Source organism: Cydia splendana, chromosome 14, assembly GCF_910591565.1.
Source record: "Cydia splendana chromosome 14, ilCydSple1.2, whole genome shotgun sequence".
In the NCBI taxonomy this organism is placed as follows: domain Eukaryota; kingdom Metazoa; phylum Arthropoda; class Insecta; order Lepidoptera; family Tortricidae; genus Cydia; species Cydia splendana.
The window spans coordinates 18,921,944-19,026,851 of NC_085973.1; the positions used below are offsets into that span (position 1 = coordinate 18,921,944).

Here is a 104,908-nt window from a genome sequence, read left to right on the forward strand (position 1 = left end):
CATATTTATAGGCAAGGTTGTGTCAATGTCTAGTTAGTTATTTTAAATACACCATAGTCGGCATCAGCAACCCCGCCCCACCACCATAACCGCGGTACTTGCATTTGATCATAATTAAATAAAGAACTTATTTAAGGAGGACAAGGTAAGCATTTCATGAGTTTCCAAATGTAATCGATCACCGCGCAATCACTGCTGGCGCGGCAGAATTATTAAGCATAGCCATACCTTCCCAAGGCCCACGGTCCTACCAGCTGTAGTAGGTACTTTCTAAGTTCGGTGGAAGAATTTTTTACATTTATTCGGAAAATGGTTTTTTTTTATTATAATTATTTTCAACAAAATCTGTTTACTGCACACATGTACGACTCTAGATTCTTCAGACTCTGAAGACCCTTAGACCCTTTAGACTTCCTTAGACTATTTAAACTCTTACAATCTTTAGACTCTAACTTAGATTCTGTAGTCTCCTTAGACTCTTTAGACTATTTAGACTATTTAGACTCTTTACTTTTTAAACTATTTAGACTCTTTACTCTTTAATCTCTTGAGACTCTTTAGACTCTTTAGACTTTTTAGACTATTTAGACTCTTTAAACGCTTTAGACTCTTTAGACTATTTAGACTCTTTATACTCTTTAGACTCTTTAGACTCTTTAGACTCTTTAGACTCTTTAGACTCTTTAGACTCTTTAGACTCTTTAGACTCTTTAGACTCTTTAGACTCTTTAGACTATTTAGACTCTTTAGACTCTAGACTATTTAGACTATTTAGTCTCTTTAGGCTCTTTAGACCATTTACTCTTTAGACTCTTTAGACTCTTTAGACTCTTTAGACTGACTCTTTAGACTCTTTAGACTCTTTAGACTCTTTACTCTTTTAACTCTTTAGACTTTTCAGACTCTTTTCACTCTTTAAACTCTTAAGACTCTAGGTTTAAACTCTTAAGACTTTAGGTTCTTTAATCTAACTTATTTTTATTTTTTATTTCCTTATACATATATTATGTGATGTAAAAGCAGTATGGGTCACATGGTAGCAAAATTATTTTCACTTTGGGCGTTAACACTTGAATCCCTCACTACGCTCAGTATTCCATTTTAATACCTCGCTTCGTTCAGGATTCAATGTTCGCCGTCGCCGTAACCATGACATTTTGCTCTTTAGCGACACAATCTAATGTTTAATTGAAGCAGAGTTGCATCTGTTTTGCTTCGTTCCATTTTAAACAAAACAAAATCAACCCTGAATACACTACAGATTCAAATTTCAATAGCAAATTTCAGACTTTTTCCTTGTATGGCTGGGCCCCAGGAGGGTGAGTGCAATATTAACACAACAACATTTACAACCATAAAAGTATTCCATTTTTGGAGAATACTCGTATTAAGCTTAAGCTTTACGACAAATTTCACCGACAATATCAGTTTGTTTATTACTTATTTTTCCTTTTGCATTATAGAAACAAGACCCAGAGAATATTATGCTGATTTGGTTAAATAATTTAAATGCATATCTAACTAGCACACGTAAGCTAAGTAGCACCATGTTGTATAGCAGATGATCTGTTGATTTTTATTGAGTCTGACGCTAAATAAAGCGTACACTTATTATTTATTTAGGTAGATAACTTCTGGTTAAAAGTGTTAACCCTATTATGTGAACTATTATTAAGCATTTGTCGTTAATTTGATACATTTGTGAGCTAATAATAAACTACAGCGCACCCAGATATTGTTTCAACAACCGTTAACGCAGACAGCACCACGTTGGTATACTTAGTTACCTGTAGTAAATTACCGGTGAACAGACATATTCAGCACTACACAGCAATATGCGCGACAGTTTATTTATTATACGTATAACTTAATTATAGTTTTACACGCTTCCTTAAATACACAGTCGCTATAAAAGTTTTATTTCTATTTTATAATAACTTATTTTACTGTATTTGGCTTAATTTCTGTTCACCGACCCGTTTTTTGGAAAGATAAAAGCATTTAATAGTATTTAAACTGAATAAGACGTTGAAATGTGCCCTATAGTAATAATATTAGCGTAAAAATAGTTCTTTTCTCGATCAAAATATAGTTTAAATACCAGAAGTGTACCTTATAAAGATGTTTATGTGCTCAGAGCTATAAATTAAGTCCACAATGGGTCCATCATACCTGTGCTATTTGGGTCATTCTCCCTCCCTTTTATTGAAAAAATAATTTCAAACTGATAACTTTTTGTCGGTTATTTAGCAACTACATCGATTTTTTTGTTTTTTCTTACGTTCTTTATCCTCGTCGCCATTGTGACGTCTAGATTCTGTTGTATTACAAGGTGATAAATAAAACTCAGTTGGTCAGTCAGGTGTGCTCCGCGACCCGCCTGTACGCCGTGACAGTTGACAACAGAATGTCGACTTGCAGGTAGTTCGCATTGCACTTTTATTGTATAAACGTCACAGTGAGGTTTAAATATTCTATTAAATAATATTATTACAATTAATAATATGGACAACAACACGTATGGCACTCGTACGTTATGGAATCTAATAATCGGGTAAACAAAGAGTATGTTACATCATTTTTATGGTAAACAAACAATTCGGGCTAATGAAATTCGGGCAAATAAAATTCGGGCATATGAGTATTATTTTATATAATTTTCGGACAAACAATAGACAACCGGTCAATGACAGCTTCTCGTAACTCATGGGGCCCTGGTACTTGCTCCTTGCTAAATTCAATTATTAAACAGTTTTTTTCTCGATTTTAGCAACCGTAGCCTATGGAGACTAACTAGTAACGCTAAGCGGTTTTCGTAGTCTATGGATGTTCCTATATTAAGGGTGTCACATGCACGTTTCTAACTTATGAAGCAATTGTTCCTACAATACAACCTAAAATAAATAATTAATTTGAGCTATGGTTTTGTTTCGTCCTCTTGACCGCGGCGAGCTGTGATTGGTCAATTTCATTATAGTTGACTAAACTGTATCGAAATGAATATTATACTTGAGTTGGGAGCTCATACATTAAAAGTACCCAAATGCAGTTTGGTATACGAAATCTTAATTCAAGAATTACAGTCGACGAGTAGAAAAACATTGTTTTCGCGACGTGCTAAAAAAACTAATAATAAACTAAACCAACCCAAACATCGAAAATCTTGGTTGGTACCTACTATATTTCGTAACAGTCAGGCAGGTTTCAACTCCGATACCTCAAATCTAAGCCCAACAATATCGGTGGATCACAACGATACCCCATGTTCCTCAACCGCCCGGATCTTATAAACTTACCTCATAGAATAATATTATGTTTGTAAGCGTTTCATCCTAATGGGAACCGTTCGGATTTAGACTACACCAAATTAATGCAGCAGCATGGCAGCGCGACATTAGTCATAACTGCCGAGTGCTTTGCTGCCGCAAATATCAAAAATCCGGGCAGCAACATCGATTTCGACGTTTGCGGCAGTAATGTCGCGCTGCAATACTGCTGCAACCGAATGCATTACTGTTGGAAACGTCACGTCACGCCGACTGCAGCAGTATTGCAGCACTACATTACTGCCACAAAATGTCAAAATCTATGTTGCTGCCTGTTTTTTGACATTTGCGGTAGAAATGCAATCGGCAGTAATGTCGCGCAGCAAAACTGCTGCAGCAATGTAGTCTAAATCCGTACGGTACCTTAATGCCGTCCCAATCCCCGGAATACAGAGTGTCGGAAATTAAATTAGAATAAATATAATTAAACAGTTGGCCCCCATTTGCTTCGACTTGCAAAATTACGGGATTTAAGGGATTAAACGACGCCCTGATGTTGAGCCGCCCGCCCCGAAAATATATAATCCTTACGCATCTGAGTTATTTTTTTAATTAATTAATTTGCATAGGAACGGGCTACGTTCACACGGAATAAAAGATGATACATTAGGATTCCAGCGGAGAATTTGGTGGAGAGTTAGGCGAAATGAGGGGCTTATTCAGTAAAGTAAAATATGAGGATATTTTGATACGAATTCCAGTGCGTTGCAATGGAAAAATAATATGAGAAACATTATCCTATTGACTTTTTATACATAATGATTTTGTTGTGTCTGACCATATTGACCCTCTGAGGGGTGAATGCAGATCATATTGAACAACTTTTACTATGGAGCCAAACCCGAAATCGCGAAAAATCTGGTGTTCCATAGAAAACACAAACATAATTATATGATTCGCAGAAATGCATGAAACAGCAAGTTTTATTGCGTTTTCATTGTTGAATCCATAGTAAAAGTTGTTCATTATGAATTATGAACCACATATTGACCCCTCAAGGTAGGGTCAGACATAACAAAATCATTCTGTATATTGCTTAAACTAAGGTTCATTCAAAGCTTATTTATTATATGAACTAGCCGATCCCACATAAGTCTAGATTTTTATGGGACTATATAGTTAAAACCAAAATATTACTTTGCTAATCCGCGAAAAGATACTACTACTATACACTACTACACTACACTACTATACTACTACACTACTATACACTATATAGATTAAGACAAATCCCTTAGTTATCTTACGAAATAAAATAAATTTGTCTCGCCCACAGTCACCGCTGTTAAAATTTGGCAACTATGCGAACCAAGCCTAATAAAGTCTGGTAGACAGATATCATTTAGTTTCTAAATCTCTGTCCCCTACTTAGAGTTCTGACATTTTCTGGCTGCTAGTGTAATATATTCTAATTACTGTCTCTTACTTGAACGAACACATAATTGTGAACGAACCAGCTGGGGAACAGGGATATAATTACTTGTCTAAATGTGAAAACGGTTCGGCTGCTTAAATTATTAACGGTCCTCGTAATGCATATTATCTGTTCGGAATTTCAGATATTTAACGGAAATATAACTACAATAACATGCTCAAAATTATTATTACGTTCTTAGTTGTGTACCTATTGATAATTCACTATTTACTATGGAACAAGTTAAATTATTTTACCAACGAAATATTTCAGTTTATAATTAGTGTACATATTGCTTCTTGTAATGTGGGAATTGGCTACAATAATGTGATCATATAACAGTTGTTAGTTGTGTATTATTACTACCTACTAATAGAACAACGTAATGTATTTATTTTACTATGAAATATTTACTTTTGTGGGAATTCGCTCAGATAATTACTTATACATAAAATACTACTCATAATAAGTATTCGGTACTTACAGTGTATTAGCTTTCGCGTCGAACGATGGTCCGTATCACAATAAACTTTTACATTTTTAATAGTAGGTAGGTTACCTATACATATGACTATGAATATTTATACTAGCGGCCTATTCAGATTTCGAGATAATAACAAGATCTTGAGACGATTTAGAGATCAACTAGATCGACATTAGATATCGACTAGATGTGACTTGGATATCTAAGTCATAACTTGTCGATATCGTTCAAGAGGACCTCCAGAATCGAGGAAACGTCAAATATGACTGTCGAGCGTAGTTACTGTGGGGCTCGCAGATTCCGAAGTCAGGAACTCGTACACGATGGCTGGAACGCGCTGGCTGGCTGCTGCAGATTACCTCCAGATTACCGCACCATTACCGGGGCTGTGTAGGGTGTTTAATGAAAACACATTTGTTGATTTATAAGAAAACTTTGGAGAGTGTTGGGAGGCTGGTGCCTCTGTGGCTATTGATGAGTGAGTGACAAGCATCCAGGGTGGGCGCGTATATATAGGCGCGCGCGGCGCGATCCCCACCGTGGGTACTCTAGGCCACGCCTACTCAAGGCGTGGGTGTTACGTGCAGAGTAAGTATTTTATTTATTGAACCAATCACAGTAGCGTATTACAAATGTTTACAAAATTAGGGAAAAAAGGTAATATTTAATTGGGGAACAATAAAGACTTATATCTAGACACGTGACATAATAAAATAATAAAAAATAAGACACAAGTTACATGGTAAAATAAGACACAAGTTACATGGTAAAAATAATGACAATAAACACACAAAAATAGATTAACATAGAAGAACGATTAAAACTAAACATGTATGATTAAAAACTAGCTATACACGACAATCTCCCCCACGTGTGTCAACACCGTCTGATTGTGAGGAGTATATAGGTATAAGCCGGGAAACTGGGCGGCGGACGTCACCTGCGCGGGTGCGAACAATGGCTACTCTTACGTGGCCATCAGGGCCGGGAAAGAGTTGTGCGATTACGCCTCTAGGCCATGTTCCTCGTGGCATGGAGCTGTCCGCTACGATGACTACGTCGCCTACATGTAGTTTCTTCACGTTCTGATGAGCACCGGGCCGAGGGAGGAGGCTGGGTCGGTATTCTCGCTGCCAGCGCCTCCAAAAATGGTCGGCTAAGGTCTGCGCTGTCTTCCATGACGAGAGTGACATAGTCGCGTCTGTGAAGACGCCCAGTGGTGACATTGAGCTCGATCGCCCGATGAGAAAATGGTTCGGCGTCAGAGCTTCGCTGTCTAGGTCTGGATTCACTGGTGTCAACGGTCGAGAGTTGACTATGTGCTCGGCTTCCAGCAGTAATGTATGCAGAACTTCTTCGTGAGGTGCTCTCTCTTTGAGTGTTACCTTTAGTGACCGTTTCACGCTGCCTACGAGCCGTTCCCATGCACCGCCGGCGGAAGGGTTGCCGGGCGGTATCTTTTTCCAGGTTATGGCTCGCTCGATCAAAAATGGCTTTAAAGTGTGGGCAGCGTCTTCTTGGCCTCTGCCAGTTCTCGCTCTGCGCCGTAAAAGTTGGTGGCGTTGTCAGAGTAAAGAACTGTAGGCGTGCCGCGTCGCGCTATCATTCTGCGCAAGGAAAGTATCATAGAGGATGCCGAAAGTGAGGCGGCAAGCTCTAAGTGCACAGCGCGTGTCGTGAGGCATGTGTATAGTACACCCCATCTCTTTTCGCGGCGGCGGCCTATTGTGATTTGCATAGGGCCAAACAGGTCTACGGCTGCAGCGGTAAATGGCGGTTGATTCGCCTGGAGCCTCTTTGGCGGGAGGTCGCCTACAGGAACCTTGAGTGTGGTTCCTTTATAGGTCCGACACCATTGGCACTTGTTCGCTATATAGCGAATATTACCGCGCAGCCCGATAATAAAATATCTCTGCTTCAACTCGTTGATGACGGTTGCGTGGTTGCCGTGGTCGAAGAGCGCATGAAAATGATGTATTAGCAGCTTGACGAAGTCTTCTTTTGCGTGTAGGACGGGTATGTGCACGTCTTTGTCAATTCTAGCGTTTAGCACTATGACTCCGTTCTTATCAAGTTGTATTGCTATCTTCTGCAGCGGAGACTTCTTCGGTAGAGGCCGCCCAGTTTCCAATAGCTTAATCTCCTCTGGAAAGGCAGCATGTTGACTCCGGCGAATTAGCAATATCTCTGCTAAATTTAAATGCCCCTTATTCATTTCTGTATCTGTTTTCTTAGATAGCAGTGAGGCTTTAAATACCTCGGCGGCAACCAGAACCCTAGCGGTGGCGCGAACTAGTCGTACGAACTTTGAGAACCTACTTACCTCCGGCAGATACTCAAACTTATTTTTCGCGACACCTACTGAGCATACGAGTTTGTTGACGCGCTCTTCGCCCGTATCGGCGACGGGCGTTGGCGCTTTTTCGGTCGGCCAATGCTCTTCGGGTTTACGTATAAAATCGGGCCCTATGAACCACCGGTGGTTCACTCCGAATTGCGCAGGTATACCGCGAGTCGCGTCGTCAGCCACGTTAGCTGCACTAGGCACCCAGCGCCAGTTGGCGGGGGTGGTAGTGTTCTCGATTTCTGCTAACCTATGTGCTACGAATGTTTTATACCTACGTGGGTCCGAACGTATCCACGTGAGCGCCGTTTTGGAGTCAGACCAAAAATACTTGTCCTTTATTACGTAATCTGACTCCTTGACTATGGTTTCCGCTAATCTAGTAGCTAGTACGCAGCTCTGCAATTCCATCCTCGGAATGCTAACTACCCGGAGAGGCGAAACGCGGGCCTTAGCGGCTACTAACGCGGAAGTTCGAGTCCCCTCGGGGTTGACGCTAACTAAATACACGGCCGCGGCATATATTTTTTCGCTCGCGTCGCAAAAAACATGCATATATGCCTCCCTATTAAATGCGGGCACGTGTCGCGGAATCTCTAAGTCTCGTAATTGTTGTACGTTATCGATGAACGATCGCCAGGCGGGTGCGAGTGAGACGGGTATAGGCGAGTCCCAACCGATTCCTGTCCTCCATATTTCCTGCATTAACGCCTTGCCTAAGACGGATATGGGGCTTACGTAACCGATCGGATCGAATATTGACATCGCGCTACTCGTTACCTGTCGCTTCGTTGGCAATTTCTGACCGTTAAGTACGTCTTCGGGCGTATTACGAAAGTTCACGTTGAAACCTAAGGTGTCACGCTTGTGATTCCATTTCAAACCTAAGGTACGTTCGCTCTCGCTCGCGCCTAACAAAGACGTTTCCTCTTTGCTATTAACTACGTCAGAAATTACCGCAGGGTGATTCGAAGCGAACCCGCGGAGTTCGAAGGACGCGCGCATGTTTAGCTCGTAAATATCGTTTACTACGCGTCTGGCGTGCTCCTCTGATGTGTCGAGGGCGATCAACATGTCGTCCATGTACGTATTTTTAATTGTTTTTTCAGCTGCGATCGGAAACTCAGTACTATGCGTTTTTGCGTTTTCGTTTTTGACATATAACGCGGTTGTCGGCGACGCTGCCGATCCAAATATAAGCCGCTTCATTCTGTACTCTTGTGGAGGAGATGTACGGTCTTCCCCCCTCCAAACGAAACGTAACGCGTCCCGATCTCGCTCTACTATTTCGATCTGCAAAAACATCTCTTTGACGTCGGCTATTACCGCGATTTTACCTTCGCGGAACCGCACTAATACGCCAAAAAGTGACTCTAACAGGTCGGGGCCAGCTAACAGCGCGCTGTTTAGCGAACGTCCGTATGCTGTAGCAGCCGCGTCCCAAACTAACCGCATTTTACCGCGCTGTGGGTGAAATGTGGGGAAATGAGCTAGGTACCACGTCCGGGGTGAGTCGGGGGGCGGGGGCGAGTTCATTTTCTCCGCGTAACCTTTATCGAGCAAGTTGTTCATGTGTTTCGTATATTCGGCTTTCAACTTTACGTCGCGGTCTAGTTTACGTTCTAGACTGAATAGCCGCTTTAACGCTTGCGCTCGGTTATCGGGGAGTTTTTCGTCGTCAGTTCGCCATAATAAGCCCGCTCGATACCGATTCTCCCCCGGTATCTTATCACACGTGGCTTTTAATAAGTCTAGCGCGCGTTGGTCGGGATCGGCCCGAGGCAACTTTTGCGAAACGCCTAACGATTCTATGTCGAAATGCTGTTTCATAAGCTCTAGAGCTTCGTCGTCCGCGGTTTTGGGCCGTGCGTGCCCTACAAAATTTACCGCGGCGCGACGCGTTCGGTCTGGGCCGTGTAGGACCCATCCTAATCTAGTTAGACTCGCGACGGGAAGGTTAGGCGGGCCGTCTATGACTTGCCGAGAAATGATGAGGTGCCAGTTATCTTGGCCTATCACGATAGTAGGTACTGACGTCGGGTAACTTAACTCGTCCGCGATTTTCGACAAATGTTCGCACTTGTCGACTAAGTCACGTGGTACGCCTTGCGAACCTATACCTATATCGCCTATCGTGAGCACCTCCATTAACTCCAAATGTCGGCTACAAAAACCCCTAATCGCGACCTGTAGTGAATACGAATCAGGGTCTGTGACTCTGCCGCCTATTCCTTCAATTTCTAGCGTCTCTCCGCGTACACGAGGCGCGATTTTGTCAGCTGTCTCGTGCAGCATTAAAGTCATTGCCGCGCCTTCATCGAGTAGCGCGAGGGTTTGTACGGTACCTAAAGGTCCCGACACCTCCACAGGCATGACTTTAAGATACGTTTGCGGGAGTCTAATATTGTTTACAGATACGGCCGGCGTACTGTTACCGTTCGCGGGCGCGGCCGCGTTCAGTCCGTGTAACAGCTTACTGTGTCCGGCTTCGCACTGATTTACACCGCACGCGACGTATTTACACTTAAACGGCCTACGGTGATTCACGTCCAAACATCTGTAGCACAATCTAGCACCCTTCACCAGATCCCATCGCTCAGATATCGTCGCGGCTAAAAACTTTGAGCACGCACTGACCTTGTGCTCGTTCCCGCTCTTACAAATGGCGCACGTGCTGCGCGAGACAGGGACGGACGATATCTGCTGTTTGGGTCTGGCTCCGGTTGACGCGGGTTTTTTTTTATTGTTATTTTCGCGCGGTTTTACTTGTGCGACAGTATGTTTACTACGCGATCTACTCTCCGTTTCGCGTGGGTAATCTTCGTGGAAATCTGACTCCGAGCCCGTGCTACAGTCGCGGGAGAACGCGGGGACGCGAGATCTAGAGGGAGCGTTGCTCGACCGCCTAGGTTCGTGTTCAAAAGATACCGTGTTCACTACAGCTCGCGATCTAGTAGCCGGTCTGCGGTTTACGCGTTTGGCTGCAGTACTAATATCGTTGAGAAACTCAGATAAAGCGGCTAAGCTGGGAGTTTCCGAATTAGTCTGCCTATATTTGGCCCATTCGTAACGCACTATCAAATTTAATTTGTCCACTATTTTGTTCACTAGTTCAGGCGCGTGCAAATATTTTTCTTGACGCAATGATTTTACGGTGGCGACGGCGTTCGCGATATGCGCGGCAAACGACGAGATATTAGCATTGTCTTCCGACAAACGCGGCATGCGTTTGATATTATGCAGCTCCGTAAGTACAATTTCCTCGGGGTCGCCAAATTGCCGTTCTAGCGCTTCCATAATTTCGTATGGATCCTGAACAGTGTACATGATCGATTTTACGGCCGTCCGGGCCTCGCCTTTAAGCGCGCGTCTGATTCTACTGACATTATTGACGGCACTAAACATGGGCGACGTGTCCTCGAACTCCGCTCTAAACGATATCCATTCGGTGATATCTCCGCCGAACGGGGGTAACTCAGGCGGCTTGTGATACATCGGCGGGTAGGTACCGTGTGGTACCTCTAAAAGTCGCGGTTGCGGTTTGCTGGCCCGGTCGGGCGCGGCGCGCGGCGCGGTCTCTTTCGGCGGCGGGATTTTTACGTTTTTACGCGCGATCTCGCGCTGTAGCGTCGCTTGTCGTTCTACCCAACTTCTAGTTCGTACCTCGGCCTCGGACTCGACACTGCCGCCGTCAGACTGCGCCTTAACTTGGGCAATCTGCAGCATTAACTTGGCAGTATCGGACTCTGCTTTGGCTACGACTAGAGCGGCTTTACGAACCTCGAGCTCTGCTAACAGCACGGTTAATTCACTATCGCGGTCCCTACTTACCGATTCGCGAACAGACCTAACTGACTCGCGAACAGACGGCGCTCGCGGCGGCGGCGCAACAACGGGTGGCACTAAAGTATTCGACCGACTGCGAACTACCACTGTATCGTTATGACGCTCGTCTGAGTGTACCGACTCATTTTCTTTCTCATCACTAGTTTTCTGGTCGCCACTGGTGCCTTTGCTCCACGTATTGGTCGCGCCGGACGTAGTATTGCCGGACGAGGGCGTAGGCGTGGGGACAGGCAGGTCCCGTTTGCGTGAGCGTAGTGATCTTCCGTCTTGCGACATCTTCTTCTTTCTTGATTTTTACGCACACAACACAACACAACACTTGACACACGCGGGGGGTCCCTAACTATATACAAATTTACCTGCCTAACGCCTATGCTCTGACGCTACCGAGCGCAGCGTCAGTGCCCCTAAGCGTGGATCCCTCGGTGCACTGAATCTCCCGCAATGGCTAAAGTGCAAGGCCTAGAGCGTTCGAAAACAGTGTGATGGTATCACCATGTGACACATGCAACTAAAGTTGCCAGGACACGTGAGTGGAGGCGAACCTACGACACTGCACGGTCCACCGGCAAGCCGGTAATGGTGGGTTACGGAAAAGGTTGGTATGGTAAGGTCTGAGCCGAAGCGAACTTCGGGGGCTCAGCGCGTTCGTTTTTCTTTGTTCTCCTGAATTAAGTATAGTTCTACTTAAAATTCAGCGCGTACTTGTTTCTTTCTTCATCCGGCTCGAAGGACCATAATGTCGAGCGTAGTTACTGTGGGGCTCGCAGATTCCGAAGTCAGGAACTCGTACACGATGGCTGGAACGCGCTGGCTGGCTGCTGCAGATTACCTCCAGATTACCGCACCATTACCGGGGCTGTGTAGGGTGTTTAATGAAAACACATTTGTTGATTTATAAGAAAACTTTGGAGAGTGTTGGGAGGCTGGTGCCTCTGTGGCTATTGATGAGTGAGTGACAAGCATCCAGGGTGGGCGCGTATATATAGGCGCGCGCGGCGCGATCCCCACCGTGGGTACTCTAGGCCACGCCTACTCAAGGCGTGGGTGTTACGTGCAGAGTAAGTATTTTATTTATTGAACCAATCACAGTAGCGTATTACAAATGTTTACAAAATTAGGGAAAAAAGGTAATATTTAATTGGGGAACAATAAAGACTTATATCTAGACACGTGACATAATAAAATAATAAAAAATAAGACACAAGTTACATGGTAAAATAAGACACAAGTTACATGGTAAAAATAATGACAATAAACACACAAAAATAGATTAACATAGAAGAACGATTAAAACTAAACATGTATGATTAAAAACTAGCTATACACGACAATGACATATCTATCTTACAAATATTTTTAAATTATCCGTATCGTAACTTGTTGAAGTCTAGTAGAAATCTAATTCATTTTCCGAATCGAGCCGTAATACTATGATTAGGTAACGAACGGTAAATTGATAATAAACGTCTCCTAATTTGTAAAATATGTAAGTACCTAGTAATCAAACAATTTAAACCACTAATTATTTATATTCACGGAGTCTGAGTATTAAAATTTAACTAATCACTCGCTAGCTTACATACATATTTAAAGATACCGTTACTCTATAATTATTTCATTATAAGCTAACATTTACAGTACCCTTGCAGAACTGAAAACAATATTTCGTAATACTTGTCGTACATTACCGTTTATACCTCCTTAGTTGTATCGTCAGTCGTAAAATAAAGAGCAATGTACATCGAACATTACGATTTGCTCGTATGGCAACGCGCATGAACGCGCTGCTACCCTGTTAGCTAGGGGTGAAGGATCAGACTAACCAGCTTATACTCGCTCTCATATTACTGATAATTGTTACTGATCTAAGGTCAAGATACGCTGGTTTTTAAGAGAATTCTATTGGAGTGTCCAATGGGAACAGTGGCCAGGGTAGACTCAAGTCAGTTGATCGCGAACTGTGTTCAGGCGAGCCCGCGCCCGGCGCTTTCAGTAACGATATAAAGTTTCGTCAGTTCAGTTCAAGTCCAAATAGGCCCCAGTGAGTTGTCAAACATCTTGGATATTTGTTCTGCTGCCATTTTTGTGGTAAGTTATTTAACTTTTGTATGTCGTTTTGCCCCAAGTTTGAAATTGTGGTTGTGTTAAACTTTGAAACTGTTCTTTTTAACTTTTTGGAAGTAGCTAATACCTATCGTCGGTGTTAGTAATATTTTATGGTGCGGTCGCGGTATGGAAAAACGACATGCACGTTAATTGTAATTACATATAAATTAATGATGCTGTAGCATCTTAAGTATTACGAAAAAAAAGAACTTGCAATAATTCCTTATTGTGTATTCAGCATTCTTAGTTTTAAAAAGGCTTCAAGCCAAAAAAATTATCTTGACGTGCAGGTTGCTTTCCGCACTTATCCGCGAACAATTAGACGTGGGTAGATTTAAAAGGCTCAGCAATGCGCATGCAACACCCCTTGCAGGCGTCCACTGGCTACGGCGACCTGCTTACCTTAAGACGGGTGAGGGACTGACGTGGCTTAACTAAGTAACTTTAGTCATTAATTATCTGATTCTTCTCGTCAGATGCGTTGAGACTGTATTATAATGTATAGTATCTTTGTCACGCGATAATCCCAAACACCGCCATATATAATACCTATATATAACGTGTACAAACTTTCTTATAAGGTCGTCCACGTTTCCCGAAATGTGAACACTTAGTTGGGTTCCTACACCAGTTTATAATCTCCCAGGGAGCTCTAAAGGATAGAATCCATAATGAGATGACCCTCGAAGCCTATTAGATTAGCGAGCTAAAGTGCCAGAGGGCCGGCCATGTTTGCCTCAACCTATAACCTGCGGCCCACGTGAACTTGAGTGGAAACGGATCAGCAAGTGATTTTCTTCAGTAGGTTTTTGAATACGTCGCGTTGGTGGTTAGCAAGGGTAGCTAACACTTAACTCAATAGGCCTAACAGAGGAGAATGACTACCAGTCCCTCTCTTTTTAATACTGTAAGAAAAAAACAAGTAGTCTATCCCGCGGGTGACACACTATGCTAGGCCTACGGCGATTTGTAAAGAAGTAAAATAGTTGCGCGGGGATTTCCTAGTACAAGATAATTGAGTTTTGAAACTAACGGCGCAATTCGGGAAATAAATTAGAGATTAACTAGATACGATATAGTAAAGATATGTGACGTCGCACGGGTAAAGATACCTTATGGCGGTTGGTGCTTACGCTATTATTAACGCCGCTCCAATATTATTGCGGTGCTATGCGACGTAAGCGCCAGCAGCCATAAGGTACCTTTTGCAGTGGCACGTTACATATCTTTACTATTTCATATCTAGTGAATCTCTAATTCATTTCCGGAATCGCGGCGCCAGCCGCCATAAGGTATCTTTGGCCGTGGAACGTCACATATTATATTTACCATTTCATATCTACTGAATCTCAAATTCATTTCCCGAATCGAGCCGTAAAACTAATTTTTATTATTTCATTGTTACATATGTAACATAATACAATTCAGCTTCATGCAGCCAAACCTTCGGCGAGTAAATAGCTGACCACAACAACTTATTACTAACCGCCTCGGTTAAACGGAAGATCCATATAGTAATACAATATCTTTTTGTATTTAGAACTTACAATGTGATATCAAAATGATTTCAGTTGCTCGAGCGTCTCGCTAGTTCCAATAAATGTAAGAGCGAAAAACACGCGCAACTGACAATATTTACATATAATTTTGATGTCACAATGAAAGTATGAATTGGCCTCCTTTTCAAATCAATATTTTATTTATTTCATCTTGATTGCACAAAAGAAAATACAAACGTACACAAGTCGGACTTAAAGCTACAAGTTATTCTCTACCAGACAACCTTCGGTCAAAGCTGATAACTTGTAGGCGGTGCAACATTATATTGTAATTACAAAACAAAGTAGGTACTTTTACACAACTTATACAACTAATATAAATAATACATAGGTATAATACATACATATAAAAATTAAACAATATATATATATATAAATACATACACATATACATAAGAACACAAACTATCAAAATCTAGACGCTAAGAATTTACTATTCTGCCAGCCTTAAGTCTTTTTCACTCACTTAAGGCTTTTTTAAAAGCAAATCTATTCGGAGACTGTCTAATTCTAACAGAGAGACTGTTCCAAAGGCGAAATACCTGAATGGAGAAGGAATAGGACATGTAACCTGTTCGGTGAGACGGTATAGACAGATAAAGATTGCCAGTAGAGCGAAGTTTACGAACACGAGGAACATCATAGAAGTTGAAGAAAGCTTTCAAATATTGGGGAGATTGGGAAACATTAATGACAGAAAAAAACCGGGCAAGTGCGAGTCGGACTCGCGCACGAAGGGTTCCGTACCATAATGCAAAAAAAAAAAAAACGAAAAAAAAAGCAAAAAAAAAAAACGGTCACCCATCCAAGTACTGACCACTCCCGACGTTGCTTAACTTTGGTCAAAAATCACGTTTGTTGTATGGGAGCCCCATTTAAATCTTTATTTTATTCTGTTTTTAGTATTTGTTGTTATAGCGGCAACAGAAATACATCATCTGTGAAAATTTCAACTGTCTAGCTATCACGGTTCGTGAGATACAGCCTGGTGACAGACGGACGGACGGACGGACGGACGGACGGACAGACGGACGGACGGACAGACGGACGGACGGACAGCGAAGTCTTAGTAATAGGGTCCCGTTTTACCCTTTGGGTACGGAACCCTAAAAAGGCTGCGAACCATGCGAATACTTCATTTAGAAATCATTTAACCCAAACGTTGACATTCCAGCAGGGTTTTTAAAAAAAATCACAATTTCCTGTTTTGTGAGCAGGCTTATCAAAAACAATATAACGAGCGATGGACAATGCTAAATATTTTTTTGATGACAATGTATACCGGTGCTAACACTGCTAACAAAGAATATGAATATTAATATGGCTGTCAGAGAGATTTAGGTCAGAGCTGATTCAGGCCAGCCAGAATTAATGCTCTATTGTTTGCTGAATTAGATTATCATGTGATAAAATATGATTTTAGTAAATGGCATCGTAAAGTTTATCATGCTCAAGTGGGTATACGATATAATTTCCTGGCATGACTAACGTTGTCTCGCGACTACTGCATACTTGAAGTCGCGCATGCTAGAAACAATGAGTTGCAGGTATGGAGTGTAGAGGTAAAGGAGAACATTCTTTGTTTATAAAAGTGTCCATCAAAAAACCTTAAATAGGCGGCGCCACAATACCTAGAATATTTGATAAAAAAATTCAAGTCATTTACAACGCATTTCACACCGTCAATAACGGCTAAGTTAATATCTACTCTAGCGCTACTCTGGAGAGATTTGGAACTGTTATTTATAACCAGGTTTAGGACTTTTTGTAGCATACCGTGGTTCTAAAATCCTTGGAGAGGGATGGAGGATATGTGAAATTTTCGAAGTCAAAGTCAAAGTCAAAATGTATGAAGTTATTTTAAAGGCTTAGGACTTTTTGAAGCATATACCGTGGTTCTAGATTCTATGGAAAACTCCTTATCTTCGTAATAGTGCTTTAATATGTGTGAAACCAGAAGGGTTTTTAAGTCACGATTGAAATGGTGCCAGGATAGGCAGGATCAGATAAAAAGCGACATCCTGGCGGCAAATCAGACTAAAAACGATTTCAAATCCTTCTGGAAAAACACAAACAAGTTTAGTGCTAGACCGGGTATCCCTGTGAGCGTTGGCGCTGAAAGCGATAAAAAACATATTGCTAATAATTTTAAGCGTGCGTTTGCAGTAAGGCCACTTATTAAGGACACGACCGGGGTGCTGGATGCTGGGACTATCCCCCCCCACTGTAACCTTTATGGCCAAAGACGTCGAAGCCATCATAAAAAACATGCAGAAGGGTAAGTCTCCGGGGTATGATGGTCTCAGTATTGAGCACCTCAGGTATGCCGGTGTACACGGTTACATATCAGAATACCGAAAACTGATTTACCTAATGTCGAATCACCTATGCTTGATTCACCTATTTTTAAATTACCTATCGATCATTTTACCTAAACATTGACTGACCTAAGTTCATAATACCTAAGCCCAAATAACCTAATGGACGAAACACCTAATGCACGATATACCTAAGGCACGTTTTACCTACTGCACGTTTCACCTAAAGCTATTATACCTAATGCACGAATCACCTATAGCTGATATACCTAATGGACGATACACCTAAAGCTGATATACCTAATGAACGATGTAACTAAACTTGATTTACCTAATGGACGAAATACCTAAAACTGTTAAACCTATCGCACGAAATACCTAAAGTTGATATACTTCCTGAACGATTTACCTAATGTCGATATGCCTAATGCACGGAATACCTAAAGTCTATATACCTAGTACAAAATTCATATCATTTTGCCGAATGATCAAGTGGCAACTCCACCCAATAAATCGTATGATTTCCCAACCTTACAGTAGAAACTGTTTGTTTGGATAACAACTTAAAAATACACTTTTTGAAACGCTACTTTTTAGGTAGTAGAATGATTTCGTATCGTAAGTCTAATACAAAATTAGTTATCTTATCTTATCAAAAAATTAATTTTTGTTAGTTAACATCATGACGATGAAATAAAAGTCGGTTTTGGCACTGTTTGGTCGCAGTTAACCTAACACGCTCCTCCTCGCTTTGCTCATCGTCGCACCTATCTCGACTCTGGCAAATGACTAGACCTTATATTATAATAAAAAATTGTGAGCCAATTGAATGATTTGGCTAAAAAAATTATACCAAATGTTGTATGTCCTAATAATAAAATAAGTAAATAAATAAATATTATAGGGACATTCTTACACAAATTGACTAAGTCCCACGGTAAGCTCAAGAAAAGCTTGTGTTGTGGGTACTCAGACAACGATATATATAATATATAAATACTTAAAATATATAGAAAACAACCATAACTCAGGAACAAATATCTGTATCATCATACAAATAAATGCCCTTACCAGGATTCGAACCCGGGGCCATCGGCTTCATAGGCAGGGTCACTTCCCACTAGGCTAGACCGGTCGTCAAATAATATTCTACTAAACAATAATTATATTTTTGATTTTAGGTACATATTTCGTTCATTAAGTGCATCGACTTCAGGTATTTCGTGCATTAGGTGTATCGAATTTAGGTATTTCGTTCATTAGGTATGTTAACTTTAGGTAATTTGATCATTAGGTATACCGACTAGGTAATTCGTGCAGTAGGTATGTTAACTTTAGGCAATTCGATCATTAGGTATACCGAGTTTAGGTATTTCGTGCATTAGGTATATCAACATTAGGTGTTTCGTGTATTAGGTATATTAGCTTTAGGTATTTCGAGTATTAGGTGTTTCAACTTTAGGTAAATCGAGCATAGGTATTCTGAGCTTAGGTAAACCAATTGTAGGTGAAACGTGCAATAGGTAATCCGTTCATTAGGTGATATGAGCTTAGGTTAATTGATCATTAGGTATTTTTTAAAATAGGTGAAACGAGCATAGGTGATTCAACATTAGGTAAATCAATTTTCGGTATTCTGATATGTAACCGTGTACACGTGCCACGCGTTCTAGCAATGTTTTTCACGCTTTGTATAAGGCACGCGTATCTTCCCGACCAGCTCACACGCACCGTTGTAGTGCCGCTTGCGAAAAACAGAACGGGAGACCTTTCTGATATTGCGAATTATCGACCCATCTCACTTGCTACTATAATGGCTAAAGTGCTTGACAGCTTGCTTAATGCACAACTACAGAGCCATATAAAGTTGCACGACGCGCAATTCGGTTTTAGGCCTAGGCTGTCAACTGAAGCGGCGATATTGTGCCTTAAGCAAGCTGTCAGGTACTACAGGGACAGAAACACGCCTGTGTACGCGTGTTTCCTGGACCTGTCAAAGGCCTTTGACCTGGTTGTTTACCACATACTGTGGGATAAACTAGCCAAATCGGGAATACCTAATGAATGCATAGTTTTGTTAAAATATTGGTATAACAATCGGGTCAATCAGGTGAGATGGGATGGGGTGTATTCAGACGAATACAAACTACTATGTGGGGTTAGGCAGGGAGGGTTAACATCTCCAACCTTGTTTAACCTTTATGTTAACGAGCTTATTGGGAGGCTCAGCAATGAGCGTGTCGGATGCTATATTTGGGAAACTTGTTTTAACAATATAAGTTACGCGGACGACATGGCGTTGCTGAGCCCCTCAGTAGGTGCGTTAAAAAAGTTGATTGCCATATGCGAGGGTTACGCTGATCAGCATGGTCTTAGGTACAATTCAATCAAAAGTGAAATACTAATTTTTAAGGCTCCAAAGTATAACTCAGAGCTAACTGTGCCTAAGATCGTGCTGGGTGGAGTACCCCTAAAAGTCGTGGGCAGCTTCAGATATCTAGGGCATATGCTCACCGGAGATCTGAAAGACGATATGGATTTGGAGCGTGAGAGGAGGGCTATGGCGGTAAGGGGCAATATGGTTGCCCGCAGATTTGCACGTTGTAACACACAAGTAAAGTTAACGCTCTTTAGGGCATATTGTCAAACTTTTTACACGTGCAGTCTGTGGGCAACATTTACGCAGAGGGCCTATAATACGCTGAGAGTTCAGTACAACAACGTCCTGAGGATGCTGTTGAAACTGCCGAACCACTGTAGTGCCTCTGGCATGTTTGCAGAGGCGCGAGTGGATGACTTTTACGCCGTTAGGCGTAAAAGAATAGCGTCTCTGCTGAAGCGCGTGCGTAGCAGTGATAACAGCCTCCTGAGGACGTTGTCCGAACGTCTGGACTGCCGCCTCTCAAAATACTGGGTAGAGGTGGTGATAGGCAGGGCTAAATAACCCATCTTGCCCCGTGTTCCTCTCTGCACGCATTATGTATATGTTAAGGTAGTAAATAGTAAATAGTTATAAGTTTTATGTAAGTACTAACTAGGATGTAAGTTCTTCTGGTTAGCTAACAATAATATGGATCTGTATGGTCTGAAATAAACAAATTTTATTTTATTTTTTATTTTATTTAATATGGCTTTTGAAAATACACCTTCCTTAGGATGCTTTGTTCAGGCAATCTTCTAGTACCACAATTACAGTAAATGTATTTGTTAAAAAACTTTCTAAACTCTGGATGGTTTACTTTGTTCCAAGCAATATTGCGGTTGATGAGAAACAAGCATAGGTCTAGATTAAAATCGTTCATACTGCCATTTTTTTGGTGACTTTGGCTTTTCACGTGCTTCTCTACGTTAAACTTTTTTAATTTCAAATTAGTATCACACGCCGAACAATATATGTGTGACTTATCTTCGCTTACCGTTAGTTCTCCGTAAGGTTTTATCCATCTTAGGATTATACTATTCTCATCACTGTCATTTTGATGAGATATGCTATTTGATATGGTTCACAACAAACATTTTTTTTTATCGCTTTAAATATGTATACATCACATAAGGAACAATGAACACTATATTTTTCTTCATTATATTTGACTTTGACTTTGACTTCGAAAATTTCACATATGGCGGCTCCAAGGATTTTAGAACCACGGTATGCAACGAAAAGTCCTAAGCCTATTTATAACTGATAACTGGACATATTTGTAACTTTTCTCCCGTAAGAGAGTTTTCTCCTTACCTCTACTCTCCATAATTGCAAGCCTATTTACGCGCCTAGTGCTACGTCAAGTATGGCCCCTGCATCCATAGTCACTACCAAGCTGGTGAAAATTTAACGTATACCCACTCGTAGCGTGTAGCCGCATTTCTGACTTTCATCAACCTTCCACTCATGTTTTGAAAAACCCCACACTTAATTCGTTTGAGGAAAACTCCCCATCTAACAATGTAAAGCAAAGAATGCTTAAAAAATACTCTGTCGTGCGAAGAGGACACACAATTAAGCGCGGAAGTTCTATTCAGAATTTTTACTGAGCGTTCACGGGCAACCAGCTGGTATAAAATGGTATTCGAGTTCGCATAATTATTACTGATATTAAGCTTACAAGTTATACCTGGAGGCCTACAGACGAGCCTAAAACGTTTTGTGAATTAATCTACTCTCGGATTTTATACTGAATGCAATGAATTAATGTAAAAAGCTTCCCGCAAAACGGTATTAAGCGAAATTTCTCTATAGCCCAGTCATATTACGGTGCATGAAATATTTAATAACTGTGTATTATTCCGCAATCATGATATTCTGTTACATTATAAAACGAGCTATTTCATATTTCCATTCTGTCATATTAGCGGTCCATAAAAATTAACTAATGCTGAGAATATCTAAAGAATAAACTGAAAGTTGCGGGTATGTATTTTGTAAGATCATCGCGTTGTTGTAAAATTTTCATTCTTTTTATGGCCTAAACTTTCTTTTATTTCCGTGGTTTCACGGTTGAATGAAATTTCAAAATAGATATTTGTTTCACTCGGGGGAAACTTTGTCGTTTAACCCCTCGTGCTGCTTGATACCAGAGCGAGCAAAAGATTCTGAAATTTACTTAATGATTCTACCAAATAAAACGTAATGAAAATGAAAATTTGCCGAATGTTGGTTGCCAAAGGAAATCATCTGCGAAATGTTGGTTGGCAAGTGAAATTCGGACAATAAAACTTCAATGAAAAGGTAGAATACCGTAAAATCATTTTTAATCGCGAAATCCTATATTATTTACATTGGCGATATTCGATGACTTTCATCGTTTATTGTCAAAGATAAAAGTAACAATACAATAAATTAGCACTACTGAAAATACGCAACATGGTGAAGGGCAAACAAAATCTTGGCATGGTATAATAAAATAGACGGGCTGAATCTCTGAAGCGTGGAGCTCCGAGTTTTAATCTCATATCCGCGAGGCGGCGTTGACAGCTTGACAGTTCGCAGCTTTAAGAACGCTGGTGAAATTGTTGCGAACTATTCTCTGCTGTAATTATCAGACAGGAAAAAAAGAGTTTAAAATAAAAGCTTCATCCTGCTTCCTCTTTAAAGAAATTCTTTTAGAATCAGAGAAGTAGTTTATCTACACACATGTATTGTGATGTGTTCAAAAACAGAAAATTATGGTTAGCATAAATATAATATGTGTGTAAGTAGATTAAAGCAGTGTATGGCTGTACATAATTATTATAAATTAGACTAAAACAGTGTGATGTTTTAACGAAACTCGCTTTCCACTCGTTTCGCAATCTCTTAACCCGATTATCGTGAACTTTAAGCAGGCAAACCATTTTGAACATTTATTGGCCATTTGGCCAAAAATATATATAATATATATGGCATAAATGTTAATTGGTCAAAGTGATCAAATATATCGTAACACGACTTTGTTACCATAGAAATAAGGATATTTTCCGATATAATTGGCCACTTTGACTCTAACTATCGATTTTATGTTGACTGTAACCATGTGAATTAAGTTTTTTCGTCAACGTAAGCTGTGTATCACAAACCTCTCTTCATAACTGGTTGATGAGTTTCCTAATTATTTGAAAACGCGTAGGTAGTATCACTCAACACCTACTACTTCCACCTACAACCATTTCATTACGTACATATGGAAATGAGCATTTCACTACCCTGTAATACGAAACTTGAGATGATAAGTATATATTACGTTACAGAAGTTTTTCGTACGAAACGAGGCTCCAGGTATGCTCATTATTTTCCTGAGTAGAGTATGCACTGTCGAAATATTACTGAAATTGAGAAACTTTCGTGGAAAGTTACAAAATAATATAAACGAATTCTTATCTCTTGCAATTCTACTTCTAAATTATGGGTTTATACATATATACTTTAAATGATAAGTCAATTTTATTGATGATATTGATTTTTGAATGCGGGTTTATAAAGATTAGTCTAATATTATAAAGTAAAATGGTCACTCAGATGTCAATTGTTCTTCGTCAAGGGTGTAAAAAGCTTTTGACATTTAATTTATTAATGCTTCATGAATATAACCGCACTTATTTATTTCTACAGGAAATTAATCGCCAGAAATATACGCTATTTAGGTAGGTACCTACATAATAATAATACTTAAATGTTAATTGTTTTCGGCTTTCAAAGCGTTATTTATCAATGCAAAAACTCAAATTAAAAAGCCCCTTAACTTATTCACAAGCTCTATTGTCTTATGAGAAACAAAAAATACAAATCGCCGTGTAATTATGACGCTGTTAATACAAAATGGTGGTAAGCAACGTTTTTTTTTATATACACATACATCTTTTTGGAACCAGGATCAGATTCAGAGGGAGAATTTCGTTTAATCTTGTATACAATTGTCTAATACCGCCTTCCTTATAAATCAGGCTGAGCTTAGCTTGACCTTTCGTGTCGTTGGCGGCCGTTTGGCCCGTACATTTAAATGGCGGCTTATGGTTACGACGTACGTATTAGCAGAAGCATTGTGTGGAAAATATGCTGTAATTTGAAGAACAATATATGGATTAGGGCTGTCTAAAGATCCTTTTTTTTAATTTTTCGACGGGCCACCCCCTCATTTTGTTACACTTATTATGTTGATAAATTACGCCATGTTTTGTTATTTAATTTAAATATCTCTATTACAACGGGGTGTCATACTTCTATAAAATTATGACGATTAAAATGACACTCGCACAGTCTGTGCCACAAAATCGCTGCCGAGTTAGCTTGGTCTAACTCTAAATAGGTACAACAGATAAAATGCACTTAACGAATATTTGAGTCCAGATTTAAGTATTCGGCCGTCATTGCGTGATTGAGTTCAAACATCAATAAACTGAGTAATCATATTTTATTATTATGTTACTAGAATTCTTTATGAAAAGACACTTTTATTTTATTATTATTTACTCGATTCAATTAACAAAAAAAATAGATATCATATTGCTTGCCAGTAGGTAGGTACTTCATTATTTATGTATACTCGTATTAAAATCCTTTTCCGTTAGAGGAGAACAGCCGTACATATGAAAGCAAAGGACCTGCGTTCTCTTTTTGATGACTGCATCGGAGCAAGGCGTCAAAAAGGTCTTTTTTTTCGAGGCATTTTTTATTAAATTTGACATTTACTATGTCGCAGTACTGCAGCAGTTAGAATGCTATATCTGAATTCGAACGGTACACTTATACTTATACTGGACAGTCCGAGATGAACTCGGCAAGCACTGTGTTTAACATCACTAAAACTGTTACACAACTGGTAAAACGCAAGTTGCCAGCGGTAAATAAAATGGGTGAGGCGTGGAACTTGTGGAGGAGTTTAAAAATGTAGACAAGACAAACGTGTGCCCAGCCCAGAGGCCGATTCTGATATTTTTTTTATTTAAAGTTTTAATTATATTTTGATACGACCTTAAGTCGTGCGCCACTGCACATTTTATAAGGCTCGTTATTATTATTGTTGCTCGTGAGATGCCTGAAGGCGCATTCTGACTTTGTTATGGATGTAATAATGTATCATGATTGTAATGTAATGTAATGTAAGTATGTCATTGTCAAAAGTGATTTTTCTAGTTGAAGAAATGTCACTTTTCACACTGGCAGATCATATCTACAACAAATTCAGCTCAAATACATAAACCGTTATTACAATTACACCTTCACATGACTCAAGAGTAGTTTGTATGCACAATGTGGAGATCCTATGTACTTACATATTGTAAATAGTTAATTAATATTGTAATATTGACAAATAAATGATCAATCAATCATTTAATCAAAAGATCATATCAAAATAAGATCAAAACCTTATCAAACAAAATAGGCCTCCTTGAGAACATTACGTGGGTCATGTCTTGTTTAGGAAACTTATACGGAACTGAAGTGAAAAATTAATACGTTCCTGTGCTGGTTCATCGACTTTTGTCTATTGGTACTTGTGTGTGTGTGTGTGTGACTCGATACTAACTGTTATATTTTTATACACTTTTATTTAGCTTCACCGACTTTAAGAGTTTTCGCTCGGACTCCTAAGACTTGTATAATATTCCTCGCAGAATTCAGACACTATTACTATCTCTAACGCTTTGACAGTAATATATTTGGCTTTGATTGGTTCATTACCGCAAGAAATGGATATTTAACTCTTTTATATAAGATCAATACAGGTAAGTGAGGCAGGCAGTATTTAAAATCTTGATCAATTTTCAACCAAAAATTATCGTCGTCTTTAACGACAAAGTTATTAAGTGCTTACTTAATTGAATGTATGATTAGATTAGTTTTTAATTTTATTTTAAGTAGTTTCACTAGACTTACAAAACAAGACAAAAGGTAATCACGGTCCATACCCCGGTCGATATAAGTCTAGTGAAACTATATATATGTAAAGTTTATTTGTAACATTAGACCTAATATAATAGTAAAATAAATGAATAATCAATTAAACATTACTGAAATAATAGTGAATGTTATTGGTAATACATACTTTCTCACTTAATGATCGACTCACCGGTAAAGTAGTATTGAAACAGCGGCGTACGTGAAATCCAATGAAAGAAAATGGTCCCGTATATTGCTACTTCTAGCATTACCAATGGACTTCCAATAAGCTTTTATTACAGAACTCAGAGCCTTTGATACTACCTTGGTATTTCTAAGCAAGACTTATTAACTTATAACAGTTACGAGTATAACGTTGAACTATTAAATAAAATAGAACTTAGAGAAAGTTACTGGAAAAAAAATGTAGGTATACCTACTTATATAAAATTAAACAACCACATACCTACATAATTTTCAATTAAATTTAATCAATTGTTTTCTTTAATCCGTATCTTTTACTGAGGTGTGCCAATAAAGAGTATTCTATATATCTATATACCGATTTAAAGTAGACCATCACTGCTATCAGGTTGAAACACTTAAATGAGGTTCTGATATAGTTTTAATGTATATAAAAAAACTGTTGGAGCGAATTACCCAGTGGGGAGCAAAGTAGGCTCATTTTACGGTATCAATTCCGTTTTCGTCCGCGCGGGTAGAATCTATCAAACAGCCGCAAACTACAGGCCAATTCGAACCTACACTGACATTGGAAAGATATTTGAATGTTATTTAGTTATCGTGAGTTTCGTCCGCGCCAATGTACGAACATGTACGAGGGAAATACACAATAACTGAATGACATCAGTTAGATGTCATTCTGCTATCAGTGTACGTTCGAATAGGCCTGCCTAGTCTATGAACATATCTATTTATTTTGTCGCCCGTCTTTGATTGATAGCTCAATCCCAAATATACCTTTATTCAGTAAAGGGACCCAAATAGGGTTTGTAAGCTTCTGGAGATAATTTATACCCGTGGCTAGGTGTGTAATTTGGAGTGCTTACAAATCTGGAAGGTTGCTAATGATTTATCGCGTTAACCTACTTATTGCGGATATTTCTACCTTAGATGCTTCAGCAAGACGATACGCAAGGTATTTTAAATTGATACCAAAACAGCGAAAAATAAGTGTTGAACTGAAAAAAGTCAAGAATTAACAATATGATGACAAATAATGTCGTATTTTGTATATTTATATATAACCATTTCTTATAATTAGGTAATAATTATATCGTCGTCTAGAGCCATACAACCCAAGCATTATTGAGCTTACTGTGGGACAATCCTAATTGTCCTATAGGTAATATTTATTTATTTATTTTTCAGTTCACCTTTCTACTGACCGGACTTAATCTTTAATGTAAGTAGGTATAATAACTTAAGTTTGATCTTATTTAGCCATGCACACCCAGCCGCAAAACGGCATCACCACTTTACAAATTAATTCATTCAGAGAGTGTCCATGCAATTTTGTAGCTTGCTATACATACATGAAATGATCGGCCAGTAACATTAGTTGTAGGTAATTAAGGGCTCAGCAAACTAAGATAAGCGACATTATTTGCTGAAAAACTTACCTTGCAAAAATGAGACGTTTTTCTCAGCAACGGAGAAATATTCCTATCATCCTCAAACCAAACTGAATATCATGAAAACTGCTCTACTTAACCAATATAAAGTTTAACATCCTTTACATTGTGCTCAAAGTAGGCAAGTTTCGAGTCTACATTGTGTTTTAGCTGAAAGAGAGACTACCGAAATCCTATTTGCTTCGCCTTAAGCATTAAGGCATAGTAAAATATAATTGGGAAATCTCATAAAATAAGAAAAAATAAAACCATTGCCGTCATTGTCTGTCATCATCATCATCATCTCAGCCATAAGACGTCCACTGCTGAACATAGGCCTCCCCCATCATTGTCATTGTCTGTGATAATGTCTAATAATTCTCATTCTTATTATACAACATGCGACAAATTTTAACACCAATGTAGTGAGTCGAAGTAAGGTTATATAAATTACTCCTTTAGACATAAATAGCTGTAATAATTGAAATTAAGTTAGAACAGAACTTTAATACAATCGTTTTCATGAATTCATTATAATGGTTATTCATTCAAATAGCACAAAGATACTGTAAAAACACTTCACAACAAAGTAAGCACCAGAACAGTTCAATTCAGGTATTGAAATAAAGTTAAGAAAACTTTTACACCAAGTTGGGTCACGAACGCTGTAAATCCTCTTCGTCGGACCGAAGCGTGTACTTTTACTGTTGCGATTTAAAATGGGTCACAAATTCAAAGTATTCTTAAAGGCGTATTCTGATTTTAATAACAGGTTATGCACTAGATCCATAACTATATACTATGTCTCTATGCGACGAGGTAGTTGATTCCTATTTGTAATCTTATATCAACCTGCATGTACTATCTTACGCAATAAATAAATTATGAATTATGAACTAATCAGATCTAAGTTATTAAAATCAGAATATGCCTGATATTTGAGTGATTGTCTTATATTTACTACCACTGAGATATGATCTTAGAATCTTGAGAAAAATGTTGACATAGTTAGGTATTTGTAAGTTGTTAGGTTGGGATTGTAGTATGTGTGTTATAAAGCAACATAAAATACGAAATGCAAGCCTGGCCTGTTTAGTGTTTACTTCTTCGCAAGTTATTTACCATCTCGCAGTCTATTTGGGTCCCGTGGTAGTGAATTCGAAAATGTTCACATTTACTGCGAATACTGTACTTATACTGTAAACATTTGCCAACAGACAAACAAAACCTTTTACAATTTAATTATATTTATTTATTTCATTAAGATAAGATTGGTCTCATTACTTTCATACATTCTTAAAAATAATATACTAGTAGGTATCTACTTATAAACTAAATTAGATTTCACATTTAAAATTATTTCATTCAATACAGGACAACACATTTGATCAGCAATAGGGTATTCTCCTACTAGTCAAATCAGTTTCTTTTCAATAATTAATTTAATTTGTTTTGTTTTTTTAATTTTGTTTTTCTTTTTTAGAACTGTCAAAACGATTTGAACATTACACAATGACGTCACGGTCAACTCACCTACTTTTTATATTTCTATCCGATTTATTAAATAGAACTTGTGTTTAAAAATAACTGGTATCTATATAGTTTTTCAATAATTATCTGGTGCTTTATTTCATGCATGGTGTGAAATAATTTATTTTAAATACAGTCAAAGACTATTATCTTTAAGATACTGTCTGGGCTGTTTACGAACGTACCGTAAAATGGGGTGAGTAGGCGCAAAACTGACATTCAAACCTCGATAACATTTTCTTTTTACACATGCAAACTGAATGGTGTGTATGTGTTCCGGACGTCTGTATTTTAGTATTTATTTTATTTTGGGTGGTTCCATTTCATAACTTTGACGATAAACAGGAAAACCCACCTCACCCCATAGTCCCTCGTATTTGGGGTGAGTTGGGTTTTCATACAAAGGTGATTTTGGAAGATTGTTGGATCGATTTATTTTTATTATTAGTATTACTATAGCTCCATTTTAAATTGGAATACATTATTTTTGTAGCAGTAGCCTTAAAAACCCATCTCACCCCCCTTTCAACACTTCTCTCCCCATTCATAACCCAACTCTCCCCGCGAACCCTACTCACCCCATTTTACGGTACTTTTAAAATGGCACTACTAAAGTCACACAAGTATAAATCCCAAAAAACTACGGAAAAGAGGCAGCTATCTTCAGTTTAGTACCTATTTAAGATGCAATCCCGTATTATTGGCATGGCAAGCTCAGTGCCTTTGTGCCGGCAAGCAACATTATATATCCAATTGTTCCAATGGCTGCAACGATCGTAATCGTGCCGTGCTATAACACTATTAGAAAATCGTTGCAGTGAATACCACCGGGACCATGCGACGGTGCGCGGTGGGTTAAACTGTAACTTCGTGTTGTTCAAATTAATAGATATAATGGACTTTTTATTGGAAAATAAATGTTAGGTGCTATCAACATAACGTATTTACAAACATATAAAGTAAGAATGAAAGCGATTTCACATAACGTATTTACAGTTCTGGAATCATATATTAACTACTTTTTTTTCCTTAAGGGCCACCCATCACTAGCGTCTTCCGAGCGTCGGCGTCTAGTCAACTCTACAGCTGCTGCTCAACGCAACGTTGGCGCAACTGCGCAGCGACGTCATTTTCCATAGCGCTGACTAGACGCCGACGCTTAAAAGACGCTAGTGTGGGGTGCCACTAACACTGACGGAAACAGTTTCTATTAAAGTTTAAAACATTGCCAGTTGTGCATTTTCTGGAGTCCTTTCAATCTCGTTGCCTTCCTTCAATCTTTACCAGGTTTAACAATATTCTCAACAGAAGCTTGAATTTTTCTTCAAACTTTATTTTTACTATGTCCTCAATTTCAGACACGGTCATAAAGTTCGTGAAATGGGAAGACTCGTACATTTTTCTTGCGGACTTTCTAAAATTAAGTACTCGGAAACAAAAAGAATTTGTTGTGTAAAGTTTTGAGTACTTTGAGTGCTTTAAAAATTCTTATGATCATGCGGGCGATTGCTATTGTAAGCTTTTTAGGCCGTATTTTATTTAAACAAATGCTTGATGAAATACATTACGTTTTCTCATGGACTACGAGTAAGTAGTTCGATATTGTCTGTCTGCAGCGACAAAAAAGTCATCGATCATTGTCACATTATGTACCTACTTAGATCATTGCTATTTAGGTAATGCCGATGTGAACAGGGATCGATATGCTTTTTTTCTAAGGAAAAGCTCTGTCGCACTCACCACGTAACAGCCATTGGAAAATTACGTCAATATAATTAATGGGTCGTACCTCAAAAAAAAACCGGATAAGTGCGAGTCGGACTCGCGCATGAAGTTCCGTACCATTACGCAAAAAACCGGCAAAATAATCACGTATGTTGTATGGGATATTTATTTTATTCTATTTTTAGCATTTGGTATTGTTGTTAGAGCGGCAACAGAAATACATCATCTGTGAAATTTTCAACTGCCTAGCTATCACGGTTCATGAGATACAGCCTGGTGACAGACAGATAGACGGACAGTGAAGACTTAGTAATCGGGTCCCGTTTTTACCCTTTGGGTACGGAACCCTAAAAAGAGCAGTATTATACTGCTCGCTATCTGGGGTTGAATTACCCTAGGTTTAGGTTTAGATAAGTACCTATGGTAAATAGGTTAGGATTTTCGTTTTAACAATTTTACGTAGATTTATTGCAAAGTATAAAGTTTCATCTATGATTTGGCTTTGCTAAAACTTGTTTTACCCATGTATTTCTGGCACATAAAATCATGTCGAAACGAAATCAAATTTCATGTTATTTCCAGTAATTTTATTATATTACACTCTTTATATGGAAATTCAGTAATTGTATTTCAGACTGTACTGACAGTACTTATAGCATAAAATTTTACGTTAACCGCCCTCCGCGGCAAAAAGTCGCAACAGCCTCGTATTTTCTTTTACAAGTAGACTTTATGTTTTAGAGGGACATGATAAAGCAATTCCGCTGCAAGCAATGTTCGATATTGTGCGAAAAGTTGGCAAATGATAAACGTCCCTTTGAAGTTTCGTAGCTTTTTCCATCTATAAAGGTTAGGCAAATAAAATTGATATATCTTTGAATTGCTCGCGGGTTAACCTTCATCGGAAACTTTTATTACAAGACATATTGACAATGGTAGACAAAATCACAAAATGGCTTTGCAAGTTTGCACTTAGCTAAGGCATTTTTGTATTGCGTTTAAAGAATATATTTTCATAGGCTTGTAGTTTGATTATCTAGTAATTTCGCAAAGAATGTGGATATTACATATTTTTATACACTGCGAGGGTATAATATATAGGTACAATACATAGTACATATATGAGTAGGTACCTACTTATGTCGTGGCTAGATCATAGAATTGATCATTTCATGATGTGGAAATCATTTCATGAAATGACTGGTTGTCCACACCATGAAAAAGTCAAACCTAACCATATCATAAAGCGATCAATTCTAAAATTGCATTTCATGAAATTACCACAATCTGTGATCTGACCACGACATATGTATAGCAACATAAACTTATGTAAGTACCTACCTCATCAATTAAATTTTTAGTAATATGATAAGAACTAATAAACGGCTAAGCATATAATTTTCATTAATTCTTGTGCTTACTAAACTGTCATTTATTTATTTATTTATTTATATATTTATTAACATAAAAATATACAGCTTATACAAGTACAGTGTCCCACAAAACAGTTTACACGGTTTGACTGTGGGATCGTGTAGTCTCTACTCTCTTATAACAAAATAGTTTACATCTATCATTACTAATAATGCTCAACAATTACTGTACGCGATTTACGAGGTAACTACGCAGCTTTTTACCAAATTTTACTTTATTGACTTATGAAGACAAAGATTTAATATATGCCTAATTAGAGGCCATAAAAATAATAGTTGCTCTGCTAAGATGCAAAGTGCTCGCCTGACTAACGGCCCGATTCGAACTTTAAGATACGCCAGTTAATAGATCTAGAAACGATATGGATTAGATATATTACCTATGTCAGTGTCAAACGTCACTTTTGACACTGACACTTCTAATCCATATCGTTAAAGATCTATTAACTGAAGTATCTTAAAGTTCGAATCGGGCAGATAAAATTATGTACCTGCCTAATCATAGTAATATTTATGCTTAAGAATATAAACGGCTAACTAAACATATCTGAAGGAAATAAGAGAAAATATAGCCCGAAAGAAAATATGCACGAAACGTTTAGCCATTTATTTTTGCGGTTGTGAATAGCCTCCTGGCTATACTTCTCTCTTTTAATAACTTTTCCATAATGTTTAACGGTCGCTAGATGAAGAATATAAGATAAAATATAGCCCGAATGAAAATACGCACGAAACCTTAAGCCATTTATTTTCGAGTGACATATTATGATGTAAAGAATCATAAAAAATACAAATTTAAATATTTGTCAAAAATCTAATGAGTTCTTAACAATATCGTTTTCATTAATTCTTGTGCTTACTAAGTTTGAACATATATTATGACGACAAAGATTTAAGATAGGCTTAGTAATTAGGGGCCACCAAACTAATAGTTGCTCTGCTAAAATGTAAAGTGCTCGCCCGACTGACTGTACTACACCAACTAGGTGAAGCAACTGTAGGTAACAAGTTTAGCTCGTCGTCTCGGTGAATAATGTATGAAGAGGTTTGATGAACGACGTACGGTACTTGCCTAGTTGATTCTAATTACTATACTTTGGAACTACATTTGATTACGGAATATTTACCTACTTATTTAAGTAGATTATACAACAGTCAACTCAATTTACCCGAGGCAATTTATACTAAGTATGTGCCCATGCCCATAATACATTTATGCTCATCGGCCTTTTTTAGATTTAGTTTAGTTTAGTTTAATTTTATTTTAGAATAGTTTGTATTTAGTTTAATTGTAATTTTAAGTTATTTTTATTTATTGTTTTTTGACTTGTTTTTGTACCATATATATGAATAAACTCTCACAATTAACAAATTTATGCTCATTATACCTATATCTCGTATATATGTCGGCGGCAGATCGTAAAATCGGGCATATCGAGATATTCCTAGGCATATGAAACGCCGCCATTTCATGATCTGACTAACGACTACCAGCCATATCGTTCAAACCTCAACGTTTGACGATTTGCCTGGCGTCGTTTAGGCATATCAAATAAGTAGGGTGTGATATTCCTAAGCAGATCATGAAACGCCGGCATTTCATTATCTGCCTAGCGAACACCAGCCATATCGTGCAAACCTCAAGGGGTGATATTCCTAGGCAGATCATGAAACGCTGGCATTACATAATCTGCCTACCGAACACCAGCCATATCGTGCAAACCTCAAGGGGTGATATTCCTAGGCAGATCATGAAACGCCGGCATTTCATGATCTGCCTACCGAACAACAGCTATATCGTGCAAACCTCAAGGGGTGATATTCCTAGGCAGACCATGAAACGCCGGCATTTCTCGATCTGCCTAGAGACCACCGGCCACATCGTGCAAACCTCAACATTAAATTTAGGCATATCGAATAAGTAGGACGTCCTAAATTTTAGCAAATGAAAACCATTGAAATGGCTTGACTACATATATAGTAGTTATATTAAGTTTTTGGGCAATGTACGACTTTTACTAAAATAAAAATATTTTAATAGCAGTATGCGTAGGTACGCATGCTGCTCAAAATGCCACATAGAACGCAGCGCCACCAGTGGCAAATAATTTAATTATTTTACGATGCGCCCGGTATGAAGCTAGGAATATCAACGAATGCATTGCTCTGATCGATCTGCCGCCTCATTTATAAGGCAGATCGTGATATGCCTGGGCAAATCTTAGTCAGATCATGAAATGATGGCGTTTCATGATATGCCTAGGAATATCTCGATATGCCCGGTTTTACGATCTGCCGCCGACATATACAATCGAAGGGCCGGTACAGACAGACTGCAACCCGACTGCAACTTGTATGGGAACTGCACGCTGACGTTGCAATTGGCGTGCAGTCGGCTTGACGATACAATGTATGAGATTTTGGTTCGTCTTGGTTGTGGGTGTGACATATATTACTAAAATATTAGTTTACATTAGTGCTAGTATTTATTCAGTACTAACGAGTAAAGCCTTACACGTACAGGCTTTAGTTAACTAAGTTGGGCGGTACAACTAGCATAACCAACAATATACAAGGTGTCCAACTAAGTACCGGCTAAGTAACATACTGGACGTCGTCGGTCGGTTAATAATGTATGCCCGGGCACAGAACTGAGCTAACCAAAATCTATAACTCTATACCGTATCGTATAGTACTCACTTACTCCTTTGGCTCAGCAACCCAAAATGAAACTTGGCCTCCGACACAAGACAGCCTGCCCAATTCGAACTTTAAATAAATAAATAAGGGGTCATCCATTAATTACGTCACACGAATTTCTAGGGTTTTTGACCCCTCCCCCCCCCCCCTTGTCACATTTGGTCACATTTGGCAAACCCCTCCCCCCTAGTGTGACGTCACATTTTTTCTACGAAATCGCCAAATCGAATTAAGTAAGTACCTAAGTATTATTAATATTTTATCAAAATATTTTTGACGATATAAATATTAGTTATTTTAAAACCCAAAACTGCTTAGGAAAGAAAATTAAAAGAATAAAAACGATTATCGTTTTAAAAACTTGTTATTTAAATGTACAGCGAATAAAATAATTTAAAAAAAATTTCGGTTACTGATGAAGTTAAAGTGACGTCACAAAGTTTGTGTCTCCCCCCTCCCCTATGTCACAATATGTCACATTTTCTTGACCCCCTCCCTCCCCCTAAACGTGTGACGTAATTAATGGATGACCCCTAAATAAATAGGACATTTCTTACACAAATTGACTAAGCCCCACGGTAAGCTCAAGGCTTGTGTTGTGGGTACTCAGACAACGATATATATAATAGTTATATAAATACTTAAATACATAGAAAACAACCATGACTCAGGAACAAATATCTGTATCATCATACAAATAAATGCCCTTACCAGGATTCGAACCCGGGACCATCGGCTTCATAGGCAGGGTCACTACCCACTAGGCCAGACCGGTCGTCTGACTTTAAGACACGTCAATTAATAGATCTAGAAACGATATGGATTAGATGTGTCAGTGTCTAAAGTCACGTTTTTGTTTGAAGAAACGTCACATTTGACACTGACATATCTAATCCATATCGTTTCTAGATCTATTAATTGACATATCTTAAAGTTCGAATAGGGCCGAGCGCCACTTTTCTCGGTCCTGTGCGACCTCTCGCCCATTGTTGAATCGAAGCCCCATCCCATGGCTATTGAACGTCCGGGTATCGCTGGTGCAACATGGTGGAGGCGGATCTGCGCGATGTCGTATCGTATGTTAGTTTTTATCTTCATTTTATTTTTATTTAAATGTTACTTTAATTTATTCGACTGGTGTGTTTGTGTTTATTTTGTATGTTGTTTCAGTATTTTTAAATTTCACATGTATGTTTTGTGTATATGGACAGGTGTGTCTGAATTAAACGTATTGAATTTGAATTTGATAGTATTTACAGCTTTAGATGTCCGACCGGCGACGAGAAAACAACCAAGGATCGACTTATTTCTAGCGCAAGAAAGGTATTCGTAAATGTAAATCCTTAAGTGAAAGTGAAACTGAAAGATTTATTCTTCAATTTGGGCGTATTATAATGCATTTATGTGTGTCAAACCTACTACCAAGCTACGATTCTAACCCTTCACTACAGCCCTGAGCAGATACCGGCGCAAAAAACTCAGCGGGACTCATTTAATATAAGTGTTCAGAAAAAAAAAAACAGTTTGTTGTAATGTAATAATTATTATTTATTAAGACATTAATATTTACAAAATAATCTATTTATAAACCTGACTGATTGCCACGAAACACCTACTTATACATATTTGATAATAATAATATGCTTTATTTCCTGAACTGGGTCACCTATTTAATTCTAGTCTCCGCGACACAATTGGATTTAATTTCTACTTATTGTATTATATTTTCTGGTTGCGTATAAAAGTTGTGTTAGCTGGTTCTTCCGAAAGTCGGTGAAATATTTTCTAGGACTACATAAATACTTTCACGCAAGGAGAATAGGTACTTGCTTTACAACCCGCTTAACCCCGCTATTATGTATGTTTATGGCGTGCCGTATGCTTGTTTAACATTATTTCAGGTCTTTTGAAAAGTAGGTACAGGCTAAGGAGTAAATTTCTTAGAAAACCATGATGTATTTGAGTTTTTAAACAAGATTTAATGTTTTGCTTCTATTACTGAATACTTGTCTCGTTTACCCTCTATCCATAGCCTTTGATGTTGATGATGATCCTTCCGGCCGATTTCGACCAAGGCGACCACTTCGACTCCTAGTTAGCTCGGCGCTCGTGCGCCCAAATATAGCAGCTGACGTAGCCGATCTTTAAGGTAGCCTTTATTTATTGTACCATCGAACTGATCTGATGATGGACACAGAAGGAACTCTGTGATAAAACAACGCAATCTTTGTGTTTGGGTTTGTAAGAACTGTCTCGATGAATAATTCGTTTTGCCTGTTAAAAGAAAAGTACAGTCAGCAATAAATGCTTGAAAATGATTTCTAGAATTTCGTTTGTATGCTGCCACCCTTGAACATTTTACACATAAATAAAAGCGCAACCCGTTGAAAAATAACAAGTACAAAAATGGTAAAGGTAAAAAGCTAGCTTTTTTGCTAAACGTTTACTGTCATATGCAAATATCCTTTGATGCGAGGCGAGACGACAAACAACCGATGCGTGAGCTAACGGTCTGTTTGCACGGCACACACATTGTATATCCGAGGTATACACGGTGTATATCTGACACGTTGGAGTCACGGATCGGATGTAAGTACATAGAACCGGTAGTCCTGTCATTTTTATTGTTAATCAAAAACCCGGACCCGGATCATTCGATGCGAGAGGGCTCATGCTATGTTCATGCCATGACATTTGAAGGGTTCCGTACTGGGAAAAACGAGTAAAAACCGGACCCTATTACTAACACTCCTCTGTCTGTCACCAGGCTGTATCTCATAAACCGTGATAGATAGACAGTTGAAATCTTCACAAATGATGTAGGTAGGTATTTCAGTTGCCGCTATAACAATAAATACTAAAAACAGAATAAAATAAATATTTAAGTGGGACTCCCATATAACAAACGTGATTTTTTTTGCCTTGTTTCCGTAATGGAACGAAGCACTTGGTCGGTTTTTTTTTAAATGGAACAGCAGTCAGCATCAATGCGCCAAAAGTAACTATCTACTATTCCGGGAATACTTTTCCAAATTGAGCTATATATTTATACACAGTTCGCGTACAAATCTTTAACTATCTAAATTATTCAAGTTTAAAACTTTCGCTCAATCAAAAAAGATCACAAACATTAGTCTAAAACGAACCATTAAAAATTGGTAATCATTTATGTATAAAAGCTATTAATATGAAAATCGCTTCTAAAAATACGCGATGTTATTTTTGATCGAACTCATTGATTACGTGACGTGGGTTTTTTGTTAAAAAATAATCAAAAATATCAATCGAATAACAAGGATGCCCGTGATCACGCCACGGGCACGCCCGGCCGTGCTCAGTGCTCATGTTCAGCGAGCTGCGTTCGGAGAAAGACTTGGGGGCTTAGCCAAGATGCCAATCGTTTGCGCTGTAGCGAACGAAAAGCTAATGTCTTTTTGTCGCACTATTATAAACATAAACATAATGTAGGTATTTAAAAAACACGTATTTTATACGGAAGAGTTCTAGCGACATTACTGTTTCGTTGCTACGGCGCGATTGGCATATTGGCGGGGCCCTCTGAACCCACTGCACCTTAATTGGATTGCTCTTGACACCAATAATGATTTAATCGATCATAACCAGGTTTCTCTCAGGTGCAAAACCCATCAAACGATACAGCAGGCGTATGATGGATGGTGTTACACTCGTGATAAAATAAACGTCTATTTTTTCCTCCTAGCCTAGTTGGTAGTGACCCTGCCTACGAAGCAGGAGGTCCAGGGGTTCAAATCCTAGTAAGGGCAGTTATTTGTGTGCTTATCACAAATATTTGTTCCCGAGTTATGGATGTTCGATATGTATTAAGGTATTTAAAAGTAAGTGGCACAAACCGACCTACAGGCCGATTTGACATGATTCAAATATTATTTATTGTGATGTCAGGGTACGTTCAAAGTGGCCGGTTTGTGTAAGATTGTCCTTTAATATTTATTAAGTATTATTTATTTATTGATAAGCTAAATCCACAAAACATCAAAATAAAACCACATCGTAACACAAATTCTGTTGCGCTGTTTCATGACGAGAATTAAAGGATTGCTGCAGTAATGTAACTTGTTCCAACAAAAAGTTTATTAAGCTTCCCTCAACTCAAAGCTTGGCAAGATTTAAAGTTAATTATTTACATAGAACCAAGGAAACTTTGACTGCAAAAGGTACATATTTAGTAGCGAGAAAGTTACATTTGTTTATCAATTAATTATAAATTGAATGGGAGGGCAAATCTAAAATGAAAACACGTACTTTTATTAAAATTGGATTAGATTGTGCGTTTTCACTGAGCATCACAACATTCAGAAATTGTAAAATAATACAATTTGTTAATGTTTTGATGTTGATATGATACGCAAGGTTGTGTCAAGGTATAGTTGAGTTCAGAAACATCTTTACAAGCCGTCTTTCCAAAAATATATTTACCTACACCTCTTCTTCTTCCTCGCGCTATCCCGGCATTTTGCCACGGCTCATGGGATCCTGGGGTCCGCTTGACAAATCCAATGTTTTGACGTAGGCACTAGTTTTTACGAGAGCGACTGCCATCTGACCTTCCAACCCAAACGGGAAACTAGGCCTTATTGGGACCTTATAGCAACAAGGTCGTGTAAATGTACAAAAGCGCTCATGCCAAATTGTATGTTATTACAGCTTGTCGTTTTAAAACGAGGGCGTAACTTAAATTGCGTTTATTGGTGTTCGTAAGACTCTTAATTTATTTTGAAAACCCGGTAGTTTCTAAAGACGCAAATATATACGAAACTAAAAAGACTTCATACCTACTTCAGCAGCACTTAGTTACAAAACATCTCGGCAAGCGTTGCACGATAAGTGGTTCCAAAGTATTAAGAGCTTCATGTAACTACTTGCAAGTAGAAGATATTTTCGATATTACTAGTTTGGTTAAACACAAAGTCAAATGACATATCTACGACTATTTCTGCAATAGGGTATTTGACTACCTACTAGTCAAATCAGTTTCTTTTTTCGAACTGTCAAAACTATTTTATTACGATGGAATTTAATATGAAACACTAGCATGTGACGTCACAATCGAATTACCTACTCTTTATAGTTTTACCGGTTTTAAAATAGAAATTGTATCTAAAAATAACTGCTGTCTACGTTCCTCTACTAGCCTCCTGGACTCTGGTGCTTTATTTCATGCATGTTATAAAATAATTTATTTTAAATACAGTCAAATACCCTATTGTTAAACATAATATTCGATTGTTTATCGTTCTCTTACTACTCACTATGGGTTACTTTTTTTGAGTAACGTAGTGGCACCAGTGACCCAGGGAACGGACAGGGAACTTGAAACCCAACACTTCAATTTTTATCCAAGAAAATAAGGGTAGGGACCCGATCTCCTAATACAGCTACACTGTTTAGCTACTGCACAATTTATCCTTATGGCTCTGAAATTCTGGATATAAATTACCTAATATGATTAAATATAAGAAAAATGTAAATAGACTCTGACCACGCTAACTTAATAACTTTGCACAAACTTCGCAGTAGGAACGCATATCCCTAATATGTATATGCTCCATTGACGCAGCAGTTGGCTCGAAACCTTAAAGTGATCCAAATCTACAAAAAACGCTTTACTGAAAATCCCCTTAATGCGTGTTGTGGCTGATCTACCGTACATAATCCTAAAATAATATTAGTAAAAAAATACAGTTTTCCTCCTTTTGCTAAGCCTTGTGAATAATAAATAAAATCGTCCCAGAAAAGTAGGTTTGGGTACACAAATTTTCATTATTTGCCCAAAGTCCAAGGACGCCCAGTATTTTATTATAATAGAGGGTATTTTTCCAAATTACCAGTACATGTTTTTCCCCCAACGTTAATTTTCGTTTAGCAAACATCCGCTTCCGGCGAAAAATATTAAAAGATACTGCGCAAATTCATAGAATTATAAAAAGTCCGCTCGCTAAGTAATCTAATACTTTTGGAAGTGCTTTCGAAATGGAACTACATATCATCATAGGCCTTTTCGTCTATAGCAGACGATTTATGGTGTAACACCGGAGAAACACCGTTTTTGGTGGCTGAATAGACCGATGCGAGACCGACATGGTCTACCACAGGTCTGACAAGAGAAGTTTGCGGAAACCGGTACTGAGACACCTTGTCGTCGTCTTTGTCTCTTGTCAGCGAGTGTGGCGAACCAGGTCTCATCACAAAACTTGCGACCCTCCACAACACGTTTGCGCCATTCCGTCCGCTGCTCTGCGAGCCTCTCCCAGTCTCGGTGGTCGATATGGAAGGCAATCAAGTCCCTCTTTGCGCAATCTTTAAAGCGAAGCAATGGCCTCCCAACGTTACGTTTTGCATTCGCAACCGCACCAAGAAGAACACGACGAGGTAGTCGAGAGGATTCCATCCTGTGCACATGCCCTAGCCAACGCAAACGTCTCTGCTTGAGAAACGCTGTTAAGCTAGGCAGCTGTGCAATTTCTAGAACCCTTTCGTTTGTCACCCTGTCTTGCCATGTTATTCCTAGGATCTTACGAAGGCAACGCATGTAGAAAGAGTTAATACGACGTTCTATTTTTGCATACGTCGTCCAGGTTTCAGCTCCGTACAAGAGTATGCTTAATATAGAAGCCTGAAAAACCAACATTTTGGTCTTTGTTGTGAGATGCTTGTTTTGCCATACTCGAGTACTAAGCCTCCCAAACGTGGTCGCCGCTTTGCCGATACGTATGTCGACCTCCGCATCAAGCGAGAGGTTGTTCGTTACGGTCGACCCTAGGTAGCAAAATCTGTCAACTACCTCTAACAGCGTGCCATTCAGTGAGATAGCTGGTGCCACAGAAGTACCTTGTGCTAGCACAACGGTCTTCCTCGTGTTAATGGACATAGCAAACAGGGAACACGCCTGTGAGAATTGACTCACCATTGACTGAAGCTCGCGTTCAGAGTTAGCAACGAAGGCTGCGTCGTCGGCATATAGGAGGCTGTCAACGAAAAGATCCTCGCGGTTTCTTTTGGACTTGAGGAGAGAGATGTTAAATATCTTTCCGTCGGCCCTCGTGTGCAGATGAATACCCTGTTGGTTATCGCCGAAAGCGGTACGTAAAATAAGCGAGAAGTATATACCAAACAGGGTAGGAGCCAAGACGCAGCCCTGCCGCACTCCTCTGGAAACAGCAAACGGCTCTGATGACTTGCCATTAAAGACTACTGTGCCTTTCATATTATCGTGGAAGGATGCCACTAGCCTCAGAAGCTTAGGTGGACACCCAATGCTCTCGAGTGCTGTGTACAAGCCCTCCCGGCTGACCGTGTCGAAGGCCTTGTTCAGGTCAACGAAAGCCATAACCAAGGGGGTCTTTTGTTCACGACACTTCTCCTGTATCTGGCGAAGTGTGAAAATCATGTCTACTGTGGAGCGCTCGGAGCGGAAGCCACACTGTGACTCAGGGTAAATGCGTTCTGCAAGCCTTTGGAGTCTTGATAGGATGACTTGACCAAATAGCTTGCCAACAATGCTTAAAAGGGAGATGCCACGGTAGTTGTTGCATTCGCCGCGGTCACCTTTCCCCTTGTATAATGTGACGATGTTGGCATCACGCATATCCTGAGGCACATCTCCCGCTTCCCAGCATTTACACAGTAGATTGTACACGATTGGTCGCACGCATTCGAGTTTTAGTATTTCGGCTTGGGTGCCATCACCGCCGGGACTCTTACCACGCTTAAGCTTATTGACAGCCTTGGAAAATTCCTCTACAGACGGTAGATCATCTAACTCAGTCTTAACATCCAGTTTGGGCATGCTTTGTACAGCCTCCGGATGTATGTCTACTGGACTCGAGTAGAGATCTGTATAGTGTTCGACCCAGCGGTCGAGTTGCTTTTGACTATCTAAAATGATAGCACCATTCGCGTCCTTGAGAGGGGCTGTTTTCTTGGCGACAGGTCCGAGTACCCGTTTTATACCTTCGTAAACACCACTTATGAATCCATGATCGGCGCACTATTGCATGGTGCGACCAAGATCTGACCAGTACAAGTTTGCAAAGTACCGTGTACTTCGTTGAAGTGTAGCTTTAGCACTACGAAGTATTTCCATAGTGTCCGAACAGGGATTCATGCGGTGCTTAAGGGCGGCGTCACGCTTAGCATCCAACAGAGGTTGCAAATGTTCTATATTAGCCGAGAACCAGTCCTGGGACTTTGACTCAGCAAATCCGAAAACCTCAGCGGCGCTTGAAGTCAGTAGCTTTTTGACACTCTCCCACTCAACGCCTATGGGCGTATTGGCGTCCCAAGCAGTCAACTCGTTATTTGCCAAACACCCAAACTGACGGCATTTTTCGTCATCCCTAGTATTAGAAAGATTCAACTTTCTCCTACCTGGCGTTTTGGACGAATGTATCCTTTTTTGAGCGATGGCTACATTTGCTGCTACTAAAGAGTGGTCGGTGTCACAGTCAGCGCTATGGTATGTGCGTGTGTGAAGGAAGTCGCGTAGATCCTTACTTCTAGAGAGAATCACGTCCAACTGATGCCAGCGGCCAGATCGCGGGTGTTTCCAGGAAACTTTTCGAAACTCTTTGCCTTTGAAGTATGTGTTGGTTACGCATAGTTGGTAATCAGAGCAAAACTCTAGTAAGCGTTGGCCATTTTCGTTAATATTGCCAACTCCATGGTAACCAATACAGCCAGGCCATGTGGAATGGTCTCGGCCCACACGGGCATTAAAGTCTCCTAAGATATACAGGCGGTCACCACCGGAAACAGTTTTCACTGTCTCGGCCAGCTGGCTGTAAAATGTGTCTTTCGACTCATCCGATGATTTTAAAGTCGGAGCATAAGCAGCAACCAAAGTAACGTACCCGCTGCTGCTATTTAGTCTCAAGACCATTATACGCTCTGAAACACCGCGCGGGGTTTCAATGGTGCTAAGCATATCGTTTCGGACCGCAAAGCCAACACCATGTTCGCGAACATCAGCGGAGTCTTTACCCCTCCAAAAGAATGTAAAAGAGGACTCCCGCAATGAGCCTTCGTCGGGTAATCTAGTCTCTTGTAGAGCGCAGACCGAAATGTTGAGCCTGCTCAATTCTGCATCGATCACAGCAGTTTTACGCAGATCTTGTGCGCAACCGGAACCTCCACAGGTGTCCGGGAGGCCTGTCCTCATGGTCCGGACATTCCATGTTGCAATGCGCATGGATTGGCGAGGCATATTCCTTAACTGCTTATTTGGACCAGGTGTGGAGATTTACGATACCAGTCATCTAGCCTGAAGCTATTGCTCCCTACACCTCAAAGGAACAAACTGGTAACGGGACGGATTGGTACCTTACTGTCCGGGGGCTGCCCAGATTAAAGCAGGCGGTAACCAACCGATGGGTCTACGATGGACCCTCCTACTGTCGAAAGTGACCCCTAGCGTCTGCACTTACGCCCATTTGTGCAAGACTTATAACTGGTGACTGCCACCTCCCGTGTTGTTATCCACGCAGTGAAGCTGACGTGGGCGGAGTGACCTCTCCACGGACATTACACCGCCTGGGACGGAATTAAGGAAATGCAGGGATGCCCAGCACCTGCATTACCCTCTCGGCTTCACTGTCTTGACCCACAGGAAAGGCGAGCCAATACGTGTGGAGACAGGTCGGCTGCAGGAATATGCCGCTTATTTCAGGTTGGACCCTACTCGCGCCTTACGGTAACTCCATACCGGGATTTAATTTTGGAGTATCCTTCTCCTAGATGGATTGCAAGCCAATGCTAAGAGGTCCATCTCCCCTGTGACGAAACAGGTTTTTGCTTCGCTTATGGACTTAGTCGCCTCGTACGACACCCTTATCCTATGTTAGGGTTGGCGCTATTCTTAAGCCGGCCACCACACAGCAGGGAAACTACATAGTACATGTACATGTAATATTATAGTGAGTGTTTTAGCAGTGCGCTCGATTTCCATCTGGAGCCTGATTCAGATTTCAAATTTTGTTACGGTTTTGATTTTATTTTGATACGACTTTGAAGATCGCTTATGCTGATTGGTGCATGCGAATTGAAGTGAAAGTCGTACATGAGATATGCGCGCCAATCGTCAAGGTTGTATCAAAGTCAGTTCAAGATTGTGACAAGTTTTTAAATTTGAATTGGGCTCTAGATCTCCCTTTTGCACTCTTAAGGTGAAAATCCAATTCCGACTGCAAGCAGAATTGCCATGCCGCAATGCTGCATAGTTTTGTATAATCAGCATCAACATGAGTGGATGAAACATCGCGCCAAAAGTAGGGTCCCTATTGTTTGCCAAAAAGTTTTAAGTCATAATGTATTGTTTGTCCGCATTTTCGTTAGTCATAATTTGTTTGGTTCAGAAACGCATAACTTTTCAGGATTGCTAAAAACAAACCAAACCTAACCTAACCTAACCCATCTATACGATAACCTTACGAAAATCCTGAAAAGTTAACGGTTTCACTTTTAGGACTAATGATAATATGACAAACAATACATTATGACTTTAAACTTTATGTCAAACAAGGGGACCCCGCCAAAAAAGTATCTGCCATCCTCGATAGGTATCTACATATTATATAGGTAATTGTTCTATATTTAAAGACTGACAGGCCTATTCGGATTTCGAGATAATCACAAGATCTTGAGACGATGTAGAGATCAACTAGATCTACATTAGATATCGACTAGATGTGACTTGGATATCTAAGTCATAACTCGTCGAAATCGTTCAAGAGGACCTCCAGAATCGCGGAAACGTCAAATTTAACATATCTATCTTACAAATATCTTTAAATTATCCGTATCGTAACTTGTTGAAGTCTAGTAGAAATCTAATTCATTTTCCGAATCGAGCCGATATTTATTTTTGTTAAGCTATTAGAGAATGTGTAGATACTTTTGACGCATACTGGCCGATTCGAACTTTAAGATACGTCAATTATAAATTGATCTAGAAACAATATGGATTAGATGTGTCAGTGTCAAAAGTGACGTTTTTGTTTGAAGAAACGTCACATTTGACACTGACATATCTAATCCATATCGTTTCTAGATCTATTAACTGACGTATCTTAAAGTTCAAATCGGGCCGGTAGTCTGATACGCTACATTTGATGGTGACCTAAATACATCTAACTATCTAGTAGAGATCGGTTTAGTAGCGCGCCTAACTATACTGGTTTACATGTTTGCGTGTTATAATGACAGGGCTCAGGGGAACGCCTAAACCATGCCTCAATACATGACAACTATAATTGATGCTGTAAATTTGCCGGTATCCTTCGAAATACGTGTTGCTCCAGGCTGCTGACCTTGAGCGTTATTTTTATTTTAATAGTAGTTTAAGTGTCTGCGTCATAATGCCTAATTATGTACGGTTACATGCACTACTTTATCTTGACACATATTATGAGCTTTCTATGACGTGTTCAGAACCGCGTGTAATGACCGTCATTTCAACACTTGATCACACACTCAAATTCCTTTGTTTTTCGGAGAATGTACTGCGAATCGTGACAAGATTGTATCTTAGCGAAGTAAAAACTAAAATTAATTAATTGTAAAATCAGAATCGCCCGTAGCGCTACGTCATAGCTTAGTAAAATTTTCCCGGTAGGTATATAGCTGATCGCTACAGTACTCACATTGTTCATTTAATAATTCAAACGACATATAACTTTAACACGTGCCTAATAGAAGCCCGTACCCACTAGTGTCGGCCATTATCCCCACCGGCTGCACAATACGCTATGCATTTCATTTAAAAAGCTGTGTAATATTATGCGCTTGAACATCCGACGCTTTAAAAGTCCAGTTAGAGTGTTCATTTTGTGAAATTTTAGCTCGTGTTAAAAGTTTTTATTATTTTTCATTAGTTTAGTTGCTTCCATTGTTTCCTTGTTCCCTTGCTAGCCTAGTCGGTAGTGACCCTGCCTACGAAGCAGGAGGTCCCGATTTCGAATCCTAATAATGGTAGTTATTTGTGTGTTTATCACAAATATTTTTTCCTGGATGGATGTTTTCTATTGTATCTGTACAATATCGTCGCCTAGTACCCACAACACAAGCCTTATTGCTCAATATGTGAGACTACGTCTGTCAGTGTAAAATTGTCCAACAATATTTATATATATATTAATTGTTTGTTTGTTATTTTACAAGTCAAACTTGAACAGGTTTTTGATGTCAAATTGAGCTGAAATTAGGTATATTTTTGTAACTTTGTTGACAACGCAAAATTTTATCATCGTAGCTGCAGACGGTAGCGGGCTGGCCTGTTGATGGTGACCAAAAAATCACTAGGAACCCTTTAAGTAACGCAGATAAACAAACTTTGGCTCATTAGAACCATCTTAAGAAGTAATACGTAGATGACCATCTTAAAAAAAAAATGCAATAAGAAATAATAACTTGAATTAATAATGAAACAAAAAAACATTTACCTATTAAATTTATTCGCATGACCTTACGATTATTAATTACATTTACTTCTAATACGGCTTAAAGGTTATTAGGTTACATTAGGTATTTTTGAAAAGTTACTTTCAAGATAATTAATTGCCTTTTAGTACAATGAAAAACTTTGTTCGAGAACAATACCTCAGGAAGTGACAACGCTAAGATCCGGATATTAAGCATTGTTATATAATGCTCATAACTTTTGAATAGCACGAAATTGGGTTACGGAAACCACTGCATAAAAGAGCTGTGTAATGAACTACTTTTTAGTATCAAACATTTTTTTTTATATAGGTAGGTAGGTAGGTTGACTGCTATAGTTATTGGCCACTACTTAGTAAGTGGCCACCCTTAACAATAAGACTTATATTGGCTTGTTTCTTTTTGTTTTGTTAGAAGTGGCCAATTACTATGTAGGGGCCAATAACTATAGCAGTCACCCTAGCACTAGAAATTAGTAAATAACATTAGAGTGGTAGCCTGGGAACAAAATACAGTTCGATTTTGATCGATGAGATGAGTACCTATTATATTTTTCTTTGACTAAAATAATCAAGAAAAGCTATTGCTATAAAACATATGGTGTAAACTAATTCCAACTTATATCCATTCCCTTGTTAAACATTTATGTAAAATTAAATATCCCTTGCCTTTACCGTACCAAATCCGTTTTCCGCGCCAGTTGTCTGCGTACGTAATCCCCCCTGGATTAACGAAACAAAACCACTGATTATTTCTACCCAGAGGGCCTAGCCAAGATGCCGATCGTTTGACCCGTACGACTCGGGTCGCATTCTAGGTCATCATCATTCTCTTGCCCTTGTCCCATTCACTTGGGGTCGGCGCAGCATGTCTTCCACACCTCTCTGTCGCCCATCATTTCATCATTCACTCATGCATTCTATGTACAAAGATAATATTTATGTTTACACTTTTGCACCTTATTCCTTTGTAATAAGGCAAAAAATGTAAACATATCAGTGACGTCGACTGTACACCAATAAGAATTAAACTTACATTGTGATATCTAAATTACACTATACCTAAGAACTTATGTAAAAAGTAATGAAATAAACGCATTTGTATTTGTATTTGTATTTTTGTATTTTAAATTGTGAAGTCTTGTCCTTCTCCGTACTTGTATTGGCAAGAGTAGGTGACAAAATACATTAGCAAGCGTACATGTATTAACAAAACCGCAAGAGTAACAAAATACGTTAGCAATCTAATCAAATGTACAATTGGAGAGCGAGAGAATTGAGGCTGTCCGAAAACTTGTAATTACAGCTTTAGTTTGGAATACGTTTTTGCTGTTCCGGTTTTGAGCAAGTTTCTGATGTGGGCTGAACGCAAGCCGCGTTGGAATAAACTTGTTTAGGTACCTTAGTTAGCGATTTTTATTTATCTAACTAGTTACAGTAGTTACAGTAGTAGTTCTAGGGGGCAAAGAGGGGCATGATTGCCTACCATATCTACCACCGAGACTGGGAGAGGCTCGCAGAACAGCGGACGGAATGGCGCAAACGTGTTGTGGAAGGTCGCAAGTTTTGTGACGAGGCCTGGTTCGCCGCACTCGCTGACAAGAGGCAAAAACGACGATAAGGCGTCTCAGTACTGTTTTCCGCAAACTTCTCTTGTCAGGCTTGTGGTAGACCATGTCTCGCATCGGTCTATTCAGCCACCATAAACGGTGTCTCTGCGGTGTTACGCCATAAATCGTCTGCAATACACGCAAAGGCCAATGATGAACTAGTTAACTCTGTAACTACACCCACACTAGATTACCTTGGTAAAGGGTTTTTATTTCTTTTTGGGGGTATTTAGAGTAGGTACTAAGTACACTTAAATATATTGACTTATGATATCATCTCGGCCTCCTAGCCTAATTGGTACTGATCCTGCCTACGAAGCAAGAAATCCCGCGTTCAAATCCTAGTAAGAATATTTGTTTGTGTATTCATCACAGATATTTGTTCCCAGGTTATGAATGTTTTTTTATGACTGTATTTAAGTATTCATCCATATCTATCTTTAGTATATTTAAAAATGTATTAACTTCATGTCCAAATTTTTAAAGAGTTGGATTGTGTATTTTATTTATTTTTATATCGTTCTAGAGATTCGTTTACGTACAAAATGTCTTAATTGTGTAAGCGGTACATAATTGGGTATGAAAAAATCACTGTAGATAATTAATAACATAATATTACCCTTACCATAATACCTCCTTTATATCTCTGTCTTGTACAATACATAATTTTAATTTATGGCTGTACTGTTTAGCGACCTTGTACCTATATCCAGTCCCTAATAAATGTCAAGAAAACAGACAGACCTCTAAATGTTGCTACATACAATCCGAAACTTTGCCGCCGTAATGAAAACGGAGAATATTTTAATTAAGTTGAACGGGACCTCGTTAAATTAGTTCTGAACTTAAAGTAAAGCAATATAGTAATACAGTGGGTTAGTGTAATAGTTCTAAATATATTTAGTGACTAGAAATACACGACGCAGGGAAAGTCTAACCAAAATTGGAAAGTTAACGCCTTCACCGCCAAGAACACGCTAGGTGTGTCCATTTTGCATTGGAAATAGGGCGCTTGGCACTCAAAGTTTAGTGAAGTCATGACAAAAACCTTCCTTCTTAAGGTTACATTTTATTCTATGTTTTCATTGATTACTTAAGTATGTATTTGCTTTTAATAAATGTACATCAAATTTTGCAAAAATATTTTTTAAGTATTATATCAATATCCAGGGACGAAAATTAGGACTCCATTCGTATGCGGTTGTCCACTAAAGCCTCGCATAATGACGGCATGATATTACCTCCAATGTTGCATTGCATTGTTTGATCGATTGTACTAACAATGCAGGTTCAAATAGTGCTAGTAAAATGCAAATAGTGCGAGTTCCTTTATTACATATAAGCTTTTAATACTATTTGATTTAAACCATGGATATCCTTGATGTTTTACTTTGATGAGGAACTGCAGTTGGATTGAATTAGATCCCAAGTTCTTCCCTGAGAAGGGGTAAAATATGTATTAAAAGATTTCTGAAATGTTTTATTTTAGGAAAAGTTAATTTCATTATGAAAGAGGAAACATGTTATGTAAGTAAACAGTAAGTACCTAGTAAACAATCTACAGTTTTTTGGAGTAAAAAGCTGATTATGTACTTTTCTTTTGACATAATTTCAGGTAAAGTCCACGTGGAAAAGACCGGCATACTTACTTACAGCATACTTCGCTCGGACACAGTCAGTAATAAAGAGGTTTACTCTTTCCGCTCTGCCGAACTTCTGTAAGTTGAGTAGGTATGTCTGCAAATTCAAGAGTTAGAAGCGACGAAAGACCTTGTAGACGATCATACCACATATACTGTTTTCGCCACACTATCCTTACTATCAGCTTGGTAGTCAAATTGCAATCTAAACTGTGACTTCATTGTAATTAAAAACTACCGAATTTACAAATGGCGATCCACAAACATGGCTTCACGGAGAACAATGGCGATGAAACCGACGCGAGTAAATACACGACACAGACGGTTTATGATGCTTTTGGGCTGTGTTCGGAAACGAAGGCACGAGTGATACCAAACCAATAGAAATCTAATATTTTTTTGAAATAAAACTATTGAAACGGATTATATCGCGTATATTGAATTCATCCCGACGTTTCGAACCCTTTACAGCGTTCGTGATCAACGGGTGACTGAGGAATAACTACACTGTGCAAAAACTACCCACTTACAAAATAATGAACCAAATTTTGTAAGTGGGTAGTTTTTGCACAGTGTAGTTATTCCTCATCAGGCACCCGTTGACCACGAACGCTGTAAAGGGTTCGAAACGTCGGGATGAATTCAATATACGCGATATAATCCGTTTCAATAGTTTTATTTCATGAGTAAATATATCATTTTTTATACAAGCTTTTAACGCTGACTGTACTTTTCTTTTAACAGGCAACTAATTATCGAGCCAATTTTAACAAATACAAGCACAATTAATAGGTTGCGTTGTTTTATCACAGAATTCATATGGCCACACTGTGGCCATCATAATCATAAGATCAGCTCGATGGTATCATAATAATATTGCATTGTTAACCAACTTACACATGTATGTCAAGTTCAGCTCAATCGAATAACGGGAAGTGGGTCTAGTTTAGCTTGCAAGATTTGACCCGAACATACATAAAAGCTTGTAAAAAAAGAGAAATATATTCATTCAATGAGGTGCTGGAGTAAAATGCTTGGTGTAAACTGGATTTAATTATTCTATACCTACCTATTCCAGGAATTCGACATCAAGAGGAGTCATCTACGTATATGTATTTGAGCATCCGCATCCAATACGTTTTCGATATTTTCGGTATTTGTATAAAGTTATGTACTCTCTGAGTATAATTGCATGAATTATATAGTAATTTAAATTGTATTTTTCTTAATTACTCGTAATGCATGTTAATTATAAGATGTAATAATGTTTTGAAAAGATGTGTCCCGCCGAGTTTGTTGCCGGTCCCATATTGGGATGCCCTCCTCCAATTGAGGGGGGATTTAAATCTTCTCGGGGCAGAGGTGTACGGTTGGAGCCGGTAAAGGTACTTTATTTGACGTTCATAAGCGCATTGTAATATGCCTACTTGAATAAACTATTTTTTATCTTTATCTTTATCTTTGATATAGGTACTCTAGAGTTATATCGACCGGGATATGAACCGTGATTACCTTTTGTTTTGTGGTTGTCTTTTGTTTTGTATCGGTCGATATAAGTCTAGTGAAACTAACCGTGAATCATTCAAAACTGTTATTGTTTTCGATATAATTGTGATACGAAATACCCATTCGAGAATAACGCCCCACTTTATGATGCTGTGCAGGCCGCATGTGAAAATAAATACTGCACCAAACGGCGAACATATTCTGGGCGTTTTATGACACGGCCAGCCACAGCTGACCACTTGATGGTCGTTTTTAGGGTTCCATACCTTAAGCGGAAAAAAATGGAACCCTTATAGGCTCACTTTGCTGCCGTCCGTCCGTCTGTCTCTCTGTCAAAACCCTTTATCTCAGGAAAGCGTGGTGTCGAGTTGAAGTTAAAACCATTTACTCGGGTCTACAGTCCCTTAAAGCTGTGAAAAAAGAAACTTCTAAGTTTACGTAAAAAAAGATATAGCCGTTTATGCCGCAAAAACCGTATATTTCGACATTCTCAAGGGAATCAAAATGTATAGGGTACTTCGCTTTAACCTAGAACTATCAAAATTAGCGAGTAAAAGGTATACCGTCTTGCACTACAAATACCTACGAGGAAAAATCTGAAAAACCTGTTTGGAAAAATAATACCTACCTGATGAGTTAAAGTACCGCAGCCTCGGTGGTCGAGTCCGACTCGTACTTACCCGGTTTTTTTTATTGAAGCTGTAAAACTTCGGTACAGAAATTGAATCGTTGTAGAAAATCAATCGAGGGTATTGCGCTATTGTTTTCTTCGCGTGTATTATATGATGCGATTTTTGCTGCTAGCATAAAATATTATATTATTATTTAACAAAAAATAAATCAGATGTCAATAAAGGGCCAAATGCTTCAATACTAGGCCAAAATTGTACGGTCATTGCTTATAAAAATAAAGTCTTTATTATTCCAAAATCTTACAATTCTTACATAACATTGCTTAATCGACTAAAATTGTACCATTTGATACAAACGTTCGGTTCAATTGATTTAATTACTATTTTTTTTGTAAAAAAATGCGTAAAAGGATAAAGGTTCTAAGAATATTTGCATTTAATTTAATCGTAAGTATTATAATAAATGTTTTTTTTTCATATTAGTAAGGTTGCATAAAATTAATAAGGTACAACCAGAAGGTACACTGAGACAAAAAACTAACAAAAACACACTTAGAATTACAAAAATAAAACTTAATCCGGGGACCAGGAGAGTCAACTAATAGGAACAAATTGACTTTTGCAATTTCCATTTAGTAGGAAATACAACTTCTATATTTGTAATTTGAAGTATGCTAGAGTAATTTCAGAAATTTGGTTTTGTTATTCCAAGAGGTGCTTTAGCAATATCGGAGGTGATGACGTCATGGGTGAAAACTAACCGTTTTGTAATTCTAAGCGTGCTTTTGCAATATCGGAGACGATGACGTCATAGGTTTTACTAAACTGTACTGCGATTCCAAGCTAGCTGTTGTTATTCTAGAGATAATGACGTCACAGGCAAAAATTAAACTGTTTGCAATTCCTCCGCCCCTAGCAAACGGGCGCCGCGAGAGCATGTCGCGCGCGTGGTAGCTACCCGTCTCTATTTCTGTCTGTATGAATAAAAAAGCATTTGGTAGTATATCTCTGTACTAAAGAGGCACTATAAAAGCCTGTCGAGATATTCTACCCATTCCTTTCTTATTCATACAGTCAGAAAGAGACTAGTAGTTATTACGCGCGCAACATGCTCTCGCGGCGCACCTGTGCTAGGGAGGTTGGAATTGCAAACAGTTTAGATTTACCTATTATGTCATTATCACTAGAATAACAACAGCTAGCTCGAAGTTGCAGAACAATATATTCCTGTAGACCCCAACTACACAGTAGGTCGCGGGTTAATATGTCCATGGCCCACAATATATCCTAAATTTATTATTTAACTTAAGTATGTTTTAAACAAAGAAGACACGAGACACGCCCGCCCGACATCCGACACAATACTAACTCTAACCAAATGAACGTAGCAAGTAGTAAATTTTACTAAAATCACTAACATTCGTTTCGCTGTGTTGGTATTACAAAACTCGTTTAGTGATTGGTACAACACTGAACATAAACACAAGTCTATCTACTAAATACCAGTAAACTTTGTAATGTCGCTATAGTAACAACTGAATTGTTATTTTAAATGGGGTAATGTTATTCCCGCGAACTCGTTTTTTAGATATTACAAAACTATGTAAGCGAGACATTTACTAAAATCATAACTTGAAATCACAGATGTTTTTTTCCAAAAATCACAAACTTTACTAGTAAAAATCGGAGAATTTTAGTAGTAATAAAAATGGATTGTAACAAATACTGAACTTTGTTTAATGCTCCATTTACTAAAGTCTGTTTGCTGAAATTAGATTTAGTATTACTGAGCTGTTTGTAGAAATAAATAAATTTTACAGAAATAGTGAACCTTCCATGATTACTACTAAAACTTCATTTTTTCCCCCAGTACAGAACTGTTTATTAATTCCTGGTGATGATTTTTCTCTCAGTGTATAACTTCATACTTTAGCAACGCTTACGTCGCTGCTGCAACGCTTACCACAGTAGAAAGTGGGTACCTTTAGTTTAGTAGATATTTTTAATTCCTAAAATTACCCCGAATGGCACCTCAAACCTTTTACACATATTTACTTTAAACTTTGAGGGAAACCGAGCATACGAATCAATAACACCCACGCCACACCCACTTCCATTTCAACTTCCAAACGCTTTGATATGGGCTTTAGTTGTAAATTTCACAAACAGCACATAAGATCCACATCAGCCTCCCGAGTCCACAAATCATTCAAATGTAAACTCTAACACCTGGAGACAAAGCCCACTGGAAATGCAAGGTTATATTTGTCGGTCTCTGGGGTTGCGATATCTGAGTATAAATCACACATATTAAATTATGTGAGCGGGGGCCAGTTGACAAGGAATTAGGACCCTTATTTTGGGCCCATGTGCGTTCAAGGTCACTTCGGAAAACGGCGTGAGTAGGTAATACAATAAGGTATATGTTTTCCGCCTAAAAGTTATACTATAGGTAGTTTTTAGGGTTCCGTACCCAAAAGGTAAAACGGGACCCTATTACTAAGACTTCGCTGTCCGTCCGTCTGTCTGTCACCAGGCTGTATCTCACGAACCGTGATAGCTAGATAGTTGAAATTTTCACAGATGATGTATTTCTGTTGCCGCTACAACAACAAATACTAAAAACAGAATAAAATAAAGATTTAAATGGGGCTCCCATACAACAAACGTGATTTTTGACCAAAGTTAAGCAACGTCGGGCGTGGTCAGTACTTAGATGGGTGACCGTTTTTTTTGCATTTTTTTCCGTTTTTTTTCATTATGGTACGGAACCCTTCGTGCGCAAGTCCGACTCGCACTTGCCCGGTTTTTTTGTTTTTAACCCTGTCACAGGTCACAGGTCACAAAAAAAAACAGCCTATAAACACCATCTATTGTATATATTTTTTTCAATTTGACTATAATGGCTCCAAGAAAAATGTTTTTATAGTATTAAGGAGTATTTGACATAAATAATATAATTAATAAATAGGATAATAATGATATTTGTAAATAGGTATAGAATCCTAGATTTTAAGATAAGTGATGCTTAGCAGCACATTGCATGTCAATTTGCACACCTGCTTGCAGGTTGAATACGTGGGACTTTTATATTTTAAGACCTTTTATTGTAACCGTGTTCTTGCAAATAATTTTTTTATGATTTATGATTTATAACGGATGGTTTCTTTGTAGGTAGGATAAAATAATGGGTAATTACTAGTTTACGTACAACATAGAGCTCTTTCAGCAAGTTTCCAGACATAAAAAGATACATTATACCTCAATGCTAGTAAAGTACACGTAAAGTTCTAACACGTAGGCATGAAGAGAGGCAATAATGTGGTGCTAATGTGAAACTTTCTATTACCTAACTCCTCTCAACTTTTATTTCATTCTTAAAAGCTTTGCAACTTTGAGCACCGAAACACTTAGACGTTTATAAAAATTAATAAATGTTTGTGGTTTATTATATTAGGTATAAGTACTAAAATTTTGATATAATATAAATATTAAAATTTAAGCTACATTTTATAGGCTTTAGTAAAAGTTTTAAGTACTTATCTACTTAGTAATAAATAAATTAGGCAATTTTTATTTCTTTGTTAGATCGTTATATATATACCCTGTCTTTATGTGATCACAATGATGATTTAAAATATTACGATCTAACAAAGAAATAAAAATTGCCTAATTTATTTATTACTAAGTAGATAAGTACTTAAAACTTTTACTAAAGCCTATAAAACTTTTACTAAAGCCTATAAAACTTACTTAAACGTAGAATCTAAAAAACAAGTAAACAGCCACCATACAATTTTACCCACCATAGTGATGCGAACGGATGGAGCTCTTAATGCCTCATGAGTCATGACTCCGGCTTGGCCACATTTTTTCACGTATAATTATATCAGTTCTTGTTTGTTATTCATATGTTTTGTGACAATACACAAAAATCATTTAACCTGTATCGGAACCGGTAAAAAGCCACTAAATGTAGGTATATTGTAAATACAAATTAGTTGAAATGTTGTGAGCCTGTCTGTTTGGTTGTACGATGGATCTCTCTCTACCACTCAGTATTAACTCCTATAATGTTTCTACAATAACACTTGTAAACTTCGGCACTATTTGTCTTCTCTGTAATCCATCCTTTGTTTCTTTTGATGTAATGACTGTTTGTTGCCATAATAAAATAAAATAAAAATAAAAATTAGTTAATGTAATTCAAAGTAAGTACATTCAGACGTCGTAGATGCTGTAGATTTAGTAGACCATTAAGACCATTCGGGTACAGAGACCTAAAAAGGTGTTGATATCGAGACACTTCCTTATAATCCCAATTTCAAAGAGATATTATAATATTACCAGCTATAATATCATAAAGACGCGACTTTAACTTATTATTCATCGCTATCCCAAATTCCCTGTAAACGCCACAGACGTAATCCTGCTAATGAAAATATTACCCCCGCATCTCGAGGCAATTGTACAATCCACGTCAAAAATATATACACATTTCTTGCCTTATGTCAACGGCTTAAGGTGCAAATTCGTAGAGATATATTTGACGGCGTGCACATTTAGTCTAATAAAGGGAACAGCCTCTAGGTAATCTCCAAACATTACTATATTACGTTAAGTGAGGCTTAGCCGTCGACATAGACAAATATACTTTGCTCTTGAATTTGTAGAAACGGGATGAAGTTACCTTAAAATGTGCCTACTTTGCTCCCCACTGGGTAATTGTGCTCCAACAGTATTTATTTTATATATACAGGAATACTACTATATCACAATCTCATTTAAGACTAAGTGCTACAACATGATAGTAGTAATGGTCTACTTTAAATAAAATGCATATGTAGGTACCAAAATAAAAATAATAGTAAATAAATACGTATAGTACGTCGGTTCCTCACTCTGCGGCCCTGACCACCGGCAGCTTGGGCCAAGCCGCGCTGCCGGCGGCACCCTAGGTTAGGTTTTTTATAATGTGTTTATACATGTATTTTTTATTGTTTTGTAAGTGTTTTTATATTTTCCTTTTTATTCATATTATAAATAACCTAACTTAAGACGAGAAATAAATAAAGAGAATAAATACAAATAAAAATATAAATAATAATGTCATTTTTTTATTTTATTATATTTTGTAACCTATCTGTTTTTGTGTGGCAAATTGGCAATAAATGGTTTCTTATTCCCTTATTCTTATTCTAATATAATTTCAATTTCGGATTTTGAAGCAATGTCTAGGCACATTTTACAGTACATATTTAAAATTACCTTCCTATTTTGGTTATTAAATATAATAATGTACAGAAGTTATTACAAAACATGCATGTTAGGCCCGTCTCATGTGTATCCTTCGTTTCAATTTTTACCCCCGCGATGGCCATTTCTCCTGTCGCAAGTTACGCGCGGCGCGCCATATCTTTTGACCCCTTCTAATTTCTTAGCTTTACGCCTTCTCTGTAAATGAATATACTAAGTACTCGTAAAATTGAATAACAGGCTCTTGAAACTACAAAGTTGTATATAAAGAGCTAAAGCGACTGTTTCCAACTCAAAGAACTAGTTAAGCCTCCGTGATACAGCGTTGAGATATTGGTTGAGATGCGCAAAATGACTTGAATATTTTTTCGGTGACTTTTGTAGATAAAATGTAATTGCGTTATTTATAAACGCCTGTTAACTCTAACAAGCCCTTGATAATCGTTTGTCCTTATCATTTTACAATTGTGTTTGTTAGAAAGGGACAGAATAACGAAGGTTTGCTAATTTTGACGAATACGGGAATTAGAAAAAATAAATATACCTACCTAATATCTCGAGTCCCAAACTACTTGGCCGGTACTTAGCTACATAGTAACCTAGTTTGATTTACTTACTTATTTACAAAAGTAACAAAATAAAATACGCCATAACAATTTTTATAATAAACCTATGAATCGATTGATTTTCGAGTTCAATTATTGGTTTATACACTTTTTAAAATACATACCATACTTATTCCTTGTATGTCTTTCCCATCACGGAACAATGGTGTTCCGGACCTTTGGGAGGCGTGCGCGGAGCCGAAGCCAACACGTAGAGGCCCTTTTGACACTTTAATGAAATGTAAGGGGTACACCGAGCGGATGCTGCCCTCACCCGTGTCATGGGACTCACGCAGAGGCAGCACCCGCCAGGGTGTAAGGGCTCTTGAGAGTTGATGGTATCTAAAATGAACTAGGTTATTGGGTGAAAGCGATGGACTAAGTACTGAGCTATGGGGTAAAAAACCGGACGCCTGCCTAATAAAACGGTATGCAATTTTATTTCCGGCAGACGGTGACTCGCCCTCACAAGATGGGCCCCGCCAAAAAGCGACATCTAGGATGGCTCAAGGGCAACACCGGTGTGAGCGGCTCAGGTGTGTCGAGAGGTGTGCGCCGATTTCTACCCAGTGGCTGTTAACAGCCACTGTGCCAACTCGCGTCTTATGCATATTTCACTTCCACCCCTGGAGCTTGTAGCTCTAACGACTCCACTCTGGCCGGCCGGCTAAGGCAAGCCAGAGGCAGAGAATCCTGTCCCACCCACCCTCCTTGCGGGTAACAGAACTCCCCAGGAGCACTCGGGTACGTGAGGTCGCTAATCCCCAACAGCTCGCCACAAGCTGCCCTGCGTTGACTGATTGCACTGGTAAAACCAGCGGGCGATGGGGTCGTCACATCCCTACGCCCCTTATTCCTTTATTATTATGTCTAAATACAAAACGTAAACCGGTCTCCTAGAAAAACGCATTGAACCGCGTGATTCCATAGACCCCGTGAGCAAAGTTTTGTACAGACCAAAAAGCAACAAACGACTTCAAGCATGATTTATTAGTCTGAAGCCTGCGATCTCAACCTGCCGTCGAACTGCTCGAACTTGTCTACCCCTTGACGGGCCTATTTTAAACCGTGCCTTAAGTTCGCCGGTTATCTGCGAAATGTGGGTATTTTGAATTATTAAGCCGCACTCGCCGCTAAGCCGGCTTATCTCTGTTATGGCCGCTCTGATTTTTAGGGGCTTTCGGCCTGCCGCAGACCCGGACTTTTAATCCGCCGCGTATTATTGACAGAGGTGGCATACATGTGTATGGTACAGGCGGGAATGGCGATGTCGATGTAGTACAGTCGTATACAGAACTGATATAACTACTTATTTAAGAGTCCAACGAAACTAACCGCCGTCATACAGTCAAAGTACCTATATAACGCTCATCTTTTTAAATGACATCGACATGAACATTCAAGTAATGTGAACTAATAGGTAAACGTCTGGTACTAGTACTAATTTTTGCTGCTACAAATTGTAAAACATGCAAACTCTCGCATTTTCATCTTTACAATATGCAATAACTAATTTTTCTTACGACATAGTATTTTACCGTGAGTTTTCTTCTAAAACGCTTCAAACTTTGTATTAACAAAATTATTTTTTATTTACTTTATAAAAAACAATATTCGCTTGTAAAAAAACGCTGTTTTGTTTTACAAGCGCTCTTATCCGTTGATATTGGCGTACTGGAAGGCTACAAAAAACGGACAGGCGTGGCTCGTCGCCGCTGATAAAACCACCCATGTTTGTGTTGCGTTGCGAATTCGCTGATGGACTCCGCTAAAAATAAAGCCTTATTGAACATCTGTGGATTCATGCACTCAAATATGTTTATTTAAAAATGTACCCGAGCAAATAAAACATTTTTGCTTATTTTAATGGCTGTAGTGCCTTTTAACGGCAACCAATGGAATCTGGTTGTTGCAAACCCTCTTTGGCCCTTTCCTGTTTCAATGTATTCAATACAGTAGATTATTTCATTTATTGCCGATTTGAGGTGAGTAAAAAGTCTGATTTAAACTTTTTGTCTGATTCAGTCTGGCCTAATAATCTTCGAACATATGTTCTGGCCGTAATTGTGTCGGATTGTAAACATAAAAGTGTTATATTGATATGGATTTGGATTATAAACAAGTTTATCTGTTGCTGTTTCGACGTTTGCTGGGGCTTGTGAGAATAAGAGTTAAACATAAGTTTATAGGAGACTCTTTAAAATATTATTCAGGACCATGGCCTCATCGAATTCCGTAAAAATGGCTTATTTTTTTTAGATTTTTCATTTTGGATATATTTATCAACGCTTTATAAAAGTACTTATATTACTGGAATTACAAAATTCCTTCGTGTTTTAATACTACGATATACGAGTATGTTACACCTAAAAATTTCATGTTTAATATTAAAGCGGAAGTAAATAATAAGTGTAGGTTTCACTTACCTGGCAGTAAAAAAAATACTTTCTTTCTACATCGTCATCATAAAACTTCGTCGATTCCTTATTCTGTAGTGTTGGAGGGATGAATGCTTTATGAGAGTAATAAGCGCTGGATAGGGTCTGGATAGCCGGCAAAGTGGGCAAAAAATAGAATCCGGCCTCGCGTTTTTATCGGGGACGACGAGTCCTTCGGATCGCTGAGTCCGCGGAACTAAATGAGGTTCCGCCACCTAAAATATAAGGGATTGTGAGATTAGTAGGTTCTATTTTAGAATATACTACGGTAAAAGAGGGTGGGAATAGTAGATTATACAACAAGGGTGTAAAGTATCGCTCGCTTATGCTCGGACCAATAAATTGATAAAATGGAATAAAATGGGCATTTATGCCCGTGTTACTCTGCTTTTCTGAAACTATGTATTTTCATCAAATATCAAATGTTTATTATGATTGTTGTTAAAATACGTAGATATTACGAATTTTAGGGAGCATTGCACTGCACAATATTCAAACCTCAGCCCAGCTCTCATCCCATACCGAATTATCAAATTTTCCGTTCATGTTATTTGAACGATAATACCATAACAGATGATTTAGTGCAACCGGCACTTTTTTAAGCATTTTTTAAACATGCGATATTAATCTGAACTGATTAAATGAACGGCGATGGCACGATCAATATTATTACACATCTTACATCAGTAAAAATTTCATTTTTGAACTGATCTTCAAAAAACATTTAAACTTATCCCTTCACAGTCGGCAATATCTAATATAATCACTTGAAATCAAATATTCGCACTCTAACAAGCCCTCGCATTCATATATTCAAACGTCTCGCAAATGCAGCTAAATTCGGAAGTGGGGAGTTGTGAAGTGTCTGTCCGGTGAGCAACGTCGGCGATATTTAACGTTCCCGGGTGAGTCGGCGTCTGTCGGCTAGTGGTGTACTGCTGGGTTTGGATTGGTCTTTTCTTGCCCAAGATTTTAGTTCTATAAATGGCCACGTGGTGCAAATATAGCACGACAGTCGGTTGTAGATTTTGTTTGTAAATTATGAACTAAACTGATGTCATATATGAAAAAAGTGAGCAAGGCCACCTGTGTGCAGGGCTGGGATCGAACCAGCGTCCTCTGCATTCGCGGCAGATGCCTCAACTACTCGGCTACCCGAATCACGGCGGCGGTATGGGTCGAATTTTCTCGAGCGCATCATGCAATCTCTTAAAGGTGCCTTTAATTTGTAAGGTTGTGTTAAGTATATGATTTTATTTTACAAAAAAGTACGTTCAAATATGAATTAATATCTCCGACCTACTCGTATTTATTTACAAGTTACCTACTTACAAACAAGCATCTGCTTATGACTCGTCCGCGATAACATCGTAAACAAAGTTTCTGAGTGGATTCTAGGCTTATTTCATTTATATTCTTCAAATATTTTTACGTTATTCAGTAACAACATTCAACATTTCACATTTACCTACATAAACAGACAGAAGTTTTTGTGGCAAAAACGAGTGTTTGAGAAAATGAAATATCGATAAATCTGTTAACGATATTATATTTATATTTATTTAAAATATGTAATTTCTACTTGCTGTTAGGTAAGTTACTAACAGACATGTCGATATTTCATTTAGTCAATCACTTTATTTTGCCACAAAAACTTCTATGTCTGTTCACAAAACTTACCAACCTAACCTCTGTTAAATTGTGGCTCTTTCTAATCAAATATCAGAATGACAGGGACAAACGATTATCAACGGTTGGTTAGATTTAACAAATGTTTATATAAAAAACATTGAAACTTATTTACTTATTTATTGTTAATCCAGCCCAGGGGGAGGGGAGGTCATATCCCTCTTTACAACCCAGGCAAACGTTATAAGGCGTGGTGTAAGTTTATGAAGGCAGGTGAAACCTCTGGAGCATTGTAGGTCAAAAACACAAAGTTTCATCATTTTAGGAAACTATCAAACATTTACCTACGTATGACCGGGTAATTGAAAACCCTCGAACTCTCCCCTGATCCCCGAAATATTCTAACGGGACATCACTACCACCAGACATTGTGTGGCCTAAGCCAGGAGATTTACGACCAGTTGCATGACTTGTGTTTACTTGTGCTTAAACTAGCTACAGATCTAGATTTTCACAATTATGTTCAAAGTCTGTATTTAATTAGGTACCTTCATACAGCCATGACTAAAGGTAGGTAGGTTATCTAATGTATTAAATGAGCATGCATATTTTTCCGTACAATACTTCTTTTTTGGCTTAGCTGTATTTCTCATTATGCATTTATATAATATATTTTTATATCGGATTTTTGGGAGTAAGTACTCATCAATTCATATTAGGTAATCTAACTCGTTACAACAAAAAAATTAGTTTTAAAACTATGTAAGTATGTTACCCCAACATCTCCTAGAGTCACTCCGTTTTACGTATCTTTTTACGGGATGAATTTTCCAGTCATTCAGGTATAAAAATCCTAAAAGAGATAGTTTTATCCACATTAAATAACAACACGACTTCTCAACGAGCTCACTGAAAATAAACCCCGCTTAAAGTAAAATAAATACTACTATTACTCAGTGGTCTACACAAGTGCTTTATTAAATGCACTGCACCAACGGGCTACATACATACATACATAGGTACTACACATAAAATGCGAGTACTACATGACAATGACATTCTTTTGTTCCGGACCCTCTTTTCTTGGATGTTGTTAGTTCTTTATTATTTATGTTAAAACCAATGTAAGTTTATATCTGAGCAGGTGTAGATGTTATGGATCTGGGGCTCTGTAGTGGTTAGTTTGAGGCAAGTGCTAGGTAAGTGGTGGATATAACGCTAGTTGTCTAGGATGTTTAGTTGCCCGCTAATAAAATGTTATCACTTATAAGCATTTATTTAATCCTTTCACTGAGAATAATAGTATACCTACATGCTATTCTTGACTTGTTTATAAGCTTACATCTAAATGTACCTCGGTACTATATATACCTAATAGGTATATGAAGATAGACAGAGAAAAGATAATAGGTATTTTGAAATAGGCCTTGTGAGGCCTAAATCCTACTAGGTTAGTTTGTATATCTCTAGTCTAATGCCTGGACTGTGGCATAATATGACAGCGGCAGTATGGACATGCACTCTGAAATTTAATGTAACAATTTTGGAAAGCTGAATTATTCATATATCGAATATACGAGGTAAATAAAATATTACCTAGACTAGACCAATTACGGGGTAGGATTACACGAAAAAATCATTTTTCACTTCTGTTGTCAGTTTTATTTTATTCAACAACCAAGCTACAACGCTGTCGGCTTAAAGGATTTAAAAATAGAAGTTCAGACCCGCCTCGGGATTATAACTAGTGCATGGTGAAACAGTTTTAAAGCAGAATACAAGTTTTTATCCGCGTTTTTTAAAACTCTCTAAGTCTTAAAACTACAGTTTCAGAATTTCTTTTTCATTTAGCTACGTTCTAGTTACTGAAAGTTTTCATAAACTATGCTTTTTAGAAAGAAAAATGATGTCATAAAGGCGTGTTATTAAAATAAGCGTGTAGAAATTTTAACACTTAAATCCGAAAGGAGAAACCATCTTATATGGGTAGAAATAAATTGTTAGTTACCGTAAAGTTGCGGTTACTGTTGGTGTTTTTATAGTTTCTGGTGAGTTTCCGATAATTAGACTGTATTTGGACCGTCGTCGACCATTTTCAAATAAGTCGTTCTTTCTCGACTTTAAAGTATTCTGTTGGGATACCACTGTCTTTATGCCAAATTCGTATCTTTCATTTTTTTTGGAACGATATTAATCGGTCAAACCGAAAATATAGAAGTAAGATAAAACTGTTGAACTATATTGCTACCTCTTTCAAAGGACTGAATTTAACCGGTTATACTTATAATTCTCTTTATTTATTTTTCGTCTTAAGTTAGGTTTGTTATAATATGAATATAAAAGTAAAATATAAAAACACTTACAAAACAATAAAAAATACATATAAACACATTATAAAAAACCTAACCTAGGGTGCCGCCGGCAGCGGGGCTTGGCCCAAGCTGCCGGTGGTCAGGGCCGCAGAGTGAGGAACCGACGTACTATACGCGCCGTGTCCAATATTACCGCCTTCTGCATCTGACCCTTGATCCAACCACCCAGCGAGAGTCTCTCTAGGTGATGGTCGAGACTCTTCGCTATGAGACCGTTCGCTGACACAACTATCGGAACAATGATCGTCGAGTCAACATCCCACATGGCGGTAATCTCGTGAGCTAAGTCTAGGTACTTGCTGGACTTGTCCTTCTCGGCCTTCACGAGATTCTCATCATGGGGGATGGTGACGTCGGCGAGCACGGCCCGGCGCTGCGATCGGTCTATCAGCACGATGTCAGGCTTATTGGCGACAATAGTCCTGTCGGTGATGATAGATCGATCCCAATAGAGCGTGGCACGACCATTCTCGAGAACAGGCGCAGGTAAGTACTTGTAGTACGGTACTTCGCGGTCCACAAGGCCGTATAGAAGAGCAAGTTGCTGGTGAATAATCCTGGCTACGAGATTATGTCTGTGCAAGTACTCACCGTTAGCAAGATGAGAACAACCGGAAATGATATGCCTGAGTGACTCTCCGGGACGGCGGCATGCCCGACAAATGTCGACCGTACCGTCCTTCAGGATATATTTCCGATAGTTGTTCGTCATCATCACTTCGTCCGCAATTGCACAGGCAAAACCCTCGGTTTCTCCGAAGAGGTCCCCGAATCGTAACCAGTTCACCGACGCGAGCAGGTCCACATCGGGTCCCGTGAGGGCCTTGTAGAACCGCCCGTGTAGCGCCTTACTCTCCCATGCCGCCTTGCGATCCGCAGTACTTAGTACCACAGGTTTGCGCCAGTTCTCATTTGCCAAGGAGAGCGGCGTGAGGTTCCTGTCTACTGCCACCACATCACGATGCATCCCACACTCGTTGTTAAGGAAATAATTCCTGAGATTGTACACCTCGCGGTTATGGAGATCCTTGGCGTTTAGGAAGCCTCGGCCTCCACACTTCCGTGGGATGTACAATCTCATAACTGACGAGCGTGGGTGTAGCATGCGATGTGTGGTGAGCAGTGACCGGACCCTCCGATCCAGGGCGTCCAGCTCGGTCTGAGTCCACCTTAGTATGCCAAAGGAGTATGTGAGAAGAGGCATTACCCAGGCGTTGAAGGCGCGCACTTTGTTGCCTCCTGACAAAAGACTGTTAAGGACTTTTGTGAGCCGACTGAAAAAGCGCTCCTTCACCGACCGTCTAATACCCTCGTCCTCAATACCCAACGACTGTGACATACCAAGGTATTTATAGGTCTCTGATTCAGAGATAGACCTGAAAGACATTGTCTCAGAAAGTTGTAAATTTGTTGAATTTACAACCTTCCCCCGCTGTACATGCATAACCGCACATTTATCGACACCAAACTCCATGTTGATGGCACTACTGAAGACTTCGGTGGTTTTCAGTAGCTCCAACAAGCCTTGGGTATTTGGTGCAAATAATTTGAGGTCATCCATGTACAGAAGGTGAGAAATAACTTCACCCTCTCTCCGAAGCCGGCAACCTAGTCCCAAATCCTTCAGCAAGGTGCTGAGGGGATTCAGAGCTAGGCAGAACCATAGCGGACTCAGACTGTCGCCCTGAAATATTCCTCGCTCAATCCTTATAAAATCCTGTGGGCCAGGTCGGTCATCCCCGCCTCCTGGTTGACGAAGGACTGTGGTCCACTGCCCCATACACGCGCTTAGGAAGGCTCTCAAAGCTGCATCAACTTTGTACAGCTCTAAGACCCTCCCCAGCCATGAATGAGGCACCGAATCATAGGCCTTCTTGTAGTCAATCCAAGCGGCTGAGAGGGCCCCCTTGGTCCGCCGGATTTGTTGGCAGATGGTCATGTCTATGAGGAGGAGCTCTTTAGTACCACGGGACCCAACCCTACATCCATTTTGAGCAGAGGCCAAAATATTGTTTGCGACAATGTGCGCGTTGATTTTTGCTCTCAAAATGGATGTAAGGAGCTTGTAGAGTGTAGGCAAGCATGTGATGGGTCTGTAGTTCTTCGCTTCCGTGGTACTACCGGACTTATAGAGCAGGAAGGTGACACCAGTTGTTAAGGAAGGTGGGAGAGAACCAAGTTCGAGGGCTTGTTGAAATTGTGCTGCTAAGTAGGAGTGCGAGCATCGGAACCATTTTAGCCAGAAGTTGTGCAATCCATCCGGCCCAGGACTTTTCCAGTTCTGGGCCGTGCGGATGGCACAACTTACGTCATCGGGGCTGATGGTGACTGCCCCCATAGGTTCAATGGACTCGCACTCACGCTCGACAACACTCATCCAACTCCCCTCGGTGTGTCCGACAGGCACTGACCAGATGCTACGCCAGAAGTCATTCATGACAGTAGCATCCGGTGGCCGCGAGTCGGATGCACGAAGGTTGGTTTCCTCCCACCTTCGGTACATCTTCCTTTGGTCACTCTGGAAAAGACGATTCTGCTGGAATCGGTCCACACGCTCTCTGTAGCGGCGAATACGGTTTGCCCATGCATAGACTTTCTGCTTTAGAAAGTCGATGCGCTCCGTAACGTTGGCCATGTAGTCGCGGGGCCTGATATCCGTCCCCACGAATGCCTGGTTTACAAAGCGCATTACTCGGGGGCGATTGTTGCCCCCCCTGAAGCAGATCAGCTTTGCGATAAGAGTCCTAAAAGAGCTGATACGTCGCTCGATCCGTATTTGCCATGCGGGGGCACCTCCGGCGGTCCTAGGTGCACGTTCAGAGTCCGGAAACTTGACTCGTGCAACACGGCACGCCGCGATGGCTCCGCAATACATGATCGCGTGCGTATCATCTAAATCTTTACTAGTCCGCAAATATGGCTCTAGTAAAGCGTTTAGGGCTCCCATTAGCGCTAGATTGTGTCTATTCATAGGCAAACGTGGTAATCGTGGCCTAGTATCGGGTGTGGAGCGGTACCGCGTAATCGCCTCGTCCAGAGTCCTCCTCAGTTGCTCATTGGCTGTACTACCCACACTCTGCGCGAACTCCTCCTCGTCGGCACTGAGATCTACCCGCGGCGCCCCCGGTGCCTGGTCGGGTGCCGGCACCGGATCCGGCGACGTGGCGGGCGGATCCCGCGCCGAGGTAGAAGCTGCGCGAGCAGAGAGAGCCTCCAGGCGAAGCCGATCAAGTGTCGAGTCATCCAACCGCTTTTGCCGCTGGATGACTCGCACCTGATCCGATAGTCGTTGCGCAGTCACGTCGATGGTCGGTTCGAGGGCCTGAAACAGTGGAAGCATTCGGACACGGTACGCGCATAAGTTGGTTCCCCCCTCTGTAGCCCCATAGTAGGCGCGCATGACGTTCTCATTAATGGTTTGAGACCATCGCATGCGACGCACTACACCACCGGCAGCGGGAGCCGTGGGCGGGGCAGGATGTCCCGCAGGCCCCAAGCGTGCCGACAGCGGTGGCCGCCCGCGCCGCGCAGGTGGTCGTGACGGCGGTGGCGGCGGCCCGCACTCATCGCTCGACTCGCTGGTGTCGGGCGCGGTGGCGAATTCATCGCCCGACGACGATTGCGAGGAGACGGATGATGCGGACGGGGGTGGTGGGCGTGCGTTTCGTGGAGACGCTAGTTGAGCTCGTGTTTTGCTTCTCGTTTGCATTTTCGTTCACTTAGGGAGTTTTGTCGTACATGTTGAACATTATTTTCCATGGTCGATTATGATAACCCGTACATATATACGTAATAGTATGTAGTAGTCTTGGATTATATTTTTCGTAAAATTAATGTAGAAAGCAACATGTAAATACAAAATCTAGAAAATAATTTAAGAGATTTTACAAAAACACGACTGATGTTGACAGCGTCATTTTTTTTTTTTTTTTTTTTTTTTATACTTATAATTATTATTATCGTTCCCCGCGAACCATAAAATTTATTTTCCTCTTCTTACCGGTAAAGAAAGAAAACGATTTTTTTTGTTCATGTACAATAAACTAACCGGTTTCTGAATGGATGAAATAATATGTGACGTTCCACGGGAAAAGGTACCTTATGAGGGTTTCTAGTTTCGGAGATATTAAATGTTTTGTAAAGAGGTGAAAAAATGCTCAATTTTTTTTTATTGTGTGATCTGAAACCTTAATGCCTAACGTTTGTTTACCTGTTTTTATTTTTGTTATAAGTTAGTTATAAGCCTAGTAATGTCGTCTCAGAGTTTAGTAGAAAAGGTACCTTATGGAAAAAAGATTGAAAATTCCCAAAAAAACTAGTCAATACGGGAAAAGAAGTTTGGTAGAGAACTGTATTAGCATTCTGCAAAACTAATTTGATAATTTCAGTTCTGGTTGGGGCGCCTCGCAAATATTATAACCGTACATAGACCGACATCACAAATCCAAGTAGACTGCTACTATACCAAAGTTACTCTCGTCAAGTCTTTCTTAACTAGAATAATCTTCATTTGGTTTGGTCGCATGCAGTAAATCAGCCATTGGTTTGCTGAAAAATGCCAATACCCGACGCATTACCTTAAGGAATATCTGAGGTCATTGAACCTCAATGCCGCTTATCTTCAATAGCAACCGAAATATATTATTGATAAGAAATAGACGATTTATACCATCTTAACCCCAAAATATTATTAGTTTATCCTAACTGTTCCATCATCATGCCTCATCATGTAACTTGACCACAAGGTACCTTTTCATTACATACAAATTATTGGTCTTTTTTAAGATTATTATGACGAAGAACTAATTAAATTGGGGGCAGTTTAATGTAAATTAATATTTTCTATTCATAAAAGATAAACTATAATATGATTGATATTTTGTAGTGATGTATTATTAGATTTATTTCCATAAGGTACCTTTTCGTAAATGTATGGAGCAAATACTGTTATTGTTATGTAAGTTTAAAGTGGCATAAGGGGTTAAATATAGTATTTAGTTGGGGTTTTAGGATTTATTTCATTTGAATGACAGAATTTCTTTCATATGTGCTCAGAAAAATTGATTGTGTGTCACATTAAAAGTAAAAATATTCAATTTTGTGATTTTATATGAAAAAGTCAGAAAATACATTTTCACCTCTAAATCGGTATTGTGTTTTGCTTAAACTGTCTGTCAGTGTCGTTTTCTAATAGATAAAATTTAAATCTTGAGAGCTCATTGCAATCAATCGTGAAAATGAAATAAAACTTTATTTTCAAGAGATTGGTTAGTATACACATAAATCAGTCGATATCAAAAGTTTCTATTTGCATTACAGAACAAGTCGCAATATTTTTTTAATCTCAGATATATAAGGCATTATTATTTGTAGTCAACTATGTAACTTACTTCAGGAACATAGTTTTTTAGGCGGCTAAACTTAAAACTTCTCTATCGTAAAGTTGCTCATTTCACAACATTATTTTCAAAAAATCATATCTCTGTAACTACGCAACCTAGAAGGTTGATCTTTTGTGTTATCGATAGCTTATTTATTGTAGATTACTGGGGTATGCATAACTCCATACCCGCCATAAGGTACCTTTGACCGTGGGACGTCACATATAACGGTTTTGGAACGATATTAACAAGTACTCGCATTTCAATACCGGTTCCTAATAATCAGATCTCACGTGGATAAAAATAACCATTTAATAAACAGGTATAATATTATTCACGATAACGACTTAGAAGGAAAAAAGTCAAATATGTACGCAAAAGTAATATTTGTAACTTCGGTTTATTTTCCTTATAGGTACGAAAAAATAAGGTTACTAAAGTAAGTATAATTATATTTTCTTATTACTTTTCTTTTTGACTGGAGATGTTAGCTCTCTCATTCAAAAAAGTAGTATCGCAGGACGTATTTCTAGTCACATAAGACCTTATTGTGCGTAAACAGATTTAAGGGCCGTACGGACCGGGATTATGCCATCTGATTCATTACGGGGAGCTTATCTGGTGTAAAATACGGGAAACGTAATTAATTATCTAATATGTTTCAGTCAATATACCATATTTTTAAGGTAACGTATTTTATAAATAATTAAGTAAGGTACCTACCTGCGCAAAAAAAGACCTTAAGCTTGCCTACTTTCAAAATATCATACTTACTTTTATAAGGGCTCAAAATTTTGCGTCCATGTTCACTTGTATCATTGCATAGACAACATAAGAAAATATTAATTCTTTGGTGCAGGTGACTTAAAGGTTACTTTGGGAGTGTGAGAGCAGCAGCGGTGCCACAGTCTGCATAGCTGCAAGAAATATTAGTTATCCAGGACTACAACATTGACTGCAATTTTTGCACAAATACTACTAAAAATGTGTAATTTTATTTTTAATCGAACGCCATCGATTACTTTCTTTTTATTTAAAATAACTAGAAATAAGAATTGAATATCAGTGATATCCGCATTATCCGCAATCCCGGGTACGCACGGCCGTCCGCCCAGAACCCCTTGTGTAAATTTAATTCGATACTGTGACGAGGGTTCGCGTTTGTTATTTCTATTGTTGTATGGGATTTCGGGATGGGACGTTTTGGAAACTCAAAATCCCATACAAAATGACACAAAAACGCAAACATCACGTCACGCTATCGAATGAAATTTACAAATTTTATTTAAATCTCAGCGAGTTGCGTTATGATATAATAAAAAGGTGCCACGATTTTAAAAACTCGGCTAATTGAACGCACTGCACCTTAAATAGCGAAGCCTTTTTTATGATATAGGAGGCAAACGAGCAGACGAATCACCTGATGGTAAGCGATTACCGCCGCCATGGACACCCGCTACACCAGACGGGTTGCAAGCGCGTTGCCGGCCTTTAAGATGGGAGTACGCTCTTTTCTTGAAGGTCGTATCGGTCCGGAAATACCGCAGGCGACAGTTCATTTCACATCTATCCTAAGTAATATACGCACTAACATAACCGTCACTCTAATTCTCCCAAGCCTTTCGCATTTTGTTGAAACTTAGGCCCGTTAGCACCTTAATGTTACTACTAATGTTTCTACATACAAGTTTTATTGTGTAAGTTGTGTAAACCGGCCATTCTGAGTCGAAACCAGAATGCTGCGGTGTTGGCTGTATAAGTATTCCCGTTTGCTGGCCGAGTCTAACACTCGAAATCCACGTTTAAGGCCCCGTAGGTTCTTCTCTCACTCTCACTTAGCGTAGGTAAGCGTGAGCGGGATGGATGTGCGTCCTCGGGACCGCGAATATCATGTTTTGGAATTTAAATTTGTTGAAAGTTTAACAAAAAAAAGTAATCGATGAGTTCCCTCAAATATGATTTTGCGAATTTTTAGAAGCAATTTTCATATTTTTAACTTGTATTCATAAATTGTTACAAAGTTTTAAACTGTGTTTTAGACCTATTTTTGTGGTTTTTGTATCGAGCGAAAGTCAAAAAATCAGGATTTGAACTCTTTACTGTGTATCGGAGAGTGCATTGATACTGTTTCACTTTAGCGACCGACTCGCCAGCACGACTCTAACCGGCTGGAATTAGATACCCACACTAGAAACTTGTCTCCATATTGGTACAGTAACGTATGTGCTGTTTTACTTCTTCTTCACGTGACATGGAAACAAGGGACAAACAGCAACACTGAACAACTGTCCATCGGTGGACTTTATTACATAACGCATACGGTCCACCGATGGACAATTAACAATGTGGGATGGGACCTGTTTCATGATAGCTCTCATAAAGAAAGGAACTGACATTAGTTTATTAAAGTACATGTTTATGTGACTGGTAGATAATGAAAGGCATTAAAATACGAATGTGGGTTTATGAAACGAGCTGAAAGCGAGAAAAAAGTGTGTGCTTTATTTAATGACTACTTAAGTAAAAAAGTGTCCCCAGTTTTTCATACTTTGGAGAATCAGTTTTAAGACGCTCCATACAAAATGTTGAGTTACTTACAAAATGGTCATTTTTTCGGAAACTTTCTTTTTCCTTTTTGAATCTTTTGTCCTCATGATTCTGAGTAGAAATAACCGAAAAGTTGGTATTTTTTTGAAAAAAAAAAGTAAATGCAACACTTTTACCAAAAATGCCCTTCAATACTCACAACATATGAAGGAATTACAAGTACCTCATTACTATTTCTGAACTATAAGTTATACATTTCATTATGCATGAAGTTTTCGATACATGCTCCCTACATCGATTACCTATCGACGAAGTTCGACTCGATAAGTTATGCCGCCCGAGGCCAACCTAGTTAGCGACATCAAAGGCGCAGGGAATTTAGTTCTGAGGTTACAGTTTGGTGGCATTCTCTTTTACTTATAGTCCTTATAGAAACGGTACAATGTGTTAAGCGTGCTTACGTTTACATAAACTGTAATATTTTTTTTGTTTTACAAGGGTGGAAAGTAGCTATCTAACCCCACGTGCTTTAAATGTACGTGCTTTGTTACAGAGTGAAAACATTTTCACACCTCAAATCCAAATGAATTCTATAATATTCATCATTCAAAATCATTACTTGAAAGTCGGCTCCACCAAACCATATGAGGAAACAACACAAAATTTGCATCTAATTATACTTTGCTAGTCTTGTTTGTGGATAAAAGTTACGTTACGAGCTGCTCTGGTGAATATTGTGTGACTGTATTGTACCTATATATTTTTATGTTCTTGCATAGGTAATACCTATTTTTGTTTTTATTTTATTAATAGTAGGTTGGTAGGCCCACACTCTCTTTCACCATCATCATCATCATCATATCAGCCTTATATCGCTCATTGCTGGGCATAGGCCTGGCTGCGAGTACACGAATTGTCCCGGTCCTGAGCCAACGTCGTCTAGAAGTGACCCGCATTCTTCCGAATGTCGTCCACACAACGAGACAACGGACGCCAGGCACTCCTTTCGTCTGAAAGCGGCCACCATCTCAATCTCTTTGCTTTACCTTAAGGTCGACTGGTACGTTTGTACCAAGTAAGTTATATGTTTGTAGTTGCTTGTAGTGAGTTTGTTTTTCTTTTGCGCAATAAAGTTTAATAAATCAATACAAGTTATACGACGCATTGTATCACAATTAGAAAGTTCAACCCCGACACCCAACATGAATGTGCTCTGGCAACACTGGAGGCAAGCAAACACATTTAGCGACATCAAAGGCCAAGGGAATTTAGTTATGAGGTTACATTTTGGCGGCATTAGCATTGTCTTCCGTTTAGTTTAGGGAAATCGTACAATGTGGTAGGACTTTTCTTATTTTTAATGGACTAAAATTATATCATTTCTAGCTTTAAAACGAGAAAACTTATACAAAAAACGTCACACTCGGGCTTTACCGTAAATCCTAGACAAACACGCATGTCTCCTAAAATATACACCTATTATAATCCCAAAATATTATCCATAATATAAACGCTCTATTTCCCTCTATCGTATCTATAAAGTTACTCAAGTTTTCGATAAGATACGAGTAAGTTACGTAACCTGAGACAGACAAATCAGTTTAGTAACATCAAAGGCTCGGAAATTTAGTTTTCTGGTTACATATTTTAGCGGAAATGGTACGATGCGGTTTGATGGATGACAAGACAGTGTTATTTTTAGCTTGTAAATGAAGCAGCTAACTTGCTTCGTCACTAAAAACGTGAATTATTAAACGTTTTTACTTACAAAGCCGGTGGCGTTTTTAAAAATAAATTTACGAGTAGCTACATACCAAAGTCCGCTTAGCATGACTTGCGCGAGTTACTCCATACTTGAAGTCGCGAAAGACAACAACGCAAGTCAAGCATGACGAAGCATGATGAAGAGAGGCATGAAAACCGTCAGATACTTAGTTTTACACCCTGTTTATACGCATATATTTAGTACACTGTGACATGAAAAAGATATTATTATCTGAAAGATGTAATTTAGAAATCATTCGCGAGTCATACCTAAACCTAATTACGGTTCTCTTCATAGACATTTTGGTCATAAGTAAATCGAGTCACGATTTCACTGCGTTTTGTTTCACATTGTTTAAAAATCTCTTTATTTTTTCCCTGCTTTCTGCTATCTCCTTTAAATTATGATTGAATACATGAAAATTTATGCTTTAGATATTGTTTTGACCTTCCGTGTATCCGTGTGATAGTAAAAAAAAATCTTCATAACTATCCAATTATTTGCTGAAATATAAATTTCCGAGTAAAAACTTTACTCCCCAGAACAGTAGATCTGCAAAAAGAAAAACAATGCTAAATCAAGTTTAAGATAAAAAAAGGTGAAAAGCACGAATTTTGACAGACAGCCTATAAAGCGTCTAAATCAAAAAGGCACGCCTAGGCACGGCTAATTTTTTTAAGATAACAAACTTAAGTATATAGAGTAACTAATGTTGAAAAAATTAGACCTAGGACGGACTGGGAGCCTTTTTGAAATGACGATTAAAAATCAAAATTTGTGAAAAAATTTACATTTGTGCAAGGTCATGTTTAACACGGTCAAACACTATAATAGATAATAAAAATATAGTACCATGCTATACTTTTACATTGCTTCTTACCTAAATTACTAGAATCCATTAAAATCACTGTTTAAAAAACAATAGAAAATAAATATTCACTTTATAAAACTTGTTACTTTAGGAGCGCCGAGAACAGAAACGTACACGATGAGCGGTAGTCAAACTTTGACCTCATCCTGAGCTAGTTATACTTACCTATAAGGAGTAGAAGAGGTAGCATAATGACTCTGGATTAATGGGCTACCCCTACCCTACGTGTTAATTATTTATCTCTATGTAGATTTTTGGAAAATCGACTATTGGCCGCCTATATCGAGCAAATCAACGTCTGTGCGGAGGAGTTTTGCCAGACAGAATATTACATAAAATAAATAATATTAGTATATAAATACTACATTGAGATTTTTTTTGGTGAATAATTAATTCACAACGATAAATACCTAATTACGTTAGGGTCACAAACCACCACAACTACTAAGACACGGATACGGAGTACGTAGGACAAATGAGGGCACCACACATAATCGCTCCATTAGGTAGGTACTAATTTAGTATGATAGGAGTGCGACCGCTTATTTCAGTTGCGCCTACAATTATGACCAATTATCGTTTAAATTAGAAATATTTACTTAAATTAAGCCATTATTATATGGCTTAATTTATGTATGCGGGTACGGGGTGCTCTTTGTAAATGCTTCATAATGCCACAGAATAAATAATAGTACTAGGTACAGAAGACTCACTCTCTAACAAAACGCGTCTGTTACGATCAGCACAGATATTTATTTATTTATTTATTTTTATTTTATTATTCAAATAAGTTACACAGTATAACAGTATACACCAAGTCACTGCGGAACTACAAGTAAATTTAAATATGTATAAACAATATAACAAAAACATTGTGATACAAACATATATATATAGTTCTACAATTATAGTACCTACATTTCACACTGTCGAAGGCCGGTTATCAATCATCTCGCAAAACCTCAAGCATTCATCACGCACTATATTCCATCAAACAGCCAGCAAACAGATCACACTCAGGAGCTGATGCTAATAGTGCATTCAGGAGGTCGAGGGCCCGAACTAGCGGCGATTTCTTGCGAGAAACAGTTCGTGACATCTGCACTGCCAGTAGACCCCGGTCACGAGGTCTGAAATTGATCCTGGTCAATGTGGGAACATACAGTCGCACCACTTTCGTCCCCAATTCGGCACAATCCGACTCACCTCGCAAAATACTGCAAGTAGCGGATAGGTGCACAAAATTTCGCCTGACTTCTAGGGAGTTAAAGCCCAAGACGCCTAGCAAAAATTTTGTAGGGTATAAAAATGGGTAGTACCCGAACGATTTCTTATATAAAAAGCGCAAAAATACCTTTTGCACTTTCTCTACAAGAAGAACGTAGGATACCTCATAAAGGTTCCAGACTATGGAAGCCGACACAAGCTTGCTTCTCATTAGAGAGGTGTATAAAAGCTTCATAGTTCCAGTGTCAAAGAAGTCTCTATAATTCCTTATAACGAACCCCAACCTCTTATAGCAGTCACGTGTTAACGAGTTTAAGTGCTCATGGAAGTTGAGGTGGGGATCAAATACAACACCCAGATCCTTAATAGTGGTGACACGGTTTATTTCTTCCAGGCCTAGGAGGTATTTATGGCACAATGGATTGCGCGCCCTGCTGAAGGTCATGACAGCGCACTTAGCAGTATTGAAACACAGCTTATTCTCGACACTCCATTGGCGTACTCGTTCCACGTCGTCCTGGAGAGCAACACAATCGTGTATCTCTTGCACACCATGGAAAACTTTCAGGTCATTGGCATAAAGTAAGCAACTTGCAAACTTTGGGACCGAAACCAAATCATTAATCATGATCCCAAAAAGCAACGGACCCAGAATCGAGCCCTGGCTGACACCAGAACGAGTCGGGAAGGCCTCAGAAATGAAGTATCCGTATTGCACATACTGCTGCCTACCGCGGAGATAACTGACAAAGAAACTGAGCACCCGATGTTGAATAACTTACTCAGCAGCACATCGTTATATGGCCGCTAGGTGGCGACAGCGCCACGCGCGGCATATGGCTTTCCCCAAAATTGGGGCGGAACGGATGTACTTTTAGCTAGGTACCTGTAGCAAAGCGACGAAATCGCGGAGTGAGCCACGCCTGATAATGCGGAGGATGTGTAGTCAGTGTATATTACGTATATAATTATTTAGTAATTATTAGTTTCCCAAAGCGATAGTGTAGGTAGGCAGTAGTAGATAGTAGTACTGTAGGGTTTAGGTATTAACATTCAGAAATAACTAATGTTTTAAGAACAACACAACGCAAACAAAGTAATTATGCCGAAGTCACTCTCAAAACAATCATACATATTTAAAAAAAAACCTTTGTTAACAATTGTTATAGCAACAAGACGAATATAAGCAAAAACAAATTCTAAACATAATAACGTCGTTCTAAAAGAAAAACAAACAATACGACGAAAACAAATACTGAAATGGAAAATTTACTAAAGAAAGGTTGAAGATTTTTGTTTGATTTATATTAAGCACAATACCTAAGCTTTTCCAGATGGGGAACACAGGGTCGAAGGTTTACTCGTTTTTCGCAAAAAAAATGCCTAATCACTCCTGCCTTGAAAGCCTCAAGGTTGTATAAACAATGTAAAGAAAAACGTTTAAGTTTAGGAGTTTAGGACAATGACAATATAGGTTTGTAAAATGCTGGATATAATGATTTTTGACGGGTTTGGCGATAAACGCCATTTCATTTTCATTATGAATACCTATAGTACCTAGATGGAGAGCTAGTCGCGGAAAGGGATGTAAAATTTTGAAATAAAAGAAACACCTTGAATACCTACTCGTATCCTGGGCAAAGAGACACCGAAAACGAATAATTTGGAAAGCCACGCAATGCGTTTAAAAAGTAGATGTGGGGTAAGAGAAACATGGTTTATTTTCTCGGGGCAAGAGTAACATTATGAGGATTCCCTACAAGGTTACTCTTGCCCCAGTGTTTGTCTTACCCCATCTGACCATTACCATTTCTACCATGATCAAATTGATCCCCAAGGGTTTGCTCACAGCTGTTCATCGCTGCAGATCAAACTAGCATGTCAGCAAAAGTTTTTAAAAATAAATGATAAAAGCTCGCCACAAAGAATTGATACCTAATATGCGGGTACATACGAGCGAGATGCATATAAGTATTATAAAATAAGTTGCGTATACTGCGATATAAAATGGTAGAAATAAAATAATATGGAACTAAAAAATTTCCATATTACATTGTTGCCATGTTTGAGCATTTTACATCAAAAACTGTCACATTACGTAGGAAGTGGCGCGTTCAATAATTTTCTACAATTTCTTGTCGGACTATAGACGTGAGCGAATATGTCAATGTCAAAACTGGTGGTAGCGGTACAGAATTGGCAGGTGTCTCTCGTAATAAAGTCAATTCGTTTTATTTTCACCATTAATTAAATTCCATAGCGTATGTTGAATCAGTTTAGAGCTTCATATGAAGCGAGCTCCCCAAGGCGAAAGTAATTTGATTGACTGGCAGTCGAAATGTCGGAAAATGATTTCACCTTGCCCCGGCTTCAAATGTCGAGAGTATTATCTTGCCTCCATTACAATGAAGGGTGTTGACAGTTTTTGTCATACGTTACTTTGACAGTTATGTAATAATTTTTAGATGGAACCGCATTTAAAATCTGTCGATTTCCGGATGAACTTCAAAATGGCGAAGGCGTCACGAGAATATTTTTCTTATGTTTTTGCTCATTAATGTTGTTTAAAGTTAAATATTCATAGCTTATTATGCAGCAAATTAATGTGGAAATTTGCATATAATGAAAAATTTATGTCAAAACGCGTTGAACCATCACTACACCCCACCCCGCAATCCGTCGTGGATATCTGTAAAGTCCAGCTATCACTTTAGTGAGAGCAACCACTGTATTTGTACACAGTGGTACAAACACAGTGCTCAACGTCATGATATATGAGCACACTTTAGATAAATATTGGCGAAATCGTTATATAATATTGACCTACCAACCTTGTGGCTGGCAAAATATTCGTACTGGGCAGATTACTTTTGTTCTACTTAATTGAACTGTTGTTGATTTCATTTCACTTGATATTATGAACCTGCTCTTTTTGCTTCGCATTCGCAAATTACACTAAAAAATAATTAGCTGAACTCTTAAGTAACTAAAAAAAAACTTAAGTAAAAAAAAATGATCAGTATTCTAAAACCAATTTTGTTGTTACAAATACCTGTTGGTCGGTGTAAAACATAGTTCGGAAGTCCCAATATTTGTGTAAGTGTTAGTAACAAAACATTTTGTTACTGCTACAAAAACATTGCTTTCAGTGTAGGTAAATGCGCAACCGAGATGCAAATTAGAGTAATATCATGACAATACTTTATATTATTTTTAACTGAATGCCGCTGTTGTTGTTTTATTTAATTAAGTAAACTAACAATCACTGCAGCATATACAACAATAATACAATTGCCACTAAACGTACAAAATATTAAGGCATTTACAATGATGCCTACATGTTAGTAAGTTTTTCAAACACCTTCCCACAATTACTTATTTTCCTTTAACGGAACAATACAATAATTGCCTCACATAAAAACCCCAGGCCTTGGTCTTCACAGTTATTATGCAATTAACAATAATTCATTGTTACAGGTAACAATTAAACCAGTATCGAAATGGAGCAGATAACAAAACACCTCGTAATTATGGCGGCGCTAACGATCGCCCAGCCCGCCATCACCGCCAAGGACGACCACCAAATAGAGTATTACCACATGCCAGTGTTCACCAACATCTGTGACATCGTCGACAGGAGATCCCTAGTCCACTGCTACTGTGACAGTACCAAACCAAAGATGGCCACCCGCGCAGACTGCTGGATATTCACCGGAGGAATCACCCCTGAAGACCCGATCTGGCCAAACTTTTCCTCACAGTCTGAATTAGAACACCTCATGTTCAACGTACGCTCAGATGAAGCTCTAACCTTCATACCGGCCAAAGCCATTGTTAGACTCGAAAGACTCAAACACATATCTATACAATTTGGAACGATACAAAGTGTACCTCCTTATGCGTTCACTAACTCTTCAACTTTAAGACAAATCAGCTTAAGATCCAACAAAATATCTATCCTGGAGCGACATTCATTCGCACAAATGATGATGCTGTCCAATCTAAGTTTGGATGACAATCAAATCACGGAACTGAGACGCGACGTATTCTTCGGACTGCCTAATTTACATGTCTTACATTTATCAAATAATAATCTAAGTTTGATCCACGAGGGATGCTTCAAACATCTGAACAATTTAATAGAGTTGAAACTTGATTTGAATTCCATATCAGTTGTTACGAGGGAAATGTTTGAAGGACTGGAGAATTTGTCACGTTTGAATTTGAGGAGCAATCGTTTGACTATGATAGGTAATTTGGCGTTTAGTGAGCTATGGGGCTTGAAAGATCTAATGCTGGACAACAACGCTATTGAGTACGTTTCGGAACGTGCGTTCGGAGGTCTGACGCAGCTGCGGAAACTGACGCTCTCAGGGAACAAATTGACGGCTTTCTACGAGGACATTCTCGAAGACATAAGGAGCCTAATAGTATTAGATATGAGGGACAACCTCCTGGAGACGATGTCTTATGAAACCATTAGGCCGGTCGTCGAGAACGGGAAATCCGCTTCGAAAGCGGTTTACTTGGACGGTGAGTTCAAATTTAATACTTTGGATAGTATCGGGATAGGGTAATCTTACTTTCATTGGCATCCTAGGGTAGAGTATTGTCACCATCACTGTCTTGAAATAAGATTCAGTTGATCTATTTACAAATGAGAGACACTGAAAAAAGGTAGGTGTGCCCGAAAAGCCTGAAGGCGTTCTAAATATCCTTAATTTATCAGTATACAAACAATTTGCAAAATGGTTCGAGGCATTAAGATAAATGTCTATTTGATCTGTTTAGAAAAAATATCATAATCTCATGCGAATATACAGTAAAAGCTTTAGGGTAAAGCACTAAGTAACTTATGTATTTTTTCTCTTCGACAGTAATAAATAATGTTTAGCCACAAGATCGTACTTTAGACGAATAGGTACATAGTGATCGTACTATGTACCTAAGTTACGTGCATTTGCTTGCTACGTCAATACTCAGCTAAAAGGTCGTATATTTTTGGAATTTCATTTGGGTAGTATTACTATTTACGATCCTTTCGTGACCTAAGAGTAGGCACCTACGCGCCGCCAGCAAACTTAAATATTTACGGGCTTAATATTATTATTATTATCTGTATATTGGTATACAAAAAAGGTATACCAATATACAGATAGTTAAAATATGAATAGACTCTAAATCAAATACTTATTTGCACGCGCAATTAAGGGTCTTCATTATCTTTTAAACTTTTAACACATTTGAGTCACGACTGAGTAAAAATAAATGTTATATTGTGTATAATTCGCACTTCGTTTTATTATGGCGAGAGCACAATATAATTTGTAAGTATTTGTTCTGACTGTGCTAATATTTATAAGCATAACATGGCAAAGAATGCGCGTATACATAATCCAGTTATTCCGTACGGTGGTTGTCTCACGATAAATCACGCTGCGGGCGAGTAAGTGATGTTACATTCTAGTCCCGGGATTATTCCCGGAAAATTGCTCATATTACCGAGAAATGTAGGTAACTGCATTTTATTTTAGAGAAACATCGTTGTTAAGTAGCGTAAACAAAATACCTAATAAATAAATATTATTCTGAGAAAATCATACACAAATTAACTCAGTTCCACAGTAAGTATTGTGACTACTAGGCAATAGGCTAGGAATAAACACACAAATAATACCCTTCAGACCGCGACCTGAGCTTCATAGGCAGGGTAACTACCGGCTAGGTGACTAGGCCAATATGATAAGCTAGGATGATTCCAAGAAAATTGTCCACGTATGCATTTTATAGTCACCATCTATCGGCCCAATTCAAACAAATCTTATAAGATATCACAGCGATACGATACCGTTATATCAGTGTCAAAAGTGACATTTCGCCAACCATAAACGTCACTTTTGGCACTAGCAGATAGGTATCGTATCGCTGTGACATATAATCATTGTTACAATTTATGCGTGCCGGTCTGGCTAGCCAAAAATTGTTGACAGATATTTCGTTGTTGTATCACCAATTGTCTTTGATAAAAAAAAAAGCTAAAAGTCATTTGTCATTTTATGTCATTCATTCAAATTGTTTGCGGTTTATAAGGGGTTTATTTTAAATAATATTAATAATGTATATGTCGCAGTCGGATCGTATAATCCGCCGTATTACATTACGGCTAGCCGTTTTCAAAAACAGGGGCGTTTTGAAATGCGGCGGTTTAACGATTAGCCGGATTGAATGCGGCTGAATGAGAATCCGCCGGAATGTATTCGGCGCCATACGTTCTTCAACACGGCTAGCCGTAATGTAATACAGCGAGTCAGTAGCCGCCGCTTTGACAGTTTTTAGTTCCCATTTTTAACACCCGTGGCGCTGCCTGACAAACGCTGGGGTGTCCATCAAATCTGGAGTTCGTCGGACTGTTTCTTTTCAAAAAACATTTCTTTCGCAACTTAACTAGACGGAGCCCCGCTTCGCGGGGCTCCTATTTCTGAGCGGTTTGCCCTTCGGGCATCTGAAGCTACCTAACGAACCTAACCTACCTACCTATTGATTTAGTGAGACGTCCGTGAAAACATTACACTTTGGGGAAAAAAGCGTAGGTAGGTAAGTAGGTTAGGTTCGTTAGGTAGCTTCAGATGCCCGAAGGGCAAACCGCCCAGAAATAGGAGCCCCGCTTGCGGGGCTCCGTCTATTTGAGTTGTGAAGGAAATGTTTTGGAAAAGAAACACATGTAGTGCGGTGGGACCATGGTAAAAATAAATTAAATTGCAAACATTGTCAAACTCCGGTTACGTAGGCGACCGAAAGAACTGGTCACTCTACAATCTAAAATAGTAGTACGATGCGGCTAAACGTTGGCCGCCTTATTGAAGAACGTATCGCAATGACAATCCGGCTAATCGTCGAACCGCCGCATTTCAAAACGCCCCTGTTTTTGATAACGGCTAGCCGTAATGTAATACGGCGGATTATACGATCTGACTACGACATATATACTAAGTGAGGTCCGCAAACTACTATTAAAGCTCGTTAACAATTACGATGAAGTGCGAAGTCGACGTGTAGCGTTGTATAACGAAAAACTGCAATGTTTACAACTCCTAAAAAAATGTAAACAAATTAGGAGGTTGGTGCTCTATAAACATTTTGATACTTAGCATTTAGCATATTTGGCATAGTACTTATGTATTTTTTTTGGTGATGGATTAATATTACAGTATTATCGAGTTAGGTCTTATTTACACTACAGTGAGAAAGTGTTAACATATGTGTTTATCGTTGACTGTACTTTACATAGTGGTAGAAATTATGTGAGCTGACTTCGAGTGCACGTCAACGTATATTTAACTTATATCCTTAGGTACCTTACGTGTGCACAGAAAATCAAAAATATTTTCTAGTATCAAAACTATAATTCCTACTACACAAAGTGTGACCAGCCCAAGATTTTTTGAATTTCCCGCCAAACATTTGTGTAATATTTCAGTAGCCAGACTCTATCACTGAAATATTGACAGTTTTTAACGTCGATGCACAAATGGGCCAATTAGAGTCGCCGTATTGCAATTGCCAGGCAACTAATATTATTTGTATGCAGCGACCGACTAATGCAATTACAGTATAAATCTAGTGTGAAAATTATATCAGACGCACGTTAAATTCATTTATTATTCTATACCGTAAAATGTGCCTCCTTTGCTCCCCACTGGGTAATTGTGCTCCAACATTTTATATACACAGTTAAAACTACTTATATATCACAATCTCATTGAAATGTTTCAACATGATAGTAGTGATGGTCTACTTTTAAATCGGCATATACATTATATCAACATACCGCAATATAATAATTTTAAATTTCTAATTTTGGAACAAAGTAGGCACATGTTACGATAGGTAAATCAATTTGTTTGCGATTGACAAACGGCCGTCAGTCCCAAAGATACCGGCAATTGCCCAATGATCCCGTAACGGCACAGCCCTGGGTTGGATCGTTCGTATATTTCACAAAGAGTCCCTATAAATTTTCGGGCGCCATCGAGTAGCGTTTTATTCGTAAACAGCGTTTCTTTATTAGCTGTTCTACAGCGTTTCTGTTGGTTATTCATGAATGAGCGTCCGGGTTCGGATGTTTAAAATTAAGGGAGCATCCTTGCCCTAGTTCTGTCAAGTCTGTACTGAATCGACGTGGTGTTTTTTACACCTTTAGTCATATTTTGTGAAGTGAAAATATAGGTCATACTCGTATGAGAGAACGAAACGCTGCATGTTTCTATCGGACTTATTTATTTGAATGATAGAGATACAAAAGCGTTACGTTTTGTATTTGCAATCGAGTGTCATCTTGGCTAGACCCCCAAAGCAACTTATAAGCCCCATTTTTAGAAGGATTAAAAACTTTTTGGCCGATCAACTGAATTAAATTCTGCTCTGTAATTAGCAATGTAACGAATATTGCTTGCATGTTCTTGAACCTCATAAATGGAGCTTTACTCCAACCCCGCCGAAAACATATTTGCTGATCCTGATGTAGGTGTTTTGTATGGGATAACAAATTATTTTTTGCGATTTCGGGGTTGGCCCTATACTTAGTATCTATTATATTTGTTAAAAGTTGCTCAGTATGAGTATGACCTATATATTTACCTCGCAAAATTTCTTAAGAGTTGAAAAAACAATCAGTATTTTTACCAGTATAACAATCGTACTCTTCAATGTAGGTACGTTTTGTTACATTTTAACATTTGTGAAGGATTTATTTATTTCTGCTTATTTTCAAAGAAAATTATCAAATAAATTGATATAATAGTCCATTATACATATCACCTTTATACTAACATTATAAAACCTAATTACATTACCTTATTTTAACATATATTCCAATTAGGTAAGTTTTGACATAAGTTTATTCTTTTATCTATAACTTTTCATAAGGCCTGTCTCGTGGGGTCTGCATGTAGGCCAGAAATGTCGGAATAGATGCATGGGTTTCGTAAGTCGAGACTACTCCCCAAGAGACAAGAGGAAAAACCTTATTATTAAGTAGTTTTTCCAAGAAATTCTAAATAACCTTTTTACTCTTTATGAAATACTTACTTATATTTGACCGTAGTTCTGTAGAAAGACTGTTCTGTCGACCAACTTTTTATTTTTGTCAAAGTGACTTACACCCTAACTCAGTAGCTTTGGTCGCTTTCTGCATTGATAAAAAAACCGGGCAAGTGCGAGTCGGACTCGCGCACGAAGGGTTCCGTACCATAATGCAAAAAAAAAACGAAAAAAAAAGCAAAAAAAAACGGTCACCCATCCAAGTACTGACCACTCCCGACGTTGCTTAACTTTGGTCAAAAATCACGTTTGTTGTATGGGAGCCCCATTTAAAGCTTTATTTTATTCTGTTTTTAGTATTTGTTGTTATAGCGGCAACAGAAATACATCATCTGTGAAAATTTCAACTGTCTAGCTATCACGGTTCGTGAGATACAGCCTGGTGACAGACGGACGGACGGACGGACGGACGGACAGCGAAGTCTTAGTAATAGGGTCCCGTTTTACCCTTTGGGTACGGAACCCTAAAAATTGAGTTGGTCGTTTTCTGCATAACTACGGTCATTTGTGGTCTTAAGCAGTACTATTACATATATAATGTATAAACTAAAATAGATGTCATACACTAAAGGAAACGTGACTACATAGTTCGGTTTACGTTAGATGGCAAATTAAACATATATTTAATAAGACATTGTTTATTGCCATAAGCAAATTTGTCACAATTTATTCTTGTTAAATACAAAGGTAACATTAAGAATATAAAAGTACATATTTTATTTCATATATAAGCATAACGTAACGAAAACTTTTAATATACTACAGTGCAATTCCAAAATGAAGTTTAAATGGACATGATTGTGATCACAATTTGTGGTCCCAACACAATATGGGATTTATGGCGCGATTCGGGAAATGAATTAGACATTAACTAGATACGATATAGTAAAGATATGTGACGTCCCACGGGTAAAGGTACCTTATGGTGGTTGGCGCTTACGCTATTATTAACGCCGCTCCAATATTATTGCTGCGCTATGCGCCGTAAGGTACCTTTGTACCTGTCCTGGTCCTGGTACGTCACATATCGTCACTATTTTCATATCTAGTGAATCTCTAATTCAATTCCCGAATCGAGCCGTTAAACTGTCGTGAGACATACCAACATTCAATTAATTTAAGAGTTATATGGGTATCTTTCAGTTCAGTTTCAGGCCAATTTGAGTGTTAGTTATTCGATCTGTTTCCGATATGATTCCGATATGAAAGTGAGGTTTTCAGTTGAAGAAATGTCACTTTTCACACTGACAGATCAGTAACATATCGGGAACAGATCAAATAATTAAATTTGGAATTGGCCTGTTTAGCAAATTGACTCGTAATGAATGAGGCCCATCTCATGTATATTAAATGAACACAAAAGCAATTTACAACTTCCTCGTTCGTATGCATAATTAAATGCATGAACGAAAACCATTTATTTCAGACTGCTAAGCCCATAAATCTTCAAATGTCTTCAAGACTAACATACATACCCATATCGTATGGTCGCTCGCATATTTGGAATGCCGGCTATATGCAACTATATAAATAAATAAATAAATAAATATTAGGGGACATCTTACACAGATCAACCTAGCCCCAAACTAAGCAAAGCTTGTACTATGGGTGCTAGGAGACGATATACATACTTATATAGATAAATACATACTTATATACATAGAAAACACCCATGACTCAGGAACAAATATTAGTGTTCATCACACAAATAAATGCCCTTACTGGGATTCGAACCCAGGACCATCGGCTTCGCAGGCAGGGTCACTATCCACTAGGCCAGACCGGTCGTCAAAACTGTGGTAATGAATTTACCAATAATTGTAATATTTACCTACAAATGTATTTTTTGCGACCGCACTGTGGAATGACGTTATATAAGGTTGGACAAGGACATGACAATTTATTGTTTTTCGATGGTGTTGGCAAAAAATTATAAATTGGAATAATCCTGAACAGATTACCAAGATCCTTACTAAATTACATAGATTTTTTTTGGGACAATAAAAAGTTATCGTCAAAAAACAGATAATTTTCATGACCAAGTAGGTACAAGTACGTAGGTACGGTCCACAGTTACGTTTATTTATTTATTTATTTAGGCATATAAAGAAATAATAAAACAGTTACGTCAAGTTCAAATTCAAATATACTTTATTCATGTTGGCCTAGCAACAAGCACTTATGTTGGCCTAGCAACAAGCACTTATGTTGGCCTAGCAACAAGCACTTATGTTGGCCTAGCAACAAGCACTTATGAATGGTAAGTTGTTATTTTATTACATATGTCTTTCCCATCACGGAACAATGGTGTTCCGGACCTTTGGGAGGCGTGCGCGGAGCCGAAGCCAACACGTAGAGGCCCTTTTGACACTTTAATGAAATGTAAGGGGTACACCGAGCGGATGCTGCCCTTACCCGTGTCATGGGACGCACGCAAAGGCAGCACCCGCCATTACATATATTATTATCTTAAGCTAATTATCAGAGCAATTTATTGATGTTAATATTATTCCATAGTTCTATTGGATTAATAGACAAATAATTGAGATAATCAATCAGACGCTTCGCGATTTCTGCAATGTTAGTATTAACTTATGCCATACCTACCGAGACTCAAACTCAGGACGCTCACGTGCTACAAAGTTGCGGACTTAACCTCAAGTCACTTTATTAAATACTGTAAAATATATTCTATTCTTTTTCCTGTTAAAAAGCAAGATTTATCGATTTCACTTGGAAATCAAGTTCCTTACACGGTATTAAATCAGTTTTATTTCTAAAGGCACTAAAGGAGATTTACGTTTAGGCATGAGACTCGAATATTTATCATTCTTAGCGGGGTTACGGAAGTGAAGAGGAATAAAAACTGAAGCGAGGGCCGGGCTTGCACAGGCGGGGCCCTTTTACATGTAATTATGGGGAAAAATTCACTGCCTCGAGCGGAATTCGAACCGGCAACCTTTCGGAATACCACAGTCAATCAAGAGATTATTAGTGTTGAAATCAGTTGTGATAATTATAATACGAGTATATGAACATTTACTTGTTATGCATTTTTTCTATTAACTTAAAATATAACAAACGTTACCTTTGTTTACTATAAGAGTCGGACAAATCTAAGTCTGCATGGTATTTGCAATGACAACGTGTGGCAATGTTATAATTAAAGTCAAATTTGTTTAAAAATTTGACTTTATTCCATTCAAGTCTGTGCAAAGTTAGCTTAGATGGACTCTACCAAATATATGTATAAAGCAGTGAAGTAAACAATTTTGTGAATTGAATTGTATTTATTGAAGTACGAGTAGAGAGTAGAAGATTGGGTTTATTGTTTGTGTTGTAGCCACTAAGTCTTTCGTCGGATTGTTTGTCTTTCTGACGGCTTTTATTAGAAAAATACATCTAAAGTTAATATAAAAAAGAAAACATAATATATATTAATGACATCGTTATAGACCGGTTTGTAAATTTACATTCAGATCATTGTAGTTTTAGTGCATGAATAAATTACATTCATCAAATTATTGTCTGTTCTCTTTTGCAGATGATTTTGTCAATGCAAATTCCATGCAAAGTTACCTTGACCCAATTCTAAGAGAAAACAATGGTAACCTTTGTTATATTTGAATTTAATACTATAATTACAATATAAAACAAAGGTGCATAAAAAGTCAATCTTCATTTCACCACATCACCACAGATTTCATGTATATCAACACTAAAACGGTCTCTTGATTTTAGTTTCAATAAACACAGATAATATCGGCGATATTAAATCTTCTTATATTATATTATAAGAAGATTTAATATCGCCGATATTATCTGTGTTCTTAATTTTCTTATATTCTAAGATACTTATACCGATACAAAAACGAGGCTATAGCGATATAACAGTCAGAACTCTACAAATTGGAAGTTCAGCTGAAGCACGTACTCGTATCTAACTAATAGGAATTCTATGAAGCTTACTGGAAAAATAAAGGAATTTGCTGAACAAAATACTGTTTAAACTCTAGAAATAAGCAAGAATACCTAGCTAAACTCGCAGAGCGAGATTTTCTACGCCACGGGCGCGCGGGAGCGCGGGTTAATAATAATAATTATGCCTGCTGAGACCGGTTCATGGGTGTCTATTGTTGCGCCTGTGAACGGGTTCCAGCAGGCGTTCTACACATTAAAGTTCTCCAAAGGGCCTCTACGTGTTGGATCTATATCCCCACGCAAGCCTATCAAAAGACCGGGATTTATAGGCCCGTGTTATCTAAGGAGATACAAATAATTATTATTAATTTTGTATCTCCATTTTATATTTCACGGCCCTATCCCCACGCAAGCCTGTCAAAAGACCGGGATTTGGTCTTTTGATAGGCTTGCGTGGGGATATAGATCCAACACGTAGAGGCCCTTTGGAGAACTTTAATGTGTAGAACGCCTGCTGGAACCCGTTCACAGGCGCAAAAATAAACACCCATGAACCGGTCGCAGCTGGCATTGGGACTATATATTATAGCGAGCCTGTTGTGTACCCCTGCTGGGCATCCTCCTCCCCCCCCCCCCCCCCCCCCGGTTTTTTCCATTCCTCCCGCTTTTAAGCAGTCTTCGGCCATTATTTTAAACCAAATAATATGATTAAAATATAATTCTGATGTTAGTGCACGTTCGAATTGGCCTGTAAATCAAAACATTCGCATATCAAACAAGAATCAAAGTTAGATTGCTTTAGTAACAATCAAACTGATTGTATGTCAATATTAAATGTTTACGAGGGAAAGGGGATCAAAAACTTTTCGAATATTCCTTTATAAATAGTGGTAAATCCATTTGTATTGGATTTCTTGTCTGAAATTGGTCTGCTCTCGTCAAATATACGTTTCCATAAAAGAATAGGTATCTAAAATTGTTTGATGTAAATTTTAAGTTTATAACAAAACTGACATTTCCTATTTTGTTCAACTTGGTTATAACTAAAATACCTTGAATTTCTTGAAAAGTGAAATACCTAATTCATACCTTGGGCAGGATTTGTGACTGGGAATTAGACCGTCATCTCTCTTCTACATATTTTTGATATATCTAAAAGTTCGTATCAGGCCGTAAGCTGCCGAAACCCATCTTGACCTAATCAGTAACTGTATACCGGGTGGGGCCTGTAACACGAGGAAATAATTAAAACTTGGATTGCACCGCAAACGGTGACACTTTTGTTCAATAAAAAATACCTCTCGCAGTGTCATTGACCGCCAGCGGCACAGCAATATAATCACGCCAATAAAGATGGGAACAGGAGGGTCAATATGAAAATTCCTCGTGTTAAGTGTCCTTTCTTTACTATCTAAGTAATAAAAAGTAGTAAAATTTGCATCATAAATATTTCAAATAAAATATTGGCTCACATTACTCTTGTCGTGAAATTTCCCAATGGAAGTTATTTAGCAAAAGTGAAAATAGGGACATTTCGCCACATTTTTATCTTGAGCCACGAAACTTCCAAAGCTGCAAATACGACTTTTATGCGATCATAAATCATAATCCCTGTCGTTGCGCCGGAATACGGACGGACGCGTCCGCGGGTTCGGATAAAACCCATTTTTCTTAGTTCAAACTATCTTGCAGCACTGCGGCAAATGTTTCTAGGGTTGTCGCTCGCTTTCAACTAGAATAACTGGGTTGGAAAATTTGACTATGGACATTTGGTATGAAAACTTTGTGTTTTACCTATAATTCTTCCTCGCTGGTATTTTAAGCTTTTACGATTATCAACTTTAAGTGACGTTTCTTCTAACAAAAACGTCACTTTTGACACTGATATATCTAATTCATATCGTATCTAGTCGTAATATTTGACGTATCTTAAAGATTGAATCGGGCCGATAGGTATCTCCAATAAAACGCGTTCGGACAAAAAGCTCTGATATTATATCGGCTGAACGCCATTATTGATTATTTGATACCAATGAAAACTGTTCCTAATACATTATAGTTCTACACACCCATTCGAATATACAACTGCTATCTGAATGATTTTTCCTAAACATCCTGGAAGGCAGGATTGAAAAGACAAGAGAAAAAGGGAAACCTAGAATTACTTATCTCAGCCAAATAAAAAAAAATGCGACATATGAGGAAATTAAAAGACTGGCACAAGAAAAAAATGATTGGCGACCGAGCGACAAGAGCAAAGCTCTTAAGTTATGATGATGATGATGATGATGATGATGATCTGAATGATATCATTTAGTTACCGTGCGTCTCACTCACGACAACACAAGCGAAATGCACGATAACTAAATGACATAATTTGGATGTCATTCTGATGTCAGTGTACGTTCGAATTGGCCTGCTACTGAAATTAAATGATGAAAGTTATGGCAGCTGCATTGCGCTGTTTTATTACCTAGCTAACTCCTCGGGAGTTTTAAAAGAAAATATCATAGACTACAATCCTTGAGCAACTTTGGATAAAACCTACTTTTCTTAGTCCAAACTATCTTCCACTAGTTACTGTGAATATTATTAGGGTTGTCACTGACAGTTTAAAATTGAAATATTTTTGGACACTCGTAAATCTATGTAATAGATTATCTTAAATGTCTGTCGAATCTAACAAACAGATGATAATCGTTTGTCCCTGTCGGTCATTTTGACATTTTTTTTTAGAAAGACAAAATTAACACAGGTTTGTAAGAGGTTACTAAGTTTTGGTAATAAAGGGGTAGGTAATAGAACCAATTAACAATGTGACCATGTATTCGAATCTCTATAATTATTTGTGTGATAAACACGGGATATTTAGTAATGAATTCTAGATATTTTCATTGCATTCAAAATGTATTTGTATGAATTTTGTAAATAATAATAGATGGTGTAGCTCTAGTATCCCCGCAATATAGCGCATTTCCGTACAATAAATCAGTAACAATTATGTTACTGATTTATTTTCCACTGCAGTAATATTTTAATAGTTTAAAAAAATGTACCCACGTTGGAAGCACCAGACTGTGGGGGAGGTGAGAAAATTTAACTAAGTACCACTATAAAAAACACAAAGTAGATAAACCTCCGACGCTACTCACGCGGAAACCGACCAAACTTTATACAAACCTTTTCCATCGGTGGTTAAAAGTTTCCTCTAATTTCGAACGAGAAGTTAACTAAAATAACTAAACAACCCCGCGTCTAGTGTAACAAAGTTTAAAGTTAGAAAAGCTTACTGTATTTCCGTAAAAGCTTAAACTAAAAAATATCGAAATTATACTTATCGAAACAAGTCAAATTATTTCAGTGAATATTTTGATTTGTGTTCTTTTAAGCAGTTATACTAATGACTAGTCACACTGTGACTAACTTTGTCGTTTCCTGCAATAATGCAGTCGACTGCAGCAGTATTGCAGCGCGACAATACTGCCGATTGCATTATTGCCGCAAATGTCAATATCGATGGTGCTGCCCGGACTTTTACATTTGCGGCAGTATTGTCGCACTGCAATACTGCAGCATTCATGCTGGTGTGAATCCGGACGTTACATTTAGTCTGAAACTCGCTTAAGGCGCTCTTATACTCGAGTTTTACGTTTTCAAGGGGGTGAAGCAGACGCGTGGTAGATCGGGCAGGCGGGCGCCCCGCGCGACGCACCGCACCAATCCCGCGCAGCACGTCTACGTCCTTATTCTGACGACATCGGTATTCTGAATTGTCAGTTCCGGGATTTTTTCCGGCAATTAATATTGAATAAGATTTATTAGCAAATTCGAATTTTGATGAGTACTTAATGAAATTAAAAATGGTAGGTAAGACGGTGAGTGTAAATAATTATTAATTATATACAATATAAGTGTATACCGCGACAAACTGAGAATCTAATCAAATGATACCAAATTATTATGAGACAAAAAATAGTACTTACTAATAGACATTAAAAATGTAATAGAGCTAGACCAAGAAAAATCTGCAACGATTTTGATTGCACACGCAGTGCAAGTGTTATTTTAAACGTCAATCTTCTATGAAATTATGAATAACACTTGCACTGCCTATGCTATCAAAATCGTGCAACGACTTGGTCTAACTCTAGCAGTCAATTTCGGGCAAGTAGGTAGTGAAAATAAGGAAGAATACTAGCAAAGCTAAGATAATTTGTGGGACTATTGAGTTATGCATAGCTCCAATAAGTACATAAAATTAGCTGTCTTCACAAGAAAGAATTATAACAATTTATAACTCTAACTGTAATACTTACTATTTTTCTAATTTTGAATTGACGAGTAAAAGTCAAGCATTTAAAGATTGTAATGACAAAAAACACTTCTACTTCGACATTCGAGTTAGTTAATAGCTCAAGAAAATAAAAAAAATCTGCGGAAATAAGTCGTATAATTTTGAAAATTGGCACAGTTATACCTTGTGGTGTCCAGATAACCATACTTAATGTCCTCGAGCTTAGCGGGTGTGCTGTGGGTGTAGGGGGGAGGGGGGTTGAAGGTCCCTTTTTTTAGTTTTTCGTAAATAACTCGTAAATGGTGGCCAATATAAAAAAATCTTGTTAAACGTTAATAATCTACACAAAATTTTGTACAAAAAAGATTCAGTACACTTTTAGCAGGGATCAATATTTAAAAAGATAATAAAGAGAGAAAGTTAATTATATTAAATTCTAAGGTTCCTTGTTTTTATTTTTTCGCTAATAATTTGAAAAGTATGACTCTTAGCAAAAAAAAAATCTTATACATAAATAATAAACATAAAATTTCCTACAAGAAACATGTAGGACACTTTTCGCTAGGATCAATATTAAAAAAAACCGGGCAAGTGCGAGTCGGACTCGCGCACGAAGGGTTCCGTACCATAATGCAAAAAAAAACGGAAAAAATGCAAAAAGAAAACGGTCACCCATTCAAGTACTGACCACGCCCGACGTTGCTTAACTTTGGTCAAAAATCACGTTTGCTGTATGGGAGCCCCACTTAAATCTTTATTTTATTCTGTTTTTAGTATTTGTTGTTATAGCGGCAACAGAAATACATCATCTGTAAAAATTTCAACTGTCTAGCTATCACGGTTCGTGAGATACAGCCTGGTGACAGACGGACGGACGGACGGACAGCGAAGTCTTAGTAATAGGGTCCCGTTTTACCCTTTGGGTACGGAACCCTAAAAAGACAAAGCAGCGGGTAAGTTATTATTTATGTCTAAGATTTTTTTTGCAATGAGTCATACTTTTCAAATTATTAACGAAAAAATACAAAAAAGGAAGCTTAGAATTTATTATAATTAACTTTCCTTCTTTATTATCTTTTTAAATATTGATCCCTGCGAAAAGTGTACTGAATCTTATTTGTACAAAATGTTGTGTAGATTATTAACGTTTTACAACATTTTTTGATGTTGGCCACCGTTTACGAGTTATTTACGAAAAACTAAAAAACGGGACCTTAGAAGTGATTATAATTGAATTTCCCGCGTTAATATCTCTTTGAATATTGATCCTAGCAAAAAATTGAACAAATCTTTCTTGTAGGCAATTTTATGCAGATTACTTATTATGTAATAGAATATGTTTTGCTATGCGCCACCGTTTAAGAGTTATTTACGAAAAACTAAAAAAAGGGTCCTTTAATATCAAATATCTCACTTCCGGTCAAGAATTCGATCAAGCAACCGGCAAATTCGGATTCAGCGGGGTCTAATTAGGTTAAAAAACCCGGTTGCCAAAAAGTAATACGATTTGCCAGTAGAAATCGATATTATGAAAAATATGACCAGTCTAAAATATTTGAATCCTGTATATCTATGTTTAAAAATTATTCAATTTGATTAATTTTATAGCCTTTTAAAATATGTTTACACAATTTATCAATCGTGACTGAATTCCGGATTGGTTAGATGGGTGTGTGCCTTTGCTGCCCAACTTGTTATAAAATGACAATATGACGGACGAATGTCTGAAATGTCACCGTATTTAAGAATTATTTTGCTTTTCTTCGTAAGCATGTTGAAAAACATTGTGTGTATAACATATTTGCATATTTATACTGTGATTACCCATTTTATGAAACGTCCGCTAAACTAGCATAGGTCCGACGCCGACAGTGGTCACGGGCGTACTGGCGTGAGGAATGGGCGCAAGGTATTGCCGCGTAGGGTGTAATTTAGTAAGCAAAATGTTGAATTCATCAAATGATGAATGAAAACATTAACGTTTCGATAAAAGGACAAGCAATAATGAAGATTTACTTAAAAGCTATCGACTGAAGTAAGTTTCATATACATTTTCGTCGTAGTACTTCTGACATAAGGAAATAAAGACAGTGTTAGGCATGTTTTCAACTTAAGATTCTATCGAGAAAATTATGAGCCGTCGTGTTTCTGACAAGCAATAACGTAGTTCAAGGACTGAAGTTATACATACTAGAAAATAATGCATGAAATCCTTGTAAAAGTCTGTAAATATGGTGACAAAAAAGCGCATTTTACTACACACCGCGCCTTAAAACTTACAATAAATGGGTTTGATATATAATATGGAGTACTCACTCCATATATAGATAAAACCCATTTATAATAAGTAAGCTCTCTTATTTCTCAATGCCACAACTAAGACATCTTACCTTTAAAAGAATGTAGGTATGTGAGTAAGCAAGTTTGAGCAATCCGTATTGCAGGCACGGAATTGTTTAAGTATGGGCGGTACGTTTGGCAGCCCTAGTCCGTAACGGTTTCGAACGCGCCGGAATTCAAATGAACGCCCATTAAAATAGTATTAAGCGCATAACTATTAGTTATTTGCTACTACTGGTTGTTTGCAGTTAATTTAGGTTTTTACACTAACTAGTAGGCGTCGAATACTGATGTTATTTTAAATTGCCTATATGCTTTAATTTTCGTCGTACAAACGATGGACGGACAGTTTATTATTATATTATTATGTCGTACGGATACGGGTAAAATGCACACATGAGTATTTATTTATTTATCCATACACGATATTTCGGCATTATTTTTTGGCGTTGCCCTGGCTTTTGGTACTTCATTACATCACCAGAGTCCGATTGGTAACCTAATCCTAAGAATTAGCGTAGGCACTGCGACTGATATATACCTAATATGACCTTGTTCTAGAAACATGTTTCCTTTAATTTCAAAATTACTTAGGGTCGCTGCTATAATAGCTCCTCCATAGTAATTGGCCACTCTTAACAAATTAGAATGAAACAAGGTAGTAGAAGTATTATTGTCAAGACTGGACAATTACTATGGAGTGGCCAATAACTATAGCATTCACCCTACTTACTGGCGGTGAAGTATCTGTTTCATTATCGTTTATCAATTATACCTTTTTACCAAAATTATAATTAATTCAATGATATTTTGTACCGTATTTCCCAGGAAATATTTATTTACATTGGCGTTGGGATTGGAATACTTATTATGATCAATTTTAATTAAATATTCAATACGAAGTGCCTACCTATTTACATACGTACATTTGTTTAAATAAACCAAATTTGGTACACTCATGAAATAAATATTGGTTTCCATTAGCGATAAAAGCGGATACATACTTTTGAGTATCCAGGAGCCAGATTCAGATTAACATCTTTTTACGGTTTTGATATTATTTTGATAAAGTTTATAATTTTATATTAGTAAGTATAGATAGACTTCATTCTCATGCCGAGAAATAATGACATCATCGTCACCATCATCATCATCTCAGCCAAAAGGCGTCCACTGCTTAACATAGGCCTCCCCCTTGGACCTCCATACGTACCGGTTGGTAGAAAAAATATAATAGAAGCAATTTAAACCCAAATTTAATTATTTACTCAAAAGACCAATTTCTGTGCCGCATTATCTCTTGGATCCCTATTATTAAGAAAAGGGTAAAATTACCATTCCTTCGCTGAATAAACATTACGCTAAACCAGAATATATTTCGACCACTTACAGAGCTAGTAGCACGATTCAGAGGTTTTAATCTTATTTTGATACGACCTAGTTGATCTGTAACGCTAGGTTAATGTTGCAGTTTAAGTCACAATTTTTAATCACTCGCGCGACATGTTTCTGAGAACCTAGGTCTCCATTTTCAAGCACTATGAGTACATTAGTAGCGTTCACGAAAGCTGCGCGCCGCGTAGATGTCGCGTAACTAAAATACGTGAGTTAAACCGAAAAATTTTCCTAATGTTATTAGTACTTAGTATGACTAACGACAGTATGAGACTAAAAATACTGGTAAATATGAAGTACTTAGTAAAGATCTCTTAGCTTGAAATCATGAGGCAATGTTTCGTCATATTGTAGAAAAAACAACACTTTACCCAACCACTGGAACTACAAAAAAAAATCACTAAATGAGATCTAAATCTCCATAGAACCACTGTCACACCACAAAGCCACATTCAAAGGCAGTAAAAGTTCATATCCATTACCGCAATAGGTCCTTATGTCACACGAGTCGTTAACTACACGAGCGGCATTTCAAAGGGATTTTATTGCAAGTAGTTAGCTGGTTTTAAGTGACTCATAAGGCAGTCATGGCATCAACGTGCATTTAAGGCACGGAAGAGCTCAGTTAGTAACAAAGATTAAAAGTTACCGTTCGAATTAAGATCATACCAGCATTATGCCGTCCTGTTGCTAAGATAGTATTTACAGTACATCTGGTGCTCCATTACGACACCTTTAATATATGCTATAATAAGCACATTATGTATCCACGTCGAAAATTTAAAGGGCCATAATTATGTACTGTAAAACGTTGTACTGTACACTGGAGAATAGGTAATTCGCAACGAGTAGCTATATAGATAAAATCTTCCTGCACAAAGGAAAAACTTAACGTAAAGGCGACATTAATGCCATGAGGCTTTCTCTACTGGTCATCCTTAGGGCAAAGCAGAAAAGATTGTAGGCATTTTAAAGCCCTATAAATCATTATTGAAACAAAATTAGACCTAATACATTACATTAAATAAGTTACCTAGCTTCTCTTAAAGTGTAAGATTTTACGTTCAACTTTCTTGTCCCCCTGGGTACAGGCTTCTTTGAGCTTCCTAATCTATCGGATAAAGTATTTGGAAGTAAAACTGTTTGGAAACAGCCATCTCTTAATAGCTTTGGGCAAACTGGAAAAGGTCCTCGAAGGATAAGGACGATTTAGAGATTTGAATTATCTATTAGTCAGCGGTTCAGTAAATAGACTGATTCAATTTTGTTTTAATTATAATTCGTTCCAATACTCAGGGATTATTTCAGAACGTACAATATGATAGCATTTCATGGTATTATATACAACTTTTTTGTTTATTTTGTACCATGCAACCCCGTACTATGTAAATATGAACAGGAGATAAATAATTGAATATAGCTTTATATTTAACGTAGTCGCAATAAAAAATCCAAACCTTTGTTCTAACCTCGTAAACATTCCCTAAAGTACCTTTTGATTACACTGTATACGGATCCTAATTTACTATATCTTTCCAGGCAACCCTCTTCGGTGCGATTGCCGGCTCTCCTGGATATACCTTTTAAGAAACGAGACCAAAGACAACACCCTGAAGCACGCCCTCGAAAAAATATCGTGTGTCAGCGATGCGGAGAAGCGACCAGAGAAATCCAATGACATAGACGACAACACACTTGCCGACGAAAATTACGGCGAAGAATATTACGATAAAAATGACGATTATATTAATAAGGAAAAGTTAAAAGGGAAGTTTACTAAACTTACAGATATTCCACTAGAAACGCTTCCATGCCCGAAAGAGCTGCAAGCTGTAGATGAATCGTATGGGCATCCGATTCAGAATGAAATTAGATTGAAAGCGTTCTCGAAAGCGCGCTGCATCGCACCTAGCTTGATTCTCGTTATATTGGCTAAGATAGTTTGAATTATATGATAAATTAATGACATACCTAATAAAATTATAGACATTTGTATGTGGAAATCGCTGCAGTTGCTTAGAACAAACTTCATCTAGAAATCGTCTTGAATTTTTGAAATTTTTAACCAAAGATATGCCTCGTTAAAAGCCTCGTACACTCATAACAAAAGCCTTTTTTTTAGTTGCAACATAAAATCAAGTCATACTCTTCTTTAAAACAGCGCGTTTTGAATAAGTTAATACGGTTAAAAGAATAGCAGATGCAATAACAACGCTGCAAACATCATTGCTTGTACCAATATTCCAAAAGGAAACAAAACTAATTGTGATATTAGAAGATATTCCCACTGTTCTTGCCCATTTTGATCGTTAGGGCGTATTTACACTGAGTCAACAGCCTTATTCGACACGGCACGAGTATAACACGCCATTAAAGACACGGCTGAATGAGTTTCCTGAATGGAAACGATTTAAGCTCCTCTGCGTCAGTGAGCAGCGTATTGATGAATATCAATGTTTGTAATCATGTAGGTGTAAGTCAAATGTGTCAGATTGGTACATTGTCCCCATTTTGGTGTGCAAAGTGGCTATGTATCTATAACGCCCACCATAACACAGTACAGTATAGAAGTCTACAGTATAGAAAGTCTTTGGCGAATGCGATGTGTGACAGGATCTTAACTTAATAAACTGTGTGACCTAACTTTTTATTAAGTTACGTAAAACTACCAACTATAGTCCAGAAGTACCGTAAAATGGGGTGAGTAGGTGCAAAACTCACATTCAAACCTCGATAACATTTTATTTTTACATAATATATGCAAACTGAATGGCGTATATAATAAGTGTTCCGGACGTTTGTATTTTAGTTTTTATTTTATTTTGGGTAGTTCCATTTCATAACTTTGACGATAAACCGGAAATCCTACCTCACCCCGTAGTCCCTCGTATTTGGGGTGAGTTGGGTTTTCATACAAAGGTGATTTTGGAAGATTGTTGGATCGATGTTTTTTTATTATGAGTATTACTATAGCTCCATTTTAAATTGGAATACATTATTTTTGTAGCAGTAGCCTTAAAATCCCATCTCACCCCCCTTTCATCCCTTCTCTCCCCATTCATAACCCAACTCTCCCCGCGAACCCTACTTACCCCATTTTACGGTAGGTACTACAACTATGTACCACAAGTTCACAACGCAATGAAGTACTCGTATCAATACCAATGTTCTTTTTGCTTTTGTCTTTTTTTAATCCATTTATATAAAAAAAATCTGCATATTAAAACTACGCCTAGTTACACCTGAACAAAGATATTCAAGTTAATTTTAAACCATAGTTGGGAGCTTTTCTACTATATTTGGGTGGTTTTACAGTATACAAAATATTAGCATCCGTATAATAGAGCAGCAGAATATTAAATATTATTACAGTCTGGCAAAAGTCACTTATGAGTAAAACATACTTTAGGCTGAGAGAATTATACTGTATTTTATTATCCAGAAATGTATTTTTGTTTAAATTTTACTGTTACTAACGACATTGCTTTGCCAGTATTATGTTATAAATTATTATAAATGTCAAAATGACGTTTAACAGTGTAATGTGTAGTTCGTAATCGCTCGAACGCCTATTGGAATGGGATTAATCCATCATTGACGGTTAGCGGTGCGGTGTCCTGGATATAATCCACCTTTGACGCCAACAACGGATTATAACGAAGGTTAATTAGTTTAATAAAGTCTGGAGCGATTAGGGACCTAGTTCTAATACAATATGGATTATCGCACTTATCCGTCACATCCTAACCATATCAGCCTCCATGGGATACAAAAGCTCTTATAAAACGGTACCTATAAACTAAGCCTGTGAAATATTTGACAGGAAAAGGGGCATATGTAGACCACACGACCACAATAACGGCAAACAATTTCAATATAAAAATAGTGGTGGTGGTTGTATAAAGGGGCCCACTGATTACCAGTCCGCCGGACGATATCGGCCTGTCAGTTGTTCGGAGCTGTCAAATTTTTGTTCTAACTGACAGGCCGATATCGTCCGGTGGCCTGTTGGTCAGTGGTCGGCTTCATGATATCATTGACATCGGAAATTATACATATATTATGTTCACCATGAATTTTGCAATGGTTGTTGGGCTCGAATGGATTTCTGTGTATAACTCTTGTTAACTATTGTAAATATTAATGTTAAATTATACGTACTTATAAATAAATATTATATGGTAATGTTAGGAATGTTAATGTTTTCACTGTTGATTCATCCGAACTTGGCTTCATTTTATTAAAATTAATGTTATTAATTATAAGCATTATTATGGCAATCGTTCAAATATTATTATAATCACATTGTTGTAATAATATAAGTCATTACTCATCATCCATGAAAGATAAATTCAATTGATAAAAGTTCCATTTAGATACAATATACCAATTAGAACTAACAAATGTGAACTCATCATTCTCATCAACCAATCCGCTGGCCCAATATTACAGGGTTTCATGTTCATGTCTATGTTTCGCTTTTATCGAACTGAAATTTGAACATTGTAATAGTGACATTAAGTTGAAAATTCTTGAAAATGTAACATAGAACTGTGTAATATTGAGCCAGCGACTTACATTGTGACGTTAGACTGCACGATTGACTCGAATTCGTGTGCGTGACACCACTGTACTTTCGGCCTAGCCAAGGTGACAATCGCTTGCGCTTCGCCATCGAATCGCTTTGTGTCTCTCTATCGCTCTTTCATATGAGTGTGACAGTTTCGTTCGCTACGTAGCGTTAGCGGTTGGCATGTTATCTACGGGGCCTGGCACCATTCTTATTGCCCGTAAGACCCGTCTTTAGATATGCATATATTATGTCAATGCCTCCAACATAAGAGCCCGCCATTTTGCTCGGTCCTGAGCGGATTCACGACAGCTTTCGCCGACGCCGTGTTCACGGAGATCTACTACTCTACCCGCCCATCGATGCTTAGGATGACCAACAAGACGGCAGAGATGTCACAAAAGCCTCCTTACATATGAATATCAGATTTTAAAAAGTATAATTGTCGCTCGGATTGTTCAAAAACTTGATTGCGCGTCTATAATCAATATCAAACGTTATTAACAAAATAACCGTTAGGACAAAATTGCCTGATGCAATAGATTGATATTTCTGCCTAATGGATTGATAAAACCACCAAATGTACCTATTCAATTTACCTATAATTTCTTAATACCATTAATGTCTTTGTATAGAATGTACATTTAGTTAAATGGTTTGATCGCTTAGATTTCGTGTAGCATATCAATTCTCATTTACCGTGTCATGTACTGTGATTCTGTTGTAATAAATATTTCTACCCGTAACCGAAGTTTTGTTTATACCTGCTTACATCAGTATTTTATTACATACGACACAACTTAGATTTCACCACACCAGCTCGTAGAGGCTCTCTTTATTCGTCAAAAACAAATGAGAAAGTTGCATTTTGTCCACAAGAGTGAGAGAGATTTAAATTTTGAGTTGTATCCTTATGTTGCCTGGTAGAATGGTAGAATTGACTTTTCAGATGATTTTGTATGATTTTAATAACAAAACTTCCGTGAGACACAGACATATTAAATATATTATGAACGGGTCATTAACGTATTTTAAGTCCAAAAACGCTCAACATGTTTCACTCCGTACCGTAAACGCAAGCTCCTGATGACATTCATCGATACGGAGTAAAACATGTCGAGCGTTTTCCGACTTAAAATACGTGAGTGACCCGTTCATAATATATTTGATATGATTTTGTATGATAGGTATATATATATAAACATTATGTTTGACAGTTTGTATTTTCCTCACGTTAATGTGGTGAACACTTTTGTGTTTCTCTCGGTCTCGCAACGCTCGAGATTCAAGATAAGACGAGGGGTTAATTAATCAAGCCTTGTAAAACAAATAACTATTAACAATATATCTTGTTTATATCTATTGATACTTTTTGGTGGCGTTGTGAAATAGCATGCAACCTGAATATCCTGATTCTGAAATATCTAAGCCTGGAAAAGTCAATAATTACCAACTCACAGCCAAAACGTACTTACATAATACCAATGGCTGAAAAACAAATTTACACGAGACGACTGCTAAAATAACAACGCAAAGTATTTTTGGAAGTAAATACTCAGGTTTCATAATTTCCATTTTTTCCTATAGCGAAAGAGTTCCTGGTAAAATTCAATGATATTTCGTAGTAAAGTTGCGTTTCCGAACCGGAAAACATTAAATTTTCTGTAAATACCTATGTTTGTATGTCGCCTATTTATCTTTAAATACATAAGGTTATTTACTATACTCGTATAGGGTCTCGTGGAACACATTTAGATGTTAATTGTCATTAACAAGAATAACGCGACTAAATTTAATTATTCCACCTTTAAAGGGGCCCACTCATTAACAGTCCGCCAGACGGTATCGGCCTGTCAGTTAGAACAACATTTTGACAATTCCGAACAACTGACAGGCCGATACCGTCCGGCGGACTGTTAATGAGTGGGCCCCTTTTATTCGACGTTTCAGACAGGTTGCACTAGCTGTGGTCACGGAAGACAGCCAATTTTTTTCGCGATTTCGGGGTTGCTCCTATAGTTAATAGTTGCTCAGTATGACCTATATTATATTCACCCCGTAAATTATTGCAGGTGAATAAATAAACACGCTGTATTGGTATTACCAAGACATAGCAGGCAAAAGGTCTTAAATTGAATTTTCTAGTATCTCAAGTTTCGCTCAGCAATATTTGAATCAGCAACATGATTTTTTTAAGAGTTGACTTTATTTAGAACTAAAAACAAATTAACTAAAATATAATATGATTAATTTCACTAACAATTTAAAAAAAAATTAGTATTTAATATTAAGTAATCAAATTAAATTTCTCTGGCCTTCAGCTAGGTAGGTATATGTTCATCAACTCAACTACACAACGTTTATATTTAAATACCCATAAAAAAGAATACGAAACAAGTTCTTGAGTAAAACTGCCCTTAAGGCACTGAGAGAATATGAAAAGTTTTTAGGCTTCCATGCGGCCGCTCGCTATGAAAGAAATTTAGAGCAAGTATACCTATTAAATCGCTCGTTTATAATGTAAGTATTCCTTAAGTTATATTAAATATACGCTTCCCTTGT

General features: G+C 38.2%; 1 protein-coding gene across 2 annotated transcripts; it reads left to right on the top strand.

The window, feature by feature from the left end:
* The first annotated feature begins 13,221 nt into the window (after window positions 1-13,221).
* LOC134796733 (connectin-like) lies at window positions 13,222-99,809 on the top strand. Of its 2 annotated transcripts, XM_063768928.1 has the most exons (3): window positions 13,222-13,505; window positions 80,205-81,260; window positions 99,316-99,809. In XM_063768928.1, the coding sequence occupies exons 2-3, from the start codon at window positions 80,228-80,230 to the stop codon at window positions 99,720-99,722; spliced, it is 1,440 nt and encodes a 479-aa protein (XP_063624998.1). In that variant the 5' UTR covers window positions 13,222-13,505; window positions 80,205-80,227; the 3' UTR covers window positions 99,723-99,809. The 2 variants fall into 2 exon arrangements, with proteins under 2 accessions (XP_063624998.1, XP_063624999.1); XM_063768929.1 differs by lacking the exon at window positions 13,222-13,505 and having other exon boundaries at window positions 80,142-81,260.
* The last annotated feature ends 5,099 nt before the right edge of the window (window positions 99,810-104,908 follow it).

What these genes read in the sequence shown, in the direction of transcription:
- LOC134796733 (XM_063768928.1), top strand. Translation starts at nt 80,228, where the DNA reads ATGGAGCAGATAACAAAACACCTCGTAATTATGGCGGCGCTAACGATC. An exon ending in GAAAGCGGTTTACTTGGACG is followed by an intron (nt 81,261 to 99,315) that starts GTGAGTTCAAAT and finishes ATATCTTTCCAG; the next exon opens with GCAACCCTCTTCGGTGCGAT.